Below are 144,179 nucleotides of genomic sequence, written 5' to 3'. Positions count from 1 at the left end.
ATACTAAACTTTAAGTTAAAGGCAGATAAAGTATCTTTAGTGTGTCAAAGTTCATCACTACTACACCTAGTAGATTCATGTATAGCTACAGAGGATGGGTGTGTTACACATGAAAATGAATGAATGAAAAGTACTTTATTAATCTCCAAGGAGAATTTTTTTTGTCATACTAGCAGCATCCCACACGTACATGTTTAACTATAAATGAACTCCCTCACACTCATGACTGTCTCTAACGTCATCTCAATCTGCATGGACATAAATCATCCACTTGACGTAACAGAATTAATTATTTTCACTGGTTTACAGAGCTTCACCCCGGTGGACATTTCACTCCCGTCTGCTCGTCCCCGTAGGCTGTTGCTTTTTAAATTAGGTGTATTGATGTGGAGTGTTAGAGGCCGCATTCAGTAATCGTAAACATTTCTGTGCACGTAGTAATGCCACTGCAGCAAATGCCCTGGGACATTTAAGCAGTAAAACTCAAACTGTAGTTATATACAGAGGACTGGCAGAGGAACCGGAACTCAAATGTAAGCTATTGAAATAACCAATGACGTGACGCTGCGGTAACATTAAATGAACACAACATACAACATCTCTCACTCACCGACTGAACGCTGAAGCTGCCTGCTGCTCCGCAGGAGCTCTGCTTTGCTCTCTGTTTACTTGCAAAAGAATGGAAGTCATATGTTTCTTAATATAGATGTACAATTTCATGTCAATTGTTTTTTACCCAACCTGCATATTAACCATGGTTCCCACTGACATAACTGTAATGCACACATCTCTAATGTAACAAACACACACTACCCATCACATGATGGGTGTGTTTGTCTCTCCCGGCAGCCATATGCATTGTTCTGCAGGTCATAGTCAAGAGCTAAAGAACTGGACTATGACCTGGTGAAGAAAGCTCCTCAACGGGGTGGGCTCGTCTGACCATCAGGGTGAATAAATCTGCAGCCTCTGATATAAGACTCGTAGCATCATTCTGCACAGCCATCCACTGCGTATACCTTCATCATGTCACATACATGTGACAGTCGTGAAGTCAGGGGATCGCTGAAGTCATCAGGATACTTTGGCTAGGAACCAACGAATGTTTCTACAAATTGAATGACAGCCCATCCAATAGTTGTTGAAATATTTTAATCTGAACCAAAGGGGCTTACCGACCGGGCAAAATTGCCAGTTTAGAGCCAGGTTAAAACTTGCAGCTTTGGTTATCTTTTAATACGCCTTTACTCAGTGTCATTTGGGTTGGTGCAGACAGTTGTTGAGAGGGTGAAAAAGTCGCAATGTGGTCCTTGATTTTCCCAAATTTGTATTTTATCTTTTTAGACCAAAGTTGGCCTATATTTAAATTCTGAAAGTATCAGTGATGTAGAACCATATTATCACAATGTGACTGCTGCCACGACCAAAGTCCACCAACCAACCAATCACAATATGGCATGAACTAACACAAAAGACACACAAAATCAAATATGTGTATTCCGGGGCTTGATTGTGAAATACAGAGATGAGAGAGACTGTAGAAGAGGCCGAACACTAGGAATAGCATGCGAGTCAGAGATGTTATTTCACACGGCGTTCTCAAGCAAAACGTGGGCAGCAAAACCACAGCCTTGAACTAGAATGGACACGCATGTTAGTTCTTCTCAAAGGTAATTCAAAACCAGCATGAATCGTATGTTCGGAGACTGTCACTGTGCAACGATGATGTTGATACAGAGGAGAATAGAGCTGAAAGAAGTAGTTCCAATAACCAGGGATAAAGTTCCTGCACACACATTCTCTCTATTTATCTATCGTGGCTTTTTTGGTTGACATCACTTAACACCTGCATTCACTGAATTTAACGCTACAGGGCAAACACAATTAAGTGAAATTAATTTTTGTAAAATGAAGTATTTTACTTTCAGATAAATATGTTTCTCCTTTTGAAATCCAGCCTTGGAATGATTATTATGAAAGCATTTCTTATTTAGAATTCATCCAGTTGAATTTGAAAACTGACGATAAATATTGTTGAGATATTATTTAATTCAACTTTCTTCATTTGATGAGGTTGATAGAACTGCTACTCTAAAATTTCTGGGACTAAATCACAATAATGTCTAACTTGCAAGACCAGTTAGACGTTATTGTGACGTTCCGGACCTTTGCACAAAGACATATTCTCAAACTGGACCTCGTTGAACATTAATTTAAAACCCCCCATCTAGACCATCTTCACAAGTTTTCATTGTCCTTTGGACAAAAATTGGATTTGAAAGGACTGAATGAGTAATTATGAATTATTTTGGTGAAATGAGAGATGCAGGTAGGCTTTCTGTACCAGTCTCTCTCCTGGACAGGCATGAAGGTCGGGTGTGATACACAGATGTCCTCTGTGTGGAGAGCCAAAAGTGGGCAGGATAATGTTTTGTATGATAATTTAATTGGACACAAGAGCCCTGTTTTTGAAGCATGTCATTATACTCCTGCGTGGATCATTTGATGATGTGGTGAGGTTAATGAAATGCTCATGCTTTTTTTCTTACTCTTCTAATAAGATCCTTGTGAGCTTTTCAGATTTCGCGATGCTCACTGGGCATTTGAGGAAGCGTTGGACTCGCATGGTTGATGAAACAAACGTTGTAGCTGATGAGCTAACCACTTGCACGTCAGCCAGGAGGCAACAGGGCTGTGCTATTCTTGCTCATTGGTCATAATCCGCCACACTGGCTGAATTGTTTTCTCCCACAAAAGGAAAATAGTTTTATAAATGCCTAAACATGTGTTATTAGGAATACAACAGTTTTTATTGGCAAAACCCACCCGGCATAGCAGTCAGGCGCTAACGTTGAGTAGCGGTAAGCTTGTTTGTCAGGTCCTATGCCCAGACCGTTGGGCCCCTAACTCTTCGAGGACAACGTCTAATCTTAACAGTCTTCTTTGTCTCAAGATTGCCAAAGAAAGTGGGATTCATAGTCACGCCTCAAATTATTATTTTGAATGTGTAATATTTAGAGTCTAGTCAAATGAGAAAAGTCTAGAAATCAGAAACAGAATAAGGCTTTTATTCTCTTTTCATTTGTATTCAACCAATTTGTAACACTTATAATAATATTCTAGTCAACCTGATGACACCATGGACAATTCTATTCTTAGTTACAATTTACAATCATGATACATTTACATAATGAACATGTTAAATAAAAAAGAAATGTCTTAGTTATTGTGTAAACCTGCAAGAAACTAGAGCGAGAAGTCGACATAATAATTGTAAGACAATTACTGTTGGTGCTACTGTAATCATAGCGCCTTCAAGGACGATGCAGATGTGTTGAACAACTGTTGAACGACTAGTGATGATCCTCGCACTATTTTTCGATGAATTGCTGAACATCAAACTTTTCATCAAGTCAAGTCTAAATGACAAACTACATTAGAAAAAAAAACAACAGGATTAGCATTTCTTAAATGATTATTATTCAATCGGTCCCGTTCGCCTGCAGAAGAAGCCGCTGAACGGCGGTCAACTGTCGCTGCTGCAGTAATGGCCGCGCAAATGTCACTTTAGAGAATTCAAGGACAGGATTGAAGCCACCGAGAGTCATTTAAATTAAAAAAGTGGATGACACGGAGAGAGCTGCCTGGGTCTGACAATTACAACATCTGACACTTCTGTGGGTCTCGCTGGAGAGAGGAGAGGGGGGGGGGCTTAATCTTGAGTTTGAGCCAGAGTTGGCAGCGTTCTTGGGGCAATGTGGTGCTGAGGAATGCCACCCAACAGAAAGGTCAAGGGAGATGATGAAAGAGATGAAATGAGGAATGGCTCCTTGCGAGGAATTGACAAGATATAAAGACAATGAAGAGGAGGTTAGGATCTATGGCACATCCAGTCCACCCTTTTAGACATTCATTCTTCCATGGTACACACACACCAACACACAGAGGCTCATCTTCCATTCGACAATTGCCAATTAGCAGATATGCTGACTTGGTTCTGTTCACTTAAAGCTGTCAGTCAATGCAGATGGGTGCTTAACTGGCCCATTTAGCCAACGCTGTCAGTCCTGTGGATGGAGAGGACACCCTCTCTGCGGTTTTCATCTCCGGACATTTCCCTCTAACATTTCCAGGAGCTCCAACGTTTGCTAATCATGACTACATCCACATTTTAAATCAGCATTTTTACTATCATACTAAGTGAAGACAAAAAGACTGCTGCCCATCTGTGCGGGACATGTTTGTGATCTGATAGCAGTCCACATCCAATAAGAAATGTCCCCTTCTGAAACATTCATGTATTCCAATTCATTAATGACCCCTTTCGAGGCATGGTATCTTCACAGCACCAACCTCCAAAGGCACATGGCTGTCAGGCACAGCAGTCCACCTGTTCAACAGTAGAAAGAACACAGAGAAATAATAGTACTGACATTTCTGAACTGAGCAGGAAGAGTGACGTGTCTTGACGTGCACTTTAACTTTAACAACCCACCTCAACCCTTCAGACTCTGAGGTAATTTTCTTGATTTTACTTTTTTTTTTTATTAACATTTTAAATGCACTTGTTTATGTTTTTACAGAAAACATTGCAGATCAAGCTCAGCTACCTATATGAAGAGGCACCATTGTCGTGTAAAGAGAGAATATGATTAAAGCTGAAAAATATAACCTTGATTTTGGAAAATTTCTTGTGAAAACATAACTTTACTCAGGCGGTTAATTGTCTTGTTAATTGTTAATTGTCTTCGTTTTTTTATGTAGAAATGTACACATTTCACCAAAATGATAAAAAAAAATGGACTGAGAAATGACTTCATACTGCAGATAAAGCTTCATAGGGTGTGTTCAAATGAAAAATGACCATTACAACATATTTTGTTTTCAAATAACATATGTATTATACATAAAAAGATATATTTACACAATATACACGTTCAGAAATAGAAACAGACCCGAGCTGGTGGAGATGGCTGTGGTGAATCCTCTCGGTAAAATAAAAGACTACCAGTCAGTACTAAGTTCACACAGTTTGAACAGTTCCACGGCTGTACATGTGCAGCTGAGCTGTGTCCGGTCATGGTCTTCCACAGCTGCGTCGCTGCAGGAGGCTGCAGTGAAGCTGCATGTTGTCCACTGCTGCAGATGTGAATCCTCTCTGTAAAGTACATGACGACGGGTCACTACTGAAGTTCACTGAAAGAAAGTTACGATTGCACACCAAAACACGTAAGAGAGATCCAGCAGGGACTACGCTCAGGGCACTCGCTCAATGTGCCAACTGCTAACGTAGACCAACTAAATGACGGTAAATGCACGTATAGTCTTATAAGTGCATTACCTCCAACGACTGGACTGGAGTAGTAGTAGATTGGCAGTTAAAAACTATATTTATTTCATTCTAAAGTAATTCATTACAAGATAACTTACTTTCATGTTGCAATCAAGTTTCAGGTTCTGGCCAAACATAAAGATAACACATTTTTATAAATAATGATTTCATAAAAAAAATTCCAACATCTGCACATGGTAAAGAAGTGACAAAAATAATGATTTCATTAATTACCACAGCACATGAAAAGAGTAAATCAATTTCAGGTTGTAAAGAACTCAATCATGTGCTAAATCGTGTATTTATTTGCAGGTTGAAGGCCACAAACAAACAGATGAAAGCCTTCGGGGAGTCTGAGAGAAGGAGGCACAACTTGAATCTTACAGATTGATAATATTGAAATTACCCACCATCAGTGTTTGCCCAACACTTAGCTTGCTCACACTTTTAGCCGGGCTGAGGCTCCTGATGATGTTTTTTTTTCTGAATCCATGTGAAAAAATAAAGTGTTTAGATTTTGAAGAGTTTTGCTTATTATTCCACTCCTTTGACAATAGCGCAACCAGAGATATTTGAATTTCTATTCCAGTCTTTGTCAAAAGGAGCCTGGAGCCTCTCGCCTGCAGCAGAGATGAGCATTATATGAGCTAATGAGAAGTCATTAATCAGACCTCACACTGCTCCCTCTGGAGACACTTAAGACCTAATACTAGTTTTTCACATATGCAGTTGTACCCCATCCGTCATCTCTTCCATTAGTATAAATTCAGGCAAATCATCCATGCTCAAATGTGGAGTTATGACATATCATAATCATATCGTCGCATCATATTTTAAGGAGGCTCAACCCAGTCACACTGACCGAGCGTGGGTTTTAGATGCGTTGGCAAAGTCGCTCTGCAGCGACAGGCCATGCTTCCAACTCGTGTCTTGTACTGGCTTCAAGTCTGGTATTTATTTCCAGACTTGTCATACAGTTTGTACACAGGACAATTAAGCTTGTAGTAGTAACTTCATTGCATCTGACACTTAGATTCATCTCAGAATGTAAGTTATACTCCCAAAACCCATATTTCTTTCATGCCAGAGTGTCCTGAGCACTACTGTATAATTAAGAGACTAATTCCACTCTGCTTCTCAAAGAATCCTGTAGTTTCTGGAACTCCATTAGATATCCCTATGACAGATGTCTTCATGAATTCAACCCCGCTATCCATCATGGCTCTGCTGGTGTCTGGAGAGACAGCTTCCTTGATGCTTTGGAGCAATCACTCTGGTAACTCGCAGGTCTCTCGGGTCAAGGACTGTTTGGATTGCAAATTGTTGCAAAGTAACACTATAGTTTGTGCTGAGAATGTCTGATGTCGACATTCAAACTTTTGTACACTTTTATCAATTCCCCTCAAGGTCCGTGACAAATGGTCCGTGGCGTTACTGCTGCCCTGCCCAGAAGAAAAGTCAATGGAAATTCACCAAAGAGTAGAATAAACATTGACGTTATTGTCACTACTTTAAATGGCTCTACCATGATGACATGACTACATTAATCTGTAACGTTCAACACATTCCAGGAGTTAATGAATGGTCATTTGTTGGTAAAAGTCTTACCTTTTAAAAGTGCTGAATCTTTGTCTCTTCCCACTGGCAAAAGTAATTAAAGTATTATGAATCCTAATTTGGATTACACAAACATGACCGATGTAATACTGCAGGTGTGCCACATCTCCCACAGCCACAGGAGAGCTCTTCCCCCGTGGAACGCTTCCTTTTTGGTCTTTTCTCCTCCTTCCTCCTACCGCAGAGTTTCTTATTTATCTTCAGCGTTCACTCTTCAGACACTTCTGCCGTCCTCCTCACTGCTGCAGCCTCTCCCCCTTCCTGCTTATCAAGCTGCTGGGTGATCAGAGAGCAATCAGAGAGCTAGAATAAGTGCTTTGAAGAAGTGTAGGTTGGTGAGCAGGGTCGGTAGAAGACACCGTGTACTGCTCCTGTAACAACGAGGTGGAGTTAATCAACTACTTGATCTGAGAGCAATCTTCATTCTTCTGCTGTTCTTGGCGGGGGGGATGCCACTGGAACTGGTATAATGAGAAATACACAGAGCTTTTACTGGCGGCTGCATGCTTAATCAGGCGAGTCTCAACTCATTTGATGTTCATATTTATTCAGTATATGTCAAAGTCCAGCATTCTACTTTTTAAAGAAATATTGTTATGTTATCATCGACTATGAGCACTAGCACATCCCCGCATATCAGCCGAGGACAACCTAGAGAATAGGCTGTGAAAATGTATAATAAGACTCAAATTAAAGGGGAAAGGCACAAATTAAAAGGACACGGGCGGATCAGTTGCTCATATTGTTAAATCGCTGCCACCGAGTGCTGTAACAAACTTAACAAGACCTTTAAATAGCAAAGGGAAAAGAAACACACAAAACCAAGCAGTCAGTTACAAGCTTGGGTGTTATTAATAAACTAAATTAAATGCAACAAGAAAACAACTAACAACTAACCCCTCCCCAAAATACAGCTTAATCCCAGCTCCTCACAGTCCTGAAGTTCTTTTGGTGTCCAAAAGCGTAAAGTCCAGTGACAAAATAAATCCCCCCCCAAAGTTGGCAAACGGCCAAGCTCCACGACGGGCGGACACGAGACGAGAGACGCCACGTTGCCCCGCCCCCTGCACCTCACCGCAGTCCTCTCAGTGTGCCAACCTTCGGCTCAGTCGTCCGTTCGTAATCCACTCTGTAGAATCCAACGGGGGCAGTCACCATATCGCCGTCCTGAAATATGATGCATTTTTTACATTACCAGTAAAGAGTAAACTTATTCATTGTATCTGCAAACGGGTCAATGCAATACTAAACATATTATGAAACATTTGTAATACCCTAAACTAAATAACCAGCTTTCCCAACTGGCAATAGTATGCGTATGATCATTTAGCCCTTTGTACAATGAAACGTAAATTAATAAAAAGAAAGAAGGAAATAAATCAATTCTTTACTCTAGACATTGTGTTTGCGTTCAGTTCGTCTCACTAACACACTGTTTGTCCTTCTGGTCTTACAAATGTGTTGAATGCATTTCTTTCCCAATACACCACTCCTAAAAATAATGCTGCAAAAATCCATTGACAATGTCAATAATGTAAACTACAGATTGAATCTGCTACAAAGTATACAACCACATCCTTGCTGCGATGCTGTGAGCCACAGCGGCCATTTAAAAGCTTTCTATTCAGACCTTATTTAACACATTGGGTCCAGTCATCTCTGTGAACTTGTGTATGTATTGTGAACCATGTGAATGTATGCTCGTTTGCCCTGCAATATGATACATGAGTGACAATGATTTGGTTCCTTACACGTGAAATGCAGGGTGAAAAGCTTTATCTGTGAATGTGTCACACCACATTCACTCTGCCCTCCTCCACACAACCTTCACATACTATGTGGAGAAAACACAACAGATTTGAATGAGTGCAAAATCTATCATGATGAGTAGTTATAAGTTGTGAACAAATATTTATGGTTTGAGGTTGCTATTTGGCCAAAGTCAGGGTCTTCAAATAAAAGAACATTTATTTACTTTGGTTTTCTTGCCAAGAGTTAGATGAGAAAATTGATATAATTGGCCAGTTTAATGGAAAGCCCTATTAAGCAACCATTATCTTATCTGAGCATAAAGACTGCCTGAAGATAACAACAACCAGCTGCCAGCGCCTCGAAAGTTCACCCAAAACACGGTATTATTTGTTTATTGTCAAAGTGACACTGTGTTGGGGAGGGTCATGTCCTCAATGTGTTGGCCGTAAAGAAGGACTTCTTGGCCAGCTGTTTCCTCTATTCCTTTCTCTGGGTAAGTTTTAATTCCTTTATTTGATCGCTTCTCACTTGACCAGGAAATCGTTTGGGTTTGCCATCATGAAGGATGTTAAATGCTCTTATTTATGCTCTCAGAAGCCAGCAAGGATCTTTCCCACGGGATCATCCTTTTACAGCAATCTTTTACCGGACCAACTCACAATTCATTGGAAATCTGTGAGGGATTGATGACTGCAGTTTTTTTAACTGATCCGAACGTCATTGCAGATTAATACAGAAAAAATATTTAAGAGTTTAACTTTTTTAATTTAATTACACATGATTATTGGACCCTCCCATTGTTCTTCCTCTCAAGGCATACCCCACTCTGCTCTGCCTGTGATTGGCTCGTCCCAGTTGTCTTTATTGGCACGCTTGGTTAGGACTCCACCGACTTGATGTCGACTGATTTATCTGAAATTGCGACATGAAACAGCAGTTTCTTAATTAAAAAGTCATCGAGCCGATGAGTGCCACGGGGGGACTAACTGTTCGCCAACCGAGGCTGTTCTAGAGATACCTCTACGAGACGCTTTGGTGGCGTATCACGTTCCATACTCTTCTCTCCTCTAACCTTTTCCATTTGTGTCCGTAACGTTAACAGTGAGCTCAAGGCCACCTTTTTTTCAGTGGTGAATACCAAACATCGTAGGCTGAGTTTTCAGCCCATGTGGTGAGCTGTCGGGCTCTTTAATAGAACGAGTAAGGATATAAAAGGTATTAGATTTATTGTATTTAACTGTATAACTATAGTTTCATCCTTTGGCTCAAAACATCTTAGTTTCTGCTTTCCCCTAGTTTCACTTTGACCGTACCAGCCTGCCATCAAATAACCGAGCACTGTGTGTGTTGAACGCCTCCATAGAATAAATGACATCACATATCGTCCAACACTTTGCAGATTCAAGCACTACATTGTTGCCAGGGAAACAAACAAAGTAAGAATTTAGATCCAAAGCGCTGGGCGTGCTTGTACATGTAGCTGGAGACAATAAGACGGAGAGAAAGAGACGGACTCTTGACATGTCGCACACAAACTCTCTCCCTCAAATATTATCTACTGTCGGATAGATTGTATTAGCCACCTGCTGCTGCCTGGCATTCTGACAATGCATCCCCATGAACAACTTCTCAAATAAAACACACACTCGTGTCACCTGGCCCAGTGAAGAGAAATGAGAATTAAAGAGATTATTTTTGAAGATCAATCACACAGTCTGTTTTTTCCCTCTATAAAAGGCTGCCTCACGTCACATTGAGCTGCTTTATTCTATTTGCACATGGTGAATCAAAAGTAACTGATCACACAACAGATGTCACAGAATGTTAATTTTGCTTGGTGCATTGATTGTGCCGCCAGTCTGTGATAATCATCATCCTCGCCACAGACAAAAGAAAAACAATCATAGGCATGCGTGACCACCCAGAAAATACTTATTAATGTGCTCTTTCCCTGCCCCTGTAATGATCTGTCCACATATTAAGTATGAGTAGTCTGCATACATGACAGAGGCTATTAGACACACGGGGCTTTGAAGGACGATGACAGGTGGAGTAATTGTGGCGACGGTGCTCCAGACAGCTCTTCACGGCTGTGCCGAGGGACGGCTACATTACGACTTCGACTGTAGCCTTATTATTCCTGCCGGGCCAATGCAACAGCCCACTCCGCCGGCGTCCCAGTGGGACTAATTTACCACTGTGTCATTTACAAGCCCGGCTCCCCCCGGACGCCGCAGCAGCCGGCTCTAACCAGCTTATGGCGGAGGCGTCTGTGCGCTACGCCGCTGAGCCGGCCGGATCGATGATTGATTGGCGGATTGATTGATTATGATTCATGTGTTTGCCCACTGCGTTTCAGGCCTAGTGTGTCTGCGATAGCTGGCAGCTCATTTGTTAACATTAGAGCCTGCGTCAGGGTAAAGCTACTTTGCATTTTGAGCGGATAGATGTTGCCAGCTCATATCAGCAGTGACTGGTTGCTGCTCGCATGTTATGTCATCAGATCCAGTGTCCGTGGGCCACTGCCTTGCTGCTCAATGACAAATGGATGTTTTCTAAAATGGCCTTGTTGAAATCATGTCGAGTGTCAAGCAACCAGCAGCATTCCAAAATCACCCCCAAACAGTCAGCTCACTGACGATAGTTTGAAACTCATTCTATACTAATTGTTTACAAAAATTCAGAAGGAGATATTTGTTGGAAAATCATGGGATCTCTGAACATTCCATAGCCTGAGTGTAAGGGTCGGACATGCGGTCACATTGTCGATTGCGGTTTGTTAACACGGTATTTTTCCAGCTCAATGAGACACAGATTGAAACGCTATAAAACCCAATTAAACACGTCCACACAGTAAGAACCTGCAGGAAGGTGCCGGATTTTGAATGAATGCAGCTCAAGGCACTCTCCACCCTGCTGTCAGTCCTCTCTAGTCACAGTCCTTTTTTATCCACAGTGTATCAGTGTTTATTTTGAGTGTTTTTGTGAAGATGTGGATAAGTGGAAATATAAAATATGTCTAACATAATCAGAAGAAGCTTTGACCCATCTGTCTTTCTGTTTAACTCCACACACTTGGGGAACGTGACATTGTGAGTGTGGACATTGCATTCAAGAAATCAGTGTTCTTATTTTTAGGTGTGCAAAGCATTCTGGTTCTTAAGTGTGCAAAGCATTCTGGGTCTTAAGTGTGCAAAGCATTCTGGGTCTTAAGTGTGCAAAGCATTCTGGGTCTTAAGTGTGCATGGAGTTCCACGGAAAACATCACAGAAAAATGCAAGCAACACCAACAAGAGTGGATTGCATGCAAAGTAAATGCACAGATGCAAATGGTTGCAAAAAAGCTAATTTCTTGCCGCACATGAGGTGAAAAATATTGCGAAATATTAGCTTTTTCGCGTGACGCTGAGTTGCAAAGGCCAATAGGCATTGAGGTGCTCCGCCCGGCTTCAGCGCCGTCCTGCCGTTAGCTGCTGCTGGTCCGCCTGAAGGAGCGCCGGGAGCGGCTTCATTCAGACACAACTATGTATTTGTCGACCATAGATGTTTATAAGAACTATACGACAAAATGGCGCCTATTCATTTCACTGTAAATTGCCCTTCAAGCCAATTGTATTTAAAGCTACGCGTGAGTCTGCTCTGGAGTCATCTCTCTTTGCTTAATACTTTGATGAATACACTCATGGTGTCCTATTGCCTCCCTACCAGCCCGCGGTTTCCTGTTGCACTCTCATTGGATACTGCTAATCCCTCATTTCATCTAATCTCCATGCCCTTGTTCCTACAAGCATGTCTTGTTTAGTCCACAATGAAACCAAACGTGTTTGTAAATTTATGCGTCAAAGTCAAGGAGCATTTTTAAACTCCTGTCAACTAATGTTTCTGGCCTTCGACCTTCATTTGTTTTGGGGACAAGACTCTTGCAAGGTTTTGCATTTGCAAAACCTTGCAAGAGTTGTGTAGTCTTGCATGCTTTAGTAGGAGCGGAGAGCAAGAGGTAACTGGAATCGGACTTCTCATAGAATGTTGTGAGCGACTTGACTGTATAAATTAGACTAACAGCAGAACAGGTGATGAGATGTCTGCACACTGCTGCACATTCGTAGCATGTTGCAGACGGTGATAATGCCAAGCCCTGGACTCTGACAGCCTCAGTGCCCTGATATGTGACCTTTCGAGTCCTCTGCATCGCCTTCTCTTTAATTGTTGGACTGAACTTTGAGCATATTCATTATTCCACTGCCTCGGCCCTGTGGAGCAGCACATCCTCTCCACCATCATACATTTTCTGTTCATATTCAAACAGAACTCCCACCCTGCACTTTCTGAACCCTGAGAGACAGGTCACCATTGCTGTTATTTTTTTCATACCTTTAGTATTTCAGTACAGTTTTCCTTCTGCGATGGCATTTCTCTTGTAGATTTGCTTAAAACATTTCTTGGCCTCTGTGTGTAGTGGACATGTAAAGATGGAACTAATATCCATCATTTTATCTGACTTTTTTTTTTGTCTGGTCACATGACCTACACTGGTTATCTGTCTCTTAGCCAAAGGTGATAACATAGTAACTTTATGTTATTCTGCCTCTCATGCACAATATGGCCCAACTGCGTTTTGAACTGTTGCAGATTCACCTGTTACGTGGTTGTCGCTATAATAATAAACTGCTGGGCCCGTAGCAGCTCTGCATGTGGAGCAAATGTTGTCTTGGCTCCACTGATGGATGGCTGGCAGTTACCGAACATATTTATGCATGATATAATTTCAATTTGAATTATGTGTTATTGATCATTGACTTATTTTTAGGTGAATCAATCAAAGTTAAAGAACTCACTCACTTAATAAACATGCTAAAACAGTAAAAAGGTTAAGGTAGACTGGTTAGATATTTTGGGGTCAGCTATTATGGATCACATGCTAAAAGCTGTTATAAGCTGCAAATCAATTATATATCCAGGTTCCTTCACATCACTGATTTATAACTGTTATTATGGGGCAGCACTGGGGATCAGAACAAGCCCAGAACAAGAAGCCCAAAGTCCACCTCCTTTGCATCTTTTCCTGTGTCTCTCTCATGGTCCAAACTCAAGCAGGGGAAGGCAAGTGACACACATAAATGATCTGTAGGGGCAATAATCTGAGTGTGAATTGGATCAGTTCTGTGAGTGATAACGGTCCGACCCAAATGATCGATGCTTCGATCGTTGGCATGGGAATCAACATCCATATGAATATTCAAATGCATCGGTTTTTAGTCGTTATTTATTATCAGATCTGGGTTTTCCTGTGCCCGATGGGAGGTCCCGGGACAGAGGATGTCGTATGTGTACAGATTGTAAAGCCCTCTGATTCATATTTATAATTTGTGTGTTTGAATTATTCAAAATAAATTAGATTAAATATCTGCCTGCTGACTCATCACTGATGACTCTTCAACCGGCTCCCGGCTGGTAGGGGCCGCTGGTGAGAACCCAGCTACCCAGAACTACCAGTTCACACACTGCTCCACAGCTTTTGGGAGATGTGTTTGTTTAACAGATAAATAAAAGTACTAGTACATCGCCGCCACTCAGCACTGCTCAGTAATCTGTGTAAGCTATATGACGGCTTCATGCTGATATTCTCCATATATCGCTGCTCAGTTCTGAGTTTAAAGAAGTGGATTAAGACCTCTTGGTTTTTAGACAGGGATTAGCCACTTGTGGCTTGTTTTTAATCACACAATACAGCAGTGGTTGTTGTAGACATACCTGGCAAAGATCTGCACTCTACTGAGGACACCTTTTCAGTTATTTATGCATAACCCCGAAAATCCTCAAGAGCTCATAAAATGAGAAACAGTACTCCCATATTATTCATTATGCATCAATGTTGAGTGTGTGTGTGTGTGTGTGTGTGTGTGTGTGTGTGTGTGTGGTTTTGAATCACAGTGGAGGAGATCGATAGTCAGTCAAAAAAGCTAGGGCTCTTATTTCATTTGCTGGCAGAGACGACTTTCTATTCATAATTGATTGTATGCCGACATATGAACAATGTTGTCTGTAGCTGTTATTTATTTCATGTGATTTTTGTTGAGACATGAGAGCAGAAAGAGACTTCTCTTTGGTCTAACGTGACCAAAACAACAATAAACGGTAACACTTCATACTAACTGCACCCTATGAAGCATGATGCAATACTTCATTTACACATTTTGAATCCATCATATCAAAAGTGTGGAATGCTTTATAAATGATGAAGTGTTTACTCATACTTATCTAATGCTTCCTAGCGTGCTGTTATTATTAGGTGTTACCAAACAATGTTGTGTTACGTGAATTGTGTAGAAGGTTTGATTTATTCAATTGGAAGTGTATGTGTTCTGTAAGAAACATGGCATCCGCCTCTGTGTTGACAGCTAATGTGGTCTACACACTTACCGTCGCTACAAATCATGATTTTTGCATTATTATTGAATACATCTTTTCCATCTTGACACAGTTTGCACACAGGGAAGGTGTACAGTTTCATCCTGTGTTCTCCCCTCACCGCTAAACACGAGTTAGGTCGATGTGCTGCAGACGAGGCCTTTAGTCTGGATTTTAGCGACTGTTCTTCTCGTGGTTATGTCCCCGTTGAGTGTTTTCCATGAGTTCAGGCCTCTCCACATCTCCGTCTCTTAACGTTGCCTCTGTGGCCTCTGAAGCGCTGCGCTGAGCACGTGCGCCCTGTAACCGCAGCATCAAGGTCGCTGCTCGCTGTGGGAAATGTGCACTAATAAAGCTCCTGCAGCTGGAGCCGCATGCTGCGAGGCAGAAAGTGTTCTCCGTAGTTCTCACCTTGTAAAGCTGATCAGCTTTGGGGATCTGCGGTTTTATTTTCTCTTTCTTTTGTAAATAATGTCAGCTTGAATACAAACCTGTCATACGCACAGTGAACATTAATGATCACTTTAAGCCTTCAATAGAACCGAACAGCCTTCTGGTAGTCAATGTACACGGATGAGGACTACATCCAATTAAAAATAGATGTTTAATTATTGCATGTATGGGAATAAATGCAATAATATGACACTGAAAACCTCATTTATCCGCCTACTCCTCTCCTATAGAAGACCTCATTATGACTTTAACAGCTATGCTGTAATTGGCTGACTAAGGGTGCATTTACACCAATTCCGGCTACCATATCAACACAGACTTTACAAACATTGTGTCCGTCTTCATTATGATGAATTGTGTTAATTACAGCAACAAATCATACTGATTTCCCAATTTGCATGTAATCTCAAATATAACTCTTTCATTATAAATCGGAGAAAGCAAAACATGCTTCCATCTTTGGAGTTCACCCGACAACAATCTTGGTTCTGAACCAGCTTCCTGTCAATGAACATGCACTTTTGCAGAGTTGGGAGGAATTTTAAATCAACTTCAAACAACCAATAAATCTATATCTAGTTTGGTAAAATTGGTAGCAAAATATATTTTAAGTTCTCTTTTGTTTTATGTTCACTGACTTTTAGAGTCAGGTTGTGGATTAAAACCTGATAAAGGTGTTAAATAGTAATGAATTAGTACTTTGAGTCGCATACATTATAAAGCTAGAACTCCACGTGCATCCAGTACAGCTCCTCCTGACACATCTGTTGGGGATTCATTGAGGCTACTGGTTCACTCCCTGTAAATAATGAATCTAGAATAAACTAGTATCATGTCGGCGGGCTCTCAATTATTTAACATCCCAAAATAATTTCGTCTCACAGCTACAATTTCATTTTCAGATTTGCTTTCTTTTGTGTTGCATAATTTCAGAAAAAACACAGCAATGAATGTTTAATGAATGTTTTGCTTTTCCGATGTTATTTGTGAAGATTTTCTTTGTTCCTTGAGATTTGTTTCTGTCCCACCTCATTACTGTCCTCACCCGGAGGCTGATTCATGATTGGCTGGTCGCAGGGGGCTGACTCAGGGTCAGTTCTGTTCTGGACTCGTTCCCTCAGCGGGCAGCTAGTGAGGTCTGTCTGATCACAGGAGAAGTACTGCATCACTGTCAGCGCTCAGTATTACTTGTCAACTTCACTCTGAATATCTGGAAACGATGGTAACTTTCACTTGATCCCTTCTGTTACCGTGTCAAACTAAGTCTCGCACAAGAACAACTATTTTGTAAATCTTACGTTGATCAACATTGTCAAAATCAGCTAAATATTCAAACGTCCCGTTTGCTTCCATGACTTTGTCAGACACTTCTAATTACAATCTGAGCCAGTCAGTCACAAAAACATAAACTATATATAAGAAGTGGACACAGTCAACATTCAATTTCTTACAGTGTTTGTAGCTGTACTATGTGTATTAATGTGTTAAAAAGAAGCAATAAAAATACACCAGGTGGTCGGGAAGGTGGATGGGTCAAAGAAAAAAATAAGAAAAGAAAGAGGAAAATGTTAAGATGTTAATTTGCTCCACAACTTTTGTTCTCAAGTAACTTCCATAGTTAGTTCAACCCAAACAATGATCTTTTCCAAACCATGAGTATTTTCCTTGCCTAAACCCAACTAAGATTTTCAGAATCTTTTCCGAAATTAAACAAAAAGTAGTTTACTGTGAAGACAAAAGGTTAGTTGTATCCATGTAAGTAGCAGACGTGTTACTGGACCTTGTAGGAAAACGCACACAGAATTAGAAACAACCGTTTACATAAGATATCCTACATGTTAGGATTCATAGCTCACCGGGACGTCAACGGTTTATGTAATCACCATTGTGAAGCATCAAGTTTAGCGTTTTAGCTTTGACCATCCTGTTGTGAGTGGTCTGCTTATCCACGCCTGAAAGCATACACTGCTTTATTATCGTTGACCAAAATCTACAAACAGTTAATGAAAGAAGACTTGACAGATGACATTGTAAAGGCTCGGGTTTACATGTTAACTGTAAGTGAAAAAAAAGTCGGGCCATTTTCTCATCTGACTACTTTTTCAGTCGTCCCCTGATGGGCGTTAGAGAGAATGCAAGTTGAAGGAACTTCCTTATTGGCTCCACTTTTCAGACCAGGAGGTTGTCACGTTGATGAAAACTAAATGCTTTCCAGTTCAGCTATCACTCTCACCTGCCCACCCGACTGCACCCACTCCCTTCTGTATTACCTCGTCAGCTCATGCGGTGCACCTGGGAGTCACGCCCACCTCTTCAGCTTATTCTGTTCACCTGTTAGACACACACATCTCGTCAGCTCTATCACTCTCACCTGTCCACTCTGCTGCGCCTACTCCCTCAACTTTTTAAATCCTGGCTTCACACTCTCACTCACTGTCAGATCGTTCTCTGCATACACGTCGTGTCGGCCTTTTCCCTGGAATCCGATCCTGGACTGTTTGTGTATTGTGAGGTCTGCCTGGAATAAAGCTTGCCGAAACGATTCATGGATTCAGACACCCTAGAGTTACACATTTAGTAGAAATCCCTCTATTTTCAGTGATCCAGCGTACTGAGGAGGCTCAGTGTGAACATTGAAGAGAACTACATTTTAAATTGAAACCTAGTAGATGACATGCAATCTGTTGGGGGCGGGGATCGAACCTGCTACCTTGCACTTGAAGGATGAACATCCCTACCACACCAATTTAGGGAGATGTCGAGGTCTGCATAGTTGTGTTTAGTTGACCTCAACATAGGCTGACGTTCCTTTTTTTTTCTTTTTTTTTTAAAAGTATGTCACTGCTGGTAAATAGCGATACAATGTCAAGAATTCTTTTATTCTATAATTTCAAACGCATTAATATGCCAGTCTAAAGCTAGTGTCAGTCTTGAGCCTGCAGTGATTTCCCCTTTTAGCTAAAGGGGTTCGAGAAGTCAGGGGGTATTAACATTTTCCTTGCGACACCCAGATGCCGGGCTCCTCTCTCTCCTTGCCTCTGGTCAGTGAGAACAATGGACACAAGTCTTGGAAGACACATTTAGATCAGCCGCTGGAGGTTGGAATCACATTCTTTGTTTGTTCTTTCCTCTCTCTCTGTGATAGATGGAGATGTTGTCCCTGGGGAGGGTTCTTTTTATTCCACGAGCCAGAAGATCTCAAATGTTAACGATTCGTGTTCAGGATTCTTCTTTGAAAATGGCCGTGCATGTTTAGTCTATTCAATACTCAAAATGAACCTTGGTGGTTCCAGCGGCGTTGTGACATGGTTTGACTGAAGCATTGTCAAGCCAAGTGCAATGTGTGCTTCTTGGTACCTGTTGCCTCCTATGATGACGTTAATGTGGCCTTTTGTGTAATAAGCTATCAATGCAGGTCGACACAAGTAGTACGTGCCTGTTTTAAATGGAGTGGACGCATCATGCTCAAACTGAGAGGTTGAGTGTTTCCTCTCACCCTTGCGTACATGTGGAGCTGTAAAAAATCTTTTACATGGACATTTATATCGAAGTGCTTTGTCTTTGTCTTAGCAAAGACTTAAACTAAATACCAAAGCATCTTTCTAATTATCTTTTCACAAAATATATGATTTTGAAAATGAAGAGGGCCTAATTGACGTCTTCTCTTTGCACACTGGAGGCCTGCAAATTAAACACTGACTGTTTTCAGTGCCACATTGTGCTTTATAAATTCAAATGAGTATAATTTGCACATAATAAATCATGCAGCATGTTGTCAATGTTGGCTGGAAACCTTGTATGTTTTAAAACCGTTGTTTCAGGAAATGAAAGGAAATCCTGGTTCTTAAATAATTGAGCACTACATTGTCAAAGTTAGTATTGTGTCATGTACAGTGGGATACCTCCACGTATCATTATATTAATCAGAAATTGCCAAAACCAAGCTTAAATTGACCCATAAATAATGAGATGTGTTATGGCCGTCATTGAATAAACTGTTTCATCTACGGGAGGTAGCGAAGTCTATTCAGCAAACGCATCTACAATCAACTATAACAGAAAAGCTACTCCTCTCCATGAACCTTAGCCACCTTTTTTATCCTCAGACATTTCAGGGCTGACCTCGAGCTGGCTGTCGCGCCATGCTTTGAGTTGCCTGAACACTGATAATATGCAGAATTTAAAAAGATTTTGATGAACATTTTACACATCTTATAAACATAATAAAGTAAGGTTATCACAGACCAATGGAGTGGGTAGATCAGCAATGAATATTGAGAAGTATTGTTTGCAGGAAATTTGAACTCTCGACCCAAAGTCCTCAACATCATAGTAAACACCGTAGCTCACAGTCCTGGCGGCACACGGCCTGCAGCTAGACAGAAGAAATACACTTACAATGTTCCTATACTCGCACAATTCCAACGACGAGAAAGACAAAGCTTGAATTAACAAGTAAATACATTTACAAACCTAACAGACTGTGTATAACCCTGACATCGGTCTCCCTCTCCACATGCATTCTCCTCTCCTTCAACTATTGGCGCATGTATCCTGTTTTCAGTGCAGCTAAAGACAATTGTGATTTAGGTTGTTTTTTTTTTATTTCAAAGCAAAGCAACCAAGCCAGAGCGATTTTCCTCCAGAATGATAATGTGTGGAGTCAGACCTTTCTTTTGCACTGGCACACGGCCACACGGCCACAGAGAGGAGTCTCACAAGTAAATGCAGACCAAAGGAGCATCTTTCTTCTAACTCAGGAGCTAACCAAATCATAGACAACCAGAGCCCCGCAGCCTGGCAAGCCAATCAGCTTTGAGAGGCTCCACCCGTCATCACGGCCGTCCTGTCGTTGCTGAATTTCAACTAGCTGCTAGTCCTTCTGAAGTAGCGCTGGAAGCGGCTTCATTTAGACGCAGGTCGGCGCTGTGTCTGCCTACGGATAATAATATGAACCCAGACACGATGGCGTTTGATGATCCGATGTTTGTGGGACTTCCACAGCTAGTATAAAGCAGAACTCGTGGTTAATTCAATGGTGAAGGGTGGAAATGATAACTGTTTCCACGGAGTAAAGCCATGGAAAAGCCGCGCCCCCTTTCCACCACGACTGAAGCAAATTTACCACAAAGTCGAGCGAGTAAACTCAGGTGAAAAAGTTGGTGTGAACGCAGAATTAGTGGTTAGCACTGTCAGTACGAGCCACTGCACCACCTTGCAGCCCACATTGAATACAGCTTGGTGAAATCCACAGAACTCATTAAATGATGCATGGACTTGCATTCATATTTTCTTCTTTGTTTTCCAACTACTCAAAGTGCTTTTAAATGTCATCATTCACACACACATTCATACACCACTGACAGAGGCTGCTAAACAAGGTGCCAACAAGAAAACCATTGCTAGACATGGACATGATCCTGCTTTGTATGTGGTGTGAACACACCATCAAACATTTGAACTTGTGTATTTATAATTTGATTCTGCACTTGAATTTGTTCACGTATGTACTCAATGTTTGGATTCTTTAAACAACCGAGATTCTTTCCAGTTGAACTCGAGATATCATGGCATGTGACAGCCCAAGAGAGACATGTACTGTATGACCGTACAATACAAGCCCCAGTTTGACAGCCGACCGTAAAGAATATTGCTGTGCTTGACGATGACATTACCGCCACCCGTCTGCCTATGAGGGGGACGCTGTGAGACAGTAATGTTGAGTGATGGTTATTGTCCTTGTCAGTCAGACCTGAAAGAAAGCACTAGTGGTGGCTGGCCATACAGATAAATTTGGTTTTATGTTGTGCGGTTTTGAAGATAGCTGACTGTGAAAGCTACGCCTCAACCCCAATAGTAAGGTAATGCTATTTTGTTGGTAAGCAAGCACTGAGAAATTACACAGAACCTTCAATCGACATTGTCCGAACCAAGTAGTGGCCATTTGTGGTTCATAACGATCGTAATGATGGTTCGTAAGAGGAAAGCAAGACAAAAATGGTCTTTTTTAATTGTCTCCAAATAGAACATGTTTGAGGGATGAAGCGGTGTGTCGAAGTGCAAGAAAATACTGTCCCTTCTTCTTCTCACACTTGAAGCCAATTGCAACACACACACACACTGCTGCTGACTTTTTTTGTGTCACTCTTCTGATCACGAGCAGGATCTGACTGCCAAGTGATGAAAAAAAATAAGAGCGTGTGTTTTTGGACATTGACTTTTTATGAGTTGGCTGTATTTCTCTGACAGGCGAGGTGTTGATTAGGACACATACTGTCGCACGGTGTTGCAATTAGCACATGAACTGGGCTTTAAATCACTCCGCTTTTGACCCCCGCTGAGCTGCATTTTAGACTCTTAGGATCACAACTGCTGCAGACCTCGATAAATAGTTTTTACACAATGTTGTACCACTATAAGCAGTCAAAGTGGAATTATATTGTCTCTGTATGGAAGATATCAAAAGGCTGCCCGTGACTTCAGGAAAAAAAGGCAATCAATGAACTCCCACTACACTGAGCATGCAGGTTCTGCTACAAAGGGAAAGTCCACATTGAGCCAGTTCAATTTGCAAAAGCTGCTTTTTTTTTCTCCATTTCAGCATCATCCAGACTAGAAAAATGTTTTTCTCCCCTCAAAATGGAGTTTTTCCAAAACAGCTTTCAGAGGGTGTAATGCCCGAAGACACACATCCTGCGTGAGCGGGGCGTGACGGCTGCCTCGCTGAACTGCTCTCTCATGCTTGTGGTGTCCACACAGACGCTTTTACTGCTGCCGGCCCGTCTTTCTGCAGTGTGTTTATATCATGGAAGCCAGAAAGTTTAGTTTCATTCTATTTCAAATATAATTTCTATTCATTTGACAGAAAAGGGTTAATAAGCATGTGTTCATTTGTAAAATGAATAAGTAGCTACAATTTCATATGTATTTTTAAAACTATGGAGCTGTTCAAGCCACTGCACAACACTGTCCTTCAAATATTTCAGAATTTGGATGGAGACGTTAACTGGTATGAGTGAATAAAGTACAACCCGATATTCCAGACTCAGTGTTGTTCCTTAACTTTATTGTCTTCTGACCTGAAGGTTCACTGACACTGACCTTCAGAATTTAGCTTCTATCTTTATCTTTTGAACCTGTTGTCACTGCTGAATCAGTTTGACTTCCAGGAGATATACTTAACACAATGTAGATCCTTGTGTCTGGTTCCCTCTGCAATTACTTTTTGAATGACACAAATCAGTTATTTTGTTGGTAGTGCAGTTAGTGACAGTGTGAACTCCATGGTTGCTCTCACCGCTTAAAAGAATAGCAACGGGGGCGGAGCTTAGTAAAGAGTCAATTTGTTGCCTGTCATTGAGATTGTACACAGAATGTAAGTGAATATGCAGTTGAATGTTCTCAAAGCTTACCGGCTCAATTAAATTGTGTTGGCCTTAATGTGGTAATGTTTTTTGTTGGTCTATTTGTTGTGACGGAACGGGCGCAAGAAGCATTTCATGTCTTCCAAATGTCTGCGTCGAACTGCGCTGTCACATTGTGGAAGGTTGGGTGGAACTATTTGCAGTAATTGACATCCTATTAAAGTTGCTGCTCTCGTGGGTCTGCATGTGTCCCAACAGATCGACTGATGCCAGCAGTCAGGGAGGAAGTCCTCAGTTGTTTGTTTTTATTCTTTCAAAGCTTCGGATCGGTCCAGCTCACCGAGAGCAGATGGTATTTGAGGCAGAGAGCGAACAATATGCCGGTGAGTTATATAAAGTGGCAGCTTACAGTTTGTAGTTGATTTTCTTCCCCTTTTTGTTCCACTTTAAGTTATTGTTTAATGACTCTGGGTTTGTGTTTTGTCTTCAATAAAAGCGAGACACGACAGGCAACAACATGGTTTTTACATTGCACTAGTAAACCTTTTGGACTTTTTAACTTTCGTAACATGTCATCTTAAATACATATTTGTCTGCTTCATCTATTTACACTTATACATACATCCATTTGCATATTAAAACATTTTTTTCCGAACTTGTAATACAAAAAAATGTATGTCTTGATGCAATTAATGAAAATGTCTATACAACAAAAGTTTTTTTTCCTTCCTTATACTCGAGCCAACACAATTTCTTCAGCCCCACTTGACTAACACCAAACGTCCCAGTTTTATTTCCAACTATCTTCTGAAGGTTTCCCTGAAGGGGTTAGTTCTTAAAGCCTTCATAGTCATATTAATATGACTATAAACACTTTAAAATGTATTTATGACTGACTGACTGTTCTGATTATAAAGTCATAAAGAGTCTCTCTCTCTTTCTGATATCAATGGTTGGACACCTATTGGTTAAATTTCACTATGCAGGTACGCACCCTTTATTAACATTTCCATCTTTCCATCTGGTTGCAACAGTTCGTGTCATGAACCAGCTGAAACGCAGCGGCACAATAACCCGAATCCGCTCCCGTCCTGGCAGTCCTAATGTTGGGTCATACAGAAACCATTCCTTTATTTTAATTGAAAAAAATGGGCATGCTGGATATTATATTTCACAGAGGCTTACCCTAATGAAATCCTCAATAGGAGTCAACATTTCAATATTCTTCAGCTATTTTCTGCTTGTTTTTGTGGCATTAAAGTGTCTGCTAGACTTTGAAATTGGATTATCATGGTATTTGCTTGAATGTAACCAGAGCCAGCGTATAACAGTGGCAGAAACCAAGTCGACTTATAGGATCAACAACTTAGGGAATTTCACAGCAAATAGGAAAAGAATAGCACCAGCATGGTTTCACATGTGATAAGACTTTCTGTCACATTCTTTAGAGCTGTGAGAAAACTGAAAAACGTACCAGCTCAGTTTGCTGTGGTGTAACTGATGAAGCTTAAAACCATTTAAGTAGTCATTTAAATTAGTTTCCCTCAGTCATTACCTTTCTATTTATAAGGCGATGCTTTTCAAATTCTATGAAGTCAAGTAGATTTGGATTAGATTGAAATACCAGGAGGATGCAGGACACTTTTTCCATATTATTTTTATTGAAGTACTACACAACAAAATATACATGTGACTCATTTCATGGGTTAGTATATCTTTCCTCAAGCCTGTCCACACTTTATTTCCCAAGCAATTCTATACTCGGCAGAAAAACTCAAATAATCTTGGGAAAAAAAAGTCAAATTCCAATACTTTATTTTTTTTTCAGCTGATATTTTCAATATGTTTGTGGCCATTTTCATGCCCAGGGCCTCTTAGAACACACTGCGAACAAATATGAGTGACGAGGACAACTTTGGTGTTTGTCTGTCTTTTGTATTATGTCATTTATTTACTCTAATAAACAACAATCATCCAGCCAGGGGTTTCAGATAAAAGCTAGCCTTGGGCTAAATCTGACAAACTGCATGCGGCAGTGTCGTCACTTTCACTTTTCATCAAGCGTCAGATATTATAGAATCCACAGACAGGGGGAAAACGTTTAACTTGAGCTTTGATAGTGTATTAGAGTTTGTATCAACTGCCTGTGTGTTTGATCTCATCGACGGACGATAAACGCAACATGGGCTGTATGTTGGGCTGCGTTGTTATATTTATGTTGGGCTGCCCTGTTATGACCGTTATGAAGCTTGATCGATTAACTTTAAGTCATGAACAACATGGGGCTGTTTTTACTGCAGCTGGATTGATTCATCACCAAAATAAATGTAATGGATTAATATCCTTTCATATGTTTAACTAGATGTCTTATTAGAAGGTAAGGAACATATGATAATTAATATATTATGAGCATTATAAGGCAACATATTTTTTCCACAATGTTGTCATCCAAACATTTACAGTTGAGACCATGTTTTTATTATTACAAAAAAATGTTTTTTCTTCTTTTAACCGCAGCATCATTGCAAGGCACCATGTCCTCTTGGTAAAATATTTAATAAACCAATTATTTTCAGCTTTTATTCCTTTTATAAATTATTCCTTATTATAAAGAGCTAGCAATTTATTTTCACTCTCTCAGATGACATAAATGTAAAGTGGAATTATCAGAAATAACTTCTACTGTTATCAAAAACAATGTAGACTGCCATCAGTAGATGAGTAAAGTCACTTGTGAGTGAAGCCTCATTCCCACAGGATTCAGTCAAAGGCAGCATGTGAGGGCAATATACAGAATGTGTGGATGTATAATGTATTGCATTTGCTAAACATTGGCTGCATTCCTATCTCCAGTGTTCATAATTACCATGTGCATAATTTTTTTTACATCTTAGCCTAGACATATTTTCACCCCAAATGACCCACTGGCTGTCTGTGCTCGCTGGTTCTTTTATACATCAAGTCTCGTCCAGCGAGACGGTCTTGAGAGAAACTTGCTGCTTGATTGTGTAAAACAGCGGGGTGTCCCTTACCACTCTCACATGGTAGATATGGATATGAGCGGCCATATGCCATAACCATCTCTAATGCATTATACACACTGCTGTGTACATTAACTGTGCTGTGGTGGCGGCGAGTCTGCAATCAATGTAATCTCTTCCGGCGCGTCTTCTTCCTAGCTGACGGATGAGCAACGCTCCCTCTTTCTCTTTATGAGTACTAATTGGATCCAGAGGCTTCCTGTGGCATCAGCACCTGCATAGTGATGATTTCAAGTTCACCTCACAAACAAACAGGTGGGAAATCATTCTGTCCTTGTGAAAAGGCAGATGGCTGTATTCTGCTATTTCAGAGTTAAGCATGGCTGCGTTGCACTGATAGTTACATCTAACATCAATACATTTGATCCTTTTGGTTTTTCATGTGCACAAATACACTTCCCAAATATGCACTGGACTTGAGAGCAAGTTCCAATGTATTGTTGGAGGTAATTTTTATTAAAGTTAACAAACTATCTACAGAAAGGTGAAGAGCTTTTGTCAAATGTCCGAGCTGTCTATTCAGTGTGGTCGGCGGTCACTGAGCAACATTAGGATTATTTTTGCGCCATGCTTGCGTCCATCTGATGAATGTAAGGACAATATTAACTCTTCTCTTCACTCTAATTTGGCCTCCACCAACCCCGTGAGGAAATCTCTGATCGTGATAACTGAACTAAAACAGTTAAGTTTTGGGCTATAAAACCAAAAGGATTAACTTAAGGAGGCTAAACAGCTCAGAGCTAAAGGGAACTGCACCGTTTATGATCCTTCTCTGGAAAGAACATATTCATGTTTGACCCCATTGTTAACAGAACATATGGATTATTATATGACGATGTTCATGTCCATTCATAAACCTTTCAGATGCAACGTCTGTACGGGGCCTACAACCAGACAACCACTGCCAACTGTTATGCTTTGGCTTCTTGATCAGTTTAAAAAAATAAAAATGGATTTGTACTACAAGCTCAAGCGACAGAGTGAACCATGCCATGGCCTTTTAGTTATTCATAACTGTTGGATATTACATCAGAAACAAAGCATTTGCTACAACATTAATACATGTTCCTGTTAATATGTACAAAAAAAACCTGTTCCATTTAAATCCAATTGTCGCACCAAAGATAATGACTGCCTCAGTGGAACATCATTAATTTTCAGTGAATAATAAGACCATCAGTAAACAGTCTGGTTAGCCTAATGTTACATATTCTACTGCTGATTCACAGTGAAAAGAGCGGCATCCCACGGTGCCGGAGGGTTGAGTAAGCATCAAACATTAAAGTTCCCATGATCCTCCAATGCATATAAGAGGAGCAGAGCCAGAAAGGGCCGAAGCACAACTACACACATTAATCGATGGATTCTGTGATTCAATTCTGCTTCCCCATTGGGCAGAAAGTATGCAAAAGATAACATGGTTTACTTTATTCAACCTAGGAGGTATTAAAGGTCACAGGCACAGCATGAGATTGTACTGTGTAATCAAATAATAAAACTCAATATAAAATCCATAAATGGGGTAAAACCCTTGCAGTCCTGTTCTAAAATCTTTGGAAAAGCCTTTCCAGAAGAGACAGATTTTCTGCAACCTTTACATCGAACGTTTTCATAATGCTGCGTTCACCCAAAGAGTTGCGAAATAGTAGCGCGAGTAGATTATGTAAAGTCAATGCACAGACGCAAATGGTTGCCAGAAAAACCTTTTTTCGCCGGTTGGCGCGAGATAAAATATTTCAACTCGGGCTTGACGCTGAGTTGCGAAACCAATCAGGGTTGTGATGCTCCACCCGGAATCAGCGATATCCTGCCGCTGATGAATTAAACTGCTGCCTGAAAGCGCGCTGGAAGCGGCTTCATTCAGACACTCGTCCTGAAGGAGTCGGAGCTGTGTGCGCCTACGGATAATATTATGAACCCAGACACGGGGCGCTTGATTTTCCAACGTTTTATGGGACTTTCTTAACAAGTATAAAGCAGAACTGGTGGTTATTTCAATGGTGAATGGTGGAAATGGTGACTGTTTTCATAGAGCAAAGCCATGGAGATAAGCCACGCCCCCTTTCTGCAGCAAAAACGCATTGTGAAAATGCTCAACTCTTTTGGTGTGAACGCAGCATAAGAAAGTTGCCATGTTGTGGAAAATCCTCCTCCAGCAAAACACTTACTCCCACTTACTTCCAATGGACAGTTTTTCTGTTCCAAAATCAATTTATTAAAACTGCACACTGCATTGTATTATTATTAATCTTTTAGTACATGACTCATTGACTATCAATCAAGCCTTTAGTTACCATTTATAAACCTTGTTAAAGTGGTAAGTGCATAAATCAGTGTTGGGACTAAGATTTGCATTTTAAGCTTTTGGTGGTAAAGTAGCCCTTTTCTTACATAAGTCATGGATAAAAAACTTGTGATTTATGTTCCAAACTGGCCAAAAAGCCGCCCTGCCCCCTCAGAGAATGCTGTGTGTTTGTGAAGTAAACACACTGACAGCACTACATCTGTGTCTGCGGTAAAGAGGCTTGAAGAGATGAGAGACTTCTGTAATCCAGCAGTATTAAAACAACCTGCAGGGGAGGAAGGCCGTGATTGAATTTGTTTGTCTGAGACAGACAGACCCTTTACGTTTCGTGAGTAACCTAATTCCGGCTGTGTCTGCCGGGGCAGTGAAAGCACTACTCCCTGTACTACTGCCCTCCAGCCCGCCACCATAAATCATCTGTGCTGTTTCATCGGGCGACGGAGCGGCAGGGCAAGCCATCATCTGGCACTGACCTCCACGTCCTATATGCTATGGGTTCCATCAGAGGGAGGTGCACTGTTACCCTCCACAGGCTCACAACACTGTGTGTGTGTTTGTGTGTGTGTGTGTGTGTGTGTTTTAATATGAGGGCTGGACGCGGCATTCTTTAACGGTGTTAATTATTTGATCATGCATCAGCTGCATTTTTGTTTGCATTGGGAGTGTCTTACCACACAGGTGCTGCACTTTAAATCCCTCCCACAGGCATAGTTCAGACCTGGGCGTCTTACGGCCCTCCCAGTCCGGCCCGCATGAGGTCTATCAAAAATGAATCAAAAAATAAATAAAATTCACGTCGTAGATGCAATTCAACGGTTCTGCTTTTACTTTGAAGTGATTTATGTAGGTGTCCGCACGCTTCCGAAGCCTCACAGAAAGGCAGCGTTGACGAATTACAGACTTGAGCCTGATGTGAAAGGAAGTCGTGTTATGTAGTTTCTGTAGAACAGTGGTGCTAAAATGCTAGTGTTTCTTCTGGTACCTGTTCAGAAAGAAAACAGATTTATACACGATGTATGTTGACTTGCTGTTGCTCTAGAGTGCTGTTATATTCTTCTGATAACATTCCTTTAAAATAAGTGTGCAATACATTAGTTTTCACTTTATTTACATTATATACAATTTGACGTATAATGCGATTAATCGCAGAAAAATCATGCGTTTAGTCAGTTACATTTTTTGTGGGTGTGTGTGTGTGTGTGGAGCTGGAGTTGTTTGTGTAATCATCTTAACTGTTTACCAGCTGGTGCCTGAAGAATAGCAATGTTCAGGCAGTAAAGATGCACATTAAACTAAACAAGACCATAATGTTCACAACATTACAGCACTGTATTTTCACTGAGAAAGATTTCTTCAGCTTTCCCACTCTTTTCATTGTTATTATCCGTTTCATGCATCTGTTGCTCTGTAAATTGGGTTTTCAATCTTGCAAATGCATATCATTTACTGTGTAATTGAAGTGCACTTGATTATGCAGGACGTGGAAGGTCAATACTGGACTGCACACGCCTGCATGGAAGGCGGCAGACTATTTTTTCCTGCATGAGGATGAAACAGCTCTGGTACTAACACAGACCATCTGTGAAAAGACTGTAGCGCCAGAATATCTATTCAGCAGCTTTTCATTCATAGTTTATAGTCTATACTTTGCTTTATGTATTATAGCCTATAGGTGGACTATTGCATTCAAATTCAAAAACAGGTTTTATAGCACAATAAAGTTAGAAATGTGCAGAACACCATCAAATATATGTATTTATATTATGCAAAGACCTTCTACTCCAGAAATCTCTAAGTATGTTGGAAGAGGAACATCAATACCACAGCTGTAATATTATTACCAAACTAAATGTTGAGTAACAGACATGTCATTTTTTTCTGACCTGCTTTAAAAACAATAGAATAACAACAAGGAAATGTGTCTTCCCCTCAAGATCCACAAAATGTGCACAGTTGTCCATTTTCATAGAAGCCATATGAAATAGACCTGACCGTTTACTCTTTCAATGATGCTTAAAGGGTGGTTAAAGAAGACAAAACATGTATTTAAAAGTTACACCTGTTTTGTAAATGCCATGTTTTTTTTTAAATCCATTAATCCTCCCTCACCTGCAGCACATCCCTCATCTATCCCAGCACATCTCTTACTACTTAAGGCCTCCACTTGTCCTTGCCAGATTATATTGTGTGTTACAGCCAATCTCTCCAGAGTTATTCCTTGTTACTATCCCAGATCTGCCTGTTCTGACCCTGCCTGTTCCCGATTTAGGATTCTCTGCCTGCCCCTTTTGGATGCGTTTGCCTTTGACTGATCTCCTGGGTTTGACCCTGCCTGAACTTGAGTAAATCAAACTTTCCTGGTCGATCTGTCTCTGTCGTGCTTTGGGGTTCCGATGCGAGTAACTGTTACAAAGTCGCTGTAAACATTGTGTATGATTTGGGAATATTCATCGATCCTTCCTACCATCCATCATCCTGGCAGATGTTTTTGTGATGGCATATTATTCATTTTTAAGTCTGTGTCAGACAGCTTGCTTCACATTTAGTGCTACATTTACTCTTTTTAGATTTTGGGGCAGACTGGTTTTCTAAAAGTGGAGCAAACACTTCGTTTGGAGCAAAAACCTCCCTTAAAAGCTGTGTGTGTATATGTGTGTATGTATAAAAGTTGTGAGCCAAAAGTGAAAGTCGAGATATTCAATATATTTTCTCTTGCCCAAAATTACAAATGATCCTTAGAGGGCTTTAGTCTGTACACACATGACATCTTCTGTCCCGGAACCCTCACATCAGTTCAGGAAAAACTACCCCCAAAAAAACTTTATTTAAAGTAAAGAAACCTTTTGAGAGAGCAACAGATAGAGGGTCCCTCTCCCAAGGTGAGCAGAAGTACAATAGATGTACAGAATGAACAACATAACAGTTATGACACATTCTGGCTTTTATACCTGATATGGGTCAAGCGCCAAAATCACTGGATCCTACAATTGCCATAATGCAACAGAGTCTCATTACTCAGAGACTCAGACTGAGAAAATAACACTAAAGACATCACTGTGATGTCATCCTCTCAAAGTTGACAAACCTCCCCACAATGACATGACTTTTTCAGATGCTGAACAGAAGCATGAAGGATAGTCCTAAAAAGTGACGGTATCAGAATATAAAGTTCCTACAAAGTAAAGGCACTCATTCAGAAATGTGGTCCCATGGTATCTTTGTCTCCTATAATTGGGCTGTCAGCACCTCATTACAAGGGTCTTGGCTTCGGTTTCCAGGAGACCTAACCTCATCTTTGCCTCTTCACTCTGTGAAGGCATCTTTGAGGTTTGCTTTGTGCGTGCATGCAAAGTCATTCCTCTGCAGGTATTGTGTAAAAGAAAGGAAGTAGTGTGGCTCAGGTCCTTTTTGCCCTTGGGCACCTAGGTGGAAGTGTCTCGACGTCTCTGAAGATAGATGGTGTCATTATGTTAAACAAAGGCTGCAACAAAGAAGGGACACAGGAAGATTTCAAAAGTGATGACTAAGCGTATTTAATTACAAAGTAACAATGAATAACAAAAACAAACATGAAAATAAGTAATCAGTCATCTAAGTACGCGTTAATGATAGAAAATGTATGCTAAAAACAAACCAAAGCGGTATGAAGGAAACTCCCGGTGCTCGTGGGTCCAAGGCCCAGTCTCCACCCTCATGGACTCACAGACTTTAAGGCGCGAGATGAAGTTTGTGAGGGTTTAGGGGTGGAGGGGTGTCCCATTGTCAAATCGTGGAGTGCCTGAGGGCTCTGACCGACATTTTGAGCCCTTTATGAACCATTTCCATAAGTCAGCATTAGATGCCAACTTTGTCGAAGGTAATTACCCACAGTTCATAGCAGTCAGAGCGGTTACATGGATTCAAATTACTGGCTTAGTCCGACTAAAATCGAATTATCCCGTTCATGTAAACACCTTTATTCGAATAACTGCGGTCCGACTACGATCCGATTAACACCCCTGGATAACTCAATTCGAGTCGATTTATAATTTGAATAACGCTGCATGTAAACGGTGAATCGGATCGGAACTGGACAATGCGTTTGTGCGCATGCTCAAGATGCCGCCGCCCTCCTCCCTCCCAGGTCGTGACCCGGAAGTTGAAAGAGACGACAAGTTGTCACGGCCAGCAGAAACAAACAAACGTAAAAATCGGGTTACAAGACGATACTACCTTCGGTGGGTGTCTCTGCTAGCTCTCTGATGTAGCCAGCTAGCGCTGCTGCTAGTTCCCCGTTTGCTCTCTGCTAGCTCCCCGACAACCACCGACGCTAGCGGGGTTCTCTCCATTATGAAGAGTGAAGAGGTCAAGCGGAGATGGCTGTATCACCACTACATGTAATGAACAGCGCCACCTATCGTATCGGATATTACATGCATTCGGCCAATGATTCGATTTATTCACTGCCATGTATATTCAGATAACAGCAGTTGCCCCGAAAGAGAGCATAGTCCGACTAAAGCAAGATTCGAATTAATAGCATCATGTAAACGCACTGAATGTGATGTCAAACACGGAGTTCCCAATGGAAGAATGGAGACGTAAAAAAAATAGGTAAACAAAGAGGCACGTGGGTGTTCAGTCGATAAAATACCAATGGAACATAAAAACACATGAGATCAGAAGAATGCAAGCAGAAAAAAATCCATATATCTATATATATGAATATATATATAGATCTATATATAGATCTATATATATATAGATCTATATATATATAGATCTATATATATATATATATATATATATATATATATGTATATCTATATATATATGTATGTATATGTATATGTGTATATATATGTATATGTATATATATATATGTATATATATATATATATGTATATATATATATATATATATATATATATATATATGTGTCCATGTATATGCACTGTCCATATACACCACCTTACTTATTTGCACTATCGCCTGAAAAGCATCTTCCTGTTCATACACGTGTGTGTGTGGATGTAAAGCATGGATGCAAAATGTGTTTTAAAAGAAAAACTGTGTGGATGAAGCCTAAGTTTCACAGGAGGATTTTACTAAAGATACATGACCGATAACTGTACCATCATTTATTTGTGTGGACTATAATTACTAGAATATGCTGTTTGCAATTTTCTGTGCTAAAATTGGACTGATCCAGTCCATTGTGCAAGCTCCATTTGTGTGATTGACCATCAGCAACCCGGTGATCCTGGATGGACTCATGCTGGAAGCTGGTGACATGCTGGGGAAGCAGCTGGCCTGCTGACGTCCTTTCTCTTCACGTTCCCATTTTCTCGTCACAACATCAAACTGATGCCATTCCATTAAAATATTTACAGTGGAAAATGGGAACTGAGAGCAAAGATTGAAGGTATGAATGAGACGGTCTGCTTGTTCTCAGAGGAAGCAGTGTAATTACGCTGGTGAATGTGGCTCTGTGACTGCCGAGCAGATGTACTGACATCTTGTGTGCTCAGCTGTTCAGTGGATCTCATCCAACTTCACAGCCCCTTCTCAGACTGCAGTTGAATGTTTTATTATTAACATTTTTAGTCTGGCCAAGGCAATTAGCGAGATCATTGTTTTTGTGAATGTGTTGGTTCATATCTACTGTATTGCCAAAAGACTTCACACGTTTGATTTTTCCTCTTCTGCCACTTGTTACTTTGAAGATGAATTCCACCTGGTTCCCCAACTCAAAGGTGTGCCAACAAACGGTACAATGTAATATTTTCAGCCTGTCGGTGGAAGCATCTGGAGCGGAATACTAAAATACGTTTTGGGCTTGGAGCCAAGCTTAATTAATATTAGCAAAATCTTCACCTGCTTGTCAACCACATAAGTGAGATTTAATTAAAACCTTCAGAGGGTCCATATTTCATTAGTTGACTAATCTATGGAGTTTTATCTTTGAATAAAATAATTAGCATAAATACTCTTTACCAAGAATTCTACACCACCATGCAGCAAAATCATCCACTGCAACACAAGGATCCATTATACACTGTTGTAGAACATGGAAGCACATGATTACTCAGCAATATTTATATGACTACTTACTCTCTTGATTCATGTTTCACACTCAGAATACAGAGTGATGAGTGTTGACCAATGCCACTTAACCCATCAATTATTTAAAGACCTGAAAAGGGGAATTCACAACTATTATGAATTACATTCAGGTGCAGCTAGTGTGCAATGACAGATATTATTTGGAGAAAATGTTGACCAGATTAAGTTTTTACACAGTGAAGAAATTGGATGTAATTGTTAACGTTTTCATTTAATTTTCCCTCCAACTCGATCTCCTTCCATTTTAGAAAACCTGATTTTACTGCAGCAGGGTCCCGCTCTGGTTCTACAGAGCCTCACTTCCCTCCAGCAGGCGTACAATACGGCGTACAATACGGCCGGGTCTCCAGAAGCATGGCGTCTGTATTGGATCTCGGCGGAGCAACAAGTTGAAGCAGTGCTCTTGGCCAGGGCTTCAGACTGCCGGTCGAATGCAGCAGTGAAGCCAGGTCCGGGTCTGTCCATAGAGAGAGTCGCTGCTGGGCTTAAGAGCTCAAGAGTTCAGAGCTCAAGAGTTTCTGGTGAACCAGCAGAGCTTCATTCAGACTCAACCCGGTGGCACATGAAAATCATGAGGAATAAGTAAGCAGAAAATCTTCTCTCAGATGGCCTTGTTTAGTGATCTCGGTCATATAAAACCATCATATTACATTGATACAGTTTCATAACCAAAAGTTCCCCACAATTACTTTAAAACATAACTTCTCGCCAAGTCAGTTCTTATCTTGTGACACCCCCCCGCCCCCCCAAAAAATACATTGTGTACAATTGTGTATTTATTTTATACATTTTATTCACTGATTTAAAAGTCTTCGTCATAAGATGAGAAGTCATTTAAATTTAAACCTTAAATAATGTATTTGCTGCTCATTTTGTCCAAAAAAGCTTGAGATATATATATATATATATATATATATATATATATATATATATATATATATATATATATATATATATATATCAGCTGTGAAAATAACGCGTTAACGCATTATGATTAAATTACAGGATTAATGCGTTAATTTTTTTTAACGAATTTAACGCATGCGCAGAATGAGCTTTTAATATACCTATTGACCTATTACCGCTGTAATTCAGTCAGACCTAGATATCAGATGTTCACTTGGGAAGACGCTGTCCTTTCACCAGCACAACCAGCCTTAACATCTCAACGAGCAGCATGTTGGTCGGCGATAGGGCTGTCAACGAATATTCGAAATTCGAATATATATTCGAATAGTTGTTAAAAACCGAATTTCGAATATGAAAATTAATATTCGAATGTAAAAAAAAAAAGAAAAAAAAAAGGATTTTGGAGGATAATTCTCGTGAATCTGGCAACCCCCGCCGCAGCCACTACGAGGTGACAAGGTGCTCAGTGTTGCCAGATTGGAAATGGAGAAGGATCATACAAAGGCTCAATATGGTCGTATTTGGAGGATTATTATCATCAGGCATCTGGCAACCCTGAAATCGGTCGACCAATGACAATTCTCTCTACAGTCAGAGCTAGCTCAAGAAGATGAACGTAAGATACAGTTTCAAAACTTGTAAGAGCGTAATAACTAGTTTGTGAAAGACTCAGAGAAACACAAATATCCAGCGAGGCAAAGTCCCGGACGGTTTTGGAGTACCTTTAATGTCAGAAGAAGTTGACCTAGTGTGTCCACTGTTTGATTATGCGAGAGCCCTGCAACCATATGTCCTTCTGCGTTACCAAAGAAATATTTCAGCGGTTGGAATCGATCCTTTTTTGATTCAAGATGAGCAATTAGACGCGGATCGCCTGCCACGAGTGGAGGCAATGGATCTTGCGTCGTACTTAGTACTGGAGACAAGATTTACACACAGGAAAGTTTCAAGGCGTACAAAAGTCTGCAGGCTTATGCCATGTTCACACCAAATATACACAATGCTTTTTCGCCTGATTTTACTCGCTCGAAACTTTATGTGGTTCTCGCTTTTTCTTTTTCTCAATCAGTTACGGAGGTAAGGGGGCGCGGCTTGAGCCCCATTACCCCTAGTTACCAGTACATAGCGGAAATGAAAACAGTTGTGACCAGGCTATCGACCATGGGACATTAACAACTATTTCCGCGTTATACTTGTTATGGAAATACCACAAATGTCGGAACATCAGACGCCCCGTGTCTGGGTTCATAATTTTATCCGTAGGTGCACACAGCTCTGGCTCCTCCAGGAACTGCATCTGGATGACGGTCGCTTTCAGCGCTGCCATTCACCATTGAAAAAAACATGAGTTCTGCTTTACACTTGTTGAGGAAGTCCCACAAACATGGGAAAATCAAACGCCTCGTGGCTAGGTTCATAACATTAGCCGTAGTAGCATTATAGTAGCTCGCTCAGCGAAAAAGCTAAAGGAAATTATTGACGAAAGTGTGTCAATGAAAACGTGCCCACAACCCGATGTATCAACAGAAACACATTAGAACAGTCTTAATGCTCATACGTCGAGTGAAGCCGAAGCGGATGCATTATTCGAGAAGCTGGACAAGTTGAAGTACAAGCCTGTCTTGTTGAGCTGATAAACCCATATTCTGAATCATTAGTGCCACATCCAACAATGAGGCACAGTACAATACTCACAAGGCACACCGTTTTGAACTGAAATTGTGTCTCCTTCAGGTTATAATGGTAATTTCATAAGAAGAGCGGCATAAAACACAGCAAAACAATGCCGTGCATGGACCCCAACAAGCTTGTTGTTATGTGTATGGGTCACATGGATAAATACGCTCTATACTCAGTCTTCCAAACAGGCTTAGCTTCTTACATTTCTCGGTGAAGTGCTTTAAATCCCTCATCTCCATTGTAGTCCAGAGTATTTCAGTCCTAGGACTTCGGAACAACAGACAGGGGAAACAAAAAAACGCATTACTCACTGAGCATCCAGCTAACCAGCTCCGGTTAGCATATAGGCTTGAGGAGAAGCTCCAGGTGTACATCAGTGCTTCGCTGCTGAATTTTTAAATCTGGACGTTCGTGTCCCAACTCTTTCAGCCTCTTTTTGTCTATCTGATCATTGATTGAAAGGTGTTTCGCGTAGATATACCATAGAGTTTTAAGTCGTCATGTCTCTGCTAGCTATGCTGCTCACGCAACTACGTGGAAGCTAAATGGGATGTGAGGGAATAATAAAGGTCTCTGATTCTCAAATAGTCCAATCACGTTGAAATAAGAAACAATTTTATTGGCTAGAGAGCCAATTTTTGCGCCCGGAAATTTAAGTTTCATCCGCCAATGAGAAGCTTTGCTTGCTGTAACAATCGTAAAAAGTTTGCTAGCTGCCATAAACTCCCTTATTGGCCGGCACCCGTAAAAGAAGGAGGGGCTTTGCTCAGTGATAATGAATGGCGATATATTATATTTGGTCACATTTAACTTAAGTGGTTGACTGGGACATACGGTCTCCCACAGACATTTAGTGCATTAACACGTTATATTTCTTTTTTTAAATTGTTTGGTATATAATGTTTTTTGACAGTATAAATTATATATTTTTTTCTTTTTTTCATCTTAAAATTTTAAGATGGGCGGCGCCCTCTATTGACGCACCGCGACTGTCCAGGACATCGGTGGATTCAGCCGGTTCTTTTTTTAAGTGTGCACTCGTTTAAGCTTTGCCTAAAGTGCATGAAAACTGAATCTTACTGAGACGTTAAATTTGCCTTCACCCATTCTCGCTTCTTTTATGATGTCTCTGCAAGTTTGGTGTCTTGCTTGTTTGTTTTTTCTCCCCCTCCCCCGGCTCGTGTTCATTTATAGTTAGTTTTTTTTGGCTCCACCCCCTTCTCCCAACAGGGAAGGAAAGGGCTGGTCCTGTGATGCTCTTGATATCCCTTTCTGCTACCGTAGCCAACGCGACATCCTACGCCACTGTGCAAATCCTATGGTATCTTATTAATTGTGATTTCACAATTCCCCTGTAAGTATATGTTTTGGGTGATAGCTCGATTTGTGCAGTGCGTGGGTGTCAGTTGGCTTAAAATAGACCTTCATGTCCAGATTACTTTCTCCATTTTCTATTTTAATCAGAAACACCTTTGTGTCCAGAAATTCAATTTTATCTGGTTGAAGATTGTATTTAAGTGTAATCGAGGGATGGGAATTGTTAAAGACCGTAATGAATTTCCCGAATGTGGCCTCAGAATGATTCCAGATAAGATACTTATATCGTCAAAGTATCTTGCGTACAGGCTGGGTCGCTGGCCGCATTTTGGGAAAACTGTTTGTTCCCAGTCCGCCATATGGATGTTAGCATAAACGGGGCAAACCTGTTGCCCATGGCCGTGGCGTGTATTTGCAGGTAATGTTAAGAATTGAATTTGAAGTCATTCTGTTTCAAACTGTTATGATGGTGAGGAGGCCCGATACATACACAATTGTTGTATATCAAAAATTGCACAACAATCTTGGCTCTTTATTTAATGAGGCACAATTGTAAAGTGATAATATGGCTCTAAAACTGAAGAATTATTTTAAAAATACCTTTACTCATGTGGACAAACTGTTGGTGCTTGGAATTGGTTTACTAAAGGTCTTAGGTTCACAAAAGCAGTGTAATATATTAATAAAATGGTAAATACATGTAAACAAATGTCTAAAATACAACTTTGTATTACCATTTTGAGTAGAAATGTGGTCTAAAATGGGACTGAGAAATGATTTCATACTACCGATCAAGCTTCATGGGGTGTGTGCAAACTAAAAAATAATATTTATATATTTAATAATAAACCGTTTTTGTTTTCAAACAAAATATTTACCATATATTTGAGTCATATGTACTAAAAAGAAAACCAAACTATTTAGTATGTTAACACAATTTGCATGTTTCAGTTTTAGTTGCATTTTTTCAAGAACAGTTTTCAGAACAGAACAAAATATGTACTCTGTATCAGTGGCCGTCACGGCCTGCTAATCCTTTTCTGCTGACCTAAACACAATCCCAAAGTTTTAGCTATTTTGTAATTTTTTACAATTTAAAAAAAAATATATTTTATAATGAAGTTATAGCTATTTTATAATGTAATTGTTTTCCACAAATACATTACATGTATTATATTTTTTCCCGATTAGCTTATTTTCCCATTGTACAGCTCCTAAAGCTCCTAAAGTAATTCACAATGTCTGGAGGTGACGGACAACCTGCTGTCATGAGGATTCATGGAAGGAATAATTACAATGGCTGCCTCCCAAAGACCTACACAGGGACACGCACACGTTTGTGTCAGTAATACCAGGCAGACATTTTTTTTAAACTTTGTGTAGGCCCATTTTGTGGAAAGGGAATTTAAAAATGTAGCTGGCATGAGCCCCATGATCCTTTGCTGCCAACAGCTCTGAGCCATTCATTTACATGGACAACAAGTGATGTGGAAAATACCTCTGGTCTTGAACCTCATGCTGCAACTGATGAGAGAACTATTCAGAGGGCTGTGAGTCCAGGACAATATTTTCCAAAGTAAAAGATGTTAAGGGAGATTTCTGGAGGCCATTACGGCTCCATCGCCTTCTCACCACTTAACTGCATATATATTGACTATTGAAGATTGTATATTCCTCTATTAAGGCTCCAGCTACCCAGGGAGGAGAATGCAATCAACTGGCTTGGCAGCTGAGGTATTTACCTGCATTTTAATTCAAGCTTGGGGAGCACAGCAGAGGTTCTAGCTGCAGCTGGTCACAGCAGGGTTCTGCGTCGCGTTCATAAGTCCTCACCTCAAACCTGCACACACATGCACACAAAACCTTCATCTCTCGCCCGCTCTCATTTGTGCGCTACCTTGTCACCGTGGCGATCGATATTCCTCGGTAATGGCCGCCTGGAGAGCGGTGCACTTGACTGACAGCTCTGGGACCGTGGTTGAGTGATGAAGCGTTGTTTGCCAGCTTAATTAACTTCTCGTCGAGGCTCCAGTATTCACATCCAGCCACCCCACCCGCCGCCATTCTGCCTGCATCACTCCTCACACGGCCCACACCCCCTCCACCCTATTACCCTCAGCATAAACAACGTGCCAATTAAAAGAGTGTCTGCACATCCGTGCTGCTTTGTTTCCACCCCAGTCTCAAAATAAATATTCATCTCAGTATGTGTAAGGTTTGTTTGCTGGATCATATATTATGGATCAAACTATTTTTCTAATGAAAGAAAGTTTTCCCCGTCTCCTGAAAATAATTTCCCCCATCGGCCTTTACGTATGGGAGAGCTTTGCAAATGTCACAGGAGATTGTATGGAGACATCCACTGCACCTCAGTAACTACAGATTACTATTAAAGATTTCAATTTTCCTCCTGTCACTTCAGTTTTAAGTCAAAAGCTAATTTGCTTGGCTTGTTGCAAAGGGGATCAATAGATGGAAAAGTGCGAAGGGAGGTGAGGTGGTGCTGAAGACGGTGTGCTTCAAGCAAGGATGCGAGTATCAGGGGAGGCTTGTAACCACGGCAGCGGCGCTCTTTGCTATTCATCTCACTAGTCTTGTTTTCCCTTACGGAGCACAATAGCAATTCACAAAGGCCAAAATAGTCCGAGAATTTAGCTTTGCTGGCAGAGCCCAAACTGTTTGCAGATGCAATTCAATGTTTGAAAAGTTTCAAGTGCAAGATTGCCGGTATTGATCTAGTTGAACTGAATAAGCACTCCACAGCCGCATCACTGCAACAAGAGTCAATCTACCACCGATGACAATGAGAGTTTCATTGCATCATTCTGAGAAAGGTGTGTGTGTACAATATGTAGTAGTTAAAACAAACTTGTCCTGTTATAACTTGTTTAGAATAATCATAGAAAAATATGAAGGTATAAAAAGTATACTCTCTAAATAAAACCTACCTAGATGCTATATGTCACTCAAGTACTGTATAATCCTTCCTGTATACTGCATATTGTGTAATATCTCCTGTGTAACAGGATCATCAGCTATATATTACCTTATAAGGCAAAACAGCTCCTGTAGTCGACTTAGGGACGGGATGAATTACGTAGGTGTGACACATGGAGCTCCGAGGAGTGGACTATCTGAGAGTATTTGAGCAGCAGCACCGAGAAAATCCAGATTTCGAGCCCTTCGGCCCGTTGGGGCTGAACCAAAAACAGACATTTTCTAGCTTTTTGAGACTGGATCAAAACCACCTTTTTTTTTATTTTAAGCTGATTTAGAAAACCACTAAGCAAATTAGAAACACTGTTTCATAGAATGTTTTTAAGTGATTTTGAGAAAAGGAAGAAAAAAAATGAAATAAAACCACATCCTTATCTTCTATAAGGTCCGGACCCAATCTAAAGACGAGTTCTTCAGAATGGTCGACCCCTCTGACCATCCCCTGAAAAAAAGTGTGATACCGAGGTGACAAGCGACTCTAACAGAGGATCCTCAGGTAAGAACCCTAAGGTAAGATCCCTAAGGTAAGAACCCCGTGTGAGGGCTTGGCAGCGTGTCTTAAGTGACTTATGTGTCTTATGTGAGTGTTTATATTAGGCAGAGAGAAGGTAGAGACGTTCAATGTTCTCACTTGATAAAGGGTTGTTGGGGTTACCTACCAAGAGGGCCTAGAGCGTAGCTCCACAACACATAAATCAGAACAATCAGAACTATTAGACTACAGAGCGAGATAAAAGACCCAAGGCTTTTACCAACACCTGTATGGAACACCGATCCCTTCGGGATTGGTCGGATATCTGATAGGAGTGGCACTGTGTTGGTATGCAGCCCGTTTGTGAACGTGTAGTAAAGATTTAAAGATTTTGAACTGTGAAAACCTCCTTGTAACTTAATTGTGTGAAAAAATTGGAGTTGTACACATTATTTATGTCTCTCTCTCTATTTCTTAATTTTTCTGTTACTTCAATGTTAATATAATTTGTGAGTGTTTTTTTTTTTTTACTTCTCTCCAAAAGGTAAAGTTCAGCTCCAGGCTTTGTCATTATTAATTGAAGACGGAGCCTGACTAACTGGAGTCAGTAACATTGGAAACAAGCACGAGGACACTGGATTTAAAAACCAAACTGAAAAACCCAGCCAAGTGTTGCCAAGTGTTTTCCTATAAAAATAGTCCCGTGACCGCCACAAATAGCACAGAACATTTGGTTTATTGATTGCTGTCGGGATGTAAAGAGAATTCCAACAAATACGACAACGATGCTTCTAAAACACATGACCCCGCCCAGCTTTGAGGGCCTGAAGGCCTATTTGTGAAGAACGACCACTAGTCGACCACAGTTCCTCTGCCTCTCTGTTTGTGCAAGTACTCACACATACTTTTTTTTATTATTTCACAATTAAACCCAACCAATAAAGGCAGAATGTGTCATTTTAACTGCTCTGGGGTGTGTGAAAATTAAAAAATAATAGTACAATAGTTTTTATTTTCAAGCAAAATATTTACCATATATTTGAGTCACAATATGTCCTAAAAAGAAAACTAACTTTAGTATGTTTACACAATGTGCATAACAAAATATGTACTCTGTATGTATGAGCGGCGGGTGCCAGGACCAGCTAAGCCTTTTCTGCTGGCCTAAACAGAATCACAAAGTTATAACTATTTCATAATTTTTTTCTTGTGAAACTATGCACAAAGCTCTGAATTTCTTAACTGAAGCAATCATCATAAAACAGTATAAACTATAGACAATAATAAATATATGCAAACTATATCTCTGTCAAAAAGAGAAACTAAAAGCAGCAGAGTGGTTTGGTTGATAAAATTGAATTTTAAAAAAGTCCAATAAAGTATTCCCACATTGACAGACATCCGATCACATTTGCGCACACATCCATCCAATCAAATACAAATATATTTGTTTCTCTTTTTTAGAAAATACTGTGATATTTTATTAAAAATGTTGCAGAAAAAGTTTATACAGGTTTCCAGCCAGAAATATCTCTATTATCACTTAAGGCAAAACCGCAAACAAAAATAAGACAAACTAAAGATTTTAAAACTCTACATTAAAACCTTTGTCTTTTTGACTGGTTTAGGGACCAAATGGCAAGAATATATCTTTTATAGAATTTACAAATGTAGCTTAAAATCTTCTGGATGTACTTCCATTTTTTCCATTTTTTGTAATGGGATGCAAAACGGAAAAAAACAAGTTATTGGTTACTTTTGTTGTAATTTTATAATAATTAATATCATTAATATTTACACTCATTCACTTGCTTTTGTAACCCAAAATATCACAAGCCTGGCACAATACTTTACATATTGCTAGCATATGACAATTTGAAATATCTAACATATATTTCTTTACAAACATATCCAACTAATATTGATACAAAAAAATCTTTGCCTTTTTTTATTTCTAAATAATACATTGCTGGTCACATTGTAAGCTCAGGCAGTGCTGAAATTGCAAGACAGAAAAAAAGCCCACAAAGAAAACCATGGGAAGCTTAACAGGATGACGGGATCAAGTTGGTCCTCATTCTCAGACAGGAGACGTGTCTGAAAATGGAGAGTAAAGCTCTTCCTGGACATGCAATGTCTGAAGAGTGGAAACAAAGCAACGTACGAGACAGTACTGGATGTAATGACCTGCAGACGCACAGCGTGCACCTCTCCGACGATGGATTGTGTTCGCATTTTGGTTGTTCTGTGGAAAAATACTGAAACGCAGGTTATGATCAGAAGAAGAATGAATGTTTAGAGATATTTACACGCACCTAAACAGAAAGCACAAGCTGGGAAACCCAAAAGATGTCAGCCAAAATAATTTAAAAAACAATAATAGAAGGATCTCTTAATACATTTTTTTTTCATTTTTAGATTTTAAAATGTCCACGCACAACAATATATCCCTTTTTTCTTTTCTTTTCTTTTTTTTCTTCTTTTTTTTTAACAAAGTTTTCATAAATACATTTCAGGCTGGGGTGTAGAATTCTGTGCCCAAGTCAGTGTCTGATGCATGAAGGATCATGAAAAGATGATTTCAGACGTTTAATTGTTGCTTTTCAACAAGGGTTGCCACTGTCTTCTTGTTGTGTATTTATGGCACAAAAGCCTCTGTGAAAGCTTCTCTGTCACACTAAAACTGTTCATTTCATATTGTAAGAATATTAATAGTCTTCCCCTGGTTGCCTTTTCATTTGGTCAAACTCCTTCATCCATGAAGCTTAGCTCCATTCACTTTGAATAGGATCAATGTATACTGTATATGCTTTTCCAGAAGACATGGTACCAAAATAACATCTTCTAAGTCTGTGCTTCACACCCTTAGCCACTCATATTTGCCTTGCGAGGTTAGCGGCTGATCCAGAGGGAATCGTCCCGTCCCAGTGGAGCTATACCCGTGTGGTGGAGTGACCATGGGGCAAGTTGGTACTGTTCTGACTGCCACCGAAAGTATTGAAGTTGTGCAGAGGCTGCATGCCAGCCAGCGAATTGGGGATCATGGTGATGGTGCTGGGCGTCATTAGGGGTATGTCGTCGGGCGAGCGGCGCAGTGTGAGGGTGTAGTCAGGCGGGCAGGTGAGGCGCAGCGTGTCGTGAGTCTGCAGCGCCTCGCACTCGTGGTGATGCTCGTGCTCCAGCTGCTGCTGCTTCATCTGCAGAGACATCAGCTCCTCGCTCTGCAGGTGGGCCACATCGTTGGCGGCGGAGGGCGTGTTGGTTGGTGCGGAGTTGCGCTGCGGGGTGGGGACTCGCCGGTTGGACTCGTGCCGCCGCTTGTCTTTCTTGTAGTAGAGCGCAGCGAAGGCGAGGATGTTCAGAAAGAGCAGGGAGGCTCCGACCGCGATGGTGACACTGAGCTCGGTGGAGTAGTCCCTCTTGGTCTCGATCACCACAGTCGACTCATCGGTCAGGTCGCCACTTTTGCGCTGGTCTGTGGTCTGTTTGGTATTGGCGGGTGGGACCCCTGGGTGGCGGGTGGTAGACGGCCAGTTGTTTTTGCCAGGGAACCGCTTGGTGTAAGGGTAAGGGGTGGTATCCTGTGGAGGTATTTTGGTGGTGGTGGAAACGTATTGAAAGAATTCATTTATGTTGTGGAGATGCGGAACTAGTTCCAACCAGAAAGCCACCTTCGTAGCGCGGTAGTGGTCTCGAACTCGAGGTTTGAGGCCAATGTGAAGGTAGAGCTGGTCTTTGGGGTTGTACTTGGTCCAAGCTACCTCCTCGAAACGGTTGGGCTTTGTGTGGATGAACTTTGTATCCTGTGGAACTGGTTGATTTGGATCCCTGAAAGAGGAAAAGAAACAAAAGAAAAAATTTAAATCAAAGAGATGCACTTAAAGTAGCAAAGTATTTTCTATGTAGCTGGACACAACCTGGATACAGGGCTGGATCATTAATGTCCCTCCAAATATATTATAACACAACAAGCATGAATTAATGAGACATGAAATAACAGGAAACATTCTAAATGTACTGTTTACCTTCATCACCCTTTAAACAAAATACCCATTTTATAACACGTTAATGTGACTCTGTAAATGCACTTGTCCTTCAAATAATTTGAAAGCTGCATGATTTATTTGATCGGATCCACTTAGCACTAATCTGTGACACTTCCAGATCTCATTACTTCAAAAAGTCGAAGCCTTTCTTTTCATTTTTCTGTTGCCTTTGTTCAAAGCTAATGCGTTTTGAGGTGACTGAATTTTAAGACACAAGGTGACAAAATGTCCTTTTATACACCAATGACACATTTCCAGGTCTTTTGTCACATTTTTTATTCAATCTAACCCAGGATGTTACTTCTCTGGAGTTTGGAACAGAGCTTCCTCTCTAGTGACTTTGTGGGAGCGATTTCATTAACTTTGGAGTGGTGAGGGGGAGTGAAGGCTCGACAACAACCTTGGAGCCGACACACTAGAGTGTTTGTGTAGCTGTGTGTGTTGTTGGGTTGGTGTTTGTTGGGAAGGGGGTGGGGTATATCTGAATACTCAAGAGGAGGGACTCGTCTTGAATCATGCATTGCATTTTAGGGGCGACGAAGGAAAACTTATAAACTCCTGCCTATGTATAAACAACAAACAGTGAGGGTCGGTTTGTGTTGACTGGTTATAGATCGGTGTGTGTGTGTGTGTGTGTGTGTGTGTGTGTGTGTGTGTGTGTGTGGAAGTGTGCAGTGCATGCATGGGACCATGGGTGTGTTTTGGATGTGCAAGTCCACCTCTTCATTCAGATGAATGCAATATATTAAACGTAGAGTGTTGGTGTGAGAAGATGGTAATGCCCATGTTGCTAATGCACCGTAGAGCTGTGTTGCAAAAAGCCAAACGATTTCTATGCATTATTTCAGTCTGCATTCTGTGACAAAATAAAGTTTACACACAAAAATTGTAGTCAGGCTAAAACCCATTATTTTTGGATGAGCTGTTGATGGCCACGTTTGCCCTACGCTGCAATTTGCAAAAGGAAATAGAAAAGCTGCACATAACTGCAAACAAAAAGAAAAGGTACATTAGCATGGTAGTGGTAAAACAGCTCCAGGAACAGACCTTTCAAAAAACAAATTGCTCTTACATTTTGGATCTGAACATTTGTGCACATAAACAATATACCATTAAAGTAGTAGTAGTAGTATGGAATATAAACAACATACCATTAATGTAGTGCAGTGTAGTTCAGTCTGATCATAAATAATAATTGTAATAAACGGGTGAAGTATGTAAATGTGTCTTTGCTATCTTTTAAATGCTCCAGTTCAAGGTTACAAAAGGTCATTTTATACAGTGAACAAAAAATGGGGACTACTATAAAGACTGACATCGGATATGAATACAATTGAGCTCGTTGAATCCACAAGCGCTTCAGTTTTCCAGTCATACCAGTCTATCGCAGTAGACACTCTTTGACAATAGGAGGACATAACATATTCATACGGCTTTGCCCTAAATTGTATGGGATGAGCTCTGAATTGACATTCTTTTTAAAGTTAGTAACCTGACAAGCGAGCATGACATGGTACCAATGGATGTCCTTAGTTCATAGTGTTTCACATTATACCTCCCTTCACTTTAGCTGAAAAACTGAGCCCACAGTAAAGTTGAATTTTCTGTCAAGCTGAAACAGCTGATTCCTATAGCAGGTAACATCGTGAGCCGACCCATTGGTTCTGTTTCAGGATGATACCCAGAGTAAGACAATGCATTGAGTCAGAGAATCAGCTGAGATAAGATTCCTCCAGAGTCATCCCTGAAGCTTACAGAATCCATCTGGTTGATGTGGTTGGTCTGAAAAGATCCTAACTTGGCACAAACCAGGAGCTTGTTCAAGCAATAGAGGCCTTCTGGGAGACAAATGGATATAAAAAAAACAACAGCAATGTTTGTGGATAAATAAACCAAATTAACTTCCGGATTCCTTCAAATGATTGAATGCATGTCCGTCTTTTTTGTTCTTTGAAGTGTTTCTTAGCTGCTTTTGCAAAAATTAATCCCAGGGAATGTATTGTTTCCATAATTCCTAATGAAAACTTTTGATATACAGATACTCTCTCATTCCTGGTCCTGTTTTCTGCTTTGTGGAAAGGAGTTTTCCACCTGATCCCAGTGGCTTTTTATTGAGTTTTAAAGAAACATTTCTTCCCAGAGTTTATTGCAAACGTTCAAATAGAACAAATCTAGAGAAACATGGTCACTATACAAGAGGATTTAAAAACCTTCTGAAAGATGTAGTGGATCAGAAATGTACGATATTTCACTCTGAGATGTGGTGGAGTAAAATAATAAAGTAGCAAAAAATGGCAAAAGTAAAGTACAGGTACATTGAATTCTAACTTAGTACTATGTACTCGCTTTAAGTGGACTTGGTTTAAGGCCACCACTGCAGATGGACATATGGAGACAGATGGGCACAAACAAATGAATTCTGTCACTGTCATCACTCACATACTAAAATGATTGTAACAGAGTATTTTGCTTGTATGGACCCCCCACACAGAAGTCCAAAATGTACGTGGCTCCACCTGTGATTTTGCCTCATGTGGCTCTCTCATTAAAAAGGTACTCAGCCATAATGTAAAGCCTGCCCTCCAAATGGTGGCTACATATGGAACGCTACATAAGGCTCAGCTAGCATGTGGGCCTGTCATCTCAGTGTAACATATGCTGCAACAATATGCCGCTACTGAAATTGCTCAAGGAAAAAAGATAACGTTTGGGGCCTTTGGTGCTCATTCAACTGCAAAATAGCAGTTTTGCTTGCATATGTTTCCATCGAGCATCCAATCTGTTTATAATAGCAGCGAGTGTTGCCATAGGTGGCGATACTAAATCTGGACTCTTCAGTCAGGTGGATGAAAACAGACATTTCACAGTCACAATAGGTGTCAGCAGCGTGGTGGAACAGATGCTGTCGTGTATGCGCTGTAATGGAGTCGGTGTCACTGTTTACTATCTGCCACCAGAGCAGCTTTACATTAAAATGTAGCTTAACCTTTTTCAGTTATAAATAAACATGCTAATAGAATTATGATGAATATTTCAGTCTATGAAATGACAATCAAAAGGAATTTTATGTTTTCGGCTCTTACAACTTGTTAATGTATTTTGTCCTTAAACCTTATTGTACTTAATATACAATAATATAATGAAGATGTATTGTGCAATATTAGGTATTTGCACATGACTAGAGCAGTGCCCGTTCTGCCGATTGCTCGGCCTCTGGATTGAAACCATTCGTCCACTATGGAAATTATCAGTGGTTTAAAACATATTCCAGCTCTTGAGGCTACTCCTACACTTCCCATGATGCAAAGCAACACATTTCTGTTCAAACAACACACATTAATTCAAACATTCTCAGTTTATATTAAAGGCTTTCTGTAATACATGAGTTACATTATACCACTGTTTACACAAGTACTGTTAATAAGTTTAATTAACATGTACTTGCAATGTACACAAAATTATTGAGTTTTTAAAATTACCAAGCTTATTGGTGTTATCTACTGAGCATCAGTGAAATTGGTGACATGAGGGCCCTGTGAAGAGCTATTTTAATTTCTAAAGACAAAACCCACCCTGTTCACCCGGCTGCCGTTGAGCAAGAGATACAGAAGTATGAGCTGCCGTGCCAGCAGACTACAGAACTGCTTCTTTCCTCATGACCCTTAATATACGATATAATGTTTTGTTATGTGGCAAAATAAGACTATAATCTGTATTTCATCGTGCAACCCTGTTGTAAAAGACCAATAACCTTGTAACATGTATGCGTTGAGAATTTTTAAATAACACATGTTACAATACACTACATTACATGTCATTTAGCTGACGCTTTTATCTAAAGCAACTTACAATAAGTGCATTCAACCGTGAGTAGGAACTCAGAACAACAAGAATCAAGAGAGAACAATGTCTTCAATAAAGTCAAACGACTATCAGTGCTATCAGTAAGAGCATGGAAGTGCTGCTGCTACTGTCTTTATTCAAGGTGGAGTCGAAAGAGATGAGTTTGTAGACACTTCCTGCTGTCCTGATGTCAATGGGGAGCTCATTCCACCATCGAGGAGCCAGGAAGCAAACAGTCGTGACTTTGTCGAGTGTTTACTTCGCAGTGACGGAGCAACAAGCTGATTGGCTGAAGCTGAGCGGAGCGAACGAGCTGATGTGTATGGTTTCACCATGTCCTGGATGCAGGTCGGACCCCATCTGTTCGTAGCACGGTACGCAAGTACCAATGTTTTGAAGCGGATGCGGGCAGCCACCGGTAGCCAGATGTCTTATTAAGTATTATCAATAAAATGTACCTATTGTGTTTTCACATTGTTCTATCGGTACTTTTATTGAAGTAAAGGATCAGAATATTTACTCCACCCAAACAGCAGAGGGGTGAAATACACAGCAGCCGCTGCGTGACTGCCAGCCGCTGAGCAGCGTGGGTAATGCTGTGCTTCCTGCGAGCCGCCGAGCAGCATGGGTAACGCTGTGCTTCCTGCAGAGCAGGTAGCCGGAGGTAACCAGCCATGAACAGCAACTGTCTGGGTCTCTGTGTCTCCGAGTCTGGCTGCTCTGTGACGGTCAACAGAAGCGTATTCATGGCTCTTTGAGAGAGTCATTGTGTGTCTTCGAGTAGTGACAGTACATAGTTGTAGCCATGCTGATTATTGGCAGTTATGGTACTGTAGATGAGCCCTAAATCTCCTGTTAAGCTCTAAATATTGGCCCATGTGTTATGAATACTGCCATAGAAGAGAAATACATCTCAGCCAGTATTTGTTGGGGTAGTTAATGTAAGAAATATACTTCCTGGGCCAGACAATTCTGCTTATTCAACTTTTATCCAAGAGACACATGGAATATTGTTTGATTAGAAAACTCACCTGTATTAAAATCATATGCATTTGCCAAAACTTGCTGGTAATAAAGACTTGGCTGTGAGATTTTGTTGCTGACTGTTGAAGAGCACTTTGATATGAAGTACAGTATAAAATAACTGGATTTAACTGGACACTATACAGCTGGAGGCTGAAGATGGGAAGTGAGAAGCTGCAGTGCTCTGAAATGAAACACAGTAAAACCAAAATGTTTGATCACACCATTTCAGTATAAAATCATTCTATTGATTCAAACTTTCAATCGACAGCACTGCCTTCAAAATGGTAACTTGTACTTTTTTATTTATTGAATAGTTTTTTCATGTTTGACCGGCAGCCCTGGTTTCCTCTCAGCAATGCAGCTCTATTACAGAGGACTGCATTGATTGCAATGCATCAAAATCAATGTTTTTGAACCTGAAGCAGCAGTTTGAGAAACTCAACAGAATGCACGTCAACGGATCCATAAGGACAGAAGTTGCTTGCATTTGAAGAAGAAAATTTGCAGTAAGTAAAGCAAGTCCTAGAAATGCTCTAAAACCAAACGGGAGCTTTACATATGAGGACAATCTGACTGAAAGAGAAGCAAAAATGAACCACATTTGATGAAATTCTCATCATCCAGGTGCAAGAGGCTGACTTGGAGGCAGGGAACGAAAATTATAAGATGGGAATTTCCTTTAAACAGGAGAATGAAAAGATTAGGACTGCCTTTGAGAACAGCTGGCAAAAGCTGAGACCCGGTGTCGTTGTCGGGAGGAGAGCATGCAAGATAAATGTGAGGAGAAGGTACGACAGCTAGAACTGCTGATCAGAAGAAATAACCGAGATGATCACCAGATTAGGAAATATGGCTGTAAACCGTAAGGGCTGGTCAACACGCACAAGGACGACAAGGAAGACGCCCGAAAAACGGAGTGACTCTATATGGAGCATTTCTGACCCTCTGTCAGACAAGCTGGATCAAGAATTATATATATATATATATATATATATATATATATATATATATATATATATATATATAGAAAAGATGATATATCCAGTTTATGGTATATTTTAGAATAAATGCTCAATGGAGTCTAAAATTGTCTAAAGCTTGTCTGGAGTCAGACAAGCTGGATCAAGAATGATATATATATATATATATATATATATATATATATATAAATATATATATATATATATATATATAAATATATATATTTATACAATAATAATAATATTAAAATAATAATAATAATGTACCGGTCTTGGTGAAGAGGGAGCTGAGTTGGAAGGCGAAGCTCTCCATTTACTGGTCGTCTACGTTCCAACCCTCACCTATGGTCACGAACTCTGCGTCGTGACCGAAAGAACGAGGTCGCGGATACAAGCGGCCGAAATGAGCTTCCTCCGCAGGGTGGCCGGGCTCAGCCTTAGAGATAGGGTAAGGAGCTCGGACATTAGGAGGGAGCTTGAAGTCGAGCCGCTACTCCTTCGTATCGAAAGGAGTCAGCTGAGGTGGTTCGGGCATCTTATCCGGATGCCTCCTGGACGCCTCCCATTAGAGGTTTTCCAGGCACGTCCAACTGGGAAGAGGCCCCGGGGAAGACCCAGGACACGCTGGAGGGATTATATCTCCCGGCTGGCCTGGGAACGTCTCGGGGTCCCCCAGAGCGAGCTGGAAAATGTTGCGGGTGAGAGGGAAGCCTGGGTCGGTCTGCTGGGTGTGCTGCCACCGCGACCCGACCCCGGATAAGTGGCGAAAAATGGATGGATGGATATATATATATAGAGAGAGAGAGAGAGAGAGAGAGAGAGAGAGAGAGAGAGAGAGCGAGCAAGAGAGAGAGAGAGAGAGAGAGAGAGAGAGAGAGAGAGATGTATAGAAAAGATGATATATCCAGTTTATGGTATATTTTAGAATAAATGCTCAATGGAGTCTAAATTACTTAGAATTATCCTTCACTCGTTTGAAAATGTGCTCCCTTGGTCTGTACAGGAGGCTCTTTTGAAGAGGAAGAAGGTGACGAGCAACAGTGACTGCTGAGGCATCATTCCAAATGTCTTTTAAAAACTGCTGTGCAGTCAATAAAAAAATAGTATTGATCATAATGAATCCTTTTCTGTATCTTTAGGGATGATAGGGGAGCTGGCACCACAGGGCATCAAATAGGAGGGATGAAATGTTTTTGAATCTGCAGAAATCCTGGGATGTCCTTCCACCATATTGCTTTACCTCAATGAAGATGCTGTGTTCATCAGTGCCAATGCAAACCCACATAATGAACTCTCCCTGACTCAACACATCTCTCTCTCCTGCCCTCCACACTTCCTGTACACGCAGCGTTGCAGCTCGTGTGCCAATAAGAATACCAATGACAGCACACGAGGGTTTTGTGGCTTGCAGACGCATTCATGAAGGCACACACACGGTCATCCACATGTTAAACAGAGTCAGTGCTTGTTAGTATGTTTGGTTGATATTTAAATAATATTTAATGCCAGTGAGTGATAATAATTACTTTGTGTATTATTTTTGTTTGCATCGTTCATTCTCATGTAAGTCAACCAGGCGCATAAAGAAAATATTGTCACAAGCCGGAACATCAGCTTCATTTTAGTTTGACCCAATGGGCTCAAATGATGTGTGTTCTAAGTGTTAGTGATGTTCGGTATATTTGTTTTTATTTCCATTGTCTTGATGTTTTGTGTGTGAAGCCCAGATTTGACCTGCTGCTCACCATGTCAATGAGTGTTACTGTACAACTGGAGGACCACTATACTACTGTGTAATGCAGTACTGATTGAACTAACACATTTACAACACATAGTTCTTAGACAACTCTGTGTCTCTGCCTGTAAATCCAGTCAGCACATGCTTGGATTGATAAACAGCACAGTGAGAACCAGCCCATAATAATCACACCGATCGTATTGTGTGTACATCCACAGAGAGAATCTTCTTTTGTACATACATAATCTGCCCTGATGCCCGGCAGGAGGCTTTGCAATGTGTGTGGGAGATTTGTTTGAAAAATGGCCACTTTCACTCTCCCTCAATAAAGATAATCTTCCCTCTTCAGGTATCAACTGGCTGGGTGCCAGACTGAGAGCAGGGGAGTGAACGCTGCAGACGATGAAGCTGATCAAGACTTCATCATATTTATTCAACTTAAAGTGAATTTTCAGGATGACTGGGCTGCAAACACCTAATCTCAAAGTGCATGAAACAAAAAACGTGATCCAAATATAAACAGTGAGCCGATCCTCATCAAATCCAGAATAACCGCATCACCAGGGGAGGATTCAACTTGTTTTATTAACCTCCAGTTGATCTCCTGACTCATGAGGTAATTATTAATACACTAATCATAACAGGACCTCTGTTGATACCCTACTCCAAATCCATCTTGGGAGTATAAGAAATGTATTATCTGTAGGGGTTAAAGGTCATTTAATTGTGTAAGATTGAAGCTAGTTGGTGTGCACTCCAAATACCTGGTGGGTGGAAGTTTGGATTCAGCCATTCAGTGTTATCTATTTTCTGTCTTTAAAAGAAGAAATACGTTTTTTAGCATCAAACAAGTGACAAATTAAAAAAAAAGTCTGACATGCAAGAGATGTCCTGAATATATGAGGGAGTAATGTAAATGTTGTGTCATGATGTCATATTTCCCTATGTGATTAGCTGCAAACAGAGATATGCTCAGGTATGACCATGCAGAAGAAGAAAGAGGATGAGGAAAAAGTAAAATGAAGAGATGACTAAATGTGTAAATAAATGGTCATTACAATTATGTTGATTAGTAAATTTAATAACTGCTTAAATGATAATAAGAATTTTGTGTGATTAAAAACAAATAAGTGAGTAAATACATTGCTAGTAAGGCATGCGAAAGCTTGGTGAGTTTACATTTGTGCTTGTGTCTGACTGAAGTCTATTCTATAGTGAATGTGCCCCAATCGCTTGCAGAACTTTACTTTGCTGCCATTTTTAGATTCTGAATGAAACTAGTGTGTCAACGCTTTATTTATTCAATCGCACAATACATCAGATCTGAACTCTTTCTTGCGCTGTAATTTCCATGTTTTTTTATGAAAGAATCTATTGGAATGTTGTATGTTTTTACAACAATCCCTGGATTACTTTTGATACCAAGGACACATGACAACGTGATCCTAATAAAGATTACTTCAATGCAGATTATGAAAGTTTACTCTCAATGGACAGTGTTAAGAATAATTGCATTGCAGCAGTACGTGGTGACTCCAGGTGTACGTCCTATATTGCAGGAATATAATCTCATACGATAGCTTCAAAACTCAAGAAAACACTCACCCTGTTTTAGCAAAGTTAGTCCAGTAGGTCATGACGACGGCGCTCAGCATCACATCGTTCTTGGAGAAGTTGCAGTTGAAGAGATCCGTGGGGCCGATCATGGGGATTCCAAAGACGTACGGTACTTCGTCACCATGAGCCGAGTCGGCCCAGCTGGGCTTCATGTCGCTCTGACAGTGGTGGTAGAACGCATAGAAGTAGGTGGGTGAGCCATACTGGGCGTGGAGGTCAGCTGTGGCCACTGCCGGGGCTACCCACTGGTGGTCGGTGAAGAGAGCCACCAAGGTCTTGCGTCGGGTCTCTGGGTTCTCCTTGTCCGCCCAGTCCGTGTACATGAATTTGATGGTCTCGCGCAGAGTGTCCTTGCCCTCCGGGTAGCCGTAGAGATGGTCCACAAAGTCCGACACAGCGAAGTCAAAGTCATTGGCAGACACCCCGTCCTCGCTGTCCACAATGCCGTCCACGAACTTGAACCCCTCGCCTTGATTGACCCCCAGCATGATGTCGTAGTTGAGGAACTCCCCTTGTTCCATTAGGATCTGGGGATCATCTGGGATGACGTCGCCGTCGATCACGGGCCCGAAAGCGATGTGGTATTTGGCGGGCGTGATGTACTGCTCGATCAGCTCCTTGTAGTTCTTGTTCTGCAGGCACTCCACCAGGTCGATGGTGTCCAGCATGTTGCAGCCCACCTTCTCAGCCAGGGCTCGCGTGTACTTGGCCGGCTGGTAGTTGACGGCCCAGCTGGACAGTGCTGTGCCGCTCTGGATGATTGCTTTCTGGAACAGATCTGAGATTGGAGCTGGTATTAGTAAAGCACACACATGAAGCATGGAAATGGGAATATGTGACTTTGCGTTCCATTTTTTGTAGTTTCAAAAGGACATAAAAAAGGTGTTGGGGTTATTCTAAATGTTAACCTTTTTTTCTCTCAGCGGCTGAAGGGGTGTGTCTGTGTTGGGTCAGCAGCTCATCCCTGACAGGCTGAGTCCCAGCAGGGAACTGGAGACAACTAAACAAAGTTGTGCTGTAGCTTTACAAGCAATTGGCAGACAGTTTTGTTCGCAGTGGTTTTGAAGAGTAAGGTGCATCTAAAGTGACACATTTGACATTTGCAAGTATGTTTTTTTTGCTATTTAATGTGCTGTAGCTGACTATCTAATTAGAAGAAATATCCTGCAAGCGGATGTCAGCAGTGCCCTTTTCCTAGGTGGGCGTCTCAGGTTCTTGTTTGTCTCAGCAGCTGTCAGGCTGTTTGTCAGTGTGAATGCTGCCTGGTAGCATTACTGCTGCATGCAAATACAAATGATTTAGGCTGTATGGACACAAACTAATGGCAACCAGTTAATACAAAGGGACAAGGTATCATCATGGAAATGTCCCGTTAATCTTTACATATCACGATACAAACCCAGCTGGACACAGCATTTTAAGCTCTATCTCCTGTCAGAGCAGCATAAACACATGTCAAGGATAATAAAAGTATGATTCAGAATATTGACGTTTCATCTTTGTGTCCCTAATGAACAACCCGCAGCATAAAAGATATTTGCTGCGTATATAGCAACAACACCGTGGGCATATTTCACATCCTGGAATATTGGAAGCACAGCTTCACAGACTGCCAATCAGCAAGTAGGCCACAATGCACTAGGAAAGCTGGAGTTATGTGTTTTTTTTTGTTTTGTTTTGTTTCACAGAGTTCTATTTATACTCATGCAAACACACAGTGGTGGTGACTCAACCAGGCCGACTTGAAAAGTATGTTTGGAGCACACAGCAGACAACTCCCACAAGGCCTGGTTAGCAGTGTAGAAGCTGCTCCTGCTGCCGCTGTTAGTCTAATGCGGAAGATCAGTTAAACTTACAGTCAAAATGAACAACAAAACTACACACAAGAGCGACTGAGTAATGATCTTGGTATGTTGCTGATGGGTCCTCTGTCTTCTAGGCAGCTTAACAAGAGCAGAGCTCCATTTTACAGGAGAAAACTCAAAAATACTCCAGATCACAGAGAATGCTCGGCAGGGCACGGTGTGTTTTCTACTCGCTCTGCCATGATTGATGTCCATCAGAACATGAGGACTTTAATCTAAATGTAAAGTAAGACATTTATATTCCCTCGAGTCCACGGTGAAGAAAAATGAAAGAGACCTTATAACTGCAACAAGCAGCAAGATAAAAAAGGTTGATTTTGTGGGAAGGTGCATTTTTCATTTCACAAACCCTGTATTAGTCACACGCAGAAGAAAATGGCCTGAGAACTACAACGGTTATCTGAGTCCAATCCTCCCAATCCTCTTTTTCCTGACAGATGGGTTTCAAACATTGCATGCAAGTTGCAACTAATCATTTGTGAAAGCCAGAAATAGATCAACCTTTTTACTCTTTTATTTAAAATGTCCATTAATAATACATTCAATAAAGATGCAAATACAGTATAATTATTCAGAATCCAGCCTCCATCCTCTAATGGTTTCAGACTGTGGTGGAATACACACTCGAATAAACACATATTTTAGTTGCTGTCTTGTGTGATGATCCAAAATGATGTCATGAAAACAGGCTATTTTAACTACTGATGCTGTGCCTTGCTGCTACTTAAGTGATGTTTTCTGTGTTGGTGCTTATGTCGTGTTTAATGAAGCTGAGCGGAAGTACAATCAGGAAGACTTTGTTCTTATTATGCTTTATTCCTTTCTCTGTCAACTGACTTGTTGCAATGTTGTTTTGCACTGATGGTGGAACTGAAATTAAATTATGATCTGTCTCATGAACAACTAAAAATATATAAGGACAGTTTCAAGATAAGATCACAAAAGGTTATTTTAGTCTCTGTGAGTTATGTATACTTTTTAAAGGTACTGAACCTTTAAATCACATAAAGTCAATGCCCCAGAGGTCACTATGTGGCCCCTCTGTTCCAGAGCACCCGGATGCACAGATAGAGCAGGAATAACAAAATGCATATCTCTGCGTGGGCAAGCAGACGTACCTTCTGAGTAATGCGAGAGGGTGAGCAGGCTGACGCACGACGCTCCGGCGCCAGAGCCAAAGATGGTCACTCTCTTTGGATCTCCTTTGAAGGCCTGGATGTTCTCTTTGATCCACCTGAGAGCCTGGATCTGATCCAGCAGGCCGTAGTTGCCTTTGGCTGCCTGGTCTCCTGTGCTTAGAAACCCTGATTGATGAAAACAAACAAGAGAAAAATATAATTTCAACTTCACTTTGAAAGGTTGTGGACATAAATTGAATCAGAATTGAGATTTACAAACATGTTACATTTGTGACTTTAGCGCTCATCTGAATTCATTTTCAGTAATTTATGAAAATAGCATCGTTCTCTTAGTGTTTATTACCAGGAGACTTGCTCTGAGCTTCTTTTAATATGTATTTTTTCACTGAGCTTTTTGAGTGAGGTGTGACCAGTAAAAAGTATCTTTCTTTGAAAAGGAAACAGGATAAATCCGGCTTGAGCACCCAGTCGTCATGTGCATGTTGATAACAATTGTGTGAACAACACATCTTCTTCCCCTGTGCCATACAGCTCCAATGCTGTCACAAAACTATTATGAATACATCAATGAGCACTGTTGCACATGTTCCTTCATTACCATGAGCACATGTTTATTTTGACTCAATGCCACGTACACCATACGGCTGCTAAAAACAAACACTAGACACTGGAGCACAAAATATGAATCCATTGCTGAAAATAGTTATAACAAATGCACAATTGGCTGGGAGCCACACCGGCAGACACACATTGAGCTCATCTATACTTTCCTGTTTAGATTCCATCATTGTCAATTCAAAGAGGTATTGTTATTAATGTTTCCCAAAACTGTATTCCTTCTACCATCAATATTCATGTACCTTAAAACCCTGGACAGTAAAATAATTATCCTATTCATAAGTTGTTCAATATTGAGATCTACTGCCTCAAGTATGCACACGCCAAGGATTTGATTTCACCCATGGATCCAGAAATGGTCGGCCAATCGGGATCCCTCTCAGTCAAGTGCCAGACCAACCAGCCTGGCGGCGGGTTCAACATCCGAAACTTGTTGACAAATTAGCAAATGCGCCTAAACCCATTAAGTGGCCTTCTAAATGCTGCCACGGCGGGGACTGGTGGCTCCTCTCTTGCCAGGGCTGTGAGCGCGGCGGCCAAGCCTGGCAGCGACAGCCGGCCTCTGCGAGCGCACCAAGACCGAGGCAGTGTAAGTGACAAATGGGATGAGGACTGCTGGGTAAGAAAGGGGGAAAAAGAGGAGAGGTAGCCTTTGGCTCTTTGATAGAGAACAGATCTGGTTTGTCATGGTGAGGTGGAGGGGATGATAGAGGAAAGGACGGCAGCAGTGTGGGAGGATTACAAGGCCTCTGGCAGCCTTGTACACCCTCATGCACCCTGGAGGATGACCTCCGGCCCTGCCACTGCTCTCTACCCCCTTCTCACTCCTTTGCTCACCCCAGTTTTTCTCCCCCCTCTGATCTCTCACCGAGGAGAGGAGCATGCCTGCCGGGCTCTCCCCAGGATGTGTGAAGATTAGTCAAAGCTTCATTTTAATGTATTATGTCCCAAAAATAACTAAGCCTACGGCCAAGAAATACATTATGGACACCATCAGAAAAACACAGACAAATCAGAAATCTAAGACACCTACAAAAAGAGCCCTACAAAAACGAGAAGCGTAGAGATGTGTATTTGATCAAATATACCTGTACAGGTAAGATCTCTTCTGTATCAAAATGAGCATTTAAAAGGGTGAAATATATTTTACTGATTCTTAACACACAGTGTATGAAATCAACCATATCTGATTTATACTACCATGTCAATAAATGGCAATGTACACACTGGGAGCTTATAAATGTTGGATAACAGACATACATTGACTTAAAAAAGCAATTTCTATACGTGCATACATGCAGGCAATGTGTTTGTCAGGTCGTTCAGTGCATTCAGTGAATGTGTCCTGCTGTATCTGCATGGTGATTTGCTGCTGTTACAACAATATGGCTATTTAATGAAACTGCTATTTCCAAGGTCAAGACTTCCAGTTCACCTTCCCAGTTCTCTGTACCTGAGCACTGGTGAAATAGAAACTGAAGAAATGAAGCCCGACATCTGTTTACTTGATTGGACGAACAGTCAGTGCTGGAGCAACCATCAACAGTAGCATAACATGTATGGAGAGAAAGAAAAAAAATCTATTAAACGTTTGCCCAAAATCTGATAGACAGCACATCGCTGTATTTCTTTTTTTTTTTTTTTACTTCCTGCTGATTCAACCCATGCTGTGACTGACATTGTGCTCACTTCATCAACAACACTGCTCAGGGGGAGCTTTACCTCACCTCCCCTATTTCTATTAATTCTGCCCTGACAGGGGCGCGGAGCTAATGTAGGTCATGACAGAGTACAGAGGGACGCAACCAAGTGCTTTGAACAAGACCGGGAAGGCAGGTCTAACGTCTGGTCTTACTAATTAATATTTTTACCTGTTTTAAGTGGAGCAGTGACTGGAGGATGATATATTTTAATTGAATTAGCCGTGCTGATGGGGGCATATCTGGTCCAACACAACATGGTGTTGGGTGCATTGTGGTCGTGGTTTTGGAAACAAAAAAAAGAAACCCATACTCTTTCCTGATCCAAATAAAGGTTGGATTTTGAGTACCAATATTGGACAAACCTTTCAAAAACACTTCCCTCTGGAAATTAGTTACAAAAGTTAGGACTGATCAGTAAAATTATTACACATACGGCATAATTCATTTGTTTTGCTGCAAAAACTTGTTTGTAGAAACAGAAGAATGATTTTACAGCTATTGGGTTATAAAAAGCTTGTGGTCTTCCTGTTATTTCGCACAGCCTTGAATCACATGACATAATGTGTTCATTTTATTCATGATGAACTCAACCACAATCTCGCTCTCCAGAGCTTGATCACACATTTAGGACCAGAAGTCAGGATATCTCCATTTCTTATGTATGTATATCACACATCTTAAAAGTTGAGGAGCTACTCACAGTGAAATATTGTGCAACAATCTCCAGGTTATTTCAATCAAAATGTGTTCAGCTGAAATGTGAATTATCTCAGTTTAGTTACCAAATTGCTCCAATAACATGGTAATGCGACAATTATGTATTTTATAACGATAGCCAGAATAATACATTGTCAACATCAGCTTTCAGACAGAGCTTCATGCCTGCAAACCCTCCTGGATAAAGATCCGGATCTGTGGGATCAAATTAAACAAGTTGATGAAATGCTGGCATTTTGGAATACAAGTGATTTTCACCTGACAGCAGAAATGAGTTTGCAGAGCCCAGACCTGCAGCTCCGTGTGGAGCAGCTAAACTGACTGAATCTGCACAAAACATCTCAGTTGAAATTTAAAATGAGATTTTAGCAAGTTGAAAATACCATCGGCGTGTTATCTAAATGCCACAGCGTGTACTTGTACACAGTGTAATGTTAAAAAGCAGCAGCATCAGATGGCAGCAGCACAGTGTGAGTGACACAAATGACACGGAGTGAAATGGCACGGCTGCTCGGTGGACAGACGGCGAGCTGGCTGAATGCCAAGAGCGTCGGCTCAGAGCGCAACATGTTCATCGGTGAGAGCCTTATGAGTCAATGCGTTTATTCACTCGGGCGGAGATGGAGAAAGGTCTCATTTCCTCTTCTGAGCTCAAAGTTGCAAGAAGCAAACCAACATGTGTGCTTTGTTATTTTCTTGTAGATTTAGGCAGGTGATCAGATGTAACAGATCATATTAAGATTAATCAGCAAATTGTGACATCACCGACACTTTAAATATTTAAAGAGTAGTCTTTTTGTCTATTTAATCCTAGAAATGATCGCACATTCATAACTTGGTCAGTGGCCCTACGCTGGCTCTACGTACCTCTTTAGCATCAGTTTTGGAATAAGGGACGAGGGTCAGTTTCATAAACTGTGTTCACGGGAAACCTATAGGTTTGTGCTTATTCAGTTCATTTGGAAAACACTATATGAGTATATATATATATATATATATATATATATATATATATATATATATATATATATATATATATATATATACAGTGTCTTTCAAATAAATGTCCCGTTCCACAGAGAACCTAGAGATCCGCTCTCATGCTTACAGAGTAATGAATGTTAAATGCATTGCATGTGTAAAAATAGAAGCCATGTTTACGGAGTGAACAACACAACAGAGTTCACTCCGTAAACATAACTTCTATTTTTGTAAATTCTATTTTTGTTCTTTTTTTTGTTCACAGGAGACCTACAGTTTCATCTCATTACATGCATAGTGTCTTTTCAAAATAAACTTCTGTGTTCACAGGAATCTTACAAGTCCCACTCGTTACATGCGCCTCTGTGCAATATATAATTGATTTAATATGTACGATGACTTGGTTTTTATGTTTACTTTAACCAAACAACATAGCTAGAACGAGGAAACAAACCCAATCTTTGCCGATGCTGAACCAAGTGGTTTTGTGTTCAAATAAGTGTTTGTTGGGTAAAAGTTGAGCTAAGTCAGTGCTCTGAGCATTGAATGATGGTGTGGATAGGTTTACATCCACGCCTCGTGTGTCTCATACAGATGCCTCAGTGTGTTACTTAGGAGAGAGACCAGCTTAAGAATATAAGTTTATGTTCTATACAAATGATTGCAATGAGTTCCACGTAAATAGGAATACAGACTTTGAATGTGGGCGCTTTAATAGGATTAAATATCCCTTTAAATGGGTTTTTTACACTAAGTTATCTGACTCAGTATCAGGAAAAGAAAAAAGTTGAATTGGTGGCTGATATAAAGTTGGGTCTTCATCAGTCACATCACAAATTATACTATTTTACACTTGACAACTTAATTGGACAATTTTGTCAACATGACTAAAAGTGACTGAAGAAACAAATCCCAGACTCTTTCTAAGCCGACTGACAACACCCTCCACTAAAAGCATATCGCTGTTTTTTGTACTGAGGTTTTTTGGTGATTTTCTAGGGTTATGGACTCTTTTCTGCTCGGATGCACTCAGCTCTGATATGAAAAATCATCAGCTGGGCATACAAGCTGAAACAAACACCCAGAGAGTCCTCATCCTGTGGACGATTAATTGTGAGTGGAGCAGCCAAAAGCCTTCCTCTTCTTGTGTCTCAATCTGGGAAAGAGATGGTTGTCATAGCAAACAAAAAATGACACCAGAAAATAATCTACACACATTTACTTCATCCATCACTCTTGTTCAGCAGGAAGGAAAAACAGAGGAGGTCCTTTGTCATGCTGTCCTATGGAGAGAGGCAGAGAATGACAACATGACAGTAATAGAGCTTGATTGTGCTCCCTGTGCAGAAGATAATCTCTCCTGCAGCTCCCAGATGAAATGTTAATTATCAAAGGGAATCATGGGAAAGGAATGGTTTGGGATAAGGTCAGCTCAGCCTCACTCCAAACTAGAGCCTGTCAGACACGACAAGGCCCACCAGGCCGGGTCAGCCCGGCTTCAAGCCCTATCACAGGGACGAGGGAAGGTGAAGAGAAGACAATCAAAGCCGGGCGTTTCCTCGCAGCTGAGGTCTGTAATTAGGCCGAGGCATTAAAGCCCACACGGGGCCGCCTGGTGTTAAACATACCCTCCCCGACTGGCAGCGTGGCAGTGACACAAACACAGCACAGCTGTCACAGGGCGACAGCCACGCCAGTGCATTTGAGGGTCACATCATGTGGAAGCTTTTGGATGACAGCGGAGCAATGAGTCACACTAAGAGTGACATAATGATAATGACTGAAAAAGACAAACGTGGACATTCCCCTACAACTTCTCTTTTTTTCCCACTTAAGCTGCAGATTAGCTGTGGTTGACTAGACGGCGTCCTGTCTCAACACGCTGGACAGATTTGAGGGTATTTTAGAGAATGACACCAGTGTCATTTTTTTCCCATCATCATTACCAACTGTGGAAAAAAAGGAAAATGTGTTTGCCGGTAAGACGGCAGCAGGTTCTCCTCACCTCCCAAAGCTCCCATGAAAAGAGGCTCACAGAGCCGCCTCGGCTAATGCCATCCATCATGTTCAACAACACGTGCTCTGCAGTTTTGTCTTGCTGTGACTTTATTATGCAGCTAATTACCAGTTTAATGGGACTATTTTAACTTTTTCCCATTACTGTGAACAGTTACTTACTTCTGGTGCTAGTGAGGAGGAAACAAAGCTGAAGGCTTAATGGAGGTGAAACACAAAGTGGCTCCTCTTTCTGCCCGCTCACTGTGGGATGTAGAAATGCAGAGACTCAAGAATGTTTGATAAAGAATACAATACTTATGTATCAGTCCTGATATTTTTTCATAAAACATCTTTAGATAAAAGTGAGAGGTGTTCCTGTGGTTTCTTAACATTATTCTCAGATAAAAGACTTTCTTCTTCACTTAATCTTATCGTCTATAACGTTGTCACCGTGACAATCGTTTAAACTCTGTCTCTTCAGTAGACAGAAAACAGTAGAAACACTGTCAGCTGAAGGTGTTATGGTGCATTAATGGGCCTGTTGCATTGTGGCAATAATAGAAATAGCAGTTTCTTTTTCCTCCTGCATGTGTCTGTATGAACTCACACTGTGGCAATCAAAGTCTTCTGTTGAAACTTGTTAAATGGACATTTCATGAGTTTACTGGAGCTTGGCAATGCACTGGCATCATTGAAATAAACATTTGTTTGTGCATCATATTTTTAAACCGAGCCATGTTGTCTCGAATATGAGCTTTCCTCTTTCTCAAAAGTGCTTTGAGTTGTCAGTGGACTTTAAAAGCGCTATAACAGCGCTGGTACAGTCCATTTACTGCTGTTATGTCTGAACGAAGATATTCACCTCGTCTTTAAAGGTGATGCTCTTTAGTCTGCTGCCACTTCAGGACTTGTGGTATATACTTGTTAATATTCACCATCCTCATCTGGAGTGAAACCCAGCATACTGTGGGTCACAAGGTGTTTAGCTTTTCACATTTCACTTTTAATTCAAATGATCAATTATCTTCTGTATAAATGTTATCTCCTAACACTGGTTAATAGCTGTTTTAAAGCAGAACCAGCCTTTAGTGCCCATAGAGCGTAAATGTACGTGTAACCTCCACATTAACAGGACCAATACAAACTTAACCTCTTTGTTTTAAATAGTAGTTATAGCCCTGCTCTTTATAGTCGTAAAACAAACATATAAAGTGTGTCTCGTGACGTTTGCTTAAGACGAGAAGTGACGACAAAAATAAAAAAAAACTCTCTTTAGGTCCCCGTAGATCAAGTCTAGGAGCGTAATAACTAGACACTACGGCTTTGATAACAACTTGATTACACTCAATCAACACAGCTCCTCCATGCTGAACATTATTATTTCATTCAATGCCAGTCACACAGATATTGCCAGATGTAGCTTAATCATTTGGGGCCATTGTTTGAAGTAAATAATATAATAAATCTGCTATCTGGGTCTTTGTGATTTTTAGTGAGAAGCTCTGTGATGAGATATGACTTCTCTCCTGATAACAAGTCTTCTCTTGTTGTTTACTTCGACACTGAGATGTTTGTCTCACTGCATCAAAGGAAGCGGCATCCTGATCTAGGACAAGCCTGCTAATCTATATATGTATTCTGTGTTTGTGTGACAGTGACAGTATGAGGGTTCTTACACCAGGTACCATCAGCTCTCTCAAATCCAGATGGGATGTAGCTGGTCACCACTCACAGGAAGACTTATTCTGTTTGTTTTGTGTGTCTAAGCACCAGATGAACTGCTCTCTTTACTGCAGCAGTCTGACGTTGGGCACAGTCCTGGTTCTGGTTCTCCTGCGCCTCCCATCCCTTGAGCTGGCCCAGCAGTACATCCTGTGTCTCCAGCAGCGTGTGATGAAGCTCCAAAGGCACCGCTGGAGCTTCAGGTGAATCTGCATGATTTTGTCAGATGACTTGCATTAAGAATGATTCAGAAATGGATCATCTTCTCGGTGCTGGTGTTGTTTGCTTCGGTCATACACAGGCTTCAGTGTTAAACTAAGACTCTGTTCTAGCCATTAAACAAAATCCTCACAGGACCGTTGGCATTGCTTATTAAAGTTATGCATTCAGTAGAAATACATTAGTAATAGTAAACTATTACTTAAGTGTGAATGATGCAGCAGAGTGTAATATTATGACATTGTTCCAGCGATAACAAACTGCAAACATATATATATATATATATATATATATATATATATGTATATATATATATATATATATATATATATATATATATATATAATATGTATATATATAGCAGCAGTTAACACAAAATGGCAGCATAGCAGCCGGTAAAGAGTGTGACATCAAAAGCGTGCACTGGATATACGTCGCAGCGAGAGGAGTCTTCTGCGTGTTCTAACTCAAGCTGACTGCTTAAACTGTTTGAACTCATTTAGGCAGCAATTCAAATGCAGCATTGAAGAACAGTATAAAGTCACATGGTGAAACCCGAAGGCATCATTGTCATTGAATGTGTTAAGGCCTTAACTAGATGAAAAGCTAGTTTTTAATTCAAAACAAAATATTCTTGCACGATGCAAAATCATTCCTCTTATAGTGTGAACATGCACTTGAGTGATTATGTGTGTTCATCCATCCATCCATTATCTTAACCGCTTATCCTCATTAGGATCGCGGGGTGCTGGAGCCGATCCCAGCTGTCAAGGGGCGAAGGCAGAGTTCACCTGGACAGGTCTCCAGTTCATCACAGGGCAGACATATAGACAAACAACCATTCACACTCACATTCACACCTACGGGCAATTTAGAGTCCAATTAACCTATGCAGCATGTCTTTGGACTGTGGGAGGAAGCCGGAGAACCCGGAGAGAACCCACGCTGCCACGGGGAGAACATGCAAACTCCACACAGAAGGACCTGCCAGACCAGTATCCGAACCCCGCCCCGCCCGGGATCCGAACCACAGACCCTCTTGCTGTGAGGCGTCAGTGCTAGCCACTACACCACCGTGCAGCCTACGTGCAGACTATGGATCCTACATTAACCATAATTCAACTTGATAGCATCTTTTTATCGGCCCTCTTTGCCAGATAAACACCTACATCTTTCAAACTCTAAACCCCCTGTTCTGACACAAGGGCTCTGTCTTACATTTGCAAGTGAAGGCGTTCACGAGGGCCGTAGTTCCCTTTAGCCACACAGCTGAAGGTGGAGCAGCACCATCAGTACGGAGCATCTGGCATTCACTATTCACATGCACCTCATATGCTAAATGCATATTTAGTAAATGTGGACATTAGACTTAATGTGTTCTTATATTTTATGATGAACAAGATGCAACACCAGCTGTGAAATGATTGGAAAGAGCTTTTTATCAGTTTTAAAGATTGAAAAAAGAAGAAGTTTTCCTGCAATCTGTCTATATGCTATATGGTCTTAACAGTAAACACATACTGTTTCCTGTCTTTATGCTTTATGGGCTAAACACATGCTGATCTCTGCACTGGATTGACAGAGATGGAACGGATATTGATCTCCTCTTCTGACTCTGGGTAGATAAATCAAGTATATTTCAAAAATGTGAAACTATTGCCTTTAAATTCAAATTCAACAGGCAAAAGGGAAATCAGATTTTCTCTGTGTACCACAGCTGCATTTTAATTGCAGGTGTAAATATAATCCTGCTCCCTGGAGCGTAGCACTGAGCCCTTTTGGTTTTGTGACCAAAATTCTAAAGAGATTTGGATGAGAGCTTCACTCTTTGGCAGCACGTAGACATGGATTGTATGCATGGACCCATGAGGGCATTCAGCTGGTGGAATGGTTTCTGTCTCCACGGCATGGTGACGTTTGAGTAAAGGGACAGTTTACCACAAAAGCGTACAAAATATGATTTATCTTTCCTGGAGTGCTATTCATTGTCTAGATTGTTTTGGAGATATCCAAGGTGGAATGAAGGTACTGGTACACTATGAAACTAGATAACATGAGGCCTCCATTAGCATGTTATTGGTACTGCTGCTACTCCATCAAGCTGTCAGAGCTGCCATAGAGCCCACCCTGTCACCGACTGCACTCCCTGAATACATATGCTTTATGTTTTTACAGCCATATCTTGGATGTCAAATCGATTCAGCACCAGAAGCCGCTTAAAAAGACAATTTTCTTTTTTAGCGAGACCATTTTTAAAAAAAACCTCATTGTTTAAAATGACCTTTTGTGACATCTGGGATAATCACATGCTCGTGAAACTTCACAACCACACTACTACCTTGACTTAGGCATTCAGAAGATGGACGGCTCCTCTCGGTCTATTGACTAGAACGGTTTTTGAGCAGAGCAGTTTCCAAAACACAAGTGCTAATCATTCGATCGCTGAAAAATGCAATAAATATTTACATCTAGATGTTTTTGATAACAGTGTGCATTTTTCTCTATGGTATTCCTAAACGTTGGGGTCTCTTCGGGTATTTTGGAGGGATTTTTTTTTATCAATTCTCAAGTAATTCTTGCACCAAATTTGTAAAACAAATAGTTTCAACCCCCAAATAAAAGATAATTAAAATCATATGCTTCCATCAGTATTGTTTAAGTTTGTACACTCTCTAAATGGATAGAAAGACTTGACACAAAATGCTTAACCTCAAATGAATCTTCAGGTTACAAGCTGTCAGATGATGTCCATCTCTTCTCTGTGGAATGTAACCCCCCCCCCCCCTCCCCCGCGCCCAAAAAATAAAAGACAAAATTTGAGGTCTATCTATGTTAAAGACGGGTGGAGTAGAAGACGTTTAACAAGCTCAGTTGGCTCCCTCATTGCCTTGAGAAAAAGGCTTTCTGGGAAAGAGAGAGCGACAATGTGCCAGAGAGATATTGTGCTGCAGCGAGCCCCTCTCAGCTGTGGAAAAGTGCGATTGGTCACACATCCATTCAGCTGGGGCGCTACCCCCTCGATAAACCTGCGTATGTTCATTAAATTCTGCAGCGCTAATTAGAATCTATTTGACATCCGTGGGGAGACATTTGCACAGCTTGCAGAACGGCGCAAACAATTCACGGACACAAGCAGCCGTGCACACTGCAGGCGTTTTATATGGTTCCAGCGCACGAGGTACAGCGCAGTGCTTAAATAAAGCATGTGAGTCTTCTTGACTTGAAACGTCTCATTAGCCAGAGCGCTGCATGTAATGAAGCACTTTGGGCTAGGATTCTTCCTTAAACAATATAGGCAGGCCTGACAGCCCAAATGTATTGTTGTTCATTTGAATCCTCTGACTGCTGACTCAGCTCCTCACTGAAGCAATGCCGAATCCGAGGCTTGTTCATTCTGATATTCGTCTGGAGCTAAGTTTGGACTAACACAAGTAGTATTGCAGGTCTCGCCGAGAGGCTTTTAACTTCCGAGGTGCATACTCCAAAATAAATTTGCAATTAATCAAATACCCAAAAAAGCAGCTGACACACAGGAGACGGGGTCCCTCATCTGTCTGGCACTTTGGAAACCTGGCATGGATAATAGCAACCGGATCCTTCATAATTACCAATAGGACTGAACTGTGTCTAATATAGTATATAGTATATTAGACAGCTTAATCTTATTGGTAATTATGAGATAGCAGTTAATACTATATTTGTGAGATATGTATCTCCAAACTACAATACAACTATTTACTCATTCTTGTTCATATGAGTAAGTATAACAAAATGTCTACATATGGTAGCAGACACAAACTTCTAAATAGTATATTGTTAGATAAGATAAAGGGGAAAGATATGATACATAATAATAAACATGACAACTTCACTTATTGGACACATTTTCATATAATCATTCTTGATAGTAGTTAAGGCTCCATGTGTCATTATTACAATATATGTGTGTTTCATAATCATGGGATCTGTATTTCAGAGAAACAACTTTGGTATCTTGACAAACCTTTCGCAGGATGTTGCTAGAAATTCTTGTAATTATGAAATATGTTTCTTATAATTAGAAGAAGCTGATCTCATTTCTTCTTATGGTAATTTACAAATGCAGAACTTGTATCTCTAATTACAGGCTAAAAATCTCATAATCCTAAAATAATGAGTTTCTGCATTTGAATCAGACACTGTTTTTGTAATTATAAAATGCCACATATATATTTCATAATGAAATACAGCAGTGAGGATTAAAAGAAACCTTCAGAATTTGGTATATTCCAGAATTCCCTACTGAGCAATCTATTAGATATATATTTTTTCCAGTAATCATAACTGCTATTGACTGAATGAACTCCAACATGCACCATGTTCCTGTTCAAATTGTAATGTAGAACATTTGAGATTGTAAGTCTCATTTTACTATCAACCCCTTTAAATGCATTGGATTATGAGGGTGATTATGAGGGAACATGGCAGCAGAGAGCAGAAGTGTCACAGTAGGAATAATTGGTTAGTAACCGGCACGGTTATAGCCCTGTTCAGACACAGCAGGGACGCACTAGGAAATCCACAGTTCAGTATCACTGCTAACGAGCACAAACCCGGCCGGATCACTTTGAAAAAAGGAGCCACGGTCTCGTTTAGTCACATTCCAATGCAAAGTGTGTGATGGTGAGCTCCCGAGGCTTGTGACTGCCCGAGTGTTTGTCACTTCATAAATGTCAGCGGAGTCGTCAAACTCAGACCATGTGTCAGGCCGAGTCAGGACGACTTCCTTTTCTTCCTCCTTTCCTTTACTTCCATCCGTGACGGCGAGCCCGAGGCGCGGCTGCTGCAGCTCCGACACCCACATCATTAAAGCCTCATCACGGGCCGGGCCACGTGACGGTGCACACGCAGGACGGTGGGAGACGGACGGGCCCGATGAAGGAGCTCTGACAAAGCTCCTGCCAAACAGCCAGCCTGGTACGGGGAACACGGTGTGTTCCCCCCCAAAATATTACATCTCTTACCCCCTTGACACTCACCCACTCTCACCCGCCTCTCTCCCGTCTCCCGGCTGACTTGAGTGGGGATGTCAGCCCCCTCTTAGTTTTCCAAATTGCTCCCGAAACCTAGCCAGCCATGGCAGATCTGCATTTGGCAGAGGACGGAATGAGGGCACACGGAGAGGAATAAGTTTCCAAAATGAAACATGTAGATGTTTCTTTGCATGATGGCCCCCGGGAAGCCGGCTTTTTAAACAGGGTAAAGGAGTCACTTAGTCATACTGGCGAATTAAAGCCGACCTTCAGGATACTCGTGCAAGGACGAGGAGGCCATTTCCAATGATTTGATTATGACTGCACCAATGTATGTCGGCATATTTATGTCTAAAGGAGCCTCTGTGATGGAGTGCACACGAATTTAGAGCAAAAAATGAGAATTCAAGTCAAAGACTGAACTGCACACACAACGTCAGCGGTGGGAGGAACAAGTATATTTACTGGAGTACTACAGAGAACTACAGTCCTCGATTCACCTTGATACACTTTCAAACATTACTTTTTTTCCACCTTTTTACCTTGCTACAGGAAGTCAGGTACAGGTTAGTGGTAGAGGTACAGGTACCAATACCAGTACAGGTAGTACGGGTGCAGATACAGGGGGTACAGGTGGTACATGTACAGGTGGTACAGGCATCTGTACGTGTACCAGTAATGTGGCAAGGGTATGCTGCAGGGTGGAGACTGAGGCAGGAGTCTGAGGGCATCTGGTGGACAGGTAGATATTGTCATAGAGCGGGTTTGGGGAGGTGGCTGAGGTGAGATGAATGAGGTATTTCTTTCTCTGATTTCCTTCCTTAATCCATACTGATCTTCATCCTTTCTTTGTTCATTCCTTCTTCAAGATCTAAAAAAGGAAGAAAATGAGGCTCCTGACCTCTTTTTTTCCTCTTTCTGTCGTTCCTCATCATTTCTTCCCTCTCTCCTTCGTGTACGTTCTCTCTCTTCATTGTCATTATTCCTAAGCATACCATTTTTCTCTATTTCTTTCTCCAACTTATCTGAATGCATAACAAATTCAAATTTAATTTTCACCCAACGGTGAAACTTCTCTTTAAATTGACCATTTACATTTTCCAATCTCAAGAAAAGATTGACTGCGAGGCTTTTACTTGTACATCATTTTCCCTGAGTGGTATTGGTGCTTTAACTTCGAAGGATTACAATATTTCTAGCACAACTGTGCTCTCCACTTGCTGTCATCTCGACACTTAACACTCGGGGAAAACGACGGCAAAGAAGGAAATTGGCGGAAATGTGAGGCTGCGGCATCGACAGTGGACTTGGCAGGAAGGCTTAACAAGCTTTCTGCTCTGACCTCAGCTGCGCCGGCCCTCCTCGGACTTCTCTGCCAGCCACAGCGCACACACTGAGGGTATGATGAGTGTGACACAGCTGTCACAGGTATCAAGCCGCCGTGCGGCAAATCCACCGACTGTGGCGAGGAGCGCGGGGAGGACAGGCGGGACGGAGGGAAATAATAGGGGGGCGGAAGGGCGGCGGGGAGACTCTGCCGGAGTGACAGCTCGTCCAGGTGGGGGACAGCCGGGTGACAGTGATGGAGGGGGAGGAGCTCCAACACACACTGCCATCAGGTCCCTGCAGGCGCTGCTGTTCTTTGCTGGCTTGCAGAGTTTCTATAGCGCTGAAGACACAGGGACGTGTGCAGTAAAAGCATATAATAATCATATGATAGAGTGTTTATACACACTGTGCTGCAGCATGTGGAACTACTCTCACATGCACAGCCACTGTGAAACCCGACTACACCGCTGAACACTGGACACACATCACTGCTCAGGCTAGATCTGGGTCACAAGTCATTAAATCCCCTTGTTCATCAGCTGCCCTTATACATACACACACACACACACACACACACACACACACACACATGCATAAACACACACAGACGGGTGCACACACACATTGCAACCCACTCCCGCCAACTCACCGCATACCATCTGTCCTCCTAAAGCTGGGCTATCAGATCCACCGGGTCTAGCAGGTCAACATCCCCAGCGCTGCCAGACGCACGTGAATCCGCCAGCCGACAATGGCCACGTCTCTGTTTACAGGGCCGCACGCCGCCAGGGAGACGCAGCCGCCGCAGCCGGGGGTTAACGCTTCATCACAACATCATGATTAACTAATGAGGATAATGTTTGCTAATGATCGGTAACGCGTTCATTTGTTATTCTAGCAGTTTGGCAAAGCGTTTGTCAAACCTCTATGGACCCAGATATTTGTAACACATCGCTAATGGTTAATAATTGTTTTGTAAACCGTCAATAAACGGTAATTGTATGACTAAAGTTGCAACTGATGATTACAATCAGTAAAATAGGAAGTCAATACTTTGTGAAGCATCTTTACACCACCATAAACTGTATTTAGTGTCCACGGTTATTAATTCACTGTTTTTGGTCCATCTATTGAAGAAATACTTATGTAAATATTGTGTGCAACTCTTATCCATCTATTATACTGAATAATTAGCACATATTTGGATAAGTATTTCATTGTTTAACTGAACTACCACTCCAACAACTAAAATGGAATTAACTTATCATTTAATTGTTCATGAAAACATTTCCTTAAACTCTCTTAAAACATATTTGCATTACAAATGTGTACACTTCATTGTTAAAAAAAGTAGGGAATGAGAAAGTACTACACACTTTTTATCGTTCCTATGGGGGTTGTCTTTTCAAAATGTCCAGTATTATTGTATTTTTCCGGGCAGCAATGATCTTCCATAGAGGGATGCAACCTTACCATTCTTGGTCAGGCTGCCGGAGAATAGTCTCAGGCAGATGGAAGGGACCATAAAAAGAAGAACAAATAGGCAGGAACAGGGGGAGACATGGGAGGTAGGAATGTGTTCCGTAGAATAAGACGATAAAGATTCTGCAGTCTGGTGGGCAGAGCAGGACCAACAGAGATCAGAAGGAAACAGAAAGAAAACATGTTGGCTGGACGTTCAGATGAAACCCCAGAACAGCTGGTGTTTTTCCAGCTTGTATCTATACTGTCAAACTCCACCATAGAAGGCTTGAGTTGTTCTGATGTTCATTCTAACTTCAGAAAATCAATCAAGGGAGATGAGAAAACTGACCTCAACAGCAGAACAAGGCGGACCAGAGGGCCAGCAGACATTCTGTTAAAGCGAGCATCGGCCCACATTTATTGCTTATGTCGAGCCACGAGCCATTTGAACAGTTCTGTAGAACCCAAATCCAATTGCAGGCATGTTGTGTTAAAGCTCTGACAGGTTTATGTGAAGGGTGAGGGCAGAAATTCTATATAATAAACAATCAATATTTGTAATTACACATCAAATGGACTCCTGAGGACACTGATGACAGAGCGTTGTTGTCTTTGCCCTGACTTTCCTTTTTTTCCTTTTTTCTTTTGGGCTGTGTTCCATCACCTCAGCCATCGTGCCAAGTCAACAGAAGTGGGTCACAAAGCAGAGAGAAATTATATAAGTAATCAATATCCAGCAGATGTACAAGCATGTCAAAGCAGCTGCTAATCCTCTTTGTTAAGAACCCCTCCAGGCAGCGGCTCCTCCAGGGAAGCTGACGGGAACATAAACCGCTTGATGCAGCATCTTCCACTAACCGCTTGAAATCAATGCTTTATCGGAATATGTAACAACATGTTGAAACAATTGCTACGGAGCGCCGGAATTACTTTTAGTCTTTTCCCCAAGAAACCTTTTCAGACTGATTTAAAGCACTCTGAAATAATAGATCTTAATCGCCGGAGTGGCGAGCGCTGCTCCTTAATGCATTGAAGTTGCCATAGAGACCACTATGAGAAAACATATTTTTTAATATTACATCTTGACCTGGGAAGACTTAAAAGCATTTTCACAGAGTTCTTCTGGCTGCTTTTTGTAATTATCACACATGAATGCGGTGAAGCGCAGCAGTGTGACAGGTGATCTCCTCTGGGTGCTAAGAGAGAACAGGACGTCACTCATCCCAGGTGCAGCTCTCAGTCATATGGGATGAGTCCAGGTATTGTGGGACATCAGGTCACAGGATATTTTTAGGATAAAGAAAAAAAAGAGTCTTCCTAATTTACTGTTTCTGAAACTCAAATGAAAAGAGATCTGTGGTGCCGTCCTTTTGCTTTTATGTTCAAATTTGACTGCAAGTAATAGATATTTGCTTCCTAATTGCATAAAACATAAAATGTGATGTTGGGAAGAGAAGCTGTTTAAATATGTTTCAGCAAATATCAAAAATAATGTTCCACTGCTGGTGCGAGGAGATTTGTCTTGCTCTGCTTGGTGGATTGAGGGCTGCCTCATGCTGCTGTTCCAGTGTGAGCAGCAGCCGTTTCCTCCTGCCACAAGGGTGCTGGGGACAGACCCCTCGCAGTTCTTGTATGGGGTCAATGCCCAGTGATGCGTGTCTCCTCCCCGCAGTGGCAACTGCCATTGGTAATTCAGGCTTTGGTGACGGCTTCCTCTGAAGGCGGGGCTTAGGGCAGCACTGACCTCAGCTAAGAGAGTGTGTGAACTAACCATCCTGTCGGCGCACCCACAAGTTATAGAGCTATTGCACGTCGAGGGACATGAAGCCGGATGCTTTTTGTCTTCACCCAAATGTCGGGGGCAGAAAAGCAAAGTTATATCGCATGGAACCATGCATGGGCATGTTGTGTTGAATATGCAGCCTCCATCACTGAACAGCCATATCATAGGAACGCCTGGTGGGATGGCTTTGTGTTTGTGCATCTCACGAGCCAAGAAGAGACTCCCACTGTGCTCCGTACTCACTGGACACAGGACTGGGGAAAAGGGAGGGGTTGTCGGTTGTGTTGCCCCTGACCTCGTCTGCGCCCTCTGAGCATGCTCCACCGACAGGAACTGGTGAATGTGGTGTGCAGTGTGTCTGCTTTTGACCTGTGGAGGGTTCAGCAATGGATCTACCTCGTTTATGGCAGGGCATGCATTCATTGCCTGTAAGAGTTCAAATGAAGGATGACGATAGTGTATGAGCAGAGGCAGAACACACTTCTAAACAGGCCATGTCGGACCTAGACAGCTTCATCAAGTGGCAGACAGAACTATAGCATTATAAGCTGTAGGGTCTGCACATATTATATTTTCATTGGTTAAATGCAATGTCATTGAGTCTAGTAATAGGCTCATTTTCCTTTGTATATATTATAGTGAATATCTGCTAACAATTTAATTCAGATTAAATCAATTTATTTTGTATAACCCAAAATCACAAATCATCATTATCCTCAGTGCTTTCCTTTACAATCTGTACACATTTAAAATCTTCTGTCCCGGGACCTCACATCCAGTACTCAGTCCAGCAACAAAGGAGCATATCCTCTATCAGGATGGACAGAAGTATAATAAATGTTGTGTGTACGGAACATGAACAACGTAGCAGAGTTACAACACATTCAATGAATATGACATAAATGATTCATATAAATGAGAGTAGTAGGCATGATGAATAAGTTACGACGACTAACTTGTGGCTATTTGGATCATGGTCCATGCGTAGACTACTTATTATATAAATAGTTTCTGTCATATTCATGTAATATGTTGTAACTCTGTTATATTGCTCATTCTGGTCACATGACGTCTATTGCATCTGTCCAACAGAGGGATCCTCCTCTGTTGCTCTTCCTCAGGTTTCTTCCCTTTTTCCCTGCTAAAGGGTTTTTACTATTTTTATTTGAGGAGTTATTCCTGATCCGGTGTGAGGTCCTGGGACAGGGATGTTATGTGTACAGATTGCAAAGCCCTCTGGCAAATCTTATATTTGTGATTTTGGGCTTTACAAAATAAACTGAAATTAATTTAATTAATAATAACAGCAGCAGTGGATATAGTCGAAAAAACATGATATAAAAGCAGTAATGGAATCGAGAATATTAATAGAAATGCAACTAATAATAGTAATGACTGTGGCTCAGTGGTGGGCAGGGTCGTCTTTCAATCAGAGGATCGGTGGTTCGATCCCAGGCTCCGCTAGCCGATGTCGATGTGTCCTTGAGCAAGACACTTAACCCTAAAATTGCTCCCGTAGCTGCGCCAACGGTGTATGAATAGTTGATACTGATGTGGCACCTTGCATGGTGGCTCCTCCCATCAGTGTGTGAATAGGAGTGAATGGGTGAATGATGTCATGTAGTGCTAAAGTGCTTTGAGTGGTCGGAAGACTAGAAAAGCGCTTTACAAGTACAGGTCCATTTAATGATAATAGCAGTAGGTGTCAGGAAGGACCAAGGTCCAGATAAAACCCTATTTGTTTGCCTCTTCTTCGGCTGCTCGTTCGTCCACTCGGGCTGAAAGGTTTTTTTTCTTTTTGTATCTGCTGGAGTCTTCCCCTTCTGTTGGGCCTGAAAAGAATCCGTTGTAAAATTCCATCTTTACAGGAAACAACTTAGTTTTAGGCAACACATTTAGTTCCTTGGGTTTAGAAATATATTGTTGTTCTGATTGAAATAACTACGAAGAGGAGTTACTGAAGTAGAGAAATTACATTTCATTACATGGACACTTAGTGGCCTTCTGGGTAGAGGCCGGTGTTTGTTTGACCCATCAGTCACACCTCCTACCTGCCCTGTGTGGGTTTTTGTGGCATTTATACTTCCTGTTTTATGTGGCTTACATACAAATTGATTTTGTGGGATATCGGAATTACAGCACATTAATTTTTGAAGGTAGAGCAATGAATGCTGCATGAGAGGTATGCTTGCCTGCAGATGAGAGTTCAGTAATATCCTCTGACGACAGCTTTTCCCCTTCTGCATGTGGAAGGAAGCGTTGTCTTTGATGTACAAACTGTTTGCAAGATGTGAATGAAGGCACACTGAGCCTTTGTGCAAACACCCTGCTCTTCAGCCATAACAGCCAGCATGTGTGATTTTAAACTTCACAATGACAGTTGTGTGTTCACCTTTGAGTCCCCTGGAACGAAGCTGTCAACCCAGTCGTCTCTCTCCAACGCTGTTTCGTGGTTCACATCATGGCTGTTACCTCACTTGTCTTTCTGATTCCAGGGCCTGAGCCCAGTGACATGTTAAACTGTGCATGAATGTGCTTTGACAATACAACGCTAATGTGACATATCAGATGTTACGTCTGGATCATGATTAAATGATGACACAAAAAAACTAAATGATGAAGGAAGGAAAAGAAAAGAGGAAAAAGAAAAAACACTCTCTCGATGAAATGAAAACACAGCAGAGCGTTACATTTACACGAATGTGATACAAGCAACTGATGTTAGGGAAATATATTATAGAAGTCTTATTTTACCCTAAAACAGAATAATAATTCCTTGAAGTTAAATTGTGTCTAGGACCACATATGCATGGGTGGATTACTAAACAGGCCTACCGGCGGACAGCCCCAGGGGGCCACGGTCTCAGCGGCATCTCTGGCCTTCACCTGCAAAATGTCACTCAAAAAGACATGTACCGCCAAGGGAAGGACTCAAGAGACCACAAACAAACATAGAACAACTGCAAAGAGACACAAAAGATAACTGTGGCTTAGTGGTAGAGCAGAGTTGTCTTTTAGTCAGAGGATCGGTCGTTCGATCGCCGGCTCTGCTAGTCCATGGGATGTGTCCACTTAACCCAAAATTGCTTTCAAAGAGAATGAATGTTAGAGTCTTAAAGGGCAAGTGGCACCTTGCAGGTAGTCACTTGAAGTCAGTGGATGAATGTGTGTGTGTAACTGTAAGATACTCCTGATGTGTGCTGGAACCTTATCCCCTCCCATCAGTGTATGAATGATGACAAGTAGTGTTAAGGCTTTGAGTACAAGTCTATTTACCATTTAGATAGAGGCCAAAACTACAAAGAGATGCAAAACATCAACAAAGAGACACAGAGTATAAAAGCAACCACAGACAAAAATTCGCAAAAAGATTAAAACACTTACAAAAGGACACTGAGCCACTACAAAGAGACACAAACCCAGCTACAGATGTATACCGGATACAAAGAGACACAAACCAACAACAAAAACAGGCTAAACTACGCTAAAGTCTATGTTTTTTGCTGCTATGAAAGGTCAGTGCCCATTGTCAGGATACGCTCATACGAGCTCCTCGAGTGTTTTCTGATTTGACAACATCAATGGATGACTACCAAAACTGTTTCATATTTGTGTTGAAACAGAATAAAAATTGGTTCCGGTTTGATTCGGTTTATGTTCATGTGAAGACACATTGGTTAGATTTCGGGACATATCGAGGTTTGAGATTTATCTGAGGTTGGGGAAACAGTGTGGTTATGGTTAAAAGACTTTTTGGTTTCAGTGAACCATGGTTACAGATATGGATCCATGGTGTTATGAATAAAAGAATCCAATGTTGACAGAAGATGGAAAAACAAAGTCAACTCGGTTGAAATTGTAACATTGATATTCTTCAACCTATTCAAGCCTATTTACCCATGTTTTGTGTCTAATTGACTAATAAGGACCATTTTTTAAACTGGTCCAGTATTGAGCGGGAGAACTGCAACCAGCAGCCAACAAAAGTGCTGTAATTTAAGCATATTGGGTAAATCGTCAATATATGTTCACTAAAAAGGTCTGGATTCAGATTGTTGCGACAACAACCTTCTTCTTTAGCTTTCGCTTGATCCCGTCCGGTTGTTATTGTATCTTACAGAGATCGGTCTCGATCTCAACGTAGTCTCAGGACACCTTTTGAAGGTCTCGTCTCTGAATCAACCACATCTTTACTCCTCTCCGCCCTGTCGTGGATAAAGATGTCTCTGGATTTTATTTCTCGACCACAAATGTGGGGATATGACAAAATAGTCTGTTCATTGTCTGATCAATGACTCATTTTAGTTTGAAATTGTTGTTACTGTTAACTCCTGTGGAGAAGAAGCTGTCTGGGAGAAGATATCAGTCAATCATTGGAAAAAAAACCTGGCTGACTAGACCACAAAGATGTCTTCTACAAAACAGAGTCCAAAATAGAACAGACCAAAGTCTGCAATGCAACGCCGACTGGGACCACGTCAAAGTGTTAGTGGCACTGCGAAAGGAATAAAAGCTATAACAGAGGTCTTGCTGTGAAATCACATTGTTTCATCATTCCATAGCTACTCTACAGGGCTGTGTTTAGCACTTATTAGCAAGCATTAGCATGCTAACACGTTAAACTAAGATGGTAAACATGACAAGCATAAAATAATAAATAATTAACATAAAAAAAAATTTCATTTTTTGAAATGTATTCTACTAATACTGGGTCTTACGGAAAGGTCAAATCTATACTCAAAATATGTATACATTTTCACTTTATTCATTGGATTTCTCAAATGTATTGCATCCCTTGCACCAAAATCATAACAAATGATGTGAGGTTTTGAGTAGATCTGCAGTGCAGGAGTAATGTCACCGATAGAGGCCGTGTTCAAACAGAAGCCAACCGCGCTACAAATTGATACACTTATAGCAATGGCAGGCACTTACCGACTGTCTGCTGGCGGCAGCACAACATAAGTGGCCCATTACGTGAAAAACCATATGCCATACAATTTTGAGAAAATTACATATGTGCATCTTTATGAAATTTTATATTTTTCCATTTCAAAGTGATGATTAACCTGAAATCGGGTGGGGGATCGCAGGAAATAACTCACGCACTCCCAATAGGCAGTGGGGGAAATGGAGTGTGCTGATGTTCAATGAGTGACTGGAACTGCTCAGCCAATGAAGACAGCTCTGTGAGCTCCAGATAAACAACCAACCGTCTAACACACACACACACACACACACACACACACACACACACACACACACACACACACACACACACACACACACACACACACACACACACACACACTCTGCTGTCACAGATTAAAAGCTAATGTGACTATCTTTGCGGTCATTCTGCCCCACTCAGCCGTCTGATTGAGATGTTCTGGATATATTTTTGTGTGTTTTGTTTTGTCAAAGCATCCATTTGGACGTGCCATTGCCTCTTCCCTTTCATTATCCTCGAGACCTGCTGTTCTGCTTTTTAGTTCTGGCAAAATGAGTCCGCCATCTCAGCAACTATAATTTTAAAAAAAAGGTATTCCAAATTGTGCAATTTTCATATCCTTTGCACTTACTCAAAGGGAAGTATATCAAACTCTGGTGGGGATGATGGGTTGTTATGGGTGCTTTTATTATTATTATTATTATTATTATTATTATTATTATTATTATTATCAGCTGGTATTAGCTGCGGCACAGCAGTGTCCATGTGGCGGGTTGAGGCTGACCGGGACATCCTTCTCCTCGCAGAGAAAAACCATCTGCCTCCAAATCCCTCCAGTGCATCTGTTGCATTCTGCATATGACCGTCTGTATGGAGAGAAGCTCCTAAAGATAATGCATGCTTAAAATTGCGTAATTTTCACAACGAACACTGACTCATACAACCACATTTAGTTTTGAACCAATAATTGTTTTTCTATCGCTCCCAGATATTTTCAAACAGCCGGGCTGGGAGAGAATACTTCAACGTGCATCAATGTAGTAGTTTTGAGGAAAGGACTGTGCTGCCTTTAAAGGCAGGTTTAGATTAGAAAACACAGAGGCTTTCCAACAAGTTATTTAATTAACACATGGAGGCAACTACGAGAGAAAGAACCTCACTCCAATGCAACCACAAGAGAGTCATTGGCTTCACAAAGTGACATTTCATAGAACTTTGAACTATTTAGAAAGCCTTGCTAGCTGTTTTCTCATACTTCAACTCTTATTTTTGCTAAGCTAAGCTAGCCATACAATTTCCTGACCATACAGGAAATGGATAAAGTCACAGGGAAATCACCCATGTGTTTGTTTGCTACTGCTTTGAAGCCTTGAGTTCTGCATTTTGGCCGTCACCATTTTGTTTTTTGCAACGAAAACTGACGCGAAAGTGCGGAGCTTAGTTGAGCCAGAACGCTGAGACAATGAGACATTTTTAGGCGATCAAAATGTTTCAGTTAACTTTCATGAAGTGAAAACAAAGTGTAAAAGGCCTAAAGTTCAAAGATGAATACATAGACAAGTCCTAGACGAGTCACCTTTTTAGTAACCTGTCAATCACAGGTAACCTCGCCTCCTAAAGCGCCTTCTATATTATCTAATTACTAAATGAAAGCCAATGAGAGCATAAAGTCATGTTAACATTGTTTACTGAGGTAGTAATAGATGAAGTGTAGGGTCATTTTCTCATAGACTTTTTTATAGAAGTCGAGTCGCCCCCTGGTGGCAATAGCTACAATGACACAATGACAAATAAAGCAGGTCGAAGCTACTTCCACGTTGGCTTCGTTCATTTATCAGTCTACCACCTGGTCCAAATTCCAGCTCCAGTTTTAACACAGATATTAGATTGATCTTCTCATTGTTGGGTTTAAAACAAAGCAAATGGGCGTATTAAACAATTTCACTGAGCCGATTACCTGAATCAATGTGAGTCATACTGTGACATGAAGGCGGAGGAGAGGGGCTGACGTAATAAGAGCCAGTAGACACGATAGCAGTGGCACACATTGGGAAAAGCACACAGAGCACCATTTGTCATGTTGTTTTGCCAAAGCGACAGATGACTCTGCTCACTCTCCTCTCCTCACTCTCATCATGTGGGCTGGCTGAGATGAAGAGTGCGTTTTGTGCTTTTTTAGTTTCTTCTTTCAGCGGAGCCTGAGCTGCAGCTGCAGCCTTCTGCCTTTCTGTGTCACGTCAGAAGGCATCACCTCATCGTCTGACTCGTGACCGGGGTGGATATCCGCCGCTGACGATTGTCGTACTTTAACGGCACATTTCCCTCTTGCTCCTCACGTGCCGTTGTCACTCCACCCCCATGGGGGAGGAACTTTGGAGTGGTAATGACCTCCTCCTGGTCACAGCTGTCCTTGCAGAGATGGAGGAGTCATGAAGGAGGAAGAAGAGGAGGCTGCTGGGAAGCTGAGTACCTGCCCTCTGGCGACTAAAGAGACCACTAACAAAGAGTAGAATAGAATGATGCAGAATAACACAGGGGGAAAAAACAAAAATGGAGAGCAGGTGAGGATAAATGGGTCTCTTAAAAATATGGTATAAATAACCAAGCTAAGGCTGTCCTGGACCTGGAGCGCATGGAGATCAAACTTCTGTTCAGCCACATGAAGCAGATCAAACAAAAGATGTCATTTTAACACACTCAGACACTCACTATGACTCTGCTCTACTTGTACTACCCATAATGGATATGTTGGAGCCCGGACATTGTCCAGCAAAGCTCGCTAATGAGTTATTAGTGATCCATTCATAATGGGTTTTATCTGATAAAGGTCTCGTTTCTTTACTAATCCCTGAGGTTATGGAGAGTCGCTCCAGTTGATTGGTGAGCTGCTTCCCATCCGTCTTATTTGTGAGCGATTTCCCTCTCAGGGTCACTGACTCATACTGAAGCAATACCACAGGAAAGTAACGTTTTGTTCAACTCGTCAGTCACGACAGCATTTCATATTTTCCATCACAATCTGTTTTGCTAAGACAGGCCTTGGACGGCTGAATGAGATGTCAAAAACGGGATGCTTAGAATGAACACTGATACAGTTTCTGCTTTGACAAATTCCCATTATTTTATTCTATTAATTACATGATTAGTTTCCTTGTTTTTCAATTGCCGTTTTTTTGATAGTATCTGCTTTTAGCAATATTTAGGTGATGTGTCCTTGTAAAAAGACCAGCTTACTTTTGAAATGATTTGCAATGTAACATTACACAACCAACAGCATGACCAGGCACGCATCTATTCTGGTTGTCGAGAGATTGAAATCTCATTATTAAAAGATTTCCGCTACGGTTCCGATTTCACAGGCCTATCTTGAAATGATACATACAGTTTACTTCACAATGATAGAAAGAGCCGACATCGAAGGACATCCAGAGAGTTATCCATGGCTGCTATCATTCCTCCTCTCCTTAGCCTTTGCCTTGACATGATCCCTTTCTAATGTGAATCAGTATAGAGTAGAGAAATGAAGGTGTTCATGATCATAAAAAGTCTTCAATGTGTATACAAATACATTCTAAAGCTCAGGCGAAGCTGGACTGTGCTTGTATTGTTATTCAAAGGTCAATAATCCCTGCTTGATACCACCATACTGTATACCCATGTGTCCATGGAGACACAAAGATGCCTCCATCTCTGAAGGATAACTGGAAGTACATCTTGCTTCTTGAAAGCCTCGTTAGAACCAAGCATCTTTTTTTTCATAGCAGTTCTACTGACCTGTTGTCGAGTAACTGCACAGGTCAAAGTAATTAACACAGGATGGTTCCTTCATAGCAAATATCCCAGCTCAATGTAGCAATTAAAACATCTGCGAACAAAGCAAAATGTCTGCTGTGAAAAAACTCCATACAATATAATCACCTTACATTATCTGGTCATGTGCACCCTCCCAATCATTAACAAATCTGTTTCCATCAGCTCTAAGAAGCCTCCCACGCTTCTTCTTTTTCACGCTTGATTGTGTTGGTTTTGCAATCTCTCCTCTGCCTGGTTTCCAGAAGCAACATCACTACCTGCTCAACCAACCCATTCCCAGTCAACTCGTGAAACACAGACAGTAGGTCAGTGGCCCTCGGCCTTTGATACACCTTGAGCAATTTGTAGATGTCGTCGTCGGAACGAGAAGTCTGCGCCGGGCGAGTGGGACTTATAACTCATCGCAGTTATGTGACAAGCCTATTTTCTTTTCTGTAAAAATAAGCTTAATTTAACCCAAACTACAATATTTTCCTCACATTACGCAGATACTTTTATAAGGATAAAAACTTTCTTTTTTTTAAGGATAAAAACTAAGTAGACCTGTGTTGGAAATGTATTTTGAAAAGAGACTTCCACTTCATCGATGAGTCCAAGTCTGAAGCTATGCGGCATCTGGTGCATTATTGTTTGAAGCAAAGGGCCACTGAGCAAGTGTTGGTGGGAGTCCGAATGTGCTGGCTGAGCACCAAACAGCAGACAGACACAGTTAGAGACTCGCTGGTGGACAGAGTGGAGCATTTAGCAGCAAACAGGAGGAGACAAACCATTCTGATGGGAACCAAACTGTTGGACACCAAACAGAACAAAAGCAGAGTGAATATTGGGCTTACATGTAAAGGTGGACAGAGACACGACTCTAAATGAAATATAATGCTACTCTGTGTCTGCTGGTGTGGATATAAGCAGCCCGTTTCTAACGCATTGATCATTACAACTTGATCCAGGGATGTATGTAAAACGTCGAGAGAAAGTTCTTTGAAAAGAAAGTATACAGTAAGTAGTCAGTTTTAATTATTCATAGTCATTTAGAATTGTATTATTAATTATTAATAATTATATTGAACATACAGAGCTCTACTACCACAAAGCTGTTGATGGTTTATCACTTCCTGGCTAACTAATTCATAACATGATGGGCCTCTGATGTACTCGCAGTGAGTAAAAGCTGAGTTGAGGTTGCAGGTTTTATTCGTTTCTCCCACTAGTTTGTAGCACACAGAAAAGGAATCACATCTCCTTCAGTCAACCATCATGAGTCATCTCACGTCTGGCTGCAACGGGCAGTGGGGGGTCAGAGGCAGAGCAAATGGAGAGTGCCATGTGCTTCTGACAGATCCCAGTGCAGCATAATGGAGCTCACCGTCACTCTGGCTCACGCGACAGCTTCCTGAAGCCAGATGGCACTTAATGTTATCCAAGAGACCTCACCCTGGCACCTCCCACATCCCATTGTTGGAACCAAAATATGTATGTGCAGATGACCTGCTGCAGCTACGCTGTTGGCTCCAACCTGTGGCCCATCTTGCTAAAAAGAGGGGAACCGAAACCTTGTGAACAATGCTGCTGCCTCACTGTACTAGACTATTAGCATGCAATGGACATGACAGGTCATGCTAATGTGTGCCCTAATGACTTCCATATTTGAGAAGGTTTTATACTTTTGAATTGGTGTCTTGGCGGTTTTGTTCATGTGCCCTGGATGTTCCAGGAGCCAACATAGACGCTCCTCTGACCGGAACCAGTAGCTTAAGCAAATTTAAGTCAGAAAATGTAAAGTATTTGACTTGGGTTAAATAGACTTCAAATAAAAAACAGTCTTAAGTATTGAACTTGTAAAAATCTTTGAATAATACAAAAATGAGTTGTGCTGAGACGCAGTGCTTTACATGGAAAACATACCGCAAAGTGTAATCCCCATGAGAATAGCTTTAAAGTAAAATGTTTCTAATCAGAGAGCTGAAACTTTTTTGGATTAAATGTTTTTGGGAAATAACCAGTCAACATTTCAATTCAATTACTTCCAAGTAATTCATTACAATAATTGCTAGCATTACTCATAGCAGAACATATGTTGGCAGTTAACAACTGACCCTCTTTGCACAGAACATTGAAAAGTGTAATTTGTTTCAGACAAGCGTACAATGTAACAATCAATGAATAAAGCTTTACTTTCAAAATGTTCTCCGTGCCTTGGTTGACTTGGATTTACACCAAAATACTTTAAAAGCGTGCTTTGCTTTCGGACCTGTTGATCCCACACAGTAATTAGGTAAATGTGTTCATGTTCAGGGGAAACTTTATTACTTAACTACTCCAACAGAAACAATGCCAATGGAAAGTCAAATTGGATCATTTGTTGTGGTGGAAACACAAATTCCTAACCTGACCCGCCAGATGGTTTGTTACATGGAACCATCTGAGGAAACTGTTTAGAAAAAAGTAGGCACTTTAAAAATAAATACTTGGCAGGTGTGGATGAAACAATTGTCATTCAAACTCAAGAGAGGGAAAATATATTTTCCATCCAAAAAAAAAACGTCTTCAGTGCTATTTTTTGCTCTTTTTTCAATAAAAAAACATGCTCCAGTTTTTATATTACCGATGCAATAGCAGCATCTATAGAGGATCTACGTCTATAGAAAACACAAACCTTTGCAGGGTGCTGATTGGTCCAGTCACTGGCGAGCTGGACCCAAACACATTAGAAGCCTGACAAGGGTTAGGGTTAGTTAGGGTTAGCGACTAGTGACATTCATAGGTTCACAACCTGACGTCTCTGATTCTGTTTAGAAACGAGATGGTTAAGATTTGTGAAATACTAGTTTGTTGAACTGCTTTTGGATTTGTATGGCTGCTTACTTGCAGCCATAACATGTCACACAGCATGTTAATATGATGATCCTGTCAGCGGATATTTGGGGGGAACAAATAGTCAGGACATTTGACTTGCCAGACACATTAATTTACATTTCCTCAAATAGAAAATGTCATCTGGTCAGCATTCTGTTTCCAACTAAATATATTTTGCTGTGTCACATTGTATACAAGTTATATATTAGTTATAATATATAATGTGATTACTAGCTGCAGCTGAGCAGTAGAAATCAATACACACCCTCCAGCCAATGAGAAATGAGCATTATGGCAGCCAATCTTTTAATGCACTTTGGATTATCTTATGCTTCCTCATACTTCCTTATCTTGAAGATTAGCACTTAACTTGTTAATATTATTGAATGAGATTTGTGTAAAATAAAGCATGTTTTTCATATTGAAATAACCAGCCCACCCTGAATCCAGTGACTCCAACACCCATGTTGCAGTTGGAGGAATAAACAACACCTTCCTGGTGCTAAACTGATTCTGTACAGTTTGTGCTGCTGAGTCATGCAGCACATTAAAGAAGACAAGCCAATTGCTTGTCTGTGTGTATGTCATTGACTTGATTCTTCTTAGTCTTAGTTGTTTCAGTGATTTAGTGACAAAATATGATGATATTTGGGCTGGCATGTTTTTCGTTTCATTTTGCATTTTGCATACTGAGTTCAGCCTCAGATAGATGTTCCACAATATTCTGCAAACAGCTGTGAGAGACACCATAGCTGGCTTCACCCTCACTGTATCCGTCTCTGCGTGTGCTGGGTACAGTGGTGCAGTCGTCTGTGAATCAACCCGAGGACAGTAAGCTGAGGGAGATTGTGCCTGAGCTCGTCGTCCCTCCACACAACATGTCTGCCTCAGCCCCGTCTGTTCACACACTGCGATGGGCAGTGCAGTCTGTTAGCACCTTCCCCACAGCGGCTGGAGGTATCTGTTGGAATCATTGGAAACCCTGTGAGGAGAAAGACTGCTCTGTGCTCTGTTACAGCGTTCAGAAGACCTTTCCTGCTCTGTCACATGAACACAAGTGTCCTCCTTTTGGCCACAATGGCTGATTATTTCTTTTTCTCCTGGACAATGAGCGTTCTGTGCCAAAATATGTGCTTCCTACGTAGATAATCTGATGGTAGTTTTTTACCACAAACTTGTGAGAACCTTTTTCTTTCACTTGGTATCTGGTGAAACCTGGAAAAACGGGGACAAGCGGACAGGTCGGAAACAAACTGCCACCTTCGTCAAGCTTATTTTGGAGAGCCATCTTATTTTCCTTATCTTTGCCACGCCATTGTTTAGAAAATTAGTTCCTGACTTTTCTCATGTAAAAACTTGCAAATCAAGATTTTGATACAAAACCAGTGTCTCTGGGTCTTGGACATCATGCATGGTTGCTAATCAAGCCTTGAGGTAAGAAGATGGATCATTTGTGAGCTGCACCTGTACCTCTACCCTCACTATTATTAAAAAAAACAGACTCAGCTGTATTAAAATGTTTGGTAGAAATTATGGCAACTAGAAAAAGGACCAGTTTTGTGATTAACTGGGATTATAAGTAAGTTTTAACAAGCTACCAAAGGGACAGAGAAACACCGGGCTCCACTGAGTCAGCTCTGTTTGGAACCACGCGCTCGATGCTGCTTTGGCTTACAGTCTTAAGGTGTTTCACCTTTCTGTACACAGATGGCTTCTCCACAGTGACTGCACTGACACAAGAATGTTAGATGAGCACACAGTAGTGTGTCAATTAGTGGAGACGGAACACTCTTTTCTGTCAGAGCCACAATCGCTTTATGATTTGGGGTGTTTTTACATCAAAATATGCAGCCTAACAAGATCACCACTTCTCCAATTGTCACTGTTCTTTCTCTCTTTCTGTTCCACTCACTTTTCTGTCACTGTCTCTATCTCATCTGCATTCTCTCTCGCTTTCTCTCTCCACCTCTTTTTTTTCTCTCTGCAGTGCACACTTTTCCAGAACACCTTTTCCCCCCGGCTCTCAGGCAACTAAATATAGTGACTGTTTCAGACAGCTCGGCCTTATAACAAATGGTAAGCGGAGCAGAGCCGTGCGGTAGCAGAAGCGTGAAGATGTGGCTTCAGTTCAACAATGAAGCTCATATGATCCATAGCAGATCAAATTTAAAGCTGCAAACAATGAAGAGAAGCTTACATTCACTGCTAATACCACAACAAGCACTTGCACACGCCACTGCACACTTGGATATGTTTTTTTTAAGCTAAATTATTATCTGTGAAACATTGACATTTCTTGAATTAATAAGATATCTGAACTGAATATATGATAATAGATTGAAACAAAAATACAATCTACTGTTTAATATCAGCCCTGATCTGCAAGGTCAATTCTAAAATAGACTTGACATTTTGAACTAATCTTTGTAAAATAATAAAATGTTAATCATTTTTCTTTTTCCGTCACCATCTACAATCACAACACAACCCTTCTTTATCCTTTACTTGGAAATAGCTATTACCTATTGGCAAATTACTAAATATGGATATTCAGGGTTAATTGCCGATGATCTGTTAGCAATGTGCTTACCTGTGTCAAGACAGTGTGTCAATGACATTGTGTGTGTGTGTGGGGGGGGGGGGGTGCAACGACGACAAAAACACGCTGCCAGCTCCAGTCCCGCCTGTCATTACGTCTTACTCAGATACAAAAGATAAGTTTTATTGATTGGCTGATGAGTGGTTTCTCACGTCAGACCTCCAGGGGATTCAAGGGGACGTGCATGATTCCTCCGTGGTGAGGGCAGCGCGACCAGGTCATGTTTGCGCGCTGCAGCACATTTAAAATCCTAGAGTTTTTTTTCAGCGTGAGAAATACGATGTGTGTCTGGAGGGCGTGATTTTAAGACCGAAATGCTTGACAGTCACACTCAATGCGTGACACTTGAGAGCCCTGCAGAATCATTAGTTAGCTAACGTTAGCTTGCTAATTCTGGTCCTTAATAAAATGCACTAATAGCCGAGCATTAACGAGCATAACTTCTGTCCATATTGTGAAGGAACTTACTATCGCCTCTCCAGGTTCAAGTGGTATTACAAGACAGGACGGGCCGAGGCTAGCTGGTTAGCATGCTCGTGTCAATAGTGGTTTTTTTTTTTTTACATAGCATTCTAACACCCTGAGCTATTCTCATTCCGTAAATGCAAGTTATTTTTTTAAATTTATTATAGGTTTTAAACCAAATCTTTCACATTGCCCTATCATAGCAAATTAACATAACTTTAACATAATTGTGTACAGTTCTGGAAGGTACAGAGAAAATGTCAATTTAATAGGACAGCAGATTAGCACATGCGTGTTGTCATGCTAAAGGCCATGAACAAATAACACAAAAAAGTTTAATCTTTGATTTTTTTCACTTTTAGGATGTTCCATCATTTACTGGTTGTCTAGGTGAATCAGTTATAACATATGTGCTGCTACTGTGTAGAAAGAGCGTTTCTTTTTCTTTCCCAGGAGGCACTGTGAGAACTGTTTCTAAATCACACATCACGCAAACTTCCCTCGAGTGTGACTACGATATTTGAGAAGGTTTTATACTTTTGAATTGTTTTCTTGGCGGCTTCATTCATTCATGTTGTATTTTAATGTAAGAACTTTCTACAAGTGCCCAGCTCAGGCTAAACTCAAGTGATATTTTTTCTAATCAACTGCTGTGTTTGTTGTTGAGCTGGCTGCCAATTCCTCCCATACAGCCTTCCATCTTGTAGAGGGAAGAGTATGACTGAAATTCTGAGGCTTGTTTAATGGTTTCTTTTCAAGCTTGTGGCTGATACTTCTTTAACGCCTACATCAGACCTAAATTTACTGCAGAAATAAACTCAACAGCCTCTTGGCTCAGTTACATCTAAATCTGTGTTTCTAAATATCCCTAATGTGTTGCTACTCAGGTAATGTACCCCTGGGGGATGAACATCGATTGAAATCACCAATTAGGCATTGCAAGCCATTTACAAAAATGAGACTTCCGAAAGAGAAAGACCGCTTGTTTGGTTTCCACATAGCTTAGAGGTTATGCTTAAAATAGGCAAAATAAACTTCCTGACAATCCTTTTAAAATGTTTTTTTGATCAGAAGATGTTCAGTGAAAAGACGGCCACAGCTAAGCTCCCTTCAGCTGGAATTTAAAAACTCTTCAGAACGTTTGATGTCATCAGCCTCCTCTCGCACTGCGACATTTTTTCAGGCAACCGACATTCAGAACCCAAACCTTTACGTCAAAGGCAAGATAAAGTATCCCTGTGTGATCCAGAAACCACTTTCATCTGACAGAGGGAACAGAAATAAGATGCACAGCACTGTGGTGTAGATACCGGCTCACATCACAACGGATCAATTTTCCAGGCATGGAAATGTTGAGGCTGCTGGATGTTTGATGCTGCCGAGTGATTAAAGTAATTGAAAACGCAAGAAATGTGAGACTCTTCACTTAATTTGTAAGGGATTATTTTGTGCTGTTAAGGGGTCATGCGAGACTGCATATGAATACAACCATTTGAAATAAAGCAAATAATGATGATGTAAAATCTCCTGCACTGCCATTAGCAGCTGATTAGCATGATAGAATTTAAAAAAACACACAAACCATGCAATCAAGAATATATCAAACATGTCTCCCTCAGAGTGTGTAAATGAATCTGCTCGATTTGCGACAGTATATATTTGTTCCGGAAGAACGAAATAATTAATGTGTGTTTCTAGTTCAATTGAAGTCATCAAAGTATCAAACATGAATTGAAGGAGCTTTACAAGAATCCTTGAATGTACAAAAAAGCAACATATATGTCATCCACCAAAGCTTTCCTTCACACAAGGACCATGCAGTTTGTGAGCCAGTGAGTCAATAAATCACTCATTTAATCAATAACTCATGTTCTGACTCAATCGGCCCTCTTCAAACTAATTAAAGCCTTGGATTGGTGGACTCACCCAGAACCCCTAGCCGGTAGTTTATTGTGATAACGATGACGTTCCCGTAGCTGGCCAGGATGCTGCCGTCGATCATGTTGCCAGTTCCCTCCATGTAGGAGCCTCCGTGGATGTAAACCATGACTGGCTTCAACCCATTCTCATCGTGGATGTCTGCCAAGAAGAAATACAAAATAGATATGAATCGTCGCTTTGTATCCAACAAGCATTTGGAGTGAAACCACAAGCTCATTGTCAAAGAATATCCACAAAAAAAAGTAATTCTAAAACACTGGAAATGTCGAAATAAAGTGCTAAATTGCAGGTTTTTAAATAGACATCAGGAAGAGATCATTAATATAGTTGTACATATTTGAGGGCAGTAGTAGAAAGTAACTCATTAAGTACATTTACTTAAACATACTTTGAGCTACTTTTATTCTGGGATTTCTTTAGTGCATTACATTTGTAAGGTGAGTGAGATGCAGATAAACAGCATTAATCCTATGCAGGTGAAGCAGCAGGGAGGGAGGACAAAGCATGCATGCAGTGATTACCCCAAGGCCCCTAAACCATCAGGGCTCCATGCACAGAATGCCTCAATCTGATTTGAGTTCCTTACGTTTTTCACTATGATACACCGTCCAAAAAACAAATGTGATAATAGGCATTGGGGTACCACATTCACATAATAAAATACAAAACAGCACTGTTGAATTCACACAAAAAAAACAACTTTAACAATTTAACTAAGTGAAAGAATAATTAAATTACGGAGAAGAATGGATGGTGGGTTAGATTCCTTGTGTCTGCAGACAACAGTGTGAGAGCCACGATAAAGACCAAAGCTAATTTAAATACAGCAGGAAAACAAAGAGTTATTCTATATAATAGCAACTTAAGCCTTTCACAAATACCTTTAAATGCAACAAGTCCTCCAAACCCCAATCAGAACACATTGGTAATTGGTTCCTAAATAAGTGCCAACCAATGGCAGGAGATCCACACATCCAGCTAATAAACACAGTCTTAGATTTACACATGCGGCTAACGTTGAAAAACTGTCTCTGTTTGGTTAGGTTTATGAACGGATCCTTGTTTTGGATACATTTGTGATATTTTCATGTATGCATGTACGTTATGGATATGTAAGTTAAAGTCAGATTTCACGTGGTACACTTCCTTCTCTCACTAGAGGTTGTGGCCTCTAGTAATTAACAGCTCTTTACAATTGGCTGCCATTAAAGGGAAAATATTGTCCAAAAAATATTAGCTTTCTTTTTTTCCCAATGTTTTATTTTTACATTTCTGCTGACATTTCCTATTGCTATAGATTGATATTGATGCCTACATATGCATCAATATCAATCTAGTTGCAATAAGCTGAGCTCCTTCTCTCTCTTGCTGATCTATCAGCCGGCCTCTCTATGAAAAAGCCAATACACAGATCCATCAAGGGAACCCCGAGGCTCAAAGCGTCCCGCACTGCTTTTATTCAGATTGTCTTATTCTGTACAGACAAAAAAAAAATCCATCAAAAAATAATTTAAATGTATTACAATTACATACAAATTCTACATCTGGCAGCTTTTCATTAAAAGATAAAACATTTCTTGCAAAACTCTCTTACTAAAGTCTTCAATATAGAGAACAGTAGCAACTTGGAGTCAATCACGGTCACCAAGGAAACACGGGTGACATCCATTTGTTGTAATCAACAACCAAACAACGTGTCTAAACAACAAGGAAACTAGTTTGACCTTTCTTGATTCAACACTGATCAATTTTACAGTACAGCACATAAGACGGATAGATGATGCTGGAGATATGAATCTCCAGCAGACTCTAATAAGAAGTTCTTTGGCTGTAACCCCACAATCTCTCCATCTCCCCTCTTGCTGCTCCATTTGTTCTTTGTGTAATTTGCAGGGAATGCTGCAATTAGGCCAGATGAATACCTTGTTTATGAGGCTCTCCAGTTGTGATTAAGCTGGGTGATTAGGACATGTGTAGGTGGTGATTATAAATTAAGAGTGGGCCCTTTGCATGGAAGAAGATGGAAGGAGAAGATAAATCCTCCCAATGAGCAGGGCTCCCAATACATCAGCCAGCAGCATCTTCATCATCAGGAGCCCTCATCAGGTCCTCTGGGTGCACTCTGCCAACACGTGAGACAGGTAGTGTATGTGGACATGTTTTTCTCACTTCACATTTTTTCAACCCGCAAAAAAATAATAAACTGCAAAAATAAGAATCCTGTTTGTCCTCACATGGCTGAGGCGTTTTACAGACCTCCTGCACTACTGTGAGCTTTGGTTGCCTGGAACCAACAGCTGAACGAACCCATTATCCCCAGCCCCGTCGACCAGGCGGCTTGGAAGTCTCTCAAATGTCATTCGGGATGAGAGCATCTGCTGAGGAAAATGTCAAATTGAGAGGGGGCCTGGCCAGCTTGTGCTGCCAGTGTGAGAGATTTAGAGCCAAGATGTTGTGTTCACCATCAAAAGTGGGCAGTATAAAGTGCAGGAAGTGGGCCTTTATTTGAAACACACTTAAAGTCTGAGAGAAAATATTGAGTTTACTACTAATGTCCCTGTGATCTAATCAGTTTTTCTGTTAATGCAAACTAAGCAGTATTCATTAGTAGGGTCATGTGACCCTCACAACTCTGCTGCTATGTTTCTGACATTAGATTGATAAAATCAGTAGAGTATAACATGACTTCTGTGGAAATTTACATTATGCTGAGTTTACTAATCAAGCTGTGTACAGGTCATTCCGTCTACCCTCCATGTTGTTTACTCTATGCCTTTATTCGGTCCTGCTGACCTTGAGACCCAGCACCTCTTTTTATAAGGAAATGAAGTGAATGCTCTGGAACATAAATGGTATTTGACCTATGTAATTGAAAACAGAGCATGCCACCAGTCTGCGCTGTGTAATTAGTTTAAAGAGGATGCTTGAAACCCTACAACATTTATAGCTTCCTCTTCCAGCTGTGGCAAGATGCACAACGGTGTGCAACTGGAAAGCTGGCTGTACTGTATAGGATGCACCTCAGTGGGCTTGGCAGAAAGCAACACAGCCAAGAAGCCAAGGAGGCGCAGGGCAGGAGGAGTGTATCATTCTCCTCCTCCGCAAAAGAAAACAGTGAGGCAAAGAGTGGAAAACAACCCACGGTGACAGGTTATTAATCTCCGCTGTGCTTCGAGTGGGTTGCTAATCCTGCAGCCAAGCAGGAAGAGAGTGGGAGGGCTCTAAAGCGGTGAAGCCGAGGAGAAGCCGGGGTTGGCTCGGGACGCCGACCCTGGACAGATTCACTCTTAAATACAAGCCTGCTAATTATGGAGGCAGGTGTCAATAAGTTCCTGTCTGCCATTCAGTTCCACATTAAAGGAGAACCGGTGGAACAGTGTGGGCGGCGGAAACAACCTTGTAGAGGCAGAGGCACATAAAACAAGAGTGTGCCATTAAGTTGTCATATTCTCGAACTGATATGCATCTGATGGTCGCTGCCGGCCTCTGTGGGCTCCAACCAAACTATTGGGCTGGCTCTCCATCAAACAAACCGTCAAAGTGACTGTTACTGCCGATCTCTTTCTGTGTAGTGCAGCGACGGAGTCAGGAGTCAGAGGGAGGGAATAATGGGGGTCCACTCAGGGCACTTTGATCCAACTCTGAGATTCCCGGCAGATTTAGAGGCAGGTTTTATGGCCGGGGAAGGAGAGGGTGGTCTCGGGCCACCGTGTCCCAATCCTGTCAGCATGGAGTGCACTTAAAACTAAAGAAATCAAACTGCTTCAAGTGTTCTTCTGTCTTTCTCCCTCTCGCTCCCTGCGCTCTCTCGGGCCCCTGGTGCTGCCCGGGTGACTGTGCAGCGAGTTCGTCCCGGACATTCATCACTGCCACCCGGGCTGGAGGGATAATATATTCCTCCAGTGGCTGTGCGGCGGTGCACACATTACTCATCTTTATATGGGAGGGGGGAGGAATGGCATGCTATTGAGCTTGTTCCAGGGGGGTCTATCTGAAATTTTCCATTGCTTTCAGCGTATTCTACTGTTAGCTGGATGAATACAAATGGCAGCTAAAGGGAGACGATGTAAAGTGTCTGTCATCGCTGCCTTCCCCACTATCGCTGTCGTCACCTCTGTCTGTCCCAGAATGCTCCCCACAGCGCAGACAGCAACCTACTTCCTGTTCAATACAGCTCATGCCGAAGGCAAGAGCCAGCCTGCTCGCTCCACTGTCACAGAAAGGCATTATTTGGCCTAAAGTCCAACATAAACCTGTGAGCAGGAAGATAAACAACCACCGAAAACCGCATGCTGAGTATCTTTTGAAAGAAAAAGAAACGTCTCGAATGTAACTATGAACATAGATGGCAATATTAAGCAATGCAATACTGTATATATGTTTACCTACAACATATGGACATACTGTATCTGTTTTGATCTAAAATAATCTTTTCACATTAATCAAAAACTGTGCTGATATGGAGCAGGACTATTAGTTTTTAAGTCAGAGATGTATTTAAAATATGGTACATGTTGTATAATATACTATATACTATAGGGATAGTATATTTTATCCCTACAGTATATCTTATATAAAAATGTGTATTTGTGCTCAGTATGGCCATACCTTTAAAGCATTCTAAACATATAATGTATTGCTATATGAAGTAAATCAGAACGTAAAACATGCACCAATACAATGCTAGAGTAAATATCATAATTCATATATAAATGATGCCAGTGAAGTCCAATGCCTTTGTGGGATCATTCAAATATTGGTCAGAGACAATTGAGGGTGCCTTTAATTCACTTAGTGCTTAAAGGTCTGCTTTAAGGTACTTAAATGGATTCTGATTACAGGTATATTCAGATGGATGGAATTTGAACCTTAACGTGTTTTTTGAACATTAAAGCATGAACATGTTCGAGTAGAAATCCCCAAAAAACACAATGATTCTAAGAAAATGAGCACATGCCCCCTATAAGACAAGCAAAAGCTCATCTAACAGTGAAGAGCAAACTTTCAGAACAAGCGGCTGCTGCACCGGGCCGGAGCCAGGCGCTCTGCAGTGCTGTGAGGCCTCTGCAGCAGCCGCTGAGGTGCAGCAAGGAACCACGGGGGATCCACAGGAGTAATTCATTGCCACTGCAGATGTTCAAACAGTCAGAGAGCATCGATCCTGCGTGCTCTCCTGAAAACACAGTTAAGCCAAGTAGTGCCTGAAGACGCTGTTTATCCAGACCTTTCACCATAAAGAAAGTCAGTTTCCAAGTGTTTGTCTTTCTCTCCTGTAGTTTCAGCAGAAACTGGGTTCATGAACAGTTGATGCTTCTGTTCCTTTGCTTATATGTTGCACTTTAGGACACTAAACCAAAGCTATAATGTCTAAGTAAGAACACTTTCGTCTCCATAATCAAAGGCATTGGGTTTCCTCTGGAGGATGTTTTTTTCCCACAGCAGCTGTGGGCAGATGGTGTGTTTTTAATCTATTTTAACAAAGCATTGCCATCTCCCAACGATCTGGCCCTTCTGATTTGAGGTACACTATGCTACATCTGTTCAGAAAAAATAAATGATGGTGTTTCCTAACCGGTGGGATGAAACCCAAAGGGAAATTCAAGCTTTTAGAAGATGGTGCTCCAGAGCAAGACTAGATAAATTACATCTTCCTAAAGAATCCGATCACCTTATAAAACCAATTTGAGGAACGCTCTCTTGTGAGGAGCAACAATTTGGCTTGCATGAAGAAATCTCTGAGGAGACTTATGAAATATTAGTGTATCATTTCATTACATTTATTTAGAAGACATCTTAATCAAAGAGAAATGCTTTTGTTTATACGTACACTGGGAACATTTAGGGGTTCAGGGTCTTTGGTTGATGACACTTTGATATGTCCTCTTAGGGCAGGAAGAGCCTGACAGCAAACCTCCAGGGTCCACCGAACTACTATTCAGACCTTTTCATACAAAAAGAGACTAATAAAAGAGACTAGTGAGTTGCCTTATGTGAACTGAAGGATCCTCTGTATTTGGAGTTTGATCCATACTCAAGACTAAAATTTAGGCTTTCTTGGCCTGAAGCCCGCCTTCAATGGCCGACCAGCTCGGATCTATCATTCTCACTTTAAGTCGAAGACCACAGGATAACCACTGTGAACAAATGATATTGTGGTCAAATGTTAGCATGTGGCTGATAAACAAACAACATCTTTCATCAATCCTGTTGCTTGCTGTCAATCATCCAACTTCCCGAAACCACATCATCCACATTAAGCAACTTTCCCTCATTCCTCAGCTGGAAGCTCTACGAGACTTTGGTTGATTTTGATGTTACAACTCAATGTGATAAAACAAAACATTAAAGCTGCACTTATCAATGATTTTATATTAACGAAAGATCAAAAGTGTGTAACATGAACAATTTCTCGCATAAGGGACTAACCAACAGATACTTGTCACCTGTTCCTCTCTGAGCTCATGAGCATCTTTTAGCTATTTGTTTCAGTTCGTGCTCACGAATCTCATCATCCTTGATCCAGCAGCAGTTGCATTGTTTTTCAGCAACAGTTCTGAAAACACTGTCCACTACCTGCACAGTTAGAGAATAAAGTAGAGCATAGTAGAACTTTTTTTTGAGTTGGTGGAGAGCAAAAACAAAGGTAAACAGATGAATGATGATGTTTGTGTTTAGATAGGAAACAGTTTAACACATTCTACGTGTAAAGACTTCATTAGACAATAATACGTAGAGGTTGTGTCTTTTCCTGCTCAAAGTGGACAATAAGTTGAACTAATGCAGTTTGAAATTCAGCATCGAGGTTTGTACAGACAAACTGTTGTCATTTTTCGAATGTATGAAAGTTCAAGTGGTTATTGTGGGGCAAGTGGCTTCAGGGCGAAGAGCAGTCGTCCACTAATGAGAAAGTCAATGGTTTGATCCCTGGCCTTTACGAGCCGATGTTTAGCTCTACTAATGAGCAGATGGCACCTTGTATGGCAGCCAACGTGTGGGTGAATCCTGGCGGCTTGTGTTCGAGTGGCCGCTAAGATTAAGGAAGCGCTTTATGAATGCTAAGTGCATTACTTTGACCATTACCATCCAGTATTGAGGAAACATCTAGCACAAATCCATCTATATTCCAGAATGTGCTACAACAGGAGCAAAGGAGGAAGTCTTGTGACGTAGTATAAAGGGCAGGTGGATGGATGGGTGTTTCACAACGTGCGCCTTTGTTGGTTCTCTCTCGTGTCATATATGTTGTTTTTGGAGTCATTACCATTGATGGTAACAATCTGGTGTGACGTCCATTTCACAATAAAGTGTTTCTATGATGACATTTTATATTCATCTTTTTGTCAACAAAACGTCTCTCATGTGCAGAGTGAAACCAATGTTGGTATTGTTCTAATAATTGCGGCCTACTTTTAACAGTAAATCTGATATTACGGGCTGGAGTAGATTCTGTTTGTTTTACTGATGAGAGGGAATCCACAAAAGCCTGCTAACTCCATCTAAATGCATTTATTTGATCTCATGTATAAATAATATGAAATGTTTATTGTTTTTTACTCAATAACACTTCCGGAAAACAAAGTTGTGAATTGGATCGCAATGGTTTCTCATTTTTATAAAGTGGGTGCCCAGAGATAAGAATTGCGAGAGCTGAGAAACAAAGACAGGATAGGCAGCGAAGAGAGTCTTTTCATCAGAGAATAACACCACTATGATCCTTTATTGCATTAATTTTAGCTATGGAACTGGCAAAAAAAAAACACAGAGGGACAGATTTACACATGTAATAATGCGGGGCAAATTTGCACTGCGCCTTTTTATTCAATTTCAGCTCACAATTTGCATATAATTAGCACCTGAGCAATTAGCACCTGAGCAGCAGTGTTGTGCAGGTGATGCAGCGGAGGCGGTTCAGATTTATTAGAAATGATTATGTGGTGCATCATGAAGTATGAAGCAACAGAAAACTTTACATGTACTTCTATTGAGACAAAAAATGTGTTTTACTCACTAAATTGCAACATAGCTAAACCTTTAGTTGTATTACTACAATGCAGCTGACACAGATCAGGAAAGTACTAGTAGACAATCTCAGGCAAATGCACTGAACATTATTATTATGGGAGCAAAGCCGTGTCACCTAAAAGAATCAATCTCAGTTTCAACAGGATTTGGAGAAACATGTACATGATTTATCTTCAGTAGTCTTGACGACATGGTCTTGACTACGTAACGGTGTGTTCACAGGCCTCTGTAAAAAAGTCAATCAGAGCGCTGCAGCTCTTGTTCATTTCAGACCAGGAAAGTGGATCACATCACTCCAGTTTGAGGTCTTTGCTCTGGCTTCCTGTCAAACAAAGAATTGACTTTAAATCCTGCTGCTGGTTTATAAAGCACTGAATGGTTTAGGGCCAAAGTATGTTTGTGATCTGCTGCAACCTCATGAACCATCAGACCCTTCGGTCGTCTGGTTCTGGTCTATTTCTGGTTCCAAGAGTAAGAACTAAACATGGAAAAGCAGCGTTCAGCTTTTCTGCTCCACATATCTGGAACAAGGTTCTGCCTGACCCTCAGAAACCCTTAAAGACCCTCAGAGAACCTCAGGGACCCTCAGCTCCTTTAAATCCAGATTAAAGACGTTTCTGTTTGCTGCTGCCTTTAAGTGAACCAGACTCAAGGTTATACATTTCTGCATCTCACACAAGAAAATCAAAGTTAAAAGACAGTTTGCAGAATCAAACCATTAAATTTATGACTACATTGCAACTTTTACTCTATTTTTTAGCTTGTTGACTGTTTTCTTAATGTTTTGAAATTAATGTTCTTAATTCTTTTTCAATCCTACTTTCTTCAGCATTATGTTTCAATGCTTTTATCTGGTTTTGTGTCAAGCACTTTGAATCGCCTCGTTCTTGAAATGTGCTCTACAAATAAACTGGCCTTGCCTTGCCTTCACTCAGAAAACTAGAAAAAAGCGATACGAGGCCATTTACCATTTCCCATCTTTCCACATCACAGCTGTAATTGTTCACCAGCGCTACTTGCACTTTCCTGTTGGAAAGTGCTTCAACAACACTTATCTTGTCGTACTTTATTTCTACTCATCCGTCACTTTAACAAGCATGTCACGCAATTTACGGAAATATGTTGTGCATATGGAATGAAAATGCATTAGACACTTTTGGTTCAAATCTAAATACAGTACAGAGTTTCATTTCAACCAGTTAGGACATATGTTGAGATTCATAAATTGTCTAGCACTTTGAGGGCAGCACATTTCTGTTCGGTTACATAAATGTTCTATTTTATGGTGTAAAAGTTTTACTTTTAAAAGTAAATGTCTTCATGTCAGTCGTGAACTCTGGTACAGAATACAAAAACATTTTTATTGAAAATATTATTAACGTATATTGGTGAATAGACAGCAATAGTATGACTCAGCCTTAAGTGCAGTCATTTCAGGCCTTTTAGAATGAAAATAAAAATCAATCAAGGCCACCTCCATTTGTATAGAGGCTCAAAGTGTTCCAACATAACAATTCATAACCGGCACTAGAAACAATCATAGCATATCATATCAATATATATATATATATATATATATATATATATATATATATATATATATATATATATATATATATATATATATATATATATATATATATACATATATATATCAACCAAAGCCAATAATTATTTTTAAAAGAACTAAAAGTGACATTATGAAATAAACATTAATTCAGAAAAGGACATCTTGAAATAAAACTGCTGGAATTACATAAAAAATTATCTCCAATGAAGTATTATTGTAAAATATTATTGAGCTGGGATATATTTGGATTATCTTTTAATTGTTTTATATAATACAAGTATAGGAACACGAACATCTGCATAGGTCATATTGGAAAATATGTCTGTCGTAAGGAGAACTAGAGACTTAATTCATATATTTTGGTTTGATTTGGTGTCATACGGTTTATTTTTATATGATTGCTCTAATAATAGCGGCCTATTACCCAGAAGTGAAATCCCCTTTATCAGGTGCTGTGACATTTATAAATCAATGAAGAATACATTTAAACTTTTATTTTGAAGGACTGGGGTCAAGACTGCGCTCACATTGCTGCCTGGCTAATGCTAACTCATGTAGAAGAATGCACGGTGAGGATTATGTCAAATATCACTCTCTGGAGCAACATCCGTAAGAATTGAACAACTGCCCATGTGATTCAGAAGTGAAACGGCGTTTCCTGCATGTCGCTCCCCGTAAGACAAACGTGCCCTTTAACTGAAATGTCTCCTTTTCACCTGCAGTCATCTGCCAGTCCCCACGGATTACCCAACACAGTGCCCAGAAAAAAAACGGCACTCTGGTTATTATCATGCAGAGGAGCGAAGTGTTAATAGAGGAAAGAAAAACATTGTGGCAGAGATTTTTCTCTTTTTTTTCGAGCCACTCATGAACAAATTTCCACTGTCGAAACAACTTGGGTTAGTGCTCATGCTCCACCAAGCAATGGAAGAAGAACAAAAATAAACGTGGAGGAGGGAAGGGAAGGGACACGATCGTTTTCACATTTTAATTCATCCGAGGAGGCAAAAGAACATGCAGAGCTGGATTCAGATCACATCTGTATTGGCGGGGTGAGTAAATCAGTACTGAGACCTCCTTCCTGTTCAGAGGAGCCCTCTCTCCTCAGACGAGACAATCCTGGTTTATATGACTCCAAAGAGGAAAGAGGTTGATTCAAAAAGAAAAAGCTGAGTGCACTCAAAAGCACTTCAAGGGGAGTAAAAAGAGCGAGAGAGAGAGGGAGGGGGGGGTCAAAAGAAACTGACTAAAAAAAATATGTCTGCAGGTTTGCTGTCATGCACAAGTGTCAGGCTTTTATTTTGTTGGTCAAAAAGGGGGAAAAGATAAGAAAATACCTTCAGCATCGCCACCATCATTACTGTTGAAATCTGCGCCTTGCGTGTTTGAGTTGGCCCCTAGTGTTGAGGAGAAAAGTAGAATAAGGGGAAACATTTAAAAGGAAAAAAAGAGAAAAAGGAAAAATCTTTTTTTTTCTTGTCAAAAAAGAAGGAAAAAAATCATTTAAAAAATGTATGGAAAAAGGTTGGGTGCTGTGTGAGGAAACAACAATTGGAACAAAGTCATTGTGCGCTGAACAGCTTTGATGTGACGAAATGTCTTTGACCAGCAAGCAGCGCAACGGCAGCCTGCTGCACATCGTGACGACGCAGTCCAGTTCCACACCGCAAGAGACTCCACATCACGGAACAGATGATTTAAGATCAGTCACATCTGAGGCCTTCTTTCTCACGTCAAACGAATATTTTTTTTCTTGACATATGAAGAGAACCTCCAGGAGTTAGCTCAGCCTAACCTGCCTCTGTGCAATAATATCTACAAATCACTTTTTAAACATATATTTTTCAAAAAAGAAAGTGAGATAATATTAAATCACTATCAAAATGTTCAAACTTATTCAGTTTCCGGTTATTATAACACGCTTTTTGAGTTTTTCAGGAGCTCAACAGTCAGAAAAAAAGTGACAGTCAGATCAGCAATGGGAATAATTGACACAGCAAACAGAGCGTCAGAAACATCTCAGCCCTCAGCGCAGTCTGACAGGACTGACGGAGCACACCAAGAAGAGTAACATCAAACTCAGCACGGCTCAACCAACAGCTAACGGACATGTTTTGACTTGTGAATGACGGATATCCTTCGTCGTGGTACTGCGCGTTGCCAACATCACACGTGTGTGAGATGTGGCTCTCTCATCCGAGGTAAACATGAAAACAACAGCGCCCGTCAGCGGAGTTACACCTCTGAAGTTATCAACTTTGAAATGTCTCCATGCACAACCTACATTTATATTTTAAAGAATATGACATTTGACATACCAAAAAATAGTATTGTTTGTGTATTTTAAGTTAGTACGTGTCTGTAAATGAGACTAGCTCTTCACTTTTTTTCTGATGAATTAAAAATTGGCCCTCATAATATATGGTCAATGGACTGTACTTGTTTCACGCTTTTCTCGTCTTCCGAGACTCAAGGTGCTTTAACACTACATGTCATCTCTCACAATACAGTCCTCTGAGGGGTCGTGATCATTCCTGTTGGCCAAACACATGGTGTGCAAACATAATAAGTCTCCTTGTGTGACAGGGACCCCTGAAACTAGTGGTTTACTTTTGACTGGCAGGTCTCCATCCCGTCAGATAGCACTGACCTGTTGAACGAGAATGGCCAGTGGCCTTATTTTAAATGGCAGTGAACACTTTGTTTTTTCAGACAAACGGCTACAACTGTTGACGATGGTGGAACAACCTTCTGTTGTTCCGCTGTGGCTTCAAGTGTGGAGGTCAGCTCCATCAGTTCATTTTAGTTCGCAAATCCATTCAGCAACTGCTGTCTGACCTCTAGAGCATCCTCAGCCTCCAGTGTCTGTGTAAACATTTGAATCCAGTTTTCATGCTAAGCGAGGCTAACTGTCCGGAGTTAAATGAAGGATGTGGGATTCATATCAATCTTTCAGGCGCATCTGGCAACAAAAAGCAGCCCAGGAATAAGATGTTAAGCATTTCTAATTTGAAACCCCCAATTCAAACTAAAAATAGTTTGTCACTTGATAAATAAAACACACACAAGCAAGTTCATTTGTATCGTTTATGTAATACAATGGAAGTCATTTTCCAAGGATTTCTTCCTTATGTTTGAGTTCATAGAAATCACAAATTAAAAGTTAAATTGATCCCCTGACACCTAATTTGACTTTTGTTTTGTTTTATCATCTGAATTACATAAAATATTGCATAATAATCAACAGTGTTCCAACAGGACTAAATTAGTCCACGACATTCAGTTCAGAAGGGAGAATGGAAGCCATTTTGTTGAGTTGCCACCTTGTGTTTTATTTACCGTAGAATGAGCCGTTTGTATCTACACAGGGAGAGACAGAGCCAGCCGCCATGTTTCTACAGTAGCCCAGAACGGACAAACCAAACACTCGCTCTTGAGAGGACTATTTGCCTTTCTATGTCGGCCACCGTGATCCTCCAACATGTTCGGCACTCAGCATAAGACTAAACTGGTAGCATGAAGCCTCACGCTAGATGCTGACAGAACATACACAGTGTGTAGTAATGCGAAAAACAAGTGTCGCTCTGTTCACAGTATGTAAGCAGTCACAATGTTCAGTCACATTTTGTTTCACAGTGAACAAAACTTTACGATTTCTGATCGTGAGCCTGTAAAGGCGGACAAGTCGACGGGATCACGTTTTAAATTCCCATTTGGCAACCAGCTCAAGACACTTAAAAGGATCTAAATTCACAAGTGGGGTGATTACTGACGTATTTTATGTCATAAAACAAAATCAAAAATCGAACCAAAAGCCTATTTAAAAAAAAACTTTGACTTTGAGACAAGGGACGGGGAAGTGTGCAAAAGCTGATTCATTTCCAGGTATTAGGACTCATTCCTGCACCTCTCTGTCCCTGCAAGTGCTGCTTCCCTGGAGCGTTTTTGCGATAAAGTAAAGAAATAAAATTGCTTATTATGCATGCAGCCCAATAGTCCTTGAGCTCTTACACTCTGTTCAGAGTGTATTGTCTCCTCGTCTCACTGTGCTCCAGCCTCCATGGTGTGCTGTAGCATTCACTGATCAACAAATGGTGGAGAATAGGTCTCAACAGGCACATAATGTGGCAGCATCGCTGGATGGTGGAGTGTTTGCACAATGCTGAGAGGGCAAGCTGCACAAACACGGGCTGGTGCCATGTCAGTGGAACTAGGCCGAGCGTGAATATGCACATCTGCTCAGGCTGTGTATACACACACACACACACACACACACACACACACCCACACAGACCACACTCACCCACACACACAACAATAAATCAGAATACATACGTTTATATATATGCACTTTATAAAATCGATATTTCAAAATGGTTTTCGAATATAAACCATGACGCTTTCTACGTCGAGTCATAAACATTTTAAAACTGGAAAATATACTGCATCCATTACACATCACAAACAGAATCAAACAAGTGTTTGATTCTGTGTGTGTGTGCGTGTGTGTGTGTGTGTGTGTGTGTGTGTGTGTGCGTGTGTGTGCGTGTGTGTGCGTGTGTTTGTGTGTGCATTAGCCAAAAAAATTAATAGTTGCACTTTCCTAAAAAAAAAATCTTTTAAAGGAAAATGAAGTAAAGAGTAACCATATGGATGGTATATGTTGTATAAGCAGTTGTCACGGTACAGGTAAGCTTATTAAATGGCATAAAAACTATAATTGGAAGGCTTTTTTTTTTGTCCACAAAAAAATTAATTGCTTATAGTTGGCACCTGATATCCTATAAAAGGTAGTTATTGAATTAATGTTTTTGAGTTTATAGAACATATACCTATTTTGTTAAGTCCTGTGTTTTATAGTACAATTAAGGAAGTTTGTATTGCAGTAAAATGAGCATTTTAACATTGTATTGTTACAGTTGTTACTGATGCGGTATCCAACTTTGTGAACCATGCGGAAAGGAGGCAAAACAATTATTAAGCCGACTGCGGCTGCATCGAGCACAGATGTGGGCTGTGGGCTACACCGAACACAGTGGAAGTGCTGACTTAACACCCTGCATATTACATAACCACTTGATGGGTTTGGCATCAAGATGCAAGTAAATAAAACTGAACTGCAGTGACTGGGAAAATGCAGTCTTAGAGACTTTTTCTTCTCTCAGCTTAAATCATTTTATCTACGCCCTATGAAGTGCTGCATGGAGTATTTAATCTAAGGAATAGCTCGCTGCATCGCTGCCCAAAAAGCTGAAAAACGTTTTTTGGGTTGGGAGCTTGGAATAAATTATGGCTGCCGGTGAAACATTAAGCTTTTTGGTAGGCCTGTGGTGGAGCATATGAAGCTTTAACACTGCACTGGCTTTCACATTTCAGCTGAGTTGAGCAGTAAAACAGAACTAATGTGGGAGACGTCGACAATTAAAAAATAGAGGCGAGGCGGCCGCGGCGTTGTCCCTCCCTCCCTGAGAATGCCCTTCTGAGAAAACGTCTTCCCTTTACAGCTGCGTGCCACCTCCCCAGTCAGTCTGCAGCAATACTGCAGAGGCGATGGAGCTAGCTTTACTGCCTCAACACATGCACGCTCCTAACTTGCCTCTTTTTCTCTACTTCCACACTTCATCTACATCCTCACACTCTTTCTGTGCACACACATAAAAAGAGCTCCTGGGCATTTGAGCTGCAGACAGCCGGCACCTTGTCTGCTTGGCCAATGGATTTGGTTGGAAATCTAAAAGGCTGTGACAAAACAGTCATTTGAGCATACTCAGCGCAGGCAATAGCGGATTTCCTCTCTCAACTTCAAATCAGATGACAAAGAATAGGCATCGCTTAATCTGTCAACCCACTTGAGGTGCAGTAAAACTATAAATCCCTCCCTGATCCTCAGCTCGCAGGATATTTTGACATAAAACTGGATTTCTGAAAAGGCCAACTCGGGGATATAAAGATGATGGGCAGCGAGGGGAGCTCGAACTTGGATAGATATGTCACTCCCGCTGAGCTCAGACTGTAAGATACACTATTCTGGCTTTGCTCTGTTTCTCCACACACGTCTGTGTCTCTATTTGCAATCATGGGAAATAATGTGAAGAAATTGAATGCAGTCCATTATTGTTATCTACATAAGAATGTTTCCATGTACCAAGCCAGGGATGTGGGGCAAGACTCACATTCTATTTTGTGTTTAGGGCAACGCCTAAAACCTCCATTATCAGTGATGCTCACGTACACTGTGTTTGCCTACAGGTTCACCCAACCTCCAAACACACACCGACTCCCACTGCTTTCAAGAACCCATTAAAAATAGCTTGGAGACATAGTGCTGCCCGGACTAATGCTGGGCGTCATGTTTCACAATGCCTCGTCTGATGAAAACCTTTCCGGCCCCTATTGGTAAAAGTAAAATGTCATAGTGGCCGTGCTGAACAGCAATATATTTTGTAAGTTAATGCCATGTTGGACACTGTATAATATTTCCATAAGACAATAACAGGAGTTATGTTTAATTATATTACAGGAACCCATTGCAAATGCACATAAATTATGACTTTAAATACATTTGGGCTGGCAACTAAAACTGTCAACTACATTCTGCCTACGAATCATTTGTCAGTTGATTAAAAGATTGCATGAGATTTTTTCTAAGCCAGAATGTCCAAATTGGTGGTTCCAGCTACTCAAATGAAATTATAAGAACGACACCGATAGTCGACAAGTACCTGAAGGGGAAGTTGAAAAGAACTTTAAAGAGAGACTAAGGTGTGTAGGGTTGGGAACATGTTACTGGGGCGGTATGAGAAGTCTGGATGTTCAAAGAACTTATGGATCTTAAAAGAAAATACATTAAACTGGAAGCAAAGAAACACAACTTCTCACCTAAATGCAAGGAACCTTTGTGAATAAAAGAGGGAGGAAGACCAATCAGTTTTATGTTTTCATATTCATCTAACCAACCAGTTTTTATACAACATAAAACTGGTTGGTTAGATGAATAGTAAACCGTACGTCGAAGCGGCACGGACTTGTGACGTCACACAGTCCCAGCCGAGCTGACACCCCAATGCCTCCAGGCCAATCTCTGGAGACTTTATACACAAGGCAAGCCACCAAATGCCCCTTGTTCAGCGGCATTCTACAACCAACTAGTAGAAGATGGTCACTGGTGGACGTGATCAACGTGAGACATTGAGGGGCGACCTATACTCCACAGTATACATCAACTTTTGTGTGCTCAATGTTGTTCAGCAATGACTAACATCTGTCCTAAACAACAAGCTCTGGATCACTGGGAACATCAAAGACCTCCTGAATGAAAGTTTGTAAGTAAGGTCAAGCAGGGCAAAGTATATGGAGGTCAGACTGCAGCAGAATAACAAAGTGGAGAGGCACGAAGACCATCATCCACTATAATCAACAGTCAGGGGGAGAAGGTGAGACGAGAATGGCTAATGAGCTAATTCTGTCTTTTTCAAGAGTCGAGACATGGGCCCCCTCCTCTTCCCCTTGATCAGTGTTAAATACTACAAGCAAGGTGTCCGTCTCTTGTGAGTCTTCATCACACTGCTCGTTCTATAACTTTTTCACAATGAGAGTATTAGCAGTAACAAAGCTTTGATATGGCTTCAAATCCTAAAATGTTACCATATATATGACAGTACAGACAGGAATGCAGGACTGAGACCTGACTCCAAACCACAGACTTTCAGTTAGAAGCTACCACAAAGCTGGGTTTAGCCATCTCTTATTGTGAGGCTGGAGTGGAAACACATATCCCGCTGCTTGGCTTGGCTATTGAAGAGACACAATTTGTAAATACACATAAAACAGGCACAAAAATGCATGTTTTGCATACAGCACTGCTGTTCACTGATTTATTGTGCTCTATTCGAGTACAATCACTTCTTTTTTTTTTGGGAGACAATGAATCATTTGAGAAAAGCCGCCGAAAAACACAGGATTGTGAGATTATCCCTCTCCTGCACTTTTTTAATCTACCATGTACTCAAGAGCTCAGTCCAAATTTAGCTCTTAGCTGTCAAAGATCTCAGCCTGACACACGCGTTAATGTGCTTCACTATCCTTCCAGAGGCCGTCCACACTGTCCCGCTTCTCCCTAAAGCCAGCCCGCTCCCGCTGACCTCTGACCCCTGCAGGTTACGTTCAACACATTGTGCTTTTTACAGAACACACATTGAGTCTGGTACATGGTAGCTGCTCTGCAGGACCCTCGTGGGTAAAGTGCTCCCCACAGTCACAAGTGCTCATTCAAACAGGGGAGTGCAGGAAAAGAGCTTTTATGGAGGAGCCTTTGGCCTGATAGCAATTTAAAACCATTCTGTGTTGCTGTTTTTTTGTATTTAAATCTTACATCCCCGTTGCTTGAAAGCACAGTTATCTGTCATAGTGCAAAGCAGCTTGGGCTGACAGAGCTCTGTCCTGATGCAAAGCTACGCATTTCCTCTCTTTTAGACAAACAAGAGTTCACTGATTAGACTGCAGGCAAAGTCAAGGGCTATTTAGAGGGTTACCAGGTAATTAGTGTGCTAAGAAACACGCTTAGTTTTGCCATTATGTTAATCACAAGAGGTTATGACACATTACTCACTGTAAAAGAAAATAAATATGCACTGTGAAAAAGCATAGATTTGTGTGTTGTCCATGACTTAGACCAATATTAAGCCTAACTAATCATGATTTATAGTGTTTTTGTTTTCATTATTTAAAGGAAAAAACAGCTGTTTTGGGTGATGTCATAAATATTAACCTTTTCCCTCCGCCTCTAATGGGGTGTGTTAGTGCACCTGCGTGATTGACAGTGGAGTTGGCAGCCCTGGAAAACAAGTTTTCCATATACGCAGATGTAAAACAAACTGCTCTGACAAGTTAATACACAGATAGGAGAAACAATCATTACCCCAAAATATAAACTCCCCCTTGATTAATGATTTTTTATTTTGGAGATATGGACATGCAATTTACAGAGCTTGGAGAAAACCCCAATTTTAGTTCAACTCGACTTTATAAACAGTTGCCAATCAAAAAAACATATACATTTTTAATCAAATTGCTCCTAAGCGTCCACCACATATAATCAATTCCATAATTAAGCATTTCCAGCATGACATCTGTGAATCATTTTGTATAACCAGCCATTTAATGCATAATAAAGCAATCATTGTGTTGTTACCTGTAAGTGAGCACACAGCAGACTAAACATTATAGCTTCATTATATTCTGCTCAGAGCCGAGAACCCACTATCCTATTAAGCTGCAGTATGTTTATGAAGGAGTACTGAAAATGATCAGATTCTTTTTGACCCCCAGAGAGAACCAGGCATTTGTTTAAAGCAGGTCTATACTGGATACTGGCCTTAATATTACATGTTGTGGTTTCTATATGTATGTTCCATATAGTTTGGCAAGAAGTTCATGATACCTCAACACCTCCACATTAACCCCCTAGTATAAATGAATTCAGAGTTCCTGCAGGGTTCATCAAGCTAAAAAATGCAAAAACTCATCAAATTTATTCATGTTGAACTGAATACCTAATACTTTTTAATAACACATATAATGCAATGTGTTACCTGCTTCAAGATCATACTATCCAAAGGATGTTAAAATCCTGTAGTAACTCTATGGCTTACAATTATTTATTACATCATTTTGTTCAGTACTCCCCGGCAGTGCAACAATATGTCTTGATGTTGTAATTAATTTAAGTAGCGCTGCCTGGGCCTTCATATGAAAATGCATGGCTGGATTTACTAATTCTAAATTATGAATTCATTGAAGTCCATTTACTGTAGTACTTTTGACACTTGCCCATGCGGAGCTAATGAGCTGCAGTAGTGGACGTGTTCGCTGCAGGTCAGATGGTGCTTACTGAAACTCCAAATAGGATGGGAGAGCATCCTGCATGAACAATCCACTCTCACAGTTTCCCCACTCCTAGTTTATAAGTGTTTATTGTCACCCAGCCCACAATCACATTTGGGGAAATATTTGTCTGTGTATTGTTGGAGATCGACAATGTGATGAATTCAGATTTTATTGTTATACGTAAAAGAAAACACAAAGCCATGTTTTTATCCAAGATTTTGATAGTGATGAATAAAGAATGCCACAAAAAGACTTTTGAATAAAGATGCAGCAGCTGGAGCATCCAGGTGGCCATGTACTGTATCCTGGTAGTCATACTATACAACTGTAATGTCCTCTGTTCCAGTCCGTCAAGTAAAAATGTAAAAATGCAAAAACTCATCAAATTTATTCATGTTGAACTTTAGTGGTGGATTTCCCAAATTAAACAATAATCCAATAACCACACAGTCAAAACGGGGGCAGTCCAGTCCTGGTTAGAAGGGCAGATATGATAAACTGTGTTAGAATGACTTCACCTTTAAAAGATAATGGTGTTGAAGATAAACACACAGATTATTTTACCGCTAGGTGCCATGAAGAAGAAGAAAAATCGGTGAACAATGACATTTGTTTTAACATGAATCCCAAACGAGCTGCAAACTATTTCCTGTGAGTAGAAAAGGACGGATGCCTTCACTGAAATACGGCCTCGACGTTCAGGGTAGACCTGCTCGGGGAAGTTAGAAATAAGACAGGGAACAAACACAAAGACATACAGGAAGAGGTAAAAGACAGGAAGGACAGAAAGAAGACGAGAGACACAGTCAGTTGACCTACCGTCCTCTGTGGGCACGTAGATGTTTAGGTAAAGGCAGTCTTCGCTCTGCTCCTGCACATAGGTTACCACTGTATCCAAGTTGGCGGTGAACCACACAGGGAGCATATCATTGAGCAAAAAGCGGTCCTCTAAGAACTGAGGACAAACTGGAGCAAACTGAGTAGCATTCCTGATTCCCGGCCAAGACATGGGTGGCTCCGGCGGCTGAAACCTCCGCTCCCCCGTTGGGGCCAGTGCATACGGGATCCCCAAATACTGTTCCACTGGTCCAAGGATCTCATTTGGTAATGTAACCTTCACTCCCCGCAATTTTCCATAATTGGTGGTGACCACCGGTTGCTGCTGGGACTGAACGGGGGCCATGCAGATGGACGCTAGTCCCATCCACAGCAAAAGGTTGGCCTTTGCTGTGGAGCGACACATCCATGAAGGGCCTCCAGGAGCCGACATGCTACTGTTGTGCTGAGCCTGGCAGGTTGTGGTTATGGTCCACCCTCGGGTCCCTTGGAGCCAACCGCTGGCCCTCCACCGAGATGCTTCCTACTCCTCCTCAGGCTGTGAGCTGAATGAAGGAGCCCCAGCCAAAAAAAGCAGCTTCCTCAGAACTCCCCATCCTGAGAGCCTGCATGAAGATTGGCACCTGCTGTTAAACCCCTGTTGAGAACCCGAGAGATCCTAGGAGGCCTTGTGGTCACCTGGGCTACAGCTTGGGGGATATCCTGAAAGAAAAAGAAAAAAGACCAAAGGTTCAGTCTAACCGCTATCCGGGAGTTGGAGGGATGGTAATTTGATTAAATCTAAACTATTGTATCAAATATTGGACGGTTTGAAAGTGATCCAGATTTCTTCTTTTTTTTCAGTTTGACCACATAATATTTTCCTTAGGTTTCTTGTGAATGTCTCGACCATTTTTGGATGGACATTTTAAGGTTTCCAGAGGATTAGTCCTATCCTTTAGCAGCGTGACAAAACAATATCAACTGTTTATCAATTTATTTATTTTTTTACTTTAACCATATCACATCTCCTCTGAAAAAACCTAAACCTGAGGTTTTGGCTTAAATGAATCCCACATGCATTTTCAAAGTAAGTCACATAACTATTCATAACATACATACCTCCATTAGGCAATATCATTAGAAAACACTGCATAAACATTCACTGTTATACAAATTATACCCAATTATATATATCCTGTTACCTAACCAGTTAGCTCCAAGAATGTCTAAGACATACACATCTGGATGACCTCCAACTTCCGAAGGTCAAACTCAGACTAAACTGAAGTCATTCTACTTGGTCCAGAACATCTACATGAATGATTTAATTTAATGATAAAGTTACTCTTGATGGTGTTGCTATGGCCTCCAGCGTCACAAGCAAGTTGCAACATGGAAATAACACGTTCAATCAGAGTTCATTTAAGCAATAAGAACATCTGATTGAAACTCAAAACACCATGTTCACACTGTAGGGCCATAACAGCTTCATGCACAGAATAAACAGCACTGCACACACGTTGCAGTTGCTAACTTTTATAAAAACTGTCATGACATCCTGACGGTGAACTATAAAACAGATCAGCTGAGAAAAACAAACTGCACAAAAGCTCTGCTTGTTGAAAAAGCAGTGGCAGCAACACAGCGCCTCGTCCTGCTGACTTCTTGTCCCGACCAAAGCATGATACACTGACGTGTTTCTGTCAGTGACGGTGACTTTCAAATACATTTCTGAATGTTTCTTTTCTGCCACCATGTTAAAAATCATTTCTGCATGGTTACATTTGTTTGTTTTCAAGTGAAGATGATAGAATAATATAACAACAAAGGAGTAAGACAAGTTCTAAAATTTATTTTGTGTAAATACATGTTTGTATTTATCAGTAAATACAAATAAAACACATTTTTAATATTCTATGTATTATTTATTAAGAGGAATTGACTAATTACTTGATCAATCAATACAAAAATGATTGTTACGTGCATTTCAACAAATGATAGGTCGCTTTTGGCGTGACTGTTTTTAGGTACGGAGACCGGGTTCACACAGTGGAAGACCAAAAGCAAAACGATTCATTAGTTAAATATGGATTCAACATGTTTCTTAGTTTCTTACTCAACAGACACGATTATAGAGAATGTAATATAACTTCCGTACCCCACAGGGGTATTTAAGCCGACAGAAAATGTTGTGGATGGTTGCACAAGGACTTGATAGACTTGTCAGTTGAACAAAGCCTTGCTCCTGGACTAGCCCAAGACGAATTAGACAGTTGCCCCATAATTAATTATAAGGAAAAGTGAGGAGATATTCAATATTTGTCTTTCTATTCTGTGCCTTGTGTGCAATCCTCAACTGACAATGAATGCAGTCTTCAAACAAGTATTGTGACTGTATACAAAGTCTGATATTTTCTATCTTCTTGCCAAACTTCACTGTCAATGAGCTCCATTGTTGCACTGGCTGACGTTTTCCTTCATTAGCATGAACACACACTGAAGTTTATCTTGACGTGATGCCACATAAACCATCCTGCTGTCACAAATACTCACTAAAACGCTGAATATGGATTAATCTGCCATTGAAAATAGTCCCCAAAAAAGTATTTCATCCTGTTTCAGGACCGTTAATTATGAACAACAGTGATTCAATTTTTTAGGGATGGAAATCACTCAAGTTCCTTTTTTTTAAGTAAATTAAAACTATTGTGAACTGCATGGATTGATATCATTAGTGAAAACTAAATCTGCATTAAACCGTTTTTATACACATAAAAACGCTACGAGCTCTGAAACGAGTGTGAGTGTAGAATAGCAAACTATTGTAGGTTTGAAGGTGCTATTGATTAACATTCATGACGTTCCTCAAAGTACAAAAAGCAGACAAAAAATGTCTAATCATTTTTGCTTTGCTAACAATGTTGTGGAGCCTGCAATGAGAAGAGAAGATATTTTTCAAGACTGCTGTAAATAAGGTCTTGAAATAGTGTTGGAAGGAAAATAGGTTCTTCAATGTCTGCTTCGGTTATTCCCTCTATCTGATTTTTTTTGTAAAATGCCCTGAAATCCATACTGCAGATGATGTCTGCGAGGCTGGTTTTCTGCTGAAACAGACACATTCTCTATAATGCAAAAAGTAATTATAGTTTTTTACAAAGATGTTCTACAGTTCTCAACGAGTTTGCAACATTGATTGCAAGATGCAGCACAATTACATAAACGTAAAATTGAAAGAAATATTTAATTGGAGAGAGCTGACCACATTATACCACACAGCTGACTCAATTTACCAACTACTTTCATTTGTAAATATATTCATTATTATTGTGTGGCTCAAAGGAGGACAATGTTTGTTTATCAGTAAATCCACCACTTTGGCACACACTGAAATATCTCAATAAACGTCGGATGGATTCTCATGAAATGTTAGACATTCATGGTCCCTCTATACTGAGATGATTCCCTGACTTTCTCTCTGAGGCTAAATCATGATTTACGTTTCAACAGCTGGATCGATTGTCATAAGACACACATATATGTTTCCCTCATTTTCATAACTTTGGTGATCCGTTAACTTTACATCTGGAGCCATCCGTTGAACTTGTCATACTTGTCAATACAAAATGTAACCATCAAAAAATGTAACAATCAGAAAAACTACATCATCATAAGTGACTAACAGAAGATGATAACTTTCAGTCCTACTGCAGCACTGATTTTAGTCCATTTTCAACTTTAAGTGCAATTTAAGAGAGATTTTAAAGTGTGGCCTCATATGTACAAGGCTCCCTGTACCTCCTGTACTTTGTGATAAACAAGTTTTTTCTTCACTCTTTCCCAATGACTTGGACTGGTTTTGTGTCCATAGACAAACTTCTGATGAGCCTGTAAACAAGAACCAGTCACTAATATCTTTATAATGTATGTGCTTTATGGATCTCTTCTGTAACTGTTAAATAACAGATGTAAATATCAGTAGTAAATATCAAAATGCAAGGAAAGTATGGATCACTTTCTCTTTGGCTTCGCATATAATTAACAACACGTTTGAAATGCTACAAAAATCACACACAATTCAAAAACGGATATTTTGAGATCAAAGAGACTCGATGTTGGAGGACAAAGAAGCGAAAATCAAGACCCTAATGCAAATAACTTTTGATTTATTTAAGTTTCACTGAAGTTATGTGTAAGATAACATCTATAAAGCATACATGTAGTTTGCTTAATCAAATAATATTAGAATTGAAGAATTTAGAAACCATCTGCAGAAGAAAGTATACTGATATAATGCTGATATCAGATAGAGCTTTGTAAAGGACTATGGACTGATAGCTATGTACTCCATGGGTGTTGGAGGATTTAAAGTCCCCTGCAGCGAGACAAAAGGTTATTTTATAATTAGTATGCAATTAGTTTGTGGTATCTTTATTAAGAACACATTTGTGCAACATTTGCACAAATGTATACATTTAGGTAACAACGGCCTTTTCTTTAAGGCCTGTATCATTTCAGATTATAATGCACTTTAGTTGTGTACACAGCATTAACACTTAATTAGAAGGAATTCATTTAATTACCACAAACTAATTGCTCAGTGGATCTGAGGCCTTTAGATCCCCGAGGGTCTGAGGACCTTGCCCATTTTGACCAGGTGGTAATCCGGTTTACCTTGTCAGGAATATAATGATGGGAGAGAAACGGTGACTCCTTAATCTATTCATGTTATTGTTGTTCCATTTTAGATTCCACAAATACTGGAATCAGTCAACCGCATCTTGGAGCTTTGAGCTGAGAGCCACAGACAGGGATTTCTCAACTGAAAGACAATATAGATTTATATATATATATATATATATATATATATATATATATATATACATATATATATATATATATATATATATATATGTATATATATGTATATATATGTATATATATATATATTTATATATATATATATGTGTATATATATGATTATCCTTTTTATAGTAATTTCCCAGGAAGTATATATCTATATATATATATATATATATCTATATATATATATATATATATATATATATATATATATATATAGATATATATATATATATATATAGATATATATATATAGAGATATATATAGATATATATATATATATAGATATAGATATAGATATAGATATATATATATATCTATATATATATAGATATATCTATATATATATGATTATCCTTTTTATAGTAATTTCCCAGGAAGCTTTGTTATTGAATTGCAGCATCATAAATAAAAAAATCAGGAAATGCATTACCAGTGTTTCTATTCAGTATGATGCCCATGAGAACAAAGAACCCCAAAACAGAACATAACACCTCTTCATATTTTTCTTACCGTTTCTCCTTTATGTACTGATTACATTATATAAATTTTCATAATAATAACGTCAACACATTTTCTTAATAAGTGCGCAATACTATAAGCTCATATTAATACACTAAATGTAAAACAAAAACATAAGCATGTTAACAAAAACATACATTATGTACATACATTATGTGTTTATTAAATCATAAAATAGCTCAATTTATTGTGACTGTATGGAAATTTAACTATATTTTAAATGCGACTAATATTACTGCATAAAGATATCCTAGCAACAGCAGATGAGCTGCCTTTAGCAGATCATTTTGCTCTGTTTGAGTACAACCACAGGCTTTTCATCATTGGCTTTTTGCCTACAAATGCGCTTACATAATGATGAAATGAACTACTATATTAAGGATATCTGCGACTGTGTTTGCAGTTGCCTCACATGGCAACACAGAAATGGTCAAACACTGAAAGGGGTTTGCACAGGTTTATGTGTCGCTCATTTTTCACTGAGGTTATATACTTGAAAATGTTTGTGTGATAAACTGACACAGTGTACACTGTTGGTAATAATGTGCTGCTTCATGATAAACGGTTCTTCAGACGGCTCGGGCTGAAAGCAGAGCGTGCTCCGTGGCTCTCCTTGGCAGATTGTGAGCATTGTTCTCACTCTTAATGATTATAGGAGATAAGTCTCATGAATACCATTGAAGGCGCTTGCTGTCATTTGCATTTCAATCATTATAAAAAGATCCTGTCAGAGACCTCCTCTCCTCAAAATGTCACAGACACACAGCAGCTGATAATTACCACATATACATAATGTATGTACTTGACATATATGCTGTGTTTGTGCTTTTGAAGCAGTATTTGAACATTGATGAGGGTCAGCCTCACAAAACCAACTGCAAATATCTGCCAGGGCCGCACCAGTATAACATGGCATCTTTGTTTAAACTATAGGACTAACACTGAATGTGTATAGAACTGGGAATGCCGTTGTTTCAACTGCAAATTATTTGGAAACTCTAATAATCCAAATAATGTACCATTGGACCAAAAGTCCATTGGTACGACAGCCTGTTATCCCAAAGATAAATGCCCATTGTTCCATAGTCCCACTGCAAAAAAAAAAAAAAAGAATATATACTCCGCAATGTCCATACAAGCACATGGCTAATCAGCATGCAGGATGATGTCATTGGACCTGCTTCATTTTTTTTCTACAGACAAAAGGCATGATCCACTGCCTCTGATTACTTTTGCGGTCATTGGTTTGGTTGCTTGGGTTTCGGCATGAGGATTGACTTCGGTTAGGTTAAGAATATCAGGGTGAGCCAATCAGTCGGACAGGTCATGCCTTCGCCATAGCAGGAAGAAACAGATTGTTACTGGGACGTCTAATGATGTCGTGCTGTATAATAATTAGCCACATGCTTCTTTTGCTTGCTTATTGTGTGTTTTCAAAGCAATGGGTCTTTAGAACAATAGCAGTTTCTTTTCAGGGTGACGGGCTGTCGGATGAATGGGCTTCCGGTCCACTTGGACCTTTTTCGGTACAATGGGCAGCCGGAACAACGGCTCGACAAAAGGCATTCCTGCATTAATGATGTATGCTGGCAAGTGTCTGCACAGCCAAAGTGACTTCACACCTTTAAAAACAGGCCTTTGTGTGAGCTCTGTGCGGCACGTTTTCACTTATCCGTGAACATCCGACATTTTTAAACTATGCAAACGCAATGGGCGGAGAAAATAGAGAAGTCTGGGGAGCTTTATGAACGTTGTTTTGCTGCAAGGAGAAACCCACAGGAAGTACAAGAGATCCAAAGAATTAAGGCTTTATGCATGAGGGTGAAACCTGCCACTGTTAAGATGCATGCTGTGCATGTCGGAATTTGGGGCTCAAAGATGAATAAACAACATTGTGATAAGATGAACTAGAAGTTTCTATCCAATAATTGTGCCCACTTTACACAGTGTATGTGTGCAAATATGTGTGGTCTGAAGCTCATCTTTTTTTATTGAACCATTTCTGTCACTTTTTATGTCAACAACCGAGTGCAACACCATGGATGTTTTTGAGGAATGACATGTGTGCAGTTATCTTTTCATTATTTGAAGGATTCGTCACACAGCGCCTAATAAAAGGCCTGAATGCATGCCGTCACTTTCTTTGTCCAATTCTCACTTATTCTCAGTTTCTTCATACTATTATGAGATGGTGATGCCATTTCATTTTCTTGACAAACGACAGAACCGCTCTATTTAACGTTGGGATATGGTCACAGTTTTAAATGGAATAACTTGATTAGGTCTTTAAAAAGACGATGAGTTAAAATAGGTGCGTTGCTCACAGCAATTCATGTTTTTCAAGCCAATCGTGGCAGTTTTTTGACAGAACCAAATTCATGGTTTGTGATAAAAAAAACGAACCATGAATAAATTCATGGATAAATTCAACGGCCTTCAAAAACATACCTTTATCAAGCTACAATGACTTTAAGAAGAAAAAACACTGCTCATCCCTTGAGAAACGAACAACCTTGTTAAGATAAGTGTGTACATGGTGTGCATACACTGTTAATAAGACACTTGCATGGTGGATGTTCGCCTTAATGTCCCAACAGAGGTGCATCAAGAGGCCCAACTGGACCAAAACTGAAACCAGCGTGTGAAAATCATAGGCTCTCAATAATCTTTAGGTTGACTGAAACATGTTTGAAAAAAACATTTAGCGTCCCAAGATGGATGGAGGCAGAATTACAACCAAGCAAACACTGGCCAGGTTTGCTATAAGAGGTTTACTTAACATGTCCTCCTATAAGAGGTGGCACTTTTTAAACGTATGTGTTTGTACGAGTCCCGGACATTGACGTAAACAGTCAATAAAAACTTTTTTAAATGGTCTGGAGTAAAAATCCACGCTATATGCCTTTCACATGCAACTTATTTAGTAAAAAAATGCTATTGAAATATTTTCTTCCTGCACTTCAATGAAACACATGAACAGATCTGTCAAATTCAGTGCAGCATACTGCACATAATACAGGTTGCAGGATGCAGGTTGGGAAATGAATGTGTGGGATGCAGGGCATCTTATGTGCAGTAATCCCTTCTGAAGAGCTCGTTTGCTTACATGAAATACAATATATTTACTGTACAGTAGATAGTCCAGCAACACCATATTACTCAGCTATTGCTATACCTGTTAGTCTTATCATATGTTTGTGTGCATATGGTTTGGACAGATCAGCAAACAACTGCCAACTCAGCATATGCATGTCATCACTGTCAGATGAATATGTTGATGCACCATGATGGAAGGCCTGCAGGGAAAATGACAAGAATATAGAAGCGGATGCAAAAAGAGAAAAATGACAAATTCGATGATATTTGTTATGCATTAAAACTGCAAAATCTTCGGCAGATTCAACTCCAGTTTGTCTTTTTTTTAATACCATCAATGAATTCCCTGTTTGTCCATTTAAACTGAGCCAACAGGGAGGAGTCAGTGGAAGCACAAACAAAAATAAGATTTAAAGAATACGTGCATATTTTAAAGACACCCGCTCTCATTTAAGATTGTTCTCTGAATAAACAATGAAACCAAATTTCCTGCATTTGTACCATGACATGTTCCAGGAATCCTCGATGTTATTAGGAACAGACAGGACGAGTGGATTATGGAGAGATGTTGTACATCTTTGACTTTCATTTAAACAGACATTTCATACTGAATGAACTGCACAGTTTGTTGAAAACAAAAGCCAAAGAAGAAAAGGATTGAACAATGATAGCTGTTTGATTGGCACATGACCAAATGTGCATGCATATTGATGGAGGTTAGACATGTCGAGTTCTCAGTCCATCAAACAACAACAACTCAGTGAGAATTACCACGGTCTTCAAATGTCTCATACAGCCTCTCTGGGGTGAATCTCACACCTGCTCGGCCATTTTTCCCCTCTCTGCCAAAGATGGCGATGGAATGAAGGCAATCGTTGCTTTACCGAATGAGTCATTGCCCAACTGCATATGATGCTCTTTAGTCATATTTCAAATCAGAGATTAAAGTATTATAAGTTATTAACCCTCGTACAATAGCAGTGCAGACACGAGCAGGTTATGAATGCGTAAGATGTCACAACTACACTTTTTCCCAGGAAACTCTCTCTCTCAGAGAGAGAGAGAGAGAGGGAGAGAGAGAGAGCAGCATTTCTGCAAAGATATTGTCCAACCTTGTATGTGTTTTCTAATAAAAGATGTAATGCATTTGGTCCGAGTGGGCCGAACAGCCACTCTGGACATTGTCATGTCATCTTGGAGCAGCTAAGACACAAGGTCATCCAGCCAGTGGGGAGGCCCAGCTCCTGATGCACTGAATTCCACCCGGTATGAATACAAACACAAAAAAATCACAGCATTAGCAGAGCTGTATTTAGGGGGAAACATCACGCAAGCCCCCCCCCCCCCCCCCCCCAGCACCCCCACCCCACCTTTCCCCACAAAACCCACATCCAGATATCTACACCACCATCTTGTGGCTGCTCGCATGGCGGTGCGCGCAAGAGCTGCTGGCAGGTGCCGCGCGTCTCTGCTGCAGCTCGTCCTCACACACACACACACAAACACACACACACACACACACACACACACACACACACACACACACACACACACACACACACGTCTTGTGGTGAAAGAGAAACAACCCGCAGGTGTGACACGGGTTGAAACGCTTTGCAGTGTTGAGGGCGAGCACTTTGTGTCCGCCGCTCGTGTCCGTCCGCTGGCACTAAAGTTAACCGAGCTGTTGCTTTGGCACAGCGTTTGATCAAAGCAGTGTGTGTGTGCGCGCGCGTGTGCGTGCTCAATCAATGATTTACATAATTAATAAAACGCCTGGTGTTTGACTAGTGATCAGCGTCTTTTATCAACATTTACAGATGAACACCAGCTGGAGTCAGAGGAAAGTGCGCAAGAATCAGCCTCCGCTGCTGCTGCGGTGTTCACGTCAAACACGCACATTATGCCCGTGTTTATCATATTTCTCTAAGAAGTTCAGATTGTCAGAATTACTGTGACCCAGCTGACGTGCTCAGTAAATGTCTGTGGATGAATTCCCGGTGGATTATGCGTCTTTGTTAGACTGAAGCGCGTCCGGACAAGCCGTGAGAGGAGGAAGAGGAGGAGGGTAGGAGGGCGAGGGGGGGATCAGCGGCTAAAAAAACACAGAAATACATCCGCTTGTCTCTAAATGTTTGTATGTTTTCCTGCTGGAGTGAATAAGGCTCAGCATCGCATCCCGCCGGCGGCGCACTTACCTCAGCCGTCTCACTCTTTTATGTAAGTCCCGACTTTAGGCAAAACACCCGCCACATAGGGGAAAAAACAATTAAGTCCACCTCCAGTCTCCTGCTTTGCAAATCCAAAGTAAGAAACGCAGTCCCGACGGGCGCAAGGCAGCCTGCTGTACGTCCTGTGCGCGTGGCGCGGGAGGAGAGAGATGCGGCTTTATGAGCACACGAGATGTTTCAATGAGTCACTGCAGAGGCTCTGAAACGGTGCTGAATCTAATTGCTCTCATAGAGCGAGTGTATTGCGAGGACAAGATTAGTGTTAGAGAAACCAGGTCTCTCTCTCTCTCTCTCTCTCTCTCTCTCTCTCTCTCTCTCTCTCTCTCTCTCTCTCTCTCTCTCTCTCTCTCTCTCTCTCTCTCTCTCTCTCTCTCCCTTGCTTGCCATTGGACTACACCGCCTGAAATTTACTAAGCCTGCAGCCAATAGATTGCCGCATTCTCTCAATCACCCTTAACCAGCCGCTGTGTGGTGGCAGCTCTGGCATGGAGCATGCAACATGGCAGCGGCTGCTTCTGTGGCTCCTGAGGGTCCCGAGAGCAACACCACAGAAACACTCGGGATTCTTTATTCACTGCGACTGAAAGAAAAGTTAAAACCTTGGTGAATATGCCTATTTATATGTATTTAATGTAGCAAGACAATGAACGTGTCATGTAAAAATGTGGACATAACAGTGAAATGTGAGTAAGACAGTATTCTCTTCTCTTTATTTCCATAAAGGAAAAAAACACCAATGGGTGTAGTCATTTATTTATTTATTTTTAACAGTTATTTTGGTCTTAGAAAAAGAAATGACGCCAGAGTTTAATTCTACAACGATGTATTCCTTATGCATAAATCATTGTTTTATTTCAAATTATGAAATGTGTTGTTTTTCTTGTCGATATCAAAAGAAAAGAGCAGTTTGTATTTTCAACAAAAATTCAGAACCTATTCACTTCCTGTGAGGAACATTTCACTGTTGATGTTCTACTGATGCCTCTATGATAAGATTAAAATTAGAAATTCCATTATTAGTCCTGCAGTGGATTTGCAGGATTACAGCTGCAAACTGGTAAAGTGCACACAAGAGATTAGTCATAGAAAAAGAAATATAAAAAAACAAGTATTATAAATAAACGGTAAAACGTACAATAGCAATATTATACAGACCGAATAAATGTATTTATATTGCACAGTTGAGGTAATTAAAGTGATCGAGGTGGGTCAAGTGTTTTTTGTTTGTGGTCTACTGCGAGCTCTGGTTGTGCAGCTTGACAGCAGCAGGAAGGAAGGACTTGCGGTACCTGAGCTAGTGAGAAAATTGTCTATTTCTATGTATTCTTAATGCTTGTCATTGGGGCCATCGGGTCAGATCCAGAACTAAACTACTGCAGGTTCACCAGCAACTCCTACAGGTCAGCCTCGAGCGGGAGGTTGTGAGCTCTGTACCTGGCAGCAGTGACTCCCCATCAACCAGGAGCAGAGCTGAGCCTTTCTGCTCTCAGATCCACACATGGAACCAACACCACGCTGCGGGAGACCCGAGCCGTATTGCTGGGCCCGCTGGAGGCACGCGGAGAACCCGAACCCGGACCGAGTCTGAGTCTGACCCAGCTGCAGACAAAATGCATGGTTGTCTAAAGGGAATCTGGTGCTTGGATATACTGCCGCTCTTGCTCACAGGGACTGACAAAATCAACACAAAATTCCTCACAGTACATAAATAAAGAAAATATAACATTGGTAACCCACAAACTGGGCTTGCACATTTCATGAAAGTGACAAAATAAACTCTTTTGTTTGGAATATAGACTGCTGTGCAAGTCTGTGAAAGAGAAAGTAGTGTTCGGTAAAAAGTCCTCTCAACACCGATCAGAGATATGGAGCAGACAGAAAATCTATTGTGTTTAACCACGTTTTACAGCTGGAGTCTCACGCCCCAAACAAAAGTCATTTTCTTTTGCGGACTTCAATAACAACATCCTTCCACTCCCTGTGAAGTAAATCTATAGGCTTCTGTATGCAATTCACATACACATTGTATTTGATCTTAAGAAAGAGATATTCATAATCCACAGGCGATATTCTTTCCCTTCAACAGCCTGCAGTTAAATGTAGATAATGATAAAATGCTGAAAATGGATGCTAAAGCTTTTTAAAGTTGCAATAGGATTTGCTATGATATCAAGGTCAAGTTCATTTCAAATCAACATGAGTAAAATAATCAATGTTCCTCATCATGATGTCAGTAAATACAGACCTACAGCAGGCCTGCACAGTGGAGTCTGAGCTGCTGGAGGATCAGACAGGCTGAGAGCTGCTCAGAAGGCCCCCCTTTGAAATCGTCATCATTTATTCCCTCTCCCCACATCATAAGCCCCAGCGGTCGGGGGTATCCTCCTCGCCTCTGAAGTATATATCAGTCTCAGTCAGCAGCTCGGCCCAGATCGACGAGGTGACTTTCATAAGACTGATGATGGGACGTCGCTGCTGCCTGGGTGAAGCCAAATCAAATGTTCAACAGCGTTATGAATCCACCTGCAACATGCGACCGTGGACCTCGGAGCCAGACACATGTGACCTTTCTCCTCTTGTATTAGCATGTAGCTGCATGGCGCAGCTGTCAGTGAGGATTTCATCATCAAAGCTCCACCTCGAGTAGAAGTTTTAGGAAAAGTATTGCAAATATGCTTTAGATTGTTGGTGTGAAATGTCATAAAATCAGGCAATTATTTACCAGTGTGATATAAAATGTCAATTAATGTCATTAATTACAATACAATTCATAGTCTCCAGTTATCTTGTTCATCATTTTCTTTGTTTTGAAAATGGAAACATCCGCCCAGCCGTTAGAAAATGCATGTAGACATATTTAAGTTTATCAAGCTAATAAATGAGGTTATGAATAAAGTGAACAGTAGGGGGCGACTGGGCTCAGCGTTATTGCAGGGTCGTCCTTCAATCAGAAGATCGGCGGTTCGATCTCTGGCTCCTCACGTCCATGTCAACCCAAATGGCTCCCGCGGCTGTTCCTGGTGTGAATGATGACCTAGTCCTGATGAGCAGGTGGCACCTTGCATCAGTGTTTTTATACTTTGTAGCAAAATATGCAGACAAACTGCATTTTGTCGCGCAACTCTGTGTTACAATGACAATAAACTTTGCACTTCTAAAATACTGACTATACAAATGTTTACATACTGTTGATGTAGCAGCGTCAACATGCAGAAACCTATAGGTCAGGTCTCGAGGGAAAACATGTTTCAAAGGTGTTAAGAAAATAGCATTTTCCACACTATATTTTCTTTGATCGAAATGTCAATGTTCAAATTTGAATACTGTACATGAGGAACATCACTCGGAGGCTTTGGGATTATAGTAAAATCTAAAAAATATATATGAATGACTAAGCCCTTTAATATCTTTAATGTATATGTATGTTCAAAGTTTGGTTCAATTGACTTTTCCGTGCTAGTTCAATTAACTCAACAGTTTGAAACAACCAAACTGCTTTCATTTTTATTTCACTAAATAAGGAAAGAAGCTGGCTGTTGTACACTGATTGTAAATTCCTGGTCCCATAAACACTGATCCTATATTTCCTATAATGCAACCCACATTCTTCAAATTACACTCTTTGTTAGTAATGCAGTCTTTTTTATATAACCCTGATGACATCACTTAGTTGGAGACTCAAAGACAACACACCTTTGCTGTCCCGAGAACATACAGAGACACGCAGTCAGGCAGCTCCATCACATCTGGGCAGTATAAATGCAGCTGTGGGTTGAGTGTATGTAGATGGATAGCGAGCGCTCTTCCTGAATGAAGAAACTGTCATACCTGTGGACTTATAGCAGCACCACAAGTTGAGGGCAAGAAGTGTGACGTTTAATACTTTACAGAGGACAAGCTCGCCTCTGATGATTTAAACAAACAGCGGCAGTAACCGCACGCAGAGAGACAGAGATGGGGGGGAGAGCCGGGAGATCTGAGACAGCGAGGACTCCTCTCTTCCTCTGTGTTTAAGCACAGACAATTCCTGTCGCCTCGGGGTAGCAAACAGATACATAAAGACAGTAAAGGGGCCGCTGAGGCATGACGATGGAATTCTTCAGGAGCAGCTCGCTCTCTGGTGTTGACGCGTGAAGACGAGGACAAGGCTTCTTCAGTGAATATTTAGCATTGTCACTATGTTGATGCAATAGAAGCAGGGCTAATGGCTTAATTTCCCTGCCTTTTTTTTAACCATGATCTTTAAAGGATCATTCAGTGACCTGTCTACCCATTAAATGGTCATACTCTGCTGTTCAATGCTGCTGAGACCAGTGGGAGCAAGTTTAAATCGTGGCACCGGCACCTCCTACAGGCATTTCCTGTGGCACCTCTCAGGTGCCGCGGCACTTACAAGTTGCCACTACGAGTTGCCACTAGTTTTTGCGGCAGCTGCCACAACTTGCCACAATTTTTCGCAAAGAATTCCAATAAAAATCCACTTAAAATATTGCAAAGTATAAGCTGGTAACAGACTACAGAGAGAATGTCTCCACTCTGACAGTCATGATAACTGTGTCTATTAGTCTGACTAAAAAAAATTGACCGGAGCAGAAAACAACTCCGCTACTCTCACAGCGAGTTAAGCAGACCTGTTTTCCAGTTTCCATTGTGCATGTCTCACAAGCAGGGTGAGAAGCACTGCCAGAGTCCACAGGGAATAGTCTCTAGCTTCTTCTTCGTCGTCTTCTTCTTCTTCAAGTTAAAGTGTTCTTCTCTTAAAAGCTAAAGTAGTGCAACCAACTTGACTAGGTGCATACAGCGCCACCTAAAGTACCAGAGTATGTGTGCACCGTGCAGGGAACACAGGTCAGGAATTAGACAGCGTATACTTGCGTATGGTAAGGTAAATAAGAAGATTAAAAGAAACAAAGGTTGATCGTTAAAAAACAACAAAGACAAAGGTTGTTACACCACTCTACGTTCTTTACTTTTGATGAATTAACATTATTAGGATTTTATTATTCACAGAACCACAAGAGGTCACTTGTCAGGCACATCCTTAACCACAATAAAAAAAAACATATAAAGATAGATTATTAAATATACAGGCATTTATTTAAGGCATTTATGGTAAATGTAGGTTTGAATTATTCCAATATCTGTTGCTTTATGTTGACGGCACTTCAGATCAGGGGATTTCTAAAAAACCCTCACATAGCATCTAAATATAATCATGATGACAATTTTAGATATGTTTTTAAATGCACATATTTGTAGATTTGTATTACATTCATTTTACAACAAGAAATTTGTGTGCATTAGAAATATAATTGGTGCTAATTATATTGTAGGTAATGGTGAGGGAATGTCAAGTCCTACTGTAAGCCCTCACATCTGTGTTGTTTCACTTTTGACTGTGAAATAATTCCACAAAACACAGTATGGAAGTTTAAATTGTGTTTTTTCTCGAAATGTGCCATTCGTTTTTCTTGTTATTGGTCTCCAATCAGATGTAGAGAGACACATGAAATGTGTCCATTAGAGCAACCTCCTGACAAAAATGTTCTGTGCAGAAATAATGAGTGAGCTGCTTCAGCCACATGCAGTGTAAGGGCCAAGGCTCTCAATGCAAACATGACTGCCACCACAACCACAATGGTGAATGGACTGCATTTGTATAACACCTATTTCCAAAGCACTTTAAAATATGCTTATTTACAAACACTTACCCACCAGCAGCAGTGAGCCGTCATGCAATTGCCTGTTGGGAGAAAATTGTGTTCCATGTCTTGCTCAAGGACTCTTTAACGTGTAGGAAAAAGAGGAGCTGATGATTGAACAAGCCCAGCTCTGTTTGTAACTCCAGTAATGGAATTGGTACTTCTGTGGATACAGCGATATAATGAGAAAGAGAACCAGCCTTAACAGCACGTGCAATCTAGAACTATATGGATGAAATGGAAAAGAGACTCACACTCATTTTTTACAGATAAAGAAACTGAAATCACAGTAAGGTAAATAGAGAAGGTGTCATCAAAAAGAGATTCCTCAGGAGTTTACACTCTACAGACAATGTATAACATTGTCTGTAAAGTGTTGTCTACTGTGACCACGCAGAACATACTAATTACAGTGTGATCATCACATTCTTCAAATTATTGTTAAATTCAGATTCTAAATACAGTATAAAAGCAAACTAAATCAAGGCAGATATTCCAATGATGAGCATGGAAGGCCACATGGTCCACAATCAAGAAAAAAACAAAACAAAGTGAAATACCTGTAGGCTACTACAATATCCCACGTGTTTAATTCAGCATGATGTATGTTCCAAAGCAGTAAGTAAATCAGTAACAAATGTGTCATAGTCATTGAGTGTCACTGAATGTCAACAATCCCTGTGGCTATTTCCTATAATAGCCAACAGAGTGAGGAACAGAAAGGAGTATGGCCTGTGGGTAATTGGAAGGCTTAATGTAAAACATCTAAGCTGATTGACCCATTGACAGTTGCTTAACATCAAGCATCAAACATCAAAGAAGGCAAGTAATATATGAGAGTGGTGTACTGATCGAAAATGTACTGTATTATAATAATTTGAAATAAACCATTTTTATGATTAAGCGATTGCGTTTACTCTGCTCTCAACATGGCAATGCAGAGCTGCCAACTTTTCAAAGAACCTTGGCGTGAGATTTTGTCGATGGGGGGGGGGGATACGCGCCGCAGCGAACAGCTGTGTGTCGGGAGGGCGTGACTGAAGACCATTGAGTGACAGTCACGTTCACTGCGTGAGACTTGAGAGCCCCGATACCTCAGTCTCTCTGCTCCTCTCTGCCGGCGATCCCCCAGTTGCGGACACAGTTGCGGACACAGTCTCGCGACTGTCTGTTTGGGGTAAACAGGATGTCTATGCAGCGTATAGGTTTACAGATGTGCTCCTTTGCGCCATCTATCGTCGGGGAGTTTGAAAATTAACGAACACGCCCCAGACTTTTTTTTTGGCACGAAATATTGGTTGTGTGGCGTGTGAGCATGTGAAAACATGAAAAAGCGTGTGTCACACGGCGAAAGCGTGAGAGTTGGTGGCTCTGCAATGGCTGAGCCGTCGCTTAAAATGAATGGTGCTAACTGACCCATTCTCACCCCCGACTCATCACATAACATTGGTTGGTCAGTGCCCGTTAACATTGAAAGTCAACACAAGGCGGCCTTCTTTAGCAGCTGTGTTTAATGCACTAGGCTTATAACGAACTCCAGTGCAACCCCTACCACGTGGTAAAAGCATGCGAGTGTGCTTATGCTGCGTTCAAACCAAAGACGTCGCAATATTTTGCGTCATATTTATCGTGTCGGTGTACTCGCTCGACAATAAAAGAGTGTTCACACCAAACGAGGGCGTGGCTTATCTCCGTAGCTTATCTTGATGGAAAGAGCTATCATTTAAGCTATCGACCATGGAAGAAATAACCCCTATTTCTGCATTATACTTGTCGTGGAAGTGCCCCAAATGTCAGATAATCCAACGTCCTCATGTTTGGATTCATAACACCGTCCGTAGCTACATACAGCCCGGTGAATTTCACCGACTCCTCCAGGAACTGCGTCTGGCTTATTTCTGTGTAAATTCCACATGTACATAAAACATCAAACTCCATCGTGTCTGAGTTCATAATATTATCCGTAGTCCTACAACATTGTCTGAATGACGTCTGAATCCCTATCAGGGTTATTTCAACAGCAGCACAGCAGCAGTTTGATTTAACAACGACAAGACGGCTGTGACGAGGGACGGATCTTCTCAACTCTGATTGGCTGACGCAACTCTGTGTAACAGGATTTTTTTCACCAGAGTCGGGGAATTTCAACTCGCATGAATTCTCGCCACCTCAAACAAGTTATATGTGCCGCCTCAAACGCGTCATTCAGTGCTTATATCCAATGTGAAACGAAAAGTAAATGTTAACATTTTGTTACCTATATCGTTAGTCACATGATTGGTTTGTCACTCACTAGTTATGTGAATCGAAAGTACTCAAGTGGCAAGTAAGTCAAGTTATGTCAAGCACACTCTTTTCCTAAACCAAACTTAGTGGTTTTATTGCCAGCATCTAAATAATTGTAAAGACGAAAGTTTATTTTGAAAGGACACTATATCTGTATTGATACTTAGTGCTGACTTTCTTCAAAATAATGCTAGAGGGGTACTTTGTGTGCTGATCTTTGATGCTAAGGAGCACGGACCAAGCGTTGGCATTTGATAAGATGGGAGTGAAAATGAACTGGGCTAACAGTGCAACCAACGACGCAGTTGGTCGGGATAGTGGTATCAACGGTAGCAATGGTATTAGCAGAGTGGATAGCAACAAGGACCTAGCTGGTGGGGCACACTTACATGCAGAAATGTTCCCTAAAAGGCATGTCGCTATGGCCTAGCTATGTAAACAAAGCACAGAACACACAAAGAGGGGGAGTTTATTCTCTGTTCAGCTACATTTTAATCCTATGCTCTACCTTTGCACCGCAAATAGTTACTTGCTTCTACAATAATGGTAATTTCTAATTTATCCCCATAGTTTTACAGAAAAATGGTTGACTGTTTATAAGTTAGTAGAAAATAGAAAAATAAGCAGATCACAAAGAAATTCCATTCAAAAATATGATGCATATGATAAATACACATATAAATAGAGATAAAGGTAAAGAAATCTGCTTCTTTCAGTAGGCATATTATATCTCTGTGGTGTTGTTAGGGTTTCCCTAGGGTTTCCCTAACAACACCCTTGAACAGTACATCATTGACGATACTGTACTGCCTCTCTTACCTTATTGCTTAATTAGACACTACAGGAATGACAGTCCAGAAGGCAGACACTTCTGGACTGACACCCGATTTCACCAGCGCCCATTCACAATAAAACAAGACAAAGGAGTTTTTTTTACTATTATCCAATTATTCTTTCATCACTCATAACCGTTTCATCACACATTCACACTTGTATGTACAACAAAAAGTACAAGCAGGTACGCTAATCAGGTAACAGAAACTCCAAACAGCCACAAAGCAAGATGAGCCGACAACCAACAAAGAAATGTCAAGACAAATATGAATCAGACAACAATACACAGGTGGGAAGACATGAGGGCAGGCTGAAAGCTGATTGGTGGAAGAAAGGAAACAGAGCAAGGCTGACAAGAAGAATACTGGTGACCGAAAACAGGAAAAGGACTAACCAAAAGGAATTTTAATTCATGCTCTTAAATATGAATAACCAAAAACTTATAAATTGGTCAAATTTCTGGTGTGTGTGTTCAACCCTTTCTGCAATTTGAACATAGTTTGTATTCTACACCTTCCTTTGTCTTTCTTTCCTCTTTTGATTTGTCAAAGGTATTTCCACTGTCTGTGTTTTGCATCGCTACTGTATTTTCACCCTTTGCTCTCCTTGACCTGTTGGTGATCCCTACTTCTTAAACAGAGAAGTGCACCTCGCAGACGTCCCATGTCACCATGAGTCTCATGAATTTGGATTGATGTTGTCACAGTTTCTCTCTGACCTTAGACTGCGGAACTTCCCAGGCAATCCGTTGACCAATAGGGGTTTTGATCTTTATCGTAAATGACAGCTGCCATGGTGGACTGGGATGTCGACAGATGGGTTCTTACATATCACAATCTATTGTGGATATCATGAAATCTACAGTGAAGTCTTCATTTCTGCACTGCGGCTGGTGTTTGTTGTGCATTTTAAAGGTATGTCATGATTCAGCTTTGTCACAAAGGAATCGTGTAGCAGTCCCACAACGTTTCTGTCACAAACGTTGCTGGAATTTATTTCCTTGTGTTACTATAATTGTGTATGTGCCATTGATTAAGATTATCCTGACTATCTCTCAGAATATCTGAACATTTGGGCTTCGATTTGTTCAGCTGATGGACAGATGAACTAGTGAGATTACCATTATCGTCAAAAACGCAATCATGCTTGAGAGCAGCAGCTGGAAATACCTTGTCATGATGTCACACTATTGTTGCTGCTGGCAAATCTGAACTCTACTATCTGGCTCAGAAAGTAGACTGAGTCACCCCTCAATCAGTAGATCAGCGGTTCGCTCTCGAAGGCTGTGCCGTCGAAGTGTGATTGGGTGTGAATGATTAGTTGATGGGCAGGTTGCACTTTGCATGGTATCCGCTGTCATCAGTGTATGAATAGGCGTGAATTGGTGCAAATTACACATGTAGTTTAAAAGCGCTTTAAATGGGAATCAAGAAAGGCTCTATACATGTGGAGTCCATTTACCAAAGAAAATCCATTTCTGAGTAGGGCATACATTCAACCTGTTGTGACATGGAAACATGTTTAAGAATATCTGAAATAACTTAATCTAAGATTTTACTTTTATCATCTCAGAAGTACATTAAATTCAAACTCTCCTTTTTACCCCTCTTTAGCATGAGGAGCAGTGGACTGCTGTAAAACTCCCGGGAAGCAGACAGGTCAAGTCTATGATACAACCTACACCCTTTGGATATATATTGGATATTTGTTTGATATCCAGACCATTAATATAGTAGCAACTACTTATTTTCTATGTAAAGATATAGTGAAGTAATGTCCACCTGAGGGGAATGGCCATGTTGCAAGTCTGCCTTGAACAATTTTTTAAAATTTTAAATCTGCAACCAATCTGCAACCATGATGTAACAATATTTTTAAAACATTTTTTAATTATCATTGCAACTTTGCAATGATATATGAAAATCTAAATAATTTCAAAAATATTGTTCTAAATATAATTTGGCAACAATATAAAAACAATATTAACAATCTGTGTAGGAGGATTAGAGCGGGTTGTCCTCCAATCAGTGGATCGGTGGTTCGATCCCTGGCTCCACTGGTCCATGTTGATGTGTCCTTGGGCACGACACTTAACTTCAAGTGGCTCATAATGGTCAGTGTATGAACGTGTTTTAATGGGTGAATGCAGTCATGTAGTGTTAAAGCATTTTGAGTGGTCAGAAAACTAGAAAAGTGCTCTTCAAGTACAGTCCATATACCGTTAATTAGGAACCCCTATAGTGAGAGCTAAGCGGAAGCTCAATCCTTGCCATTAAATCACCACTGACCTTTCAAAGTGACATAACAACAGCTGTATGTGATGTGGCCACTTTGTGATGATGTATATCCTGCACTGCCTCTGCATGTGTCGGTATGCTGCATATTCCTGCGTGCCAAAATGTGCGTTTGCTTGTCCGGATGCTGCATATTGTTTTTTTGTTTGCAGGGCTTGTGAGGCATGAAGAAATGCTGGTGCTGCACCGCTTGAATATGCTTTATGAATCGCCAAAACAACCAGACATGGAGAGGGCAGAAAAGAGTACCGCAAGAAAAAGTTACAGCATGCAAAAGAGTAAAAGTGCCAATATTGTGTTCTGTGGATTACCGGCCCACACAAACACTGTGTACAATATCTGGCATGGTAAAATAATGTCGCAGTGGGGTTTCAATTTCTTAATATGTCAATACTTAGTATGTGTAATTTCTCTGAAAGCATCTCTTTTATGCTTGAATTCTTGTGTACAGTCCTTCTATACAAAGGACTCTGCCACTCCAGCTCCAGCAGAGCACTGGTCCTGTGGTTGTCCCTTGTAAAAGATTGTAGTGTGGCAGGGATTTCATGACCTCAGTGTGATGAGGTGGCTTGACTTGATATATTATGATATTTCCGTACATGTAAATAATGTATTCATTAAGGACATCCCACAGGAATTAGTGTACATTGTCAGGTCAGTTAGCCACAAAGGCTACAAAGCCAAATATGCAAAGTACTGTACAAACATACAGTAAGAAAACCCTGTGTCATCATGTGGATTTTAAAGCATTTGAACACACTGAGCAGACATTAACATGTTTTTTTTGGCATTGTTTTACAGCCTGATGAATATGGCCATGTCCTGAACCTGCAGTTCAACTAGTAAGGCTATGTGACTGCTTCATTGGTGTAAGTCCAGAGTTTGAGGTGGCTCTCTTCACCATCATTGTTATGGCCCAGAGTGCATGGGATGGCAGTGGGCCCTGATGCTGTTCGCTTCCCTGCCTGGGGGTGGGGGTTCTGTTGTTTTGCCACGTTTGTACTTTGTTTCATTGCAGGTGGCAATATTTAGGAAGGAACCTGTGGAGGCCAGCTCTCTCTCTCTCTCCTGTCTCTCCAGCTTTCAACCTGCCCATGCTGCACAACACTGATTCTTGGGTGGTGGGGTTAGCAAGGATGTCAGTAGTGGTAGGTGTGAAAAGCCCTTTTTGTTTTCTCCTGTTTTTGGTGATGGGGATAGGCTCACCCTGAAGATGATGTGTGACACTTAGTTCACAATAAATAGCAATTGAGAACTATAAACTGCAGCATTGGTCATCATTTGGGAGTTGGGGAGATAGGGAGAGTCATATGCTTCCCTAGACCGGGCATAAAATAATTGGGGACTAGTCCATTCCTTTTCTTTCTCTGCCTCTGCCCCAGGTTCGTCTGTACATTCGGTGCCTTAATGTGGCCATGTCTATAGTGCTGGTTGGCAACCTCGGTGAGTCTGAAGTAGATTCTTACTTTAATACATTTGAGTGCATCACATCCACGTTAAAGTGGCCACGGATATTTGGACTGTGCTGCTCCAGTGTAAATTGGTGGGTAAAGCTCAGGAGGTGTGTAACACTCTCACACTGGAGCAGAGTTTGGACTTCAGTGTAGTTAAGGTTACAGTGGTACGGGCATATGAAGTGGTGCCTGAAGCAGATAGGCAAAAGTTCAGGAGTGGTTGAAAGGATGGGAGCCAGACATACATAGAATTTGCGCGTGGAAAAGGCATGCTTTTGGATAAGTGGTGTCAATCCAGTAAAATACTGAGTGTGCACAGTTACGGGAACTGTTGCTTCTGGAAGAGTTCAAAAGGTGGCTGCCAGAGTGCATCGTCTTGTGGTTGAATGAGCAGAGAGTAACGACAGTTGCTGAAGCGGCTGTCCTGGCAGATAAGTTTGTCCTGACTCACAGAATTGTTTTTCCATCTTCTTTTCAGTGCGAGCTGCCAATACCTGTGATAGATAAAGCAAGGTCGCCTACATTTTTCAGCCACAGTAACTTTTCAGACCCGACAGAACTGTGAGTGCTTTTATTGTTGTGAATTGGGTAATTTCATTGAAATCTGCAGCAAGAGCTTACAGAGTGAGCCAAGCCCAGAACTTAGAGCCTTTAGGAGCGTTCAGCAAAGAGGTTTTCTACAACATCAGGAGAACACGTCCCCTTCTCACTCAGAAGGTGGCACACGTTCTTGTCCAGGCTCTGTTCATCTTACTCCTAGACTACTGTAAACTTCGTCCTGGCAGGTCTATTTGCTAGTGCCATCTGACCTCTGCAGCTCATACAGAATGCAGCAGCTTGACTGGTCTTTAACCAAAATTCACCCACACTGCTCCGCTACTTTCACTGGTGTGTGCTGTACTTTAAACAGATCGGGTCCGGTCTACTCTCAGGACATGGTAAAACCGTACACCCCAGCCCGTTCACTCTGCTTGGCTTCTGCCAATCAACTTGTAGCTCTGTCACTCGCTCCTCAATGGTGGAATGAGCTCCCCATTGACATCAGGAAGTCTCTACATCTTCTGCTGCAAACTAAAAACGGCTATCAATTGAAAAAAAAAATGCACTTTAGTAGTACTTATAGCACTTTGTAGTTTGACTTTCTTGAAGAAATTGTCCCTACTAATAGCAGCATCTAAGCAGTGGGCTTTTATATACGGTGATAAAAAAAATTATAAGGCTGTATTAGTGTTGTGGCATGAATGTCCATGACTTTCTGTAAAAAAATACTGGCTCCCTACTTTCTGAATTGGGAAAACACTCGGGGTAAACCTCCAAATGTTTCCAACAGACTATTGAAAACAAATCACAGAATGCAAAGCTGGTCAATGGGGGACAAAAATCCAGCCCATGACCTTGACCTGTCAAAAGCAGGCCCTGCCTCACAGCACTCTGTTCACTGGCTGCGGTCACTGAGAGCCATTAGTCTCTGGCAGACGGTGAGGATGCTGCAGCTTTCACTGGTTTGAGGAATTTTGTTTAATCACATAAAATCATAAGCAGTGTGCATTTGTTTGTGTAATCATGCATGTGTGAGTCAGCAGAGCAAGGAAACAAACTGTGTCAAATGTTCATTATAGCTGCATTAGAGCATTATCTGTTGGTCAGTAAGTGGCAGGGTGGAAGGCCATATTCACACAGCTGCCATGTTGGATTAAGATGGATTATTTGTTTGTCAGAAAAGTAATCCTGGGTAACCGCTGACTGGATGAAACCTCCCTGGGTTGTGATTGTTGGTTGGCATAAGAAAGGTATCAATCCTTCAACAACAGCACTCCTTTGTTCATATTTATTCATTTGTCAATTGACTGTTCAGTAAAAAAAAATGTTTTTCTCTTTATTCTCTTCTCAACAGTAAATCATCAACTTAAGGCTTCAACCATGTGGTCAGGGAAAGGTCGTGGTAAAAGAAAAAAGGCCAACCTAGATTATTGCAGGAAACAAACAGCGGCCTCCAGTATTATCATAACCTTTATAGGGCGCTGTCACTTGAATGTAAACATCATTGCAAAGAAATCAAATTCTGTTGGGTTGACAGACTCCAGTATTTGATTTCTGCAGCCTTTTTTCCAAAAGAAAGGATTAGGGTTCATATGCAACAAAACTGCATTGGCAATTTATGTATTTTGTGGCACATTACAATGCTTTTGATCAATATGTTTGTGACTAAAGTCTGCAGATGTCCACTTAGGGAGGTGATCCATGTAGATGGGTGGGTCAAACAAGCACAAAACTTTTCCCTTAGAGGTCCCGGTTTGTATCCTGTGTGAAATTAATGGTCAATATTAACTTATTTTAATTTAGGTCAGTTACTTACTTAACACACACAATCTGTTAGAAAGGTTTCCTTAAAAACATTGTAGAGAAGGCAGTTAAGTTGTCTTGGAACTTCATTTTGGAAGGCACAGTTGGAGAAATAGGTCCTGTGTCCATATACCGCTTTTTTTTAGTTTGCTCTAATAAAAATACCGCATGCATCTTTTTTTCAGAGTTGAACATCTCTGAACTTTTCTGAAAAGCGCCGGTGACAACAGGGTTGTGAGCTTCTTTTGCATGGAAGATTAACAATGATCCAGACAATGGTCATCAGATACACAGCTCAGCTGCACATGTACACCCGTTGAACTGTTCAAACTGTGTGAACTTAGTAGTCATTTATTTTACAGAGAGGATCACAGCCATCTCCACCCAGCTCATTTTTTATTTGCACACACCCCAAGAAGCTTTATCTGCAGTATGAAACCATGTCTCAGTCCCATTTTAATCATTTTGGTGAAAGGTGTGAAAGACCACATTTCTACTTAAAAAACGATAATAAAAAATCCTTTTCTCTCCAGCGAATGGCTATTTGACGATTAACTGCCTTTATCAAATTTTACAATCATTTTACAACATACTTGAAGCGTTGATTATTGTTGTCAAAGAAAAACCTTTAAAACACGCTTAGAACACTGGATGAAGTACTACCCAGCGACCCACAGCGGATTTACTGCTTGAAATAGGTGCTACAGGACCTAATATAGCTTGTGTATGTTTTCACAATGTATGAATTTAAAGTAAATTAATATTTTTTCTTTTGCAGACAAACCATCACAGAGATGGTTTTGTATTTACTTGATCTAATTCTGCATTTACACCCAAAATATACAATATTAGTCCTCAGTATGAAGCTCATAGAGAGCCTAGATCCTCAGCGGGTATTTTCAGGGTCAAAAGGGCAAATTAAATTACATCGACGAGAGAGAAATGATGTCTCTGGTTAGGAATAGTTCAACTTTCATGGAGGTTCGCACTCTGAGTGCTTTCTCATTACAATGAGTCATGGAAACTCCTTCAAATTTTACACTTAGACATGAATTAATTTGCTCTGCCTTTCCATGCAAATACTTTTTTCCACCCCCGCCGAACAGTTTGAAGAGCTGTTCTGGCACTTTTTTTAAAAAGTAGGAAGGGGTCTGCTGGAGGAGGACCATGCTGAGTTTACAGCTCTGCATGCTGACCTCTACTGAGGAACCATCACATGCACACATACACAAATCACAGACACAAAACGACAAGTGGTTTTCCTGCTGAGTCTTTACTACTCTTTCTAGTGCATCAGTAAGGCTTTATTTTGCAGATCTGTCATATAACAATAGTTTCCCTTTTTTTCCTCCGAAAGAATAATGTAAATTAGTTGTAAAAACAGGGAAATTACCAGTGGCGGGCCGTCAGGGCCAGCTAAGCCTTTTCTACTATCCTAAACAGAATAACAAAGTTATAATTTAGTTGATTTTCACAAATACACTACATGTACTATAATTATTTTTCTATTAACTTATTTTCTCATTGCACAAGCTCCTGTCTTGTCTGTTCCTCAACTGAGACCAGCAGCTCGGCCCGACAGCTGGTTACGTAGAGCTCATCCAACCAGATTTCACTTTTTGTTTCTCTATACAAAAGCCTTAGACAACATGCTAACGGCCAGTTAGCTAGCCGTTAGCTAGCCGTTATCTGCTATTATTATGGACGTTGTGATTGGTCACAGGGCCCGCGTGACCATTAACATGCGCTGTGATTGGTCAGTGTGCCAGAATGACTTCAGTCAACACAACAGAAAGTTACCTCGCTGCCAGGATTAAGAAAAGTTCATGCTGAAACATCAGAGAAGTTATATTTAGTGTTTCATGTGTCACTCAATGGCTGGAAGACAAGTAGTTGGTGGGGGGCGGATTTACTACATACCATTTTTTATAGAGGGGATCCTCACTGGCATCCATGAAGCGCACTCCTTAACTGTTAACAATGAGAAGGATGGACTTTGTTCTTATGAAGTGAACGGTGGAGGGGGGGGGGGAGACTAAAGAGCTGCAGAGTCTGTTGGTTCAAGGGCTGGAAAAAAGCAGGACCAAAGAGTAGAGCTGCTTTGGAGGGCAGGTAAAACCAAAGAGCAGAACACCTCACCTGGCGTGAAGGGCGTTGAACCTTGAAGGTTGATTACTGGCAGGCCAAGCTAAAGACTGATCGCTAGCAGACGGAGATGCAGGAGATTAAATAAAGACTTATTTGAAGGTGTCAGAGGACACCACCTCTCTCGCCAAAGACTAGACCGACTCCCTTCCCATACTACTGGAGAAATATCTGCAGTCAACCTGGGGACAGCAGTTTGATGAGTTACCTCTTGAAGGTCCTAGCCAACGAATCCTTCTGGTGGGTCAATATTTGGTCAGTTGGTTTTGTCACAATGCTAGAGAGGAAGCAGCAGGAAGGACCCAAGCGCGGACAAGGAGGAATTTTCAATCACAGTCCAAAAAAAGACAAGAACAACAGTCGGACCAAAACAAACGGGTGGCAAAAAAAACATACAATCAACACTGAAAATATAGGACTATAAATACATGAGGGTTGAAAGCTGATTGGTGAAAACACAGAAGGCTGACGAGACAAATAAAGTACAGGGGATACACTAAAAAAAGGAAAGCAAACCACAAAGACAAAAGCGTCACAAAATAAAGGATACATGAGGCAGGACATTTTTAAATAAACAGGAAAAAGATTAAACAAATCTCAAAACTATGACAACATGCATTTCTGAAATAATTACACATATTAGTACAATTAAATAATGTGTTCCATCCATTACCCAAACCGTTTATCCTGTTTATGGTCGCGGAGCACTGGAGCCGATCCCAGCCGTTATTGGGCGAAGGCAGTCTACACCCTGGACATGTCGCCAGGCTATCGCAGGGCACATAAAGAGACAAACAACCAAACAAGCTGTGATATTTTATCCTGACAGACTTTCCATAAATTGAAGGAGACCGACATGAAAAGGTCAAGTACGAAGAGGTCCCTAAATGCTTCAGCCCTTTTCCGGCTTGAAAAAGAGGTAAACGAATGGACCCGGCCGCGGTGCAGGCTGCAAGTGGGAGGTGTTCATTGGGTTTTTGAAGCATTGACTCCATCCTTAAAGGCAGTTAATGGTCAAATAGCCATTCGCTAGAGTGAAAAGGATCAGTGCAAATTTTCCGTGTGTGTTTTCAGTTTGTAAGAGAGTAATACCCATAGGGTCCAGTATAGAGTAGCTTTAAAAAAGAGAGAACCACGAAGCCCTAAGCAGGCTTTGGGCTGTGGAAAACTGAGGCTGAAGGGCAAGGAGGAAGAAATAAGAAAGGGCACCAGCTGCATGCTTTGGGGCACCAGCGCACAGAACGTTTTTCTAGCATGTTAAGGGCACCTATTAATGCACTTGATAATGTTGTATTTACCAAGCGGGCAATACTTTATGTTTTATACACTGGAAATATTCCCTAAAGCAGCGGTCTCCAACCTTTTTTGAGCCAGGGACCAGTTTTGTGTAAAAAAAAAGATTTTAATAGGCCAGTCTTCACAGCGTGGGTGATAAGTATGACGTAATAAAATTATGCAATTGGCATAAAAACATATATCAAGTGCAAAAAAATGCAACTCATCATTACGACTAATTATTTGGAGTCCTGAGCTTGTTTCTGGGCAATAAGCCGGTCTCATCTCGGGGTCACACCTTTTTGTCGTTGACTCTGTAACTTAAAACACAAAGAGAGGATGTTGGAAATGGAGGCATGTTTTTCAGTGCTTTTTCTGGTGATGTCAGGATATTCTGCCTTGATTTTAATCCAGAACACTGGCAGAGTTGTTTTCTGAAACATACTATGAAGGCCACCGTCAGTCACTCATTTTTGCAAGCTTGTGGGTTTCATTCTGGGGTAACGCATCACGTGTGTCAAGAGGCTCAGACACATGGACGGATGTATCTGGTCATTTTTCTAGATAAAACATCTGTCCAACCTTGATAATCAAATCTTTTTTCATTCATTCCTTCTGTGCAGCCCGGTACCAAGGGACATGCGGACTGGTACCGAGCCGGTGGTTGGGGGCTGGTGACCTAAAGGCCAATAATCATGTTTTATCAAGTGTTGGGGCATCCAAGAGGCCCCTGTTGCTGCATTTCTTTCAACATGTGGCTCAGTGACATTGTTAGCCTATCATCTTGCAAATGTCCGTTTTCATAAATGATTCTCTCTCTTCCTTTAGTACTCTCATGTTGCTGTTCCCTGTACCTTTCTAGCTTCCCATCACTGTTCAGTTTTCGCAGATTTATCAGCTTCATCATTTCATACGCCTAACAGACTCATCAGCCACCACCAGTGTCTGGACTCCATGGGGGAATTTATTTTGATGCTGCTCATGGCAGTCGAAAGTGGATTACAAACTCCCCATAGAGTTTAAGTGTCATCAGCTTCCCTTGACTTTATTATCACATCGTCTGTTATAATAAACAATTATATCTGCATTCACTTGACTCCTGATTGTAATACAAGTGGCATGGGAATACATTTGCAAACGTACGCTGCCATTAGTTTATATATATGGCTAGTTTAGGCTTTATTCATTTCTATACATTGCTCAAATATGATATGTATTTTGTGAGCGACAGAACAGCTCTGGTTGCTAACGACTGAGTTTTATGACTTTAGGCTCTCATCTACTTTTAAGATCAGAAATATTTTTGAGCAGTATTCAAAACAACATACTATCTTGTTGATGTTTTTAAGTGATAATCAACTGGTGGTGCGAATGTCCTTCAGTTTGTCTTTCTTTGAAGTTCGAAAGGGAAGACTCAAATTTGATGAAACCAGATGGACTATGAATTATTGGATCCTGATAATGCCACATGGAAGTCCTGATATATATGTATGTGAGGATAAGATTATAATTAAACCCTAAAAAAAATAATTAGAAAACTTAAAAAGACTAAGTTAAAGAACTATTTGTTTAGTGAGATAATGAAGTAATTTCCAGATAATAGTCAACAGACAGATGGGTGAAACGTGTGTTTTGGTCGACAAAATATCCCAGTTCAAAACATGCGAGCTCAGGAACAAGTGGAACATTTGGCTGCTGCTCAACTCTGCTGCACAGCCTAAAGAGAGTGCTGTCATCTGACACTTTGATCTGAGCCTCAGTGGGATTTACCTGACTGTTAAATCTAGAATGTGCTTATGGTTCAAAGCAGTCTGCACTGACCCCATCAGTTTCTTTACAAATGAAATTCAGTGACTGGAGATGGACTGTTCAGTATTCACTGAGGCTCACAGAAATGTTTTCCCCTCCACCATGTATTTTTCAACAGCATCACTGTGGCCTACAAAAATGAATTTGTTTAAAAGGATTCTACACTCCTGAAGCTATTTGCCTCTTGGTTTGCTGTATAATGCCACTTAAGTATAGCAGGCAGGTCTATGGGTGGTCATAAACCTACTGAGAATATTAGCGAGCCAACATAATGAAAGCTCTACTTAAAAAAGGTACTCTATTCTTCTGGACCTGTATGCTATTTTACAATTATTTATTTTTCAATCTCGGATATTTTACATAAACACAAACCAGTTAGCTGTGGACAGACAAATAAACACATGCACACAGCCACATAATACATCATCTCCTGTTGGAGATAATCATAATTTGAAAGACTGTGCAACGGATCCCCGTATATGAAATGGCGTGAAAGTTACTGCTGGTGAAATTACTCCTTTATTGTTTCTGTTGAGTCACAATATATTCCTTATATTTGTAAACTGTCACCACCGTAAGAGCTTTAGCCTCATACGGGTCCATTAAACTATATAACTTTCTGAATAAAACGCGCATCCCTACCGTCAAGCTTACATTCAAAGCATAAAACAAGTCTACGCTTCCCTTTGACCTTTTCAAAATAAAAGTATTTTCAGAATAAAGGTCTAAATAATCTATTACATAAAAAGTAGCATAAAAACATCTATAAATTCTGCTCACAATACAGTATCATCTAGGCAATAAGACAAATACAAAACAATAAACCTAAAACAATAAACCTTCCATAAGGTTATTTA

At 40.8% G+C, this 144,179-nt stretch overlaps 1 protein-coding gene across 1 annotated transcript; it reads right to left on the bottom strand.

The window, feature by feature from the left end:
- Nucleotides 1-42,562: 42,562 nt before the first annotated feature.
- nlgn4xa (neuroligin 4 X-linked a) lies at nt 42,563-123,431 on the bottom strand. The gene is made up of 6 exons (XM_068590405.1): nt 123,148-123,431; nt 112,471-113,190; nt 92,160-92,312; nt 57,986-58,171; nt 54,991-55,780; nt 42,563-45,580 (listed from the first exon to the last, which is right to left on the bottom strand). The coding sequence occupies exons 2-6, from the start codon at nt 112,919-112,921 to the stop codon at nt 44,686-44,688; spliced, it is 2,475 nt and encodes an 824-aa protein (XP_068446506.1). The 5' UTR covers nt 112,922-113,190; nt 123,148-123,431; the 3' UTR covers nt 42,563-44,685.
- Between the last annotated feature and the right edge of the window lie 20,748 nt (nt 123,432-144,179).

The sequence above is a fragment of the Clinocottus analis genome, unplaced genomic scaffold (assembly GCF_023055335.1).
Source record: "Clinocottus analis isolate CAN_PGR_092001 unplaced genomic scaffold, fCliAna1.0.p SCAF_24, whole genome shotgun sequence".
Taxonomy (NCBI): domain Eukaryota; kingdom Metazoa; phylum Chordata; class Actinopteri; order Perciformes; family Cottidae; genus Clinocottus; species Clinocottus analis.
Note: the sequence above shows the minus strand (reverse complement) of the source record. Positions and strands in the feature narration are given on the sequence as shown.

Coding starts and splice junctions, on each gene's coding strand:
- nlgn4xa (XM_068590405.1), bottom strand. CDS start 112,921: ATGTCGGCTCCTGGAGGCCCTTCATGGATGTGTCGCTCCACAGCAAAG. Junction 92,313..112,470: donor CTACGTGCCCACAGAGGACG/GTAGGTCAACTG, acceptor TCTTCTTGGCAG/ACATCCACGATGAGAATGGG. Junction 45,581..54,990: donor ACTAACTTTGCTAAAACAGG/GTGAGTGTTTTC, acceptor TTCCTCTTTCAG/GGATCCAAATCAACCAGTTC.